The 136,160-nt window shown below is 47.1% G+C and overlaps 1 protein-coding gene across 1 annotated transcript; it reads left to right on the forward strand.

Moving 5' to 3' along the window:
- Positions 1-15,679: 15,679 nt before the first annotated feature.
- SLC27A2 (solute carrier family 27 member 2) lies at positions 15,680-109,420 on the forward strand. Its single transcript, XM_077263668.1, has 11 exons — positions 15,680-15,762; positions 15,866-16,529; positions 42,182-42,391; positions 43,675-43,833; positions 47,024-47,148; positions 51,475-51,669; positions 84,016-84,106; positions 88,364-88,562; positions 95,278-95,375; positions 97,915-98,045; positions 107,531-109,420. The coding sequence occupies exons 2-11, from the start codon at positions 16,052-16,054 to the stop codon at positions 107,705-107,707; spliced, it is 1,863 nt and encodes a 620-aa protein (XP_077119783.1). The 5' UTR covers positions 15,680-15,762; positions 15,866-16,051; the 3' UTR covers positions 107,708-109,420.
- Positions 109,421-136,160: the final 26,740 nt, after the last annotated feature.

Raw genomic sequence — 136,160 nt, forward strand, 5'->3', positions numbered from 1 at the left:
CCGTCCTAGGTGCCTGTGTGTGGAGTGGGAGGGCAGTGGGTGAGCGCACACCCCCGTCCTAGGTACCGGTGTTTAGTGGGAGGGCAGTGGGTGAGCGCACACCCTCCGTCCTAGGTACCTGTGTGTGGAGTGGGAGGGCAGTGGGTGAGCGCACACCCTCCGTCCTAGGTACCGGTGTTTAGTGGGAGGGCAGTGGGTGAGCGCACACCCCCGTCCTAGGTGCCTGTGTGTGGAGTGGGAGGGCAGTGGGTGAGCGCACACCCCCGTCCTAGGTGCCTGTGTGTGGAGTGGGAGGGCAGTGGGTAAGCGCACACCCCCGTCCTAGGTGCCTGTGTGTGGAGTGGGAGGGCAGCGGGTGAGCGCACACCCTCTGTCCTAGGTGCCTGTTTGTGGAGTGGGAGGGCAGTGGGTGAGCGCACACCCCCGTCCTATGTGCCTGTGTGTGGAGTGGGAGGGCAGTGGGTGAGCGCACACCCTCTGTCCTAGGTGCCTGTGTGTGGAGTGGGAGGGCAGTGGGTGAGCGCACACCCTCCGTCCTAGGTACCGGTGTTTAGTGGGAGGGCAGTGGGTGAGCGCACACCCCCGTCCTAGGTGCCTGTGTGTGGAGTGGGAGTGCAGTGGGTGAGCGCACACCCTCCGTCCTAGGTACCGGTGTTTAGTGGGAGGGCAGTGGGTGAGCGCACACCCCCGTCCTAGGTGCCTGTGTGTGGAGTGGGAGGGCAGTGGGTGAGCGCACACCCTCTGTCTTAGTACCTGTGTGTGGAGTGGGAGGGCAGTGGGTGAGCGCACACCCCCGTCCTAGGTGCCTGTGTGTGGAGTGGGAGGGCAGTGGGTGAGCGCACACCCTCTGTCTTAGTACCTGTGTGTGGAGTGGGAGGGCAGTGGGTGAGCGCACACCCTCCGTCCTAGGTGCCTGTGTGTGGAGTGGGAGGGCAGTGGGTGAGCGCACACCCCCGTCCTAGGTGCCTGTGTGTGGAGTGGGAGGGCAGTGGGTGAGCGCACACCCTCCGTCCTAGGTGCCTGTGTGTGGAGTAGGAGGGCAGTGGGTGAGCGCACACCCCCGTCCTAGGTGCCTGTGTGTGGAGTGGGAGGGCAGTGGGTGAGCGCACACCCCCGTCCTAGGTGCCTGTGTGTGGAGTGGGAGGGCAGTAGGTGAGCGCACACCCCCGTCCTAGGTGCCTGTGTGTGGAGTAGGAGGGCAGTGGGTGAGCGCACACCCCCGTCCTAGGTGCCTGTGTGTGGAGTGGGAGGGCAGTGGGTGAGCGCACACCCCCGTCCTAGGTGCCGGTGTGTGGAGTGGGAGGGCAGTGGGTGAGCGCACACCCCCGTCCTAGCTGCCTTTGTGTGGAGTGGGAGGGCAGTGGGTGAGCGCACACCCCCGTCCTAGGTGCCGGTGTGTGGAGTGGGAGGGCAGTGGGTGAACGCACACCCCCGTCCTAGGTACCTGTGTGTGGAGTGGGAGGGCAGTGGGTGAGCGCACACCCTCCGTCCTAGGTGCCTGTGTGTGGAGTGGGAGGGCAGTGGGTGAGCGCACACCCCCGTCCTAGGTGCCGGTGTGTGGAGTGGGAGGGCAGTGGGTGAGCGCACACCCCCGTCCTAGGTGCCTGTGTGTGGAGTGGGAGGGCAGTGGGTGAGCGCACACCCCCGTCCTAGGTGCCTGTGTGTGGAGTAGGAGGGCAGTGGGTGAGCGCACACCCCTGTCCTAGGTGCCTGTGTGTGGAGTAGGAGGGCAGTGGGTGAGCGCACAGCCCCGTCCTAGGTGCCGGTGTGTGGAGTGGGAGGGCAGTGGGTGAGCGCACACCCTCCGTCCTAGGTGCCTGTGTGTGGAGTGGGAGGGCAGTGGGTGAGCGCACACCCTCCGTCCTAGGTGCCTGTGTGTGGAGTAGGAGGGCAGTGGGTGAGCGCACACCCTCCGTCCTAGGTACCGGTGTTTAGTGGGAGGGCAGTGGGTGAGCGCACACCCTCCTTCCTAGGTACCTGTGTGTGGAGTGGGAGGGCAGTGGGTGAGCGCACACCCCCGTCCTAGGTGCCGGTGTGTGGAGTGGGAGGGCAGTGGGTGAGCGCACACCCCCGTCCTAGGTGCCTGTGTGTGGAGTGGGAGGGCAGTGGGTGAGCGCACACCCCCGTCCTAGGTGCCTGTGTGTGGAGTAGGAGGGCAGTGGGTGAGCGCACACCCCCGTCCTAGGTGCCGGTGTGGAGTGGGAGGGCAGTGGGTGAGCGCACACCCCCGTCCTAGGTGCCTGTGTGTGGAGTAGGAGGGCAGTGGGTGAGCGCACACCCCCGTCCTAGGTGCCGGTGTGGAGTGGGAGGGCAGTGGGTGAGCGCACACCCTCCTTCCTAGGTACCGGTGTTTAGTGGGAGGGCAGTGGGTGAGCGCACACCCTCCGTCCTAGGTGCCTGTGTGTGGAGTAGGAGGGCAGTGGGTGAGCGCACACCCCCGTCCTAGGTGCCTGTGTGTGGAGTAGGAGGGCAGTGGGTGAGCGCACACCCCCGTCCTAGGTACCTGTGTGTGGAGTGGGAGGGCAGTGGGTGAGCGCACACCCTCCGTCCTAGGTGCCGGTGTGTGGAGTAGGAGGGCAGTGGGTGAGCGCACACCCTCCGTCCTAGGTGCCGGTGTGTGGAGTGGGAGGGCAGTGGGTGAGCGCACACCCTCCGTCCTAGGTGCCTGTGTGTGGAGTGGGAGGGCAGTGGGTGAGCGCACACCTCCGTCCTAGGTGCCTGTGTGTGGAGTGGGAGGGCAGTGGGTGAGCGCACACCCTCCGTCCTAGGTGCCGGTGTGTAGTGGGAGGGCAGTGGGTGAGCGCACACCCTCCGTCCTAGGTGCCGGTGTGTGGAGTAGGAGGGCAGTGGGTGAGCGCACACCCTCCGTCCTAGGTGCCGGTGTGTGGAGTGGGAGGGCAGTGGGTGAGCGCACACCCTCCGTCCTAGGTACCTGTGTGTGGAGTGGGAGGGCAGTGGGTGAGCGCACACCCCCGTCCTAGGTGCCTGTGTGTGGAGTGGGAGGGCAGTGGGTGAGCGCACACCCTCCGTCCTAGATGCCTGTGTGTGGAGTGGGAGGGCAGTGGGTGAGCGCACACCTCCGTCCTAGGTGCCTGTGTGTGGAGTGGGAGGGCAGTGGGTGAGCGCACACCCCCGTCCTTGGTGCCGGTGTGGAGTGGGAGGGCAGTGGGTGAGCGCACACCCTCCGTCCTAGGTGCCTGTGTGTGGAGTGGGAGGGCAGTGGGTGAGCGCACACCCCCGTCCTAGGTGCCTGTGTGTGGAGTAGGAGGGCAGTGGGTGAGCGCACACCCCCGTCCTAGGTACCTGTGTGTGGAGTGGGAGGGCAGTGGGTGAGCGCACACCCCCGTCCTAGGTGCCTGTGTGTGGAGTGGGAGGGCAGTGGGTGAGCGCACACCCTCCGTCCTAGGTGCCTGTGTGTGGAGTGGGAGGGCAGTGGGTGAGCGCACACCTCCGTCCTAGGTGCCTGTGTGTGGAGTGGGAGGGCAGTGGGGGAGCGCACACCCTCCGTCCTAGGTACCGGTGTGTAGTGGGAGGGCAGTGGGTGAGCGCACACCCTCTGTCTTAGTACCTGTGTGTGGAGTGGGAGGGCAGTGGGTGAGCGCACACCCTCCGTCCTAGGTGCCTGTGTGTGGAGTGGGAGGGCAGTGGGTGAGCGCACACCCTCCGTCCTAGGAACCGGTGTGGAGTGGGAGGGCAGTGGGTGAGCGCACACCCTCCATCCTAGCTACCGGTGTGGAGTGGGAGGGCAGTGGGTGAGCGCACACCCCCATCCTAGGTACCGGTGTGGAGTGGGAGGGCAGTGGGTGAGCGCACACCCCCCGTCCTAGGTGCCTGTGTGTGGAGTGGGAGGGCAGTGGGTGAGCGCACACCCTCCGTCCTAGGTACCTATGTGTGGAGTGGGAGGGCAGTGGGTGAGCGCACACCCTCCGTCCTAGGTACCGGTGTTTAGTGGGAGGGCAGTGGGTGAGCGCACACCCTCCGTCCTAGGTACCTGTGTGTGGAGTGGGAGGGCAGTGGGTGAGCGCACACCCTCCGTTCTAGGTACTGGTGTTTAGTGGGAGGGCAGTGGGTGAGCGCACACCCTCCGTCCTAGGTACCTGTGTGTGGAGTGGGAGGGCAGTGGGTGAGCGCACACCCTCTGTCCTAGGTACCGGTGTTTAGTGGGAGGGCAGTGGGTGAGTGCACACCCCCGTCCTAGGTGCCTGTGTGTGGAGTGGGAGGGCAGTGGGTGAGCGCACACCCCCGTCCTAGGTGCCTGTGTGTGGAGTGGGAGGGCAGTGGGTGAGCGCACACCCCCGTCCTAGGTGCCTGTGTGTGGAGTGGGAGGGCAGTGGGTGAGCGCACACCCTCTGTCCTAGGTGCCTGTGTGTGGAGTGGGAGGGCAGTGGGTGAGCGCACACCCTCCGTCCTAGGTACCGGTGTTTAGTGGGAGGGCAGTGGGTGAGCGCACACCCCCGTCCTAGGTGCCTGTGTGTGGAGTGGGAGTGCAGTGGGTGAGCGCACACCCTCCGTCCTAGGTACCGGTGTTTAGTGGGAGGGCAGTGGGTGAGCGCACACCCCCGTCCTAGGTGCCTGTGTGTGGAGTGGGAGGGCAGTGGGTGAGCGCACACCCTCTGTCTTAGTACCTGTGTGTGGAGTGGGAGGGCAGTGGGTGAGCGCACACCCCCGTCCTAGGTGCCTGTGTGTGGAGTGGGAGGGCAGTGGGTGAGCGCACACCCTCTGTCTTAGTACCTGTGTGTGGAGTGGGAGGGCAGTGGGTGAGCGCACACCCTCCGTCCTAGGTGCCTGTGTGTGGAGTGGGAGGGCAGTGGGTGAGCGCACACCCCCGTCCTAGGTGCCTGTGTGTGGAGTGGGAGGGCAGTGGGTGAGCGCACACCCTCCGTCCTAGGTGCCTGTGTGTGGAGTAGGAGGGCAGTGGGTGAGCGCACACCCCCGTCCTAGGTGCCTGTGTGTGGAGTGGGAGGGCAGTGGGTGAGCGCACACCCCCGTCCTAGGTGCCTGTGTGTGGAGTGGGAGGGCAGTAGGTGAGCGCACACCCCCGTCCTAGGTGCCTGTGTGTGGAGTAGGAGGGCAGTGGGTGAGCGCACACCCCCGTCCTAGGTGCCTGTGTGTGGAGTGGGAGGGCAGTGGGTGAGCGCACACCCCCGTCCTAGGTGCCGGTGTGTGGAGTGGGAGGGCAGTGGGTGAGCGCACACCCCCGTCCTAGCTGCCTTTGTGTGGAGTGGGAGGGCAGTGGGTGAGCGCACACCCCCGTCCTAGGTGCCGGTGTGTGGAGTGGGAGGGCAGTGGGTGAACGCACACCCCCGTCCTAGGTACCTGTGTGTGGAGTGGGAGGGCAGTGGGTGAGCGCACACCCTCCGTCCTAGGTGCCTGTGTGTGGAGTGGGAGGGCAGTGGGTGAGCGCACACCCCCGTCCTAGGTGCCGGTGTGTGGAGTGGGAGGGCAGTGGGTGAGCGCACACCCCCGTCCTAGGTGCCTGTGTGTGGAGTGGGAGGGCAGTGGGTGAGCGCACACCCCCGTCCTAGGTGCCTGTGTGTGGAGTAGGAGGGCAGTGGGTGAGCGCACACCCCTGTCCTAGGTGCCTGTGTGTGGAGTAGGAGGGCAGTGGGTGAGCGCACACCCCCGTCCTAGGTGCCGGTGTGTGGAGTGGGAGGGCAGTGGGTGAGCGCACACCCTCCGTCCTAGGTGCCTGTGTGTGGAGTGGGAGGGCAGTGGGTGAGCGCACACCCTCCGTCCTAGGTGCCTGTGTGTGGAGTAGGAGGGCAGTGGGTGAGCGCACACCCTCCGTCCTAGGTACCGGTGTTTAGTGGGAGGGCAGTGGGTGAGCGCACACCCTCCTTCCTAGGTACCTGTGTGTGGAGTGGGAGGGCAGTGGGTGAGCGCACACCCCCGTCCTAGGTGCCGGTGTGTGGAGTGGGAGGGCAGTGGGTGAGCGCACACCCCCGTCCTAGGTGCCTGTGTGTGGAGTGGGAGGGCAGTGGGTGAGCGCACACCCCCGTCCTAGGTGCCTGTGTGTGGAGTGGGAGGGCAGTGGGTGAGCGCACACCCTCCGTCCTAGGTGCCGGTGTGTAGTGGGAGGGCAGTGGGTGAGCGCACACCCTCCGTCCTAGGTGCCGGTGTGTGGAGTAGGAGGGCAGTGGGTGAGCGCACACCCTCCGTCCTAGGTGCCGGTGTGTGGAGTGGGAGGGCAGTGGGTGAGCGCACACCCTCCGTCCTAGGTACCTGTGTGTGGAGTGGGAGGGCAGTGGGTGAGCGCACACCCCCGTCCTAGGTGCCTGTGTGTGGAGTGGGAGGGCAGTGGGTGAGCGCACACCCTCCGTCCTAGGTGCCTGTGTGTGGAGTGGGAGGGCAGTGGGTGAGCGCACACCTCCGTCCTAGGTGCCTGTGTGTGGAGTGGGAGGGCAGTGGGTGAGCGCACACCCCCGTCCTTGGTGCCGGTGTGGAGTGGGAGGGCAGTGGGTGAGCGCACACCCTCCGTCCTAGGTGCCTGTGTGTGGAGTGGGAGGGCAGTGGGTGAGCGCACACCCCCGTCCTAGGTGCCTGTGTGTGGAGTAGGAGGGCAGTGGGTGAGCGCACACCCCCGTCCTAGGTACCTGTGTGTGGAGTGGGAGGGCAGTGGGTGAGCACACACCCCCGTCCTAGGTGCCTGTGTGTGGAGTGGGAGGGCAGTGGGTGAGCGCACACCCTCCGTCCTAGGTGCCTGTGTGTGGAGTGGGAGGGCAGTGGGTGAGCGCACACCTCCGTCCTAGGTGCCTGTGTGTGGAGTGGGAGGGCAGTGGGGGAGCGCACACCCTCCGTCCTAGGTACCGGTGTGTAGTGGGAGGGCAGTGGGTGAGCGCACACCCTCTGTCTTAGTACCTGTGTGTGGAGTGGGAGGGCAGTGGGTGAGCGCACACCCTCCGTCCTAGGTGCCTGTGTGTGGAGTGGGAGGGCAGTGGGTGAGCGCACACCCTCCGTCCTAGGAACCGGTGTGGAGTGGGAGGGCAGTGGGTGAGCGCACACCCTCCATCCTAGCTACCGGTGTGGAGTGGGAGGGCAGTGGGTGAGCGCACACCCCCATCCTAGGTACCGGTGTGGAGTGGGAGGGCAGTGGGTGAGCGCACACCCCCCGTCCTAGGTGCCTGTGTGTGGAGTGGGAGGGCAGTGGGTGAGCGCACACCCTCCGTCCTAGGTACCTGTGTGTGGAGTGGGAGGGCAGTGGGTGAGCGCACACCCTCCGTCCTAGGTACCGGTGTTTAGTGGGAGGGCAGTGGGTGAGCGCACACCCTCCGTCCTAGGTACCTGTGTGTGGAGTGGGAGGGCAGTGGGTGAGCGCACACCCTCCGTCCTAGGTACTGGTGTTTAGTGGGAGGGCAGTGGGTGAGCGCACACCCTCCGTCCTAGGTACCTGTGTGTGGAGTGGGAGGGCAGTGGGTGAGCGCACACCCTCTGTCCTAGGTACCGGTGTTTAGTGGGAGGGCAGTGGGTGAGTGCACACCCCCGTCCTAGGTGCCTGTGTGTGGAGTGGGAGGGCAGTGGGTGAGCGCACACCCCCGTCCTAGGTGCCTGTGTGTGGAGTGGGAGGGCAGTGGGTGAGCGCACACCCCCGTCCTAGGTGCCTGTGTGTGGAGTGGGAGGGCAGTGGGTGAGCGCACACCCCCGTCCTAGGTACCGGTGTTTAGTGGGAGGGCAGTGGGTGAGCGCACACCCTCCGTCCTAGGTACCTGTGTGTGGAGTGGGAGGGCAGTGGGTGAGCGCACACCCTCCGTCCTAGGTACCGGTGTTTAGTGGGAGGGCAGTGGGTGAGCGCACACCCCCGTCCTAGGTGCCTGTGTGTGGAGTGGGAGGGCAGTGGGTGAGCGCACACCCCCGTCCTAGGTGCCTGTGTGTGGAGTGGGAGGGCAGTGGGTAAGCGCACACCCCCGTCCTAGGTGCCTGTGTGTGGAGTGGGAGGGCAGCGGGTGAGCGCACACCCTCTGTCCTAGGTGCCTGTTTGTGGAGTGGGAGGGCAGTGGGTGAGCGCACACCCCCGTCCTATGTGCCTGTGTGTGGAGTGGGAGGGCAGTGGGTGAGCGCACACCCTCTGTCCTAGGTGCCTGTGTGTGGAGTGGGAGGGCAGTGGGTGAGCGCACACCCTCCGTCCTAGGTACCGGTGTTTAGTGGGAGGGCAGTGGGTGAGCGCACACCCCCGTCCTAGGTGCCTGTGTGTGGAGTGGGAGTGCAGTGGGTGAGCGCACACCCTCCGTCCTAGGTACCGGTGTTTAGTGGGAGGGCAGTGGGTGAGCGCACACCCCCGTCCTAGGTGCCTGTGTGTGGAGTGGGAGGGCAGTGGGTGAGCGCACACCCTCTGTCTTAGTACCTGTGTGTGGAGTGGGAGGGCAGTGGGTGAGCGCACACCCCCGTCCTAGGTGCCTGTGTGTGGAGTGGGAGGGCAGTGGGTGAGCGCACACCCTCTGTCTTAGTACCTGTGTGTGGAGTGGGAGGGCAGTGGGTGAGCGCACACCCTCCGTCCTAGGTGCCTGTGTGTGGAGTGGGAGGGCAGTGGGTGAGCGCACACCCCCGTCCTAGGTGCCTGTGTGTGGAGTGGGAGGGCAGTGGGTGAGCGCACACCCTCCGTCCTAGGTGCCTGTGTGTGGAGTAGGAGGGCAGTGGGTGAGCGCACACCCCCGTCCTAGGTGCCTGTGTGTGGAGTGGGAGGGCAGTGGGTGAGCGCACACCCCCGTCCTAGGTGCCTGTGTGTGGAGTGGGAGGGCAGTAGGTGAGCGCACACCCCCGTCCTAGGTGCCTGTGTGTGGAGTAGGAGGGCAGTGGGTGAGCGCACACCCCCGTCCTAGGTGCCTGTGTGTGGAGTGGGAGGGCAGTGGGTGAGCGCACACCCCCGTCCTAGGTGCCGGTGTGTGGAGTGGGAGGGCAGTGGGTGAGCGCACACCCCCGTCCTAGCTGCCTTTGTGTGGAGTGGGAGGGCAGTGGGTGAGCGCACACCCCCGTCCTAGGTGCCGGTGTGTGGAGTGGGAGGGCAGTGGGTGAACGCACACCCCCGTCCTAGGTACCTGTGTGTGGAGTGGGAGGGCAGTGGGTGAGCGCACACCCTCTTTCCTAGGTGCCTGTGTGTGGAGTGGGAGGGCAGTGGGTGAGCGCACACCCCCGTCCTAGGTGCCGGTGTGTGGAGTGGGAGGGCAGTGGGTGAGCGCACACCCCCGTCCTAGGTGCCTGTGTGTGGAGTGGGAGGGCAGTGGGTGAGCGCACACCCCCGTCCTAGGTGCCTGTGTGTGGAGTAGGAGGGCAGTGGGTGAGCGCACACCCCTGTCCTAGGTGCCTGTGTGTGGAGTAGGAGGGCAGTGGGTGAGCGCACACCCCCGTCCTAGGTGCCGGTGTGTGGAGTGGGAGGGCAGTGGGTGAGCGCACACCCTCCGTCCTAGGTGCCTGTGTGTGGAGTGGGAGGGCAGTGGGTGAGCGCACACCCTCCGTCCTAGGTGCCTGTGTGTGGAGTAGGAGGGCAGTGGGTGAGCGCACACCCTCCGTCCTAGGTACCGGTGTTTAGTGGGAGGGCAGTGGGTGAGCGCACACCCTCCTTCCTAGGTACCTGTGTGTGGAGTGGGAGGGCAGTGGATGAGCGCACACCCCCGTCCTAGGTGCCGGTGTGTGGAGTGGGAGGGCAGTGGGTGAGCGCACACCCCCGTCCTAGGTGCCTGTGTGTGGAGTGGGAGGGCAGTGGGTGAGCGCACACCCCCGTCCTAGGTGCCTGTGTGTGGAGTAGGAGGGCAGTGGGTGAGCGCACACCCCCGTCCTAGGTGCCGGTGTGGAGTGGGAGGGCAGTGGGTGAGCGCACACCCCCGTCCTAGGTGCCTGTGTGTGGAGTAGGAGGGCAGTGGGTGAGCGCACACCCCCGTCCTAGGTGCCGGTGTGGAGTGGGAGGGCAGTGGGTGAGCGCACACCCTCCTTCCTAGGTACCGGTGTTTAGTGGGAGGGCAGTGGGTGAGCGCACACCCTCCGTCCTAGGTGCCTGTGTGTGGAGTAGGAGGGCAGTGGGTGAGCGCACACCCCCGTCCTAGGTGCCTGTGTGTGGAGTAGGAGGGCAGTGGGTGAGCGCACACCCCCGTCCTAGGTACCTGTGTGTGGAGTGGGAGGGCAGTGGGTGAGCGCACACCCTCCGTCCTAGGTGCCGGTGTGTGGAGTAGGAGGGCAGTGGGTGAGCGCACACCCTCCGTCCTAGGTGCCGGTGTGTGGAGTGGGAGGGCAGTGGGTGAGCGCACACCCTCCGTCCTAGGTACCTGTGTGTGGAGTGGGAGGGCAGTGGGTGAGCGCACACCCCCGTCCTAGGTGCCTGTGTGTGGAGTGGGAGGGCAGTGGGTGAGCGCACACCCTCCGTCCTAGGTGCCTGTGTGTGGAGTGGGAGGGCAGTGGGTGAGCGCACACCTCCGTCCTAGGTGCCTGTGTGTGGAGTGGGAGGGCAGTGGGTGAGCGCACACCCTCTGTCCTAGGTGCCGGTGTGTAGTGGGAGGGCAGTGGGTGAGCGCACACCCTCCGTCCTAGGTGCCGGTGTGTGGAGTAGGAGGGCAGTGGGTGAGCGCACACCCTCCGTCCTAGGTGCCGGTGTGTGGAGTGGGAGGGCAGTGGGTGAGCGCACACCCTCCGTCCTAGGTACCTGTGTGTGGAGTGGGAGGGCAGTGGGTGAGCGCACACCCCCGTCCTAGGTGCCTGTGTGTGGAGTGGGAGGGCAGTGGGTGAGCGCACACCCTCCGTCCTAGGTGCCTGTGTGTGGAGTGGGAGGGCAGTGGGTGAGCGCACACCTCCGTCCTAGGTGCCTGTGTGTGGAGTGGGAGGGCAGTGGGTGAGCGCACACCCCCGTCCTTGGTGCCGGTGTGGAGTGGGAGGGCAGTGGGTGAGCGCACACCCTCCGTCCTAGGTGCCTGTGTGTGGAGTGGGAGGGCAGTGGGTGAGCGCACACCCCCGTCCTAGGTGCCTGTGTGTGGAGTAGGAGGGCAGTGGGTGAGCGCACACCCCCGTCCTAGGTACCTGTGTGTGGAGTGGGAGGGCAGTGGGTGAGCGCACACCCCCGTCCTAGGTGCCTGTGTGTGGAGTGGGAGGGCAGTGGGTGAGCGCACACCCTCCGTCCTAGGTGCCTGTGTGTGGAGTGGGAGGGCAGTGGGTGAGCGCACACCTCCGTCCTAGGTGCCTGTGTGTGGAGTGGGAGGGCAGTGGGTGAGCGCACACCCCCGTCCTTGGTGCCGGTGTGGAGTGGGAGGGCAGTGGGTGAGCGCACACCCTCCGTCCTAGGTGCCTGTGTGTGGAGTGGGAGGGCAGTGGGTGAGCGCACACCCTCCGTCCTAGGTGCCGGTGTGTGGAGTAGGAGGGCAGTGGGTGAGCGCACACCCTCCGTCCTAGGTGCCGGTGTGTGGAGTGGGAGGGCAGTGGGTGAGCGCACATACTGCGTCCTAGGTACCTGTGTGTGGAGTGGGAGGGCAGTGGGTGAGCGCACACCCCCGTCCTAGGTGCCTGTGTGTGGAGTGGGAGGGCAGTGGGTGAGCGCACACCCTCCGTCCTAGGTGCCTGTGTGTGGAGTGGGAGGGCAGTGGGTGAGCGCACACCTCCGTCCTAGGTGCCTGTGTGTGGAGTGGGAGGGCAGTGGGTGAGCGCACACCCCCGTCCTTGGTGCCGGTGTGGAGTGGGAGGGCAGTGGGTGAGCGCACACCCTCCGTCCTAGGTGCCTGTGTGTGGAGTGGGAGGGCAGTGGGTGAGCGCACACCCCCGTCCTAGGTGCCTGTGTGTGGAGTAGGAGGGCAGTGGGTGAGCGCACACCCCCGTCCTAGGTACCTGTGTGTGGAGTGGGAGGGCAGTGGGTGAGCGCACACCCCCGTCCTAGGTGCCTGTGTGTGGAGTGGGAGGGCAGTGGGTGAGCGCACACCCTCCGTCCTAGGTGCCTGTGTGTGGAGTGGGAGGGCAGTGGGTGAGCGCACACCTCCGTCCTAGGTGCCTGTGTGTGGAGTGGGAGGGCAGTGGGTGAGCGCACACCCCCGTCCTTGGTGCCGGTGTGGAGTGGGAGGGCAGTGGGTGAGCGCACACCCTCCGTCCTAGGTGCCTGTGTGTGGAGTGGGAGGGCAGTGGGTGAGCGCACACCCTCCGTCCTAGGTGCCGGTGTGTGGAGTGGGAGGGCAGTGGGTGAGCGCACACCCTGCGTCCTAGGTGCCTGTGTGTGGAGTGGGAGGGCAGTGGGTGAGCGCACACCCCCGTCCTTGGTGCCGGTGTGGAGTGGGAGGGCAGTGGGTGAGCGCACACCCTCCGTCCTAGGTGCCTGTGTGTGGAGTAGGAGGGCAGTGGGTGAGCGCACACCCTCCGTCCTAGGTGCCGGTGTGTGGAGTGGGAGGGCAGTGGGTGAGCGCACACCCTGCGTCCTAGGTACCTGTGTGTGGAGTGGGAGGGCAGTGGGTGAGCGCACACCCCCGTCCTAGGTGCCTGTGTGTGGAGTGGGAGGGCAGTGGGTGAGCGCACACCCTCCGTCCTAGGTGCCTGTGTGTGGAGTGGGAGGGCAGTGGGTGAGCGCACACCTCCGTCCTAGGTGCCTGTGTGTGGAGTGGGAGGGCAGTGGGTGAGCGCACACCCTCCGTCCTAGGTGACGGTGTGTAGTGGGAGGGCAGTGGGTGAGCGCACACCCTCCGTCCTAGGTGCCGGTGTGTGGAGTAGGAGGGCAGTGGGTGAGCGCACACCCTCCGTCCTAGGTGCCGGTGTGTGGAGTGGGAGGGCAGTGGGTGAGCGCACACCCTCCGTCCTAGGTACCTGTGTGTGGAGTGGGAGGGCAGTGGGTGAGCGCACACCCCCGTCCTAGGTGCCTGTGTGTGGAGTGGGAGGGCAGTGGGTGAGCGCACACCCTCCGTCCTAGGTGCCTGTGTGTGGAGTGGGAGGGCAGTGGGTGAGCGCACACCTCCGTCCTAGGTGCCTGTGTGTGGAGTGGGAGGGCAGTGGGTGAGCGCACACCCCCGTCCTTGGTGCCGGTGTGGAGTGGGAGGGCAGTGGGTGAGCGCACACCCTCCGTCCTAGGTGCCTGTGTGTGGAGTGGGAGGGCAGTGGGTGAGCGCACACCCCTGTCCTAGGTGCCGGTGTGGAGTGGGAGGGCAGTGGGTGAGCGCACACCCTCCGTCCTAGGTGCCTGTGTGTGGAGTGGGAGGGCAGTGGGTGAGCGCACACCTCCGTCCTAGGTGCCTGTGTGTGGAGTGGGAGGGCAGTGGGTGAGCGCACACCCTCCGTCCTAGGTGCCGGTGTGTAGTGGGAGGGCAGTGGGTGAGCGCACACCCTCCGTCCTAGGTGCCGGTGTGTGGAGTAGGAGGGCAGTGGGTGAGCGCACACCCCCGTCCTAGGTGCCTGTGTGTGGAGTAGGAGGGCAGTGGGTGAGCGCACACCCCCGTCCTAGGTACCTGTGTGTGGAGTGGGAGGGCAGTGGGTGAGCGCACACCCTCCGTCCTAGGTGCCGGTGTGTGGAGTAGGAGGGCAGTGGGTGAGCGCACACCCTCCGTCCTAGGTGCCGGTGTGTAGTGGGAGGGCAGTGGGTGAGCGCACACCCTCCGTCCTAGGTGCCTGTGTGTGGAGTGGGAGGGCAGTGGGTGAGCGCACACCCTCCGTCCTAGGTGACGGTGTGTAGTGGGAGGGCAGTGGGTGAGCGCACACCCTCCGTCCTAGGTACCTGTGTGTGGAGTGGGAGGGCAGTGGGTGAGCGCACACCCCCGTCCTAGGTGCCTGTGTGTGGAGTGGGAGGGCAGTGGGTGAGCGCACACCCTCCGTCCTAGGTGCCGGTGTGTGGAGTAGGAGGGCAGTGGGTGAGCGCACACCCTCCGTCCTAGGTGCCGGTGTGTAGTGGGAGGGCAGTGGGTGAGCGCACACCCTCCGTCCTAGGTGCCGGTGTGTGGAGTAGGAGGGCAGTGGGTGAGCGCACACCCTCCGTCCTAGGTGCCGGTGTGTGGAGTGGGAGGGCAGTGGGTGAGCGCACACCCTCCGTCCTAGGTACCTGTGTGTGGAGTGGGAGGGCAGTGGGTGAGCGCACACCCCCGTCCTAGGTGCCTGTGTGTGGAGTGGGAGGGCAGTGGGTGAGCGCACACCCTCCGTCCTAGGTGCCTGTGTGTGGAGTGGGAGGGCAGTGGGTGAGCGCACACCTCCGTCCTAGGTGCCTGTGTGTGGAGTGGGAGGGCAGTGGGTGAGCGCACACCCCCGTCCTTGGTGCCGGTGTGGAGTGGGAGGGCAGTGGGTGAGCGCACACCCTCCGTCCTAGGTGCCTGTGTGTGGAGTGGGAGGGCAGTGGGTGAGCGCACACCACCGTCCTAGGTGCCGGTGTGGAGTGGGAGGGCAGTGGGTGAGCGCACACCCTCCGTCCTAGGTGCCTGTGTGTGGAGTGGGAGGGCAGTGGGTGAGCGCACACCTCCGTCCTAGGTGCCTGTGTGTGGAGTGGGAGGGCAGTGGGTGAGCGCACACCCTCCGTCCTAGGTTCCGGTGTGTAGTGGGAGGGCAGTGGGTGAGCGCACACCCTCCGTCCTAGGTGCCGGTGTGTGGAGTAGGAGGGCAGTGGGTGAGCGCACACCCTCCGTCCTAGGTGCCGGTGTGTGGAGTGGGAGGGCAGTGGGTGAGCGCACACCCCCGTCCTAGGTACCTGTGTGTGGAGTGGGAGGGCAGTGGGTGAGCGCACACCCCCGTCCTAGGTGCCTGTGTGTGGAGTAGGAGGGCAGTGGGTGAGCGCACACCCTCCGTCCTAGGTGCCTGTGTGTGGAGTGGGAGGGCAGTGGGTGAGCGCACACCTCCGTCCTAGGTGCCTGTGTGTGGAGTGGGAGGGCAGTGGGTGAGCGCACACCTCCGTCCTAGGTGCCGGTGTGGAGTGGGAGGGCAGTGGGTGAGCGCACACCTCCGTCCTAGGTGCCGGTGTGGAGTGGGAGGGCAGTGGGTGAGCGCACACCCTCCGTCCTAGGTACCTGTGTGTGGAGTGGGAGGGCAGTGGGTGAGCGCACACCCCCGTCCTAGGTGCCTGTGTGGAGTGGGAGGGCAGTGGGTGAGCGCACACCCTCCGTCCTAGGTGCCGGTGTGTGGAGTGGGAGGGCAGTGGGTGAGCGCACTCCCTCCGTCCTAGGTGCCTGTGTGGAGTGGGAGGGCAGTGGGTGAGCGCACACCCTCCGTCCTAGGTGCCTGTGTGTGGAGTGGGAGGGCAGTGGGTGAGCGCACACCTCCGTCCTAGGTGCCTGTGTGTGGAGTGGGAGGGCAGTGGGTGAGCGCACACCTCCGTCCTAGGTGCCTGTGTGTGGAGTGGGAGGGCAGTGGGTGAGCGCACACCCCCGTCCTAGGTGCCGGTGTGGAGTGGGAGGGCTGTGGGTGAGCGCACACCTCCGTCCTAGGTACCTGTGTGTGGAGTGGGAGGGCAGTGGGTGAGCGCACACCTCCGTCCTAGGTGCCGGTGTGGAGTGGGAGGGCAGTGGGTGAGCGCACACCTCCGTCCTAGGTACCTGTGTGTGGAGTGGGAGGGCAGTGGGTGAGCGCACACCTCCGTCCTAGGTGCCGGTGTGGAGTGGGAGGGCAGTGGGTGAGCGCACACCTCCGTCCTAGGTACCTGTGTGTGGAGTGGGAGGGCAGTGGGTGAGCGCACACCCCCGTCCTAGGTACCTGTGTGTGGAGTGGGAGGGCAGTGGGTGAGCGCACACCTCCGTCCTAGGTGCCGGTGTGGAGTGGGAGGGCAGTGGGTGAGCGCACACCTCCGTCCTAGGTGCCTGTGTGTGGAGTGGGAGGGCAGTGGGTGAGCGCACACCTCCGTCCTAGGTGCCGGTGTGGAGTGGGAGGGCAGTGGGTGAGCGCACACCCCCGTCCTAGGTGCCGGTGTGGAGTGGGAGGGCAGTGGGTGAGCGCACACCCCCAGTCCTAGGTGCCGGTGTGGAGTGGGAGGGCAGTGGGTGAGCGCACACCCTCCGTCCTAGGTGCCTGTGTGTGGAGTGGGAGGGCAGTGGGTGAGCGCACACCCTCCGTCCTAGGTGCAGGGCTGTCACCTGCGCTCACACAGAATGGTGCATGTTCTCCGGGGCAGGTGCAGCTCCTGAGTCCGGCTGCAGCGATGATCACCGTGTTCTTCACTGCCCTCCCGGGGCTGCTGCTTCTCCCGCTGCTCATCAGCTTCATCTTCCCCTACATCTTCCAGGACATCGCCCACTTCATCACTGTGGTGCGCTTTGGCATCAGGACCTGGAAGCAGGCAATGAAGACCCCGGCGCACACGGTGGTGGACACCTTCCTGGAGCAGGTGGAGAAGTCTCCGGACAAGCCGTTCATCGTCTACCAGGAGGAGGTGTACACTTACTCCGAGATAGACCGGCTCAGCAACCAGGCGGCCCGGGCTCTGCGCAAACACGCGGGCGTGAAGTCCGGGGACTGCGTGGCCATATACATGAGCAATGCCCCCGCTTACATCTGGCTGTGGCTCGGGGTGGCGAAGCTGGGCTGTGCCCTGTCCTGCCTCAACTACAACATCAGGTCCCAGTCCTTCCTGCACTGCTTCAGGTGCAGCGGTGCCAAGATCATCCTGGCCGAGCCGGGTAAGTGAGTGCACCCCAGAGCGAAGCCCTCTGCTCTATGGGGCCACGGTACACGTGACAGCACATGGCTCTCCTGCTGCACTAATGGCACTCTCCTATTATTACACTTCTTCTAGAACACTTTTATTACATTCCTGCTATACTGTACTTCTATTACACTTTCATTTCACTTTCTTTGTTTTTTACACCTCTATTGCTTTTCTTTATGCTTCTATTAGTTTTCTGTAAGTTGATCTCCATAATGCATTGACCTGGCCAGATCTCCTAATAAGAATCTTATAGCAGAGAATGGAATATTCTCATGATTTCTGCATTAGATGAAGCATGTCTGTCTGTCTTTTATATGTTTCTGTGCCAGGCTATACATTATAATCCAAGGCAGAGCCCAGATTAAATGCTGTAGGTCGCCATTCTATTACTGCATTATCTACTGATATCGGCCTTTTCATTATAACAGGTCAGACTGGGGTACTACCTGCGGCTATCAGCCTATTTACATTATACCATTACTAGTCATCATGAGCTATTGTCCACTGTTATCAGCAGTTTCCTTTAATACCACGGGCACGTCAAAACGACACACGCAGACGCATCCGCGTACAACGCATGTCCCTGCATACCCAATGTTAAAGATAGGTACTCAGGCCGCATGCGCATCTATGCGGATCTGAAGGGAAGAAGTACGCAGCCCTACGCAGAGCACCCAAACGCAAGTGTGAACCCGGCCTTTGGCTATGGTCACACTATCAGTATCTGTAAGCCAAAACCAGGAGTGGAACATTCAGAGGAAAAGTATAATAGAAACCCGTCACCACCTCTGTATTTATCACCCACTCCTGAGTTTGCCTTACAGATACTGAGGTAAAATACTGACCAAATACTGCTAGTGTCATTGTAATCTGACACTCCGACCAAACACTGAAAACAATTGGTACTCTTTATTCCATGAACGATTAAAAAAATGGAGTTCTGACAAAAAAGACAAGACAAAAACTTAGCCACATCCTACTCGTGTCTGTTTTATGGACGGAAATTAATTTTTAGCGTGCACTCAGCCCAAAAATCACGAGGTGCTGGTGTAATGGACCAAAGGTCCTAAGCATAGATTATGAAAATTCACCGCACACTCTTTGTGGATTATCTTTCCAAATAGCTTGCAATTTTATTCATACAATAAATCAGGGCGCATAACAGAATTATGCAGTGGAAGCGATTATATTAACAAAACAACGTTTCGGCTCCTCTGGAGCCTTTATCACAGAATCGCTTAATACAATGCCAAGAGGAAGAATGCAGTGTAGAGGGATAGAAGTCCCTGTAATGCCCAGTAGAGGCTACATAGAAATGATAGTCCTTTTGGGTTTATCCAGTCCCCACACAATGGAAGTGAGGCTCTTAGGCTATGTGCACACGCTGCGGATTTTGCTGTGGATCCGCAGCGTTTCCGCAGCTGCGGGTCCGCAGCGGTTTCCCATGAGTTTACAGTACAATGTAAACCTATGGGAAATGCAATCCGCAGTGCACATGCTGCGGAAAAAAACGCGCGGAAACGCAGTGGCTTACATTCCGCAGAATGTCAATTCTTTGTGCGGAATCCGCAGCGGTTTTACACCTGCTCCATAATAGAAAACCGCAGGTGTAAAACCGCAGTGGAATCCGCACAAAAACCAGGGTAAATCCACAGGAAAAACACAGTTTTTGCCCTGCGGATTTATCAAATCCGCTGCGGAAAAATCCGCAGAGGATCATTCTACGTGTGCACATACGCTTAGGCTGTCAGTGTATGCAGCCGCTGCAGAGCTTGGCCGGGAGCTCCGCTGCATACACTGACAGCCTAAGAGCCTCACTTCCATTGTGTGGGGACTGGATAAACCCAAAAGAACTATCATTTCTATGTAGCCTCTACTGGGCATTACAAGGACTTCTGTACAGTATTTATATAGCACCATTAATTCCATGGTGCTGTACATTAGACGGGGTTACATCAAAATACAAATATCACTTACAATAAACAAAACTAACAATGACAGACTGGTACAGAGGGAAAAGGACCCTGCCCTTGCGGGGTTACATTCTACAGGATTGTGGAGAAAGTAGGTCAGGGGTTGCAGTAGGTCCGATGGTGTTGAGGTGGCCGTGTGGTCATTACAGGTTTTAAGCTTATTTGAAGAGATGGGTTTTCAGGTTCCGTTTGAAGGATCCAAATGTGGTAGATGAACAGACTTGTTGGGGCACAGAATTCCAGATGATGGGGGATACTCGGGAGAAGTCTTGGAGGCGATTGGGTGAGGAGCGAATAAGAGTGGAGGAGAGGTGGAGGTCTTGGGAGGACCGGAGATTACGTGAGGGAAGATATTGAGAGATTAGTTCAGAAATATACGGAACAGAAAGGTTATGGATGGCTTTGTAGGTCAGTGTTAGTAGTTTAAACTGGATACGCTGGGAAATTGGGAGCCAGTGAAGGGATTTGCAAAGAGGGGAAGCAGGAGTGTAGCAAGGAGAGAGATTAGTTAGTCGGGCAGCAGAGTTAAGGATGGACTGGAGGGATGCAAGACTGTTAGAGGGTAGGCCACAAAGGAGGATGTTGCAGTAGTTGAGGCAGGAGATGATTAGGGCATGCACAAGCATTTTTGTAGAGTGAGGGTTGAGGAAAGGACGGATTCTGGAAATATTTTTGAGCTGGAGGCGACAGTAGGTGGTGAGAGCTTGGATGTGCGGTTTGAAGGACAGGGCAGAGTCAAGGGTTACTCCGAGGCAGCGGATTACTGGAACAGGGGAAAGTGTGAATTAATTTATTGAAATAGATCAGGTAGGGAAGATATGCGAGATGGAGGAAAGATAATTAGTTCAGATTTGTCCACATTGAGTTTGAGGAAGCGAGAGGAAAAGAAGGAAGATATGGCTGATAGACACTCTGGGATTCTGGAGAGCAGAGAGGTGACATCTGGGCCAGAGAGGTAGATCTGTGTGTCATCAGCATATAGATGGTACTGGAAGCCATAGGACTTTATGAGTTGTCCCAGGCCAAGGGTATAGATTGAGAAGACAAGGCGTCCTAGAACAGATCTTGAGGGACACCAACAGAGAGGGGGTGAGATGAAGAGGTAGTATGGGAGTAGGAAACGCTAAATGTGCAGTTGGTAAGGTATGAGGAGATCCAGGATAGGGTAAGGTCTTTGACACCAAAGGAGGAGAGGATCTGTAGTAGGAGGCAGTGGTCAACTGTGTCAAAGGCAGAGGACAGGTCCAGGAGGAGAGAATTGTCTGTTAGCTTTGGCTGTAAGTAAGTCGTTTGTAAGTTTGGTCTGGGCAGTCTCCGTGGAATGATGGGGACGGAAGCCAGATTGTAGGTTATCAAAGAGCAAGTTAAATGCAAGGTGAGAGGAAAGTTCAGTGTGGACGTGCTGCTCAAGGAATTTGGAAGCAAATGGGAACAAAGATATGGGGCGATAGCTGGACATAGCGCTCGGGTCAAGGGAAGGCTTTTTGAGGATAGGTGTGATTGTGGCATGTTTGAAAGCAGAGAGGAAGGTACCAGAAGTTAGTGATAGGTTGAAGAGATGGGATAGGGATGAGATAAGTGTAGTGGTGAGGTTGGGGAGTAGGTGGGATGGGATTGGGTCAAGTGTACAAGTGGTGAGGTGTGATTTGGACAGAAGATGAGCAAACTGTCCTTCAGTGATTTTGGAGAGGAAAGTTATGGGGTTAGGGCATGGTCTGACAACAAAGACTTGCCTTGTTTGGGCTATCTTATTTTTAAAGTGAGTGTCGAAGTCGGAGGGGGCAGTGGGGGGGGGGGGGGCGGAGGAGGGAGTTAAAGTGTTGAACAACTGTTTGGGGTTGTGGGATAAGGAAGATACAAGGGACATAAAGTAGGCCTGTTTAGCAGAGGTGAGAGCTGATTTGAATGCAAGTGTTGCTTTTTTTTTAGTGTAGTGACATCATCTTGCGAATGCGGTTTCTTCCAAAGCCATTCTGCAATTCTGGATACTTGCTAAAGCCTTTTAGTGATGTGATTTGTACCAAGGTTTCTATTGATTCGTCGCACTCTGCTATGCATGACGAGCGACCGAGTCGATGGCTGACGCCAGAGTGAAGATATGGAGGACAGCGGTAGAATAGAGTCAAAGAGTGTGCAAGTGTCTAGATGTGTAAGGTTTCTGCGGGGGTGCGCATGTTGCTGGTCATGGGTGACAGGTGTGGAGGACAGTGATGAGAAAGTGAGTAGATGGTGGTCTTATAGAGGGAGAGGGGAGGTGGTAAAGTTAGATAGGGAGCAGAAACGGGTGAAGACCAGGTCTAATGTGTGTCCGTCTGTGTGGGTGGCTGAGGAGGACCACTGAGTAAGTCCAAAAGATGAAGTAAGGGACAGGAGTTTGGAGGCTGCAGACTGGTGGGTGTCAATGGGGATGTTGAAGTCACCCATGATGATGGTGGGATGTGAGCAAAGAGAAAGTGAAGAAGCCAGGTGGAGAATTGGTCAATAAAGGCAGTGGTCGGGCCCGGAGATCGGCATATGACGGCCACTTGGAGGTTGGAGGGAGAGTAGATGCGGACAGAGTGGACTTCAAAAGAGGGGAGGCTAATCGAGGGTAGAGGTGGGATTATGTTAAAGTTACAGTTGGAAGAAAGGAGAAGGCCCACTCCTCCACCATGTCTGCTGCCAGGGCGAGGAGTATGGGTGAAGTGGAGGCTGCCGTAACATAGTGCAGCAGGGGAGACTGTGTCAGAGGGTGTCAGCCATGTTTCGGTGAGGCCCAGGAAGGAAATATTACAAGAGCTAAAGAGGCTGTGAATCATGTGGACTTCATTGCAGATGGGGTGGGAATTCCAGAGTGAGGGAGCAGGGTGGTGAGCGTCAAGGGCATGGATTTGAGGTGGGCAAGATTTCGGGTGTTTATATTGATTTGGAAGAGGTAGAAGGGGGTAATAATGGGAGGTATGAGATGTGGGGTTCCAGGATTGGGAGATATGTCACCAGCAGTGAGGAGACGCAGAGCAGGTGGGAGAAGGAGAGTGGGGGGCTTGTTTTGTGTTTTATTAGGAGAGATCTGAGGTTGAGGAGCAGTTCAGCAGAGAAGGTCAGGTGGGGAGGCAAGAGGGAAGGAGAGATTATTACTTGGTTAGAAGGTGCTGGGGTTTGGGGATAGCAAAGGAAAGTGAGAAGTAATGGAGCCAAAACTGTTAGAGCGCATGTCAGCATGATGAGAATAAGTGTTGAGGGAAGAGAAAGAAATGTAGTATATTTAATAACCGTGGTTACCTTCTGTTCACTTCTGGCTCATTTCTGTCATATTTCTGCTGTACTCTTTTAGAGACATCCTTATAGATACAGACCATATGGATGGTATAAATGGACACACTGTTAGGCTACTTTCACACTAGCGTCGTGCACTGCACGTCGCTATGCGTCGTTTTGTAGAAAAAACGCATCCTGCAAAAGTGCTTCCAGGATGCGTTTTTCTCCATTGACTTGCATTAGCGACGCATTGCCACACGTCGCAAACGTCGTGCGACGGTTGCGTCGTGTTGCGTTGGACCGTCGCCACCAAAAAAATGTTGCTTGTAACGTTTTTTGGTGCATCGTTCCCGTCTTTTCCGACCGCGCATGCGCGGCCCGAACTCCGCCACCCCCGCACCTCACAATGGGGCAGCGGATGCGATGAAAAACAGCATCCACTGCCCCCGTTGTGCGGCGCATTCACTGCTAGCGTCGGTACGTCGCAACGACGCAATTCGTCGTGCGTCGTCCGACGCTAGTGTGAAAGTAGCCTTAGGGGTCGAGTTCCCGCCTCTGCACAGGGGGAATCTTGGTCCATCTCCACTGCGGTCTCCCATTCTTCTCCTGCCGCAGTGGAGTCTGCTCAGCGGAGACGTCGGTCCCAGCGTCTCGCTCAGTCTGACTCTGTACAAAGGGTTATTGCTGCTTTTCCAGCTTCTGCCATTGAAGCCAGTGCTGGGCAGCGGCGAGCAGACGCTTTTGGGACTAAGTCCTGCTTTTCTCCTTCTGAGCATGCCCAGAGTAAGATCTCGCATTGGAGATCGAGGGTCACATGCTTGGATACTGCTGCAAAGTCCATTGGTTCTCCAGGAAGGTCCTGAAGGTGCTCAGGCTCTGTGGCAGCCTCTCATTGGTCCTTCTAGGAAGGTCTTGTACTTGCTGCAGCTATAAAAGGCTCGCAAGGCCGCACGGCCATGCGCTAGTATCAATCCAAATATGTGCTTTGCGCCAGTGTGGTTATGTATGAATGGATTCAGGGACCCGGCTGAAATAAGCCCCTAGAATATCGGCACCTCCGGTGAGGAGATTGTATGAATGTATTCAGGGACCCGGCTGAAATAAGCCCCTAGAATTCCGGTACCTCCGGTGAGGAGATTGCATGTGTGCATAACCACTGACTGCTATCAGTTCGGCAGCAAGCTTGTGCTCCTGTGAGGCTAACAGGGCGCAGTGCTTTCCTCTCGCGGCTACTCTGTGAAGTAACAGAGCTAGTCTATACCGCCAAACAGTGCCACCATTCACTAGCAGCAGGTTCCTCCTGCACGGTGGACCCCGGGCTGCGAACGCACCATTTATAATAAACAGCTATATTTACTCGGTGTGTTCCGCTAGCCATAACACACACAGACTAAAAACTGATTTAAAAAAATCTACTTTTTTGTGGCCATGATAAAACAGTGACATGTAAATAAGGCCATATTAAATGACTCCTTTGCACCATATTGTATGGGCACCTTTATCATATTTTTTGTATGTGATGCTAGTTTTACTATATATTTGATGTCGTTGAATACTTTCATTATGTACCATTTCTCTGAAGAAGGGGCTGTTGTGCCCTAAAAAGATTTTTCTTACTAATATATCCCTGCGAGAATATTCCATCTTACTCTTATTGAGTTCTTACTTGAATTTTGGTCCAGGTTACGTTATTTTCTTCAGTATCAAATAGATATTACAGTCATTGTCGGACTAAGGTGTCTTTTTCTTTTTAAGCAATTCATAAGGCGAGGGCACTTCTGCTGTAGTATATGTGTGGAGGTCATGTATTTTTTGGGTTAATTACAAATACTATGATTATTTCTCTATGGGATATTGCATTGTTTTTGCATTGTTTCATTTTACTTGCTACAAAAAAGTATTTCCCCTCAAATAAGATGTTAAGTCAACGTGGAACTCTACCCTTAAAGGGAACCTGTCACCACGTTTTTGGAAGATGGGATAAAAATAGTGTTAAATAGGGGCAGAGGTGGGCATTACATTAGTGTGTGTGTTATGCGTTTATTACCCACCTAAGTTGCAGAAATAACTTTGCAAAGTCTCCGTTTTCGCCTGTCAATCAGGCTGGTCAGGTCACATGGGCGTGGTGTCTTCACCCAGATTTGGCGTAGTTTTCCGTTGGTGGCGTAGTGGTGTGCGCATGCCCAAAGTCCGGAATCCTCTTCCAGGGGATTTAAAATAGCGCGGTGTTCGTTATTGCATTGGTGATCGGTGGGCGCGGCCATCTTCCTTTGGCCGCGCGTGCGCAGAAGCGGCGCTCTGCTGGCCGCGGCTTCAGGAAAATGGCCGCGGGATGCCGCGCGTGCGCAGATGGATATCGCGGCGGCCATTTTCCTGAAGCCGCGGCCAGCAGAGCGCCGCTTCTGCGCACGCGCGGCCAAAGGAAGATGGCCGCGCCCACCGATCACCAATGCAATAACGAACACCGCGCTATTTTAAATCCCCTGGAAGAGGATTCCGGACTTTGGGCATGCGCACACCACTACGCCACCAACGGAAAACTACGCCAAATCTGGGGGAAGACAACGCCCATGCGACCTGACCAGCCTGATTGACAGGCGAAAACGGAGACTTTGCAAAGTTATTTCTGCAACTTAGGTGGGTAATAAACGCATAACACACACACTAATGTAACGCCCACCTCTGCCCCTATTTAACGCTATTTTTATCCCATCTTCCAAAAACGTGGTGACAGGTTCCCTTTAAGAAAACAAATTCTGAGATGCTTTTCCATGTGGGCAGAGTTGCATGTGGAAAATCTGCTATATATTTTAGTATCAGCATTATCAATGAGTTTTCACAAAACCCCATTCACATACTGCATACGAAATCGGCATAGTCAGTGGACCAGGGCTGCAGATTTGAAATATGCGGCATGTCAATCAATTTATGGAGCAAGCAAAGAGGGAAAACTCCGGCAAATCCTTACCTTTCCTGCAATAAAGTCCATAATGGTAATTACAGACATGTGAACGGCCCCATTCATTATATGTAGCAGTGCAAAGCGTGACAACACGGATAGCACACATACACAAAAAAACAGATGTCTGAATGTACCCTATGATTCTCCATGATTCAGATCAAAATTTGGACATGTCTGCATGATTTTTGTAGCAGACACTAAATGTAATGGGAAAGTGTTCTATCCATGAAAAACATGGATAGAACACATACGTGAAAAAAACGATTTTTGAATGGGGTTTAATTAGAACGTACAGTGCCTTGCGAAAGTATTCGGCTCCCTGGAACTCTTCAACCTTTTCCCACATATCATGCTTCACACATAAAGATACCAAATGTACATTTTTGGTGAAGAATCATCAACAAGTGGAACACAATTGTGAAGTTGAACGAAATTTATTGGTTATTTTAAATTTTTGTGGAAATTCAAAAACTGAAAAGTGGCGCGTGCAATATTATTATATTAATAATATTGCACTCCCCACTTTTCAGTTTTGGAATTTCTACAAAAATTTAAAATAACCGATAAATTTCGTCCAACTTCACAATTGTGTTCCACTTGTTGATTCTTCATCAAAAATTTACATTTGGTATCTTTATGTTTGAAGCATGATATGTGGGAAAAGCTTGAAGAGTTCCAGGGAGGCGAAAACTTTCGCAAGGTACTGTAAATAGGATTGGGGATCTGGGCGGGCCCTCCTTCCCTCATGACCTGTTCGTTGTCACGCTACTGGCCGAAGACCAGTGATTCAGTCACCAAAAATGACCACATAGTGCTTTCCAGTTAAAAATATAGTAAAGTAGAACTAATTTGTTTATTACTGTGCCATGAATTTGAATGTGTAAGGAAAGGGTTATTATCCACAACTACACCACAGGATAATAATGGCAACAGGCTTGTTGTAGTGGCAGCTAATTAAAATAGGTGCCCCCAGACTAAATAGAGTCCTGTGGGATCTAGAAACTTGGGACATTTTAACTGTTTATCCGCTTAGCTGCCATCACGTATCTGTTGAAAGCCTGACTATATATTGAAGCAAACATTTGTTTTCAGTGAGGTACATGGATGAGAAAAAGGGGCTGAGAAGTGTTAGATCATTACACTATAAGGCCACGTTCACACATTCAGTATTTGGTCATTATTTTACCTCAGTATCTGTAAGCCAAAACCAGGAGTGGGTGATAAATACAGAAGTGGTGACGTGTTTCTATTACACTTTTCCTCTCATCGTTACACTCCTGGTTTTGACTGACAAATACTGATGTAAAATACTGACCGTGTGAACATGGCCTGAGGCTACATTGACAGGACCATATATTTGGTCCGAGTGCTCCCCTTGGATCAAACTGACATCACACGGACAGAACTATGACCGACGTTATTCATATTGGCTGTTCAGAAGACAGTTGTTTTACACAGATCGAATGTCTATGAGAAAAAAATCGAAGCATGCACTGGTCTTTCCCATATTTTGGATGAGACTTGCGTATTCAAGTCAGTGGGTGCGTTAAAAAACTCTAATCCCATACAGACAAGCGCGACAATCAGACTTAACTTTTTTTTTTCTCCCATGGTCTCATTGACTTGCATGGCCAGGTGTGTTTCAATAATGAGATCCAACTCCGGCATACTGCAATTATTTTCCTAAGGCCAGCTCTTGAGAACAGCAAAAGATGCATAAATTTAGTACAGTCGCCAATTGTGATAAAATCATGCGCATTTTCAAAGATTTTTGTGCCAGAATATTGCTCCGAAGCTTTGATGTATTAGACCCCGAGCTTTTGAGGAGCTTTTCATTCAAATTCCTTTTGCTTGGAAAAACACTTTCTTTTCATTTGCATGGGAAATACACTTTGAAGAAAAATGTGCATGAGACTACTTTAGCTGATATTGATGGAATCTGCTCAGCTGCTCACTGGCTTTTCAAAAGGCTCCAAAAATGTTTAAAGAAAAAAAACTTTGCACAACTGTAAACAATTCAGGAAAAGAACAACCTTTCCACTTGAACAAACCCCTCCACATTGTGAACAAAGCCTAATATCTCCTTACCTGCAGTATTTGTGCTGTATAATATGTCCTATACTTCCGTAACCAAACGATTATGTTCTTCAGCACCTCTAACAAATTTTTTTACTCCTCACTGTGAAATGTTTTGGGCAATATTATATGTAAACATTTACGGTATTTCCCTTTCTCAGACATACAAACACATTAGCTAACTTCATAGAAAGCCAATTAACCCATTGAGGGGCAGTTATATCATTGGTGTAACCTATTCTGCCTCATAGGGGCCAAAGAGGAAAGGGGACTCAACTCTACTTCCAAAGCAGCAAACAGTTTCTGTTATAGACAGAATTATTGGTCTGCAAAGAGCCCATATAGTGTTCCTGCACAGGGGCCCTTTTCTGTCTATGTCAATGCCACTGACCCCATCAGAATGTTTTTGCAGTGTTAGGCCGGTTTCACACTTCCTGATATTTCCATTTTTTCCAGTACCGGAGATGTCCATGTGTTGCAACTGTGTGCCGCATTAGTACCACACGGACAGCCACCAGGGAAGAAGCGCTACAGTAAGCGCCATTCCCCGGCGCCGGGTGCTGAAGACGCTCTGTGAGCAGAGGAGAATGATGAGAGGTACCACACATGTGCCGCAAGTATTACATTCACAACACACGAATATCTCCGGTACCATTTTTTCTGGTACTGGAATTATCAGGACATGTGAAACCAGCCTAATTCAGCATACCTACAGAGGGTGTACTGTCTTTAATACAGTTTCCAATATAAAACCATATTCTAGACATGAAAATATGATTCATGGGCTTATGTATTGTTGTTTTTTATTTAATTTTTTTTTTTATAAATCTTTATCACATTACAGTTACACTTTAGCACAATACTAGACCACGTTAATTTACGATCCGATATCTACAGGATCCGCCATGTTCCCACACAATTATGGTACTTTTTTATTTTTCATTTTTCTTTTATTGCTCTAAATAGTGATTATTGTACTACAGCGCTGACTTAGCTGTCAATGCGTCTGTCTGTCATGTGAGGGGAGAACACTTACTGTAATGTTTTTTCCTGACAAAGTAACTTGAAGCTCTAGGGTCCCAATGCAAAGTACCGTATATACACTGTGCGTACAATTATTAGGCAATTTTTATTTTTGATGACTAATTCTATTATTAAACAACCACAGTGGTGTTGATCAATTCAAGAATTTAATAACTCTGAAACCTGAATATATAAGAAAGTAAAAATGAAGTTTTGTCTTTCATAGTAGAATATCTGTGTGCAAAGTAATTGGGCAATTACTAGTGTGCCGTATTATTATGCAAATAAATGAAAAATGTATATTTCCCCTCACAATTGTTTATCTTCATGTTTTAGTGAGAATAATCAAACAACTCAAAATGTACAAAAATTCAATTCTGACATCTAAAATAAAATATCAGTAACCAATATTGCCTCTTTTCTTTTTAATAACAGTCATAAGTCTTCCAACAATGGAGAGTGTCAGTTTCTTAATCAACTTTTTGGGCAGCACCAACCACAGCCCCCAAGAGAGGTGACTGGGTTTTCTTCACTGTACATTTCCCGTTTAAGAAGGGCCCACATATTCTCAATATGGTTTAGGTCAAGTGACGAAGGGGCCATGATATTATTTTTTTCATCTTTTAAGGCCTTTACTGGCATCCAATTAGTTGAGTACTTCGATGCTGTGATGGAGCATTGTCATGTATAAAAATCATGGTTTCCTTGAAAGATCTATTTCTTCCTGTTTTTCCCCTGTTTTTAAGCCTATCTTCACTCCTTAAAGTTCCAACTAGCTCATCTATAACACCAGCACATAGCAGTATCCCACCTCCACCTTACTGTTGTCTGAGTCGAAGTGGAAAACTGTGATCATTACTAATCCCGCCACGGGCCCATCCATCTGGTCCATCGAGAGTCACTCTCTTCTCATCAGTCCTTTAAAACCTTTGAAAAATCTGTCTTCATATACTTATTGTCCCAGTCTTGACATTTCCTCTTCTGTGTCTTGTTCAGTGGTGATCAGTTTTCAGTCTCCCTTACCTTGGCCATGTCTTTGACCACTGAACATCTTGTACTTCATTGACATCTTGTACTTCATTGACACCTTGTACTACGTTGACCCTTTGAAATAAAACTTTGGACATTCTGTGATCATGCCCTGATATCTTAGCAATTTCAAGAGTGCTGCGTCCCTCTGTAAGACAACAATTTTTGACTTTTCAGAGTCAGTTAAATCTCTTTTAGCCTGTTTTGCCTCAGGAAAACACCATGCTTAATATTTCTGCACACTTCGGTAGGGAGTGATATCATTAGATCTCACCCTCCTCATTACACAAATTTATACAACTTGGACTTTGAAAATGTGTATCAAATCATGATATGGTCAAAATACTGACTTGCCTAATAGGGTAATTGTGCTCACAGTGTGTTAAGGACCCTCTTCTGCAATTTATGATAATCTTATTTATAATAATGGTTTCTTCCTATTTGACAGAAGGGCCTTTGGGCCACCTTAGCCACCAGGGTCTGTGTGTGGGTAAAGTTTCTGCCCCCTGCCATAGCTATGCTACGCTTCTGACAGAGGCAGAAATTGACCTGACTACTCCCCTATATCAGTTCTGCTGGCACAAGTTGTGATTGCAAAATGTAATCTCTGTGGTGAAATTTATATGGAAAAAGGAGCTTTGGATTAGCTTCATTCCACTCTGTATGTTATCTTGATGGCAGCACATGGTGTCCCAATGCAGCTCCGCAACACCTTTTTAATTAGTTTTACCTTCATGGCAGCATGTCAAATGACTGTGAGACATTAAAGCTTGGTACTCTGTCGGGATGGTGTGTGGAACATGATAGAACACACCACCAAATTACATTTGCACTAGTTTTTGAAAATCTCTTCCCCTAAAGCAGTTTACTGTCACACATAATTACAAAACCAGCAAAATGAAATGATGAAAGTGAAGCTTTAGGAAATAATGTGACAACTAGTATAAAATATTCTTTAGATGGAATGGTGAACCGTCCACATTTTTACACACCTTCTACTCACTTGTGTTATTTAGGATCTAGGTCATGTAACCTCCATTCTTAAAACAAGCCTGGTTAAGCTGGTCCTCCTCTATTATTAGTCAAGACCTGTTTACCTTTCTCCTAGATGTTGCTTTCCCATATACAGCACTGTAGTTTACAGTTTAACATTCACAACATTGTTGTCAGAAATAGTGTGTCCACATGTTCTGTACATATTAGGTGATGTGTGATGTCAAGTGAGCTTCTACCTCCCATGTAAAAGAACACAAAATCTGCTCTCTGAATCCCAAGTATGCTTCAATCCAACAATTTCTCAAGTTTTCTGGTTGTAGTCATTGAATGGAAAACTTCATTGTTCGTGATATGTATATTGTATGGCCCTGATCACATCATGTTTTCTCCCTGCGTTTAGCATGTACGCCAAAATAGGCCCCCAATATACACGGTAAACTTGGGCATAAGGCTCTATTCCCAAATGGAGGTCAAAAGAGTATTCGTCAGTATAGAAAAGGTATTGAATAGTATATGGATGACAGATGACATGTAACGGAGACATAATAAGCCTTTTCAATAGCTTTTCATATCATGCACGCTAAATTATAGAATTTGGTTGATGGATGCGTTAAACACAAAATTACTATTGAGACTACAATTGCATCCATTTAACCAATATTTAATAAAATAGATGACAATGTATCTATTAAACAGATCCCTTATTTGTCTATTGGTGACTGATACCACAGCTCATGTTTAACATGTACTTTTAGTGCTTCTAGATAAGACCAAAAACACCATGTTAACCCAGCCTGACTTTAATGAGCTGCAAGTCATTGGGAACCATCTGTATAAAGGACTAAAGCTAGAATACTACTTTAGAGAGGTAAATTAAACAGTAATTGCTAAGGAGAGCCACCATACAGTCTCCTGCCCAAACTGCAGGCAGGAAGGTTGTGAACTGCAGAAAGTATTCTGTAGTTTTGTGGATGTTTCTGATGACAATGGAGTGTTGCAGGATCTGAAAAATGGATCTGGTGTGGCGGTTTTTCCATGATCGAAACAGGATTTGAATATTTTGATGTGATCTATTGAGCTATTTAGTCTTTCGATACTGGTTATTTGACATGTCACTCCTGGGTTTCAGTGTGTTCACTACCTGCGCTGCACTTTGATTTTCTTGTAGAATCGGTGTGTAATAGGGTATACAGGGCTAGTCATCGTTGAGCAGCGGCACCTTTACGCATATTTAGGCTACCAACCTCCATGGTTAGGTAGGTACATATTGGGCCCGCTAGAGACAATTAGTCTCTTCTTGAGTCTTGGCCATCCCTTTCATTGGTAACACTATTCTTTTTTTTAACCTTTTTTGAGGATGTTTTTCTATTTTATGTGTAACTTAATAAAAGTTATATTTAAGGGGGAAGGTTTCTGTGTTGGTTTATAACTAAACAGAGACTAAAAATTTTTTAGTAGACTACGCTTTTGCAACCAGTAAAAATGTATGTGTTCAAGGGATTAATTTTTTAAATATAAAAGTTGGTAATAAATTCAACAGTTGGCATCTGTCAAAAGCCTTTGTTAAACATATACAGTGGGGAAAATAAGTATTTGATACACTGCCGATTTTGCAAGTTTTCCAAGCTACAAAAAATGGAGAGGTCTGTAGTTTTTATCGTAGGTACACTTCAACTGGGAGAGACAGAATCTAAAAATAAAAAAACGGAATATCACATTATATGATTTTTAAATAATAAAATTGCATTTTATTGCATGCAATAAGTATTTCATCACCTATCAAACAGCAAGAATTCTGGCTCTGACACACCTGTTAGTTTATTTTTTTAAGAAGCCCTCCTACTCTGCACTCATTACCTGTATTAATTGCACCTGTTTGAACTTGTTACCTGTATAATAGACAACTGTTCACACACTGAATCACATTCCACCCTCTCCACCATAGCCAAGACCAATATTAGGATTCTAAGTAGAAACCTGAGAGTGGACCCTCTGGGTCGTGGCTCTAGAGCCCCCGAGGGCGAGCGGACCTGATGGAACCACCCCCTATACAGGGAGCGTTAGGGGCAGGCCCAAGGGAGATGAAACCATAACAGCTGGAGCCAAAGGGGCGACTAAGGGCAGGTCAAGGAAGAGAAGAGACCGGGGTATGGACGGAGTGGATAGGAAACAGAGAACAACCAGAAACAGAGGAATATGGGAGACAGGTGGAACCAGGAGGACCAGAGACTGGCAGCGGCACAATGCTGCAAAAAAGGAAAACGAAAATAGTAATGACTGGCAGGTATGGGCGGAACTGCCAGACAAGATTAGACACAGGACAGGCACGGCTGAGACTAAGTAAAGAAAACAGTGACAGGGAGCCTGAGAACGAGGGAGAGCACCAGCAAGGATGCTAGCGTAACCACAGTAGATATACAGGCATCCTACCACAGAAGACGCCGAGAAGAAATACCCGGTGGACGCTGCCATGATGAGGCGGAGCCACCGGGTCAAGAACTCTCAGGAAACCCAGCGGCAGAGGAAGTGCGACCGCGCAAGCGCGAACCGCCGATGCGCCGCAATACCTGAAGTTGGACGAGGAGCCGCGAGGGACCATGTCGGGAACGCGCCGAGGGATGGAGACAGGTGGGTGGATAAGTATCCGAGGCCATGACAACTGAAGAGCTGTCACCAGGGACACAATTGTAGACCTGCACAAGGCTGGATGGGTACAGGACAAGAGGCAAGCAGCTTGGTGAGAAAGCAACAAGTGTTGGCACAATTATTAGAAAAGAAGAAGAAACACAAGATGACTGTCAATCTTCCTTGGTCTGGGGCTCCATGCAAGATCTAGCCTCATGGGGTTAGGATGATTCTGAAAAGGTCTTAGGAATGAGTCCAGAACTACATGAGAGGACCTGGTCAATGACCTGAAGAGAGCTGGGACCACAGTCTCAAACATTACCGTTAGTAACACACTAAGCCATCATGGATTTAAATCCTGCAGGGAACGCAAGGTCCCCCTACTCACGAGGGCACATGTCCAGGCCCGTTTGACATTCGCAAGTGACCATATGAACCCATCTGAACTCAAAGATCACCGACCCCACCGCGAAGCATGGTGGGGGAAACATCATTCTTTGGGTGTGTTTTTATGCAAAAGGGGACAGGACGAATGTACCTTATCAAAGGTAAGATGGATGGGGTCATGTATCGCAAGATTTTGTCCAACAACCTCCTTCCCTCAGTAAGAATATTGAAGCTGGGTCCATCATGACAATGACCCAATACACACAGCCAGGGCTACTAGGGAGTGGCTCCGTAAAAAGTATTTAAAGATCCTGGAGTGGCCTAACCAGTCTCTAGACCTGAACTCAATAGAAACTCTTTGGAGGAAGCTGAAACTCAATGTTGCCTAGTGACAGCCCTGAAACCTGAAAGATCTGGAGAAGATCTGTATGGAGGAGTGGGACAAAATCCCTGCTGCAGTGTGTGCAAACTTGGTCAAGAACTACAGGAAATGTCTGACCTCTGTAATTGCAAACAAAAGTTTCTGTACCAATATTAAGTTCGGTTTTTCTATTGTATGAAATACTTATTTCATGCAATACAATGCAAATTAATTATGTAAAAATCATACAATGTGATTTTCTGGATTTTTTTTTTTTTTTTTTTTTTTTTAAGATTCTTTTTCCAACAGTAAAGTTGCAATATCGTCAGTGTATCAAATACTTATTTTCCCCACTGTGCATTGGTAGCTTGTCATAGGGTACACATTAAACCGAGGCCTTAAAACGTTGCGTGAACATAGCCTTTCTGCATCTATCCTCACACACTGCGCATTACTCCTGGCCTCAGTATATCAGTTGATGGAGAGACATGTAACCAGACCTGATCATCATCCTTCAATGCATTGAAGAAAAGCTGTCGCTGTTTGCAGATGACATGCTAGTGTAGCACTATTGCAGGCACCCCTGCATGGTGTCCCCTTCTCCCTCCAGCTTACTGACCCACCCAGCCCCGTGGTGTGGTTTCCCAGTGTGCATCCTGCTTCCTGCTCTGTGCTCCCTGCAGCTCTATTGTTTTAAAAAGGGCAGCCGCATATAGTAAATGCCCTCAGCTTGTAGCAAAGATGGCTCCCAGCCAATTGCTTGGAGCCATCTTGTATAAAAGACTCACTCTCCCTTAGGGAGTCGCCAAGCAACAAGTTGAGTCATTAGATAGTTGGTGTTCTACCAGTGCAGTTGTGAGGTCCCCTGGTCCCAATGCGGCCAGAGTCCTGAACCCAAATCCCTGGTCTTGGTGTGGCCTGCGTCCTGAACCCAAATCCCTGTTCCCGGTTTGGCTAGTGTCCTGAACTAGAATCCTTTGTCCCGGTGTGGCCACCTTCCGGAACTTGAATCCCTGGTCCCACTGCAGCCAATGTCCTGAACCCGTATCCCTCATCCTAGTGCATCCAGAGTCCTGAACCCGATTCCCTGGTCCCGGTGTGGCCAGTGTCCTGAACCCGATTCCCTGGTCCCGGTGTGGCCAGTGTCCTGAACCTAAATACCTGGTCCGGTGTGGCCAGTGTCCTGAACCTAAATACCTGGTCCCGTGTGGCCAGTGTCCTGAACCTAAATACCTGGTCCCGTGTGGCCAGTGTCCTGAACCCAAATCTCTGGTCTTGGTGTGGCCAGCGTCCTGAACCCAAATCCCTGTTCCCGGTTGGCTAGTATCCTGAACTCGAATCCTTTGTCCCAGTGTGGCCAGCGTCCAGAACTCGAATCCCTGATCCTAGTGCATCTAGTGTTCTGAACCCGATTCCCTGGTCCCAGTGCCTGAGCGTTGTCCTCTGGTCCTGGAATGGCCAGTTCTGAATCCAAAGTCCCCTAATCCCACTGCGGCTAGTCCTGTTCCCGAAGTCCTCTGATCCCAGGGCAGCCAGTCGCTGAATGTTGTCCCCTGGTCCTTGTGCAGCCAGTCCCTGATCCGGTATCCTAGACCGATGTATCTGAACATTGCTCAAATCAATGTCAGTGCACTTGATCCCCGGGTCAGCAGCTGCAGTATACAGATCTGTCCAAAAGTGGTACCTGGCAGCTACCTGCAGTACAGTCTGTCTCCACCATCAGGAACTCAAGTGAACACTAGGTAACCGCTAAGCTACGCCTCTTCCTAGACAGGCCTGGTCCTGTGGCACAGTGGGTCCACAAATCCACATGTACCACCGTTGCATGCAACTGCTAGCCTATTTAGCTGACCCGGATACATAAGTTCACTGAGCTCAATGTACTTCCCACTATGGATTATGTTGCATAAAAACTAAAGCTAGGCAACATTTACTCTCGTCTTTAGTGGGGCAGATAAATATGTACAGGATGGTCCTCCTTTCAAGACTTTTGTATTTCTATAGAGCAACCCTCCAGACTCTACCTGAAGCCCATTTTAAAGTTTAAATAAATTCCTTACACCTTTCTTATAGAGCAGTCTGACAGAACTGATAGACCATAGAATACACATATGTTCATATACAGTATTATATTGCCACACAATAGCCTTATGACTGCAGCATTAGTGCCAGGGCTGCCACTAGAAATTTTGGGGCCCCATACTGGCAATATTTTCGGGGCCCCCTTGAGACTCCGCCCAGGCTCCACCCCAGCCCCGCCTCCACACTCCACCCCTCAAACTGTCCACAGTCCTGGATCGCCCCCTGGCGCAGGGCAGTGGGGTACTCGGTACTGGGTCCCTCTGTCTCGGTTCTGGGGATGTCACGGTGGCCCGACCCGGTCCGTGGCCCTGCTAAGGGGCGCCCAATTAAAGGATGTAGTTTGTCAAGTGTTCTTGACGCCACCTGTGGTGTTCGGTCAGGGTGACCGACGCTGCTTAGGGGTCCGCTGGGGGGATGTTATGGCAGCTAGATGGAATACCTTCCCACAGGTGAAGTATGTCCCCAGGGCTTCCCAGTAAGGTAAATGATGATGGTGTAGGTCGCAGTAAATAACGAGGACACAGGGTTGCAGTCTCTTTACCTTTTACTGTAGACTTCAGCGTACACCATCCAGAGCACTGCTAACAGGGCTGGCTGAATCCGGCCGGTCTGAAGGCACATCCAGAGTTCCCTTTGCAGGTGGAAATCAGTAGCCTTCCTACTAGCGCCTGTGTGTTGTAGTACTTCCCTGCTGAGCACCACGGGATAGTCCTCACAACTGTCGTGTATGTTTCTGATATTCTCTCTCCGTCCCCCAGATGGTATGGATAGGACGACCCGTATGACGGGGTAGGCCTGGAGCTATTTTATAGGGACCCTAGAGACGCCCCTCTCCCACAATTTGCCTCCGTTGTCTTCATTAGGTATTAAGGTTGGGCAGCCAACTTGGAATTAACTGTCCTGCCGTAGTTTGAAGTAATGCGTAGAGCCTATTACTCCCTCGGTGTTCAGGCCACCGGCTACGCGCCTCAGAAGGATGTTGCCGATCTTAAGGCAGGACTCCTCCTGGTATTATCTCCTTGTGCTGTGATCTCGTTTCTCACTTCTCCACAATATACTTCGCTTCTTGTCCTTTCTTAGGATGCTGCCGCAATGAGGTGCAGGCGCAGCTCCGTAACGTTCTATCTCTTGCTATGTCTCTGTCAGGATCCCACCCCTGACAGGGACCTCTGTCTACAGCTCCGATGTTCCGCCTTCTCTCTCTGTCTGCCTAACAGGTCTTCTCTGGGTCGAAACCCAGGTAGCTTTCTGACTAACTTCTATCCAACCCCCAGTTTTACCCGAGTGTGAGGAGTGGCCTAATAGATAGAACCTTTTGCTCCCCCTGGTGGCTGGAGTGTGAAGTGTAGTGTGTGACTGTGATACCTGGTCAGGTGAACTCCTTTAGTACCATCAGACGTACCATCACTCCCCCTGGTGGAAGAGCGACAATACTGCAACGACCAGGACTCTGGGGCGCTGCAGTCCCACCGCTCTCTCTTGGAAAATCACCACTTCTCACCTATCACACATTGACAGTTCCCATCACCAGATCACACATATAGCCGGCAGCTTTTGTTTTGGCCAAAAGATTTTTTAAGCCACCAAAATGACAAGGTAGACACTTTTGGCCAGGCCCTACTCTACTGTAACCTATTAAATATTTGTTAAAATATGCAATACAATATAGGTATATTTTTATTTATTTTTCAAATTTTTAAAATGACCTATAATACCACATACAAGGAACAAATACCACAGCACCATGACCAGATGACATATTACCACCACAGTGATTGAATAATAACAAATACAAGGAACAAATACCACAACATCATGACCAGACCACATATTACCACCACATAGTGACTGAATACTACAATACTGATCAATAATAAAAAAAAAACCACAATACTATCACCATCAGTGCCATTATACACAGGAGATCTGTACTTAGTATGCAGTGTCTGTGTACAGGTAATACAGTGATCACCAGTGACATTATACACAGGAGCTCTGTATATAATGTATAGGTAATACAGCGATCACTGGTGACATTATACACAGGACCGGTGTATATAGTATACAGTGTATAGTGTCGGTGTATAGGGACCACTGACTCACCAGTGACGTCCTTCATCTTTCATCCAGCACAGATCGCCATCAGTTCATCCAGCCAGGGCTCCTCTCTGCAGGAAATAACACCGTTATCTCGAGTTCCACTTGCAGAACACATTACTTAATTTTCCCAACTTCTACATTACACCACATGAAGAAAAAAAGGCGATAGTGTCACTCTACACAGTAACAGGACCGCCCCCCCCATTTAAAACAGTATACTCAAAAAATTAAATACATCACTGCAGTAATAATATCCCTTAATTAGCCCCTATGATAATAATATTCGCCATCCTAGCCCCCGTGTGTCTCATTCCTGGCGTCAGCCATATGTTCTCCCATCCTGCCCTAATGAGTATCCATTCTTCCCCATATGATCTCCCCATCCTGCCCCATCTGTCTCCATCGTATCCATCCTGCCCCATGATCCTGCACGATCTGTCTCCAACCCTGCCCCATCTGTCTCCAATCCTGCCTCCAGTGTCTCCAATCATGCCCGTATCACCATTCTCCCCCGTCTCCAATCATGCCCCCATGTCTGCAATCATGCCCCCTGTGTCTCCATTCTGCCCCATCTGTTTCCAATCCTGCCCCATTTGTCTCCACTCATGCCCCAGTGTCTCCAGTCATGCCGCCATGTCTGTCATCCTGCCCCCTGTGTCTCCAATCATGCCCCATTTCTCCATTCTGCCCCTGTGTCCAGCGTTCTGCCCCTGTGTCCAGCGTTCTGCCCCTGTGTCCAGCGTTCTGCCCCTGTGTCCAGCGTTCTGCCCCTGTGTCCAGCGTTCTGCCCCTGTGTCCAGCGTTCTGCCCCTGTGTCCAGCGTTCTGCCCCTGTGTCCAGCGTTCTGCCCCTGTGTCCAGCGTTCTGCCCCTGTGTCCAGCGTTCTGCCCCTGTGTCCAGCGTTCTGCCCCTGTGTCCAGCGTTCTGCCCCTGTGTCCAGCGTTCTGCCCCTGTGTCCAGCGTTCTGCCCCTGTGTCCAGCGTTCTGCCCCTGTGTCCAGCGTTCTGCCCCTGTGTCCAGCGTTCTGCCCCTGTGTCCAGCTTTCGTGTCCAGCTTTCTGCCCCTGTGTCCAGCATTCTGCCCTGGGCCCCCCGGATCACCGCTCTCAATAAGAAAAAAAAAACAAGTTCTGCTTACCTGGCCGCGCTCCTGCTCTCTCCACGCAGCTGAAGCGTGCACTCGCCGGCGACTGACAATGACGTCAGACGCTGGCAACATGCACGCTGCGACTGACGTCAGCTGGCGGCTGTTAACTATTGACGTGCGGGCGCGGGCCCGCACGTCAATAGCGTTAAACAGCTGCAGCGCCGCTAAGGGCCCGGTTTAGCCTGCGGCTGCCGGTAGGGGCCCGGTGAGCAGATGAGACGGGGCCCGATGCGGGCCCCCTCTGCCCACCGGGCCCCATACGCCAGTCACGGCTGTAATGCCCTGGTGGCGGCCCTGATTAGTACTAACAGTAATAACCCAGCAGTAGTGCTGGAGGCGATTTTATTGGGTTCATATGTGGGGCTCATCTCACCCGTCCATTGTATAGAGAGTAGTAGGTACCCAATGAAAACCTCTGATATGACTCTTATATGTGGCATAAGTGGAGGCGAACAGAGAATGGTCCATCACCATACATACCACTTAGGGCTGGTACATCTTACCTCACACAATTGTATCAGGAGGGTAACTTCAAAACAATTACGTCCCTAAAATAAAGGTTTAATAAAATACCATAATTAAAATATCTGCAGGAGCACAACTTTATAGAGAAAGTCAGAAGATAAATTTTGAGTATGCTATTCTCTAATTGTTCACATATTGCAGCAATATCTAATCTAATCCAAGTTTTCTCGCTGTCAGTTGCTATCGTACATTAATGCCCCTTTCACCTAGATCTATTATTGTGTAATTGGAGACTTTCAGCTCAGAGTAGACTTTTGTTCAGTTGCTCAACACATTAGACCAAAGGTCAGCAAATTAGTAGATAAACCGCATTTCTGTCCATTTGACCATGAAGCAAATTACAACAATAAAATGCAGTTCTTCATTTGCATACAACATTAACATGGTACCCACATATTCTAAAGAGGTTCTCACTAACCAGTTGTCACAGCGGTGACTCACAGGCCTCCCCAGCGCCATTCTGCTCACCATGCGGTTTCACCTCATGTCTGGCCATCCCGCTAAGTCAGCGTCATGCAGCACTTCTACACCTGCATGTGGCTTACATCTAGCCTTAGGGGGCATGGCCGGTCTCTGTAGGAATTTAACCCTACTCTGTCCTGCAGAGATTAGGTTCCCCAACTTGTCCCGTGCCAGCAGGGCCTATAATTGACAGCGCCTGTTACCATTACTCGCCCAATTGTTTGTTCCTATTTTGTTAGCACCCAGTCTTGCGGTCTTCCATAGTCTGTATCTCGTTAACGATGTTCTGACTAAGCTTCTGTCTCACCCTTGTGTACCTCGTACCTGCGCCTCTGACCCTCCGGTCGGCTGCTGCAGACCTGGGGACTGCCTTGGAGTGGTACCTGATGACTACCGGCACAAAGCTTATCCTCACTATCAGTGGCTCTAGCGAATACCCGTTACTTAGTTACACCCCTTCAAGGTAAGTCCGGCCTGTGGCACAGTGGGTCCACACTCACCAGGTTTGCAAATGCATGACCACTCATCAGCATTAAAAAAAATGTCACTTGAATAAGGGCAAGTGCAGACTAGTGTATTATGCGATCCGACAAAACATCAGCTTATTCTACCAATGTTAGTGTATGGTGCCACGCACATGGTTGATTTTTTTTTTTCCTTGGGCACAGACTGATCGGTGAAAAAAATCAGTGCATGCCCAAGTTTGATCTGACATTTGGATTGCATTTAGCCATGCAAGTCAATGAGTGTGTGGGAAAAACATAAGACTGCACTTGGATGACATATGAGCGAACCCCGATTTCCACTCACTAGCACAATGGAGAAGGAGAAATTTTAATAAAAATAATTAGTCCAATTCTCTTAGATGAGAGAATCTAAGGCCGTCTGCACCTGCCCTAAGAAATAGAAATCAAGGCCAGATTGTACAAAGTAGTTGTTTTTGGCACCCATAAAAAAAGCTAAAAAGTGTCTCCGGATCCATTTTTCAACACAACAGCGCCAGACCACATGTTGCTTGTGCTACAAAAAGCAGCCTGCTTGGTTTTTACTTGCTACTTTGGGCTACAGTTTTCTCTGGACTTGTCTCCTTTTGAGTACATCTGGGACATCACTAGTCAGCAATTGCAAAGGCATCTGCCAGCAGCTGATTTTGATTATTTGTGTTCCCATTTGTGTTTTCAGAGTGACAGAACATTCCTCTGACAACCATGAATAACTTAATTGACAGCAGCCAAGGCATGTCAGTGCTGATATAGCTATACACTTAATACTGAATCAATAGTGATGTTTTGAAAATGTGGGCCTCGATTCGTTAAAGCTGGCACTGCACACGCCAGTCTTAATTAAGGGGTATTTTGGAGCAGGAAAAATTCCTACTCCTTAATTCATTAAGAGGATTTTGACATTTCTTCTTGGTTGTGGTGCCTCCATGCTCCTCGCCAAAAATGATACTTCAGTCTGGAGCAGCACTCCTGGAATAAAAAAAAGCCGCCGCTATTGATACAGTTGACGGCAAGGCGTTGCCACCCTCTGTCCCACCCCGTCTCCTCAACAGCTCTGCCTATCTTGGTGGAGCTGCCAAAAACCGGTGTCGCCAAAAGTTGCAAAATGTTAGAATTTGGGAACTTTTGAAACTGTTTTACTCTTGCCTTCTGGCGTAAACACTTTGATGAATGGGGCCTTGTTTTCCATTTTTCATCATTCCCATATCAGTAACATGTCTATCATCTGTGATCTCCATAATACCACAATTTTCCCTTCTTGGTCTTACAAGTTCAATGTTGAGTGTATTCATGATTACTGCCTACACTTTAAACAGCCTTGAAAATAAAAATAAATAAATATACATTTCATATTAGCATTGTAAGGAATAACAACCCAGTGTGTATATTTTTGAAGGATTTATCTAGTCCAAACACCTAAAAAAGGTTGTTTAATTTTGTATCTGCTGCTATATTTTAGGTTTTGTTTTTTGTTATGTTGTCTTGTTATCTCTGATTTTCCAGATTTACTTGTCACGGTGATATTTCTCGATTTTTATTAAAGTTTTACTAGGATATGTTATATTTTGTTATATTGCAATAATATTTAATGAATCTTTGGTTTAAATGAGGCAAACACACAGAGAGCTGTTTTTACTGTTTAGCAGTAGGCAAAGGTCAAATAAAGATACAGGAACAAAGGTCACCAAAAGCAGTAAAAGCAAAAAATAGAGGGCAATATAAAATATTTGCTGTTACTATCTCTCTCTGTCTTTTGTTTTCTAGTTCAAACGTAACTTGACTGAAGGCACAACATGACCCCATACAACACATATATTCTGCACCATTCTTCCATGGCATGGATCCCCCTCCTGTCTTTTCTGGACTATGGTGATGTTTGGTTTATAGTGACATCCAGGCAGTCATTGGTCATCACAGTAATGTAACATCTGTGGATAGATGATTAATTCTGTAGGCACACAATATCCTTTTAATAACCCAATTCTCAGCAGGACATCATTGTTCTAAACCTCATAATAAGTAGAACAGATTCATCATCCTTTCTTTGGGATGGTTTCCATGTAGCCTTTATTGTTGTTTTTTCCATTTTCCTACATGCAATGTGCTTATTGCTCTTTCTCTTGTACTGCCTTGAAGAACTCAAGGATGCCATAGATGAAGTCATGCCAGAGCTGAGGAAAGAAAATGCCAGAGTATTCTACGTCACTGAAACACCCGTCAGTGAAGGGACAGAAACCTTTCTCGACAAAGTCAAATCCGCTTCGTGTGACTCCGTTCCAAAATCTCTCAGGTCATTTGTTGGGGAAAAAACACTGGCAATGTACATTTTCACATCTGGAACCACAGGTAATGCTTCTCATCTCACCTTTTATCTTTGCCGTGAAATCCTGAAAGATCATATTGTCGACCTCGTATCTGTACAAACTTTCCACTGTAGATACGGCTGGAAACCAGTGAAATACACCTATATTGCTGTGGATTTTACAGCAGATTTCACACTTAGCAATGCAAAGGGAGTGATCTTATATAAAGTATGATTTAAAGAAGCACTCCTCCTCCCATCAAAATTTGTATTCTCTTAATATATTACAATCATCGAACTATAAACACTGTGTACTTACAATTGCTCATTTTGCCCTTCCACCCAGTTCATTCTTCTCTTTTCCATTAGGTCTATGACATCACATGTTTAATAAATGACTAGCTGAATCCTTCTAAGCTCTATGTAGAATCAGGAGATCAATTTTCCCTGTATGAGTCACAAGTCGCTGCAAAAGTCCCTGGCAGGAGGAGGAGCGAAGTAGCTGGGTCAGGAGTTGCCGAGCGGGAAAACTCATGCAGGGAAAAGAGGCTTCCTGTTTCTAAAACCGAGAAAAGAGAAGAATTAGCAGGGTAGAAAGGCAAAATGCGCAATTGTAAGTACACGGTGATTATATAATATGATGATTGCAATATATTAAAATGATAAAAACGTTGATATGAGGATTGCTTCTTTAGATGGATTTTTCATTACTTTTGTACTGATGACCTATCCTTAGGATATGTTATTAATATCAGATCAGTGTGGGCCAACATTGGGACCCCCACCAATTAGCTGTTATCATATCCTGCAGTGGACAAATGTAAACTATGTACAGCTCCGTCACACAGTATCGCGTCTGCTGACAGATACTGTGCTGGAACTGATGTGTAGTTCCTGCAGTGGCCATTAAAATGCATGATGGAGCCGTGGTGTTCCACTCCATACATTATTTACCTCTGGTCACCACCAAATCTGATAACAGCTAATCAGTGAGGTTGTCAGGTGTCAGACCGCCACTGATCTTCTATTGATGACCTAACTTTTATAATTTGTGCTGTTGATTATATTTTTGGCAGCATATGTGCAATACTTTGTAAGAAAACATGAGATATTGCACTGAGAGAACAGTTTATGGATATTTTATTTATTTGTAAGTGTAGTCAGAGACTGGAAGAGTGTTGTGGATGAACCATGCAGATTGGTTTGGAGATGCAAAGTGTTATGGGAGGCCACAAAGAAGGATAATACAATAGTTTAGACAGGACATGATGAGGACATGTAGAAATTTTTATATTTTTCTGTAAGATTCCATGTTATGTCTCAACAGGACTTCCAAAAGCAGCTATCATTAATCACCAGCGCATCAGTCAGGCTAGTGGCCTGTTTGAACTTTGCCACGTTCGGCCCAGGGACATTGTGTATATTACCCTCCCACTATACCACAGCTCAGCTATGTTGATTGGAGTCCACGGCTCTATCCTGAAAGGTAACATCACTTATTTCGATGGTTTCTGCAAGCATCTGCCGTCAAGCAAAAAATATTTTGTGGTTCATTTGTTTGTTTTCTATTACTCCAGATTAAAAAGTGAAAGATGAACACAATGGTTAATTTTGTCACCAGGTTCACTTTCCACTGTGACACCTATGATATTTTTCCATGGATGCGAGCCTTTAAAGAGTAACCATCATTAATTTGTATTTCATAAATGAATAGTACACGTGAAAATAAGCAACTTTGTAATATATCCCATCAGAGAAATCTGCTTCTTTCCCTGCCAAAATTGATCAGCCATTATCAAAATTGTCAACTCTGAGGTAAAATCTGTATTCAGGGAAAACGGACTTTCCCATTGCTGAGATAGGAGATGGCGGCTGCTACTGATACAATTCTTTCTTAGATGGGAGAAGCGAGGAGCTAGAGACAGAGCTCCACCCTCCTCTTCCCTCCTATCTACATAGAACCGAAGCTTCCACCATATCCTCTCAGTAATGGGAAAGTCTGACTTCCCTTAATGCAGATTTTACCTCAGAATTGAGGATTTTGATAATGACCAATGAATTCTGGAAGAGAAAGAAGCAGATTTATCTGATAAGATATATTACAAAGTTGATTATTTTGCTGTGTACTATTGATGGATGAAATTAAAAGTAAAACGATGGTAACGCGTTAAATAATGATCTTATGTCCGACAATTAACAGTGGAAAACCAAAATATTTTATTGAAAACTAATAGGTGTGATGAATGCTGTACCGCATCTAATTCATCAGACTTGTTGGTAATCAAAAGTTGTCCACAGATTTATTGGCATTTGTGTAATTACCTGAAGACCAACCAAGGAAACCGAGAGGCACATCTCAGTCAGCACGTGGCGAGTACACTTACTTGGTCTGAATGTAGCGTGGTGTGGGTGGCAGTAGCCATGGGCGAGGTACTCATCTCGTATGCTTCGGCATGTTCCATGAAAGTGGGTGTCCTGGCTGGATGTGTGGACTTGTGCTGTGAGGGCGCTACACCCGTGCAGGGCGCATGAACCGATGACGCTGGTTTGTAAGCACCATCTGTTTCATAGTTCAATGAGGGAGACCACCAGTCAAAAATAAATAAACTTTTTACTAAACTGAATCTTGGTAGGGAATATGTACAGGAGATAGCGGGTACATAACTTCGCAGATGTTTTTTTCACAACCAGGAGCATTTCACTTTCATACTGTCCTCAGTATTCACTATTTCTCACTAATTCACCACAACCCATCTCGACACTATAGTTCAGCTTAGCAAGAGTCCTTTACTCAACCTGCGGTTCCTTGGTTTTCCTCTTAGGGAAGCTATGATGCCGGTATTGTCTGGTATTTAACTTCTCTAACGCTGATGATCTGGAACTGCTGCCCAGGGCTTTCAATTCGCCTGACGTACTCCGTCATCTCTAGGCCTGTTACCTTGAGGAGGTATAAACTGCAAGGTGTGTTCTCCTAAGACCCTTCAGGGAATCACTGTGTCTTTCAGTCACTATACCTCTTTACTGCTCCTGATCATGTTCTTTTTCTCCCAGTTCTCACTTCAGGGACACCCAAGAATGCGACACTACTCACATTGGACCTTATGTCCTTTCTCCATGCACTGTGGACCCTATCTGACTCACTACCAGGAAACTGTCACTTTCCCTTCATCTTTCCCCTCCCACTATGGGCTAGTCCTAAACATTAACTCTTGCTATCCCTACTGTCAGGCAATTCACATTATTAACATTACTAACATATTTAATGCACATCATTATTCACATTAATCATCACAGTTCATATAACAGAGACTCATTTCTTCAATGGTGAACATGGGCAATATGTCCATCTTCTTACATTCCTTACATGAGCATCTTAATTTGGCTGCATACCATCTAAGCATTTGAGTAACATATTACACATTCACATCCCATTATTTAACCCTTACAGGAGAGTAACCAAGATATTACAAAATCCGTATCCGTGCAGTGTGTTGTACAGTAGAACCAGTGGTGTAAGTTGAAGTCATAGGGCACCAATTCAAAGCCTCCAACGGAGCCCCAAATGGGTCAAAAGGACCTTTTAGAGGCCCCAGACTTCGGGGCCCAGATATGCCCCTAGTATCACTTCATCTATACCAATGTGTCATTGATAGTACAGTGGCATGTAAAGTTTGGTCACCAGTGGTCAACATTACTGTTGTTTTGAACCATTAAAGGGAACCTGTCACCACGTTTTTGGAAGATGGGATAAAAATAGCGTTAAATAGGGGCAGAGGTGGGCGTTACATTAGTGTGTGTGTTATGCGTTTATTACCCACCTAAGTTGCCGAAATAACTTTGCAAAGTCTCCGTTTTCGCCTGTCAATCAGGCTGGTCAGGTCGCATGGGCGTGGTGTCTTCACCCAGATTTGGCGTAGTTTTCCGTTGGTGGCGTAGTGGTGTGCGCATGCCCAAAGTCCGGAATCCTCTTCCAGGGGATTTAAAATAGCGCGGTGTTCGTTATTGCATTGGTGATCGGTGGGCGCGGCTTCAGGAAAATGGCCGCGGGATGCCGCGCGTGCGCAGATGGATATCGCGGCGGCCATTTTCCTGAAGCCGCGGCCAGCAGAGCGCCGCTTCTGCGCACGCGCGGCCAAAGGAAGATGGCCGCGCCCACCGATCACCAATGCAATAACGAACACCGCGCTATTTTAAATCCCCTGGAAGAGGATTCCGGACTTTGGGCATGCGCACACCACTACGCCACCAACGGAAAACTACGCCAAATCTGGGGGAAGACAACGCCCATGCGACCTGACCAGCCTGATTGACAGGCGAAAACGGAGACTTTGCAAAGTTATTTCGGCAACTTAGGTGGGTAATAAACGCATAACAAACACACTAATGTAATGCCCACCTCTGCCCCTATTTAACGCTATTTTTATCCCATCTTCCAAAAACGTGGTGACAGGTTCCCTTTAAGCAAGTTGAAGATTAAATGATTGACCGGGGTGCCCAAACCTTTAAAATCCACAGTAGCCAGTTTAGAGAATGGATATTGTCCTGACAGGCAGAAGTGAAGGGAAGGTTTAATTTCATGGCACAGATATTTCTACACATTAATGAATAATGTTAATTTGTGGGAAGTTATTTAATGATTTATCGAGTTATGTTTTTTTTTTACTTATTGTTCTCAGGTGCTACTATAGTCTTGCGAAAGAAGTTTTCAGCGAGCCAATTTTGGGATGATTGCAGAAAATACAACGTGACCGTTGTTCAATACATTGGGGAGGTGCTACGATACCTATGTAACGTCCCAAAGGTACCTTTATCCTCTAGTGAAATGTAAAATTTTATTAGGATCAGGTGTATGATATTTCTCATATTTAGTGGAACGCCACCAGGGCCTAGGGATACTCGGTACCGGGTCCGGTGGTCATTAAAGGGAAAGTCACGGTGGCAGTGACACAGTCCGTGGCCCTGGGAGTCCAAATTAAAGGAAATTACTTTAAAGGGTTTATTAGAAATAAGAATGTTCGTGACACCACCTGTGGTATTCGGTCAGGGGTGACCGATGCTGCTTAAAGGGGTCCTCTGGGGAGTGATAGCACTGCAGCAAGGATGGTATGGCTTCCCACAGGTGAAGCTGGGTCCCCAGGGCTCCCAGTGTATTTGGCAAAGATAGCGTGGTGCCAGAAATAATCAGATGACACAAGGTTGCAGTCTTTACCTGTTTTACTGGTGGTTTACGGCCACAGTCCAGGGTACTAGCAACAGATGACAGTGGTGTCCAGGCAGCCTGGAAATGAGTTGAATTCCCTTTGCGAGGTCAGATTGGTAGCCTTCCACTACGCGCCGTATAATAGTCCCTTGCTGCCTATGGCTTCTTTCAAGGTCCTCTCTCACTATCAGTCCTGAGACCGTTCCTGCATGGTAGGCAACGCAAACCGTTTTATAGGGGTCTTTATCCACGGTGACTCCGGGCTCTGTATGTTGCTGTACCTCAGGGCATAGATGTGGGGCATACAGTCCCACACAGCCTCGGACTCCCGATGTCCGGATCCTGCGCTTCAGTGTGGAGGGAGCCCAGTCGCACCTCTCCTCCATCTCCTTACTTCTCCTGTGCTCCTTCCTCTTTCAATGTCTCTTCAGACTGACTAACTCCTCCTCCAAGCCAGAATCTATATATATTTAGGGAAGCTCCCCTGAAACCGGGCCTAGAGTCCCCCCCTTCTGGCCTGGAGTCAGAACATGCTGCATGTACAAGTTACCTGTCAAAGGGATCCTCCTCATTTCCAGGCATGGCACCACCCTCCCCGAGAGGAAGGCAGTACCACTGTGGTACCCGAACGCCTGGGGTGCCACATTAGCATTTTTGTTACAAAGTAGTGAAGACTCTTAAGTCCCTGGACCCAAATGCAAAATTTTGTACAGGGACCTTCTACTATCATGTGCCATACCTGTGTCTTATTATGTGGCAGAGGAAACCATGGCCCTGATGCAACTGCTACTTCTGCCCCCTCCAACTATGCACTGAATAAAGAGAAAATTAATTTAAATAGCTGCCTTTAAAGCAGGTCAGTCAACATATTTTACAATGCAAAATATGTGCCTTATTAACCCCTTAAAGACCAATGATGGATCTATCCATCATTGGATGCCTCCCCGTTTGGTGCGGGCTCCCGCGAAGAGCCTGCACCTTTTCCAGCACGACAGCTGATCTGATCAGCTGACATGTGCCGCTAGCAGCCGCGGGAGGAATTGCGATCCTCCCGCAGCTGTTAACCTGTTAAATGCCGCTGTCAAACACTGACAGCGGTGTTTAACATGCATTTCCGGCAATCGCCCTGGAAATCCGCCCATCGTTGACCCCGTCACGTGATTGCAGGTCAGCGATGGGTTGGCATGACAACCAGAGGTCTCCTGGAGACCTCTATGGTTGTCACTGCCGGATTGCTGTGAGCATCACCCGGTGGTCGGTGCTCATAGCAAGTGAGGTGTTCTGCTACATGCAGGCGATCTGATCATCGGATGTATGTGGCAGAGCCAATCGGGTTATGGCAGCTTCTAGTCTCCCATGGAGACTATTGAAGCATGCCAAAAGTGGAAAAAAAAATTTTTTCAAAACATAAAAGATAATATAAAAGTTCAAATCACCTCTCTTTCGCCCCATTCAAAACAGAAAAAACAAATCAAACCTACACATATTTGGCATCACCACGTTCAGAATCGCCCGATCTATCAATGAAAAAAAAGGATTAACCTGATCGCTAAACGGCGTAGCGAGAAAAAAGAAGTCAAAACGCCAGAATTACGTTTTTTTGGTTGCCGCGGCATTGCATTAAAATGCAATAATGGGCAATCAAAAGATCGTATTTGCACCAAAATGGTATCATTAAAAACATCAGCTCGGCATGCAGAAAATAAGCCCTCACCCAACCCCAGATCACGAAAAGTGGAGACGCTACGGGTATCAGAAAATGGCACAATTTCTTTTTACCAAAGTTTGGAATTTTTTTTTACCACTCAGATAAAAACGAACTTAGACATGTTTGGTGTCTATGAACTCGTAATGACCTGGAGAATCATAATGGCAGGTCAGTTTTAGCATTTAGTGAACCTAGCAAAAAAGCAAAGCAAAAAACACCTGTGGGATTGCACGTTTTTTGCAATTTCACCAAATTTGGAATTGTTTTCCTATTTTCCAGTGCATATGTTAAAACCAATGATGATGTTCAAAATTACAACTCATCCCGCAAAAAATAAGCCCTCTCATGGCCATATTGACGGGAAAATAAAAAAGTTATGGCTCTGGAAAGAAGGGGAGCAAAAAACATAAATGCAAATCCAAAAATACCTCAGGTCATGAAGGGGTTATATACATCTGTTAATCCTGATAGGGCTGATATACTTACTTTGAAAATTCACTTCAGCATTTCTGTATAAAAATCATATTAAAATTAGCATGTATTGAGTTCACACAGAACTGGACTCATAAAATGTTCATTATAGTAGTAGGCAGTAAAACTTTCAAAAATGGTTATACTGTCATTCTGACATAGATTTTTCAAACTAAGTACACCAGCCTCATCAGAAATATTTAATAAATGTTTTCAGTTTGCATTGTGAAATCTGGTGGCAGATCTCCTTGCATATAATAAGAACTTCCACTTGCAAAGTAGATATTATTTTCAAAATATATTTTAATTATTTCTATAGAGCCATCTATAGAAATGTTTAAACAGCTGGCACTGATGATTTTGGTAATATTGTAAAACATTTTGGCTATCATCACTTTGGTTAAATTATTACCAATTCTTGCTAATTTCTGACCAGATTTTTACTTTAAGCAGATAGTTAATTTCCAACTTCTTTAAAAAGGAGTCTATCAGGGCGAAATTACTTAATTAAATAATCTTATCTCCATGTAGGGCAGCATTCCATGAGAAGCAGTATACCTGTAGTAACAAAATCTGCAGGCTACTATTCAAGAGAACTCTTTTGAAGTAATATGCAAATTTGGTGCTCAGTTCACTGTGGGTGGTTCAGAGCTCTGTGCCTCAATCAGTCTGGCTGTTTGACTCCTCCCTCCGTTTCCTTGATCAACTGTGACAGAATAGGAAAAATAAAGGACTACACAGTTACTGCTAAATTCATTAATTATTCCTTGAGGGGAAGAAAAAAAGAACAATCCAACCATAAAAGTCCCAGTACATCAGAGTTAGTGAAACTATATTTTATTAGGATCAGGTGACAACAAATAGAATAACAAACCAATGTCATAAAACCATGAAAGATAAAAAGACTAATAAAAACATGAGGCGCACACCCACAAAAATAATGACCAATGTCCAGAGGGGAGTATTATAGAAAAAATTAGGTAAAAGAGTATACGGTATATATGAAGCCCATAGAAGTTTGTATATATAGATGTCACATATACAGCTCATGTACAGTATAACTATACCAGTACAAAATATAGAAAAAGATTATATGTAAAGTGCTAGCACAAGAATTACATAGTTCTTTAACCTTGCTTCTTGCACTGGCAGTTTGTATATACTTATCCCATAAACATCAGCTGAGTATGCACTAGCACTTTCTACATACTGTACTGCACATTATAAGACTATGTAATTTTTGCACTAGCACCTTACATCTAATCTTTTTCCTTGTCCTATATTTTGTACTGGTATACTTATAAATGAGCTGTATCTGTGTCATCTATTATCTATACAAACCTCTGTATATACTCTTTTAGCTTGTATATATACTCTTTTAGCTTGTATATACTGTATACTCTTTTAGCTTGTTTATTAAACTTTGAAGTACTGGGACTTTTATGGTTGGATTTTTCTCTTTTTTTTTTTTTTTTTTGTTCCCGCTTGGTATTTTCACCAACTGTCCAATTTTAGGTCTATAGGATCCAGTTTTTCGGTTTGTGATGATGTTATATACATTACATAAAAGTAATATCAGATGAAAATCTCACAACGGGACCAATAATTTTTTCCCTTGTTTCATATCTTATTCCTTATAATGCCCACTCTTCATATACTGCAATATGGACCATGGTGTAGGACACTATGTGTGCTCTTTACAGTCGCTGATGTGCAGGTCCTGACTCCTGATGTTTGGCTTCCCTTAGACTGATGACGATGGGTCACATAATGTCCGGATGGCTATTGGGAACGGCCTGCGTACTGATGTGTGGAGCGAGTTTCTACGAAGATTTGGTGACATTCAGATGTATGAGTTTTACGCAGCGACTGAAGGAAATGTTATGTTCTTGAATTACACTAACACAGTTGGCTCAGTGGGCAGAATAAATAAGTTCTACAAGGTAAGTTTCAAGGATCAATCATATAATTGTAATAATTGTATCTCACGGTCACGTATGTGGAATTGCTGTATTTATGGCACAGATTAGTAATAAACGAATTATTCCTACTTCTTAGTTTATGACTTTTAATCACGGTGTTTCCCATGGTTTTAATAATATACTAGATATGTTTATAGCTCAGTTTTATCCATATATACTTGAAATTGCAGGGATGGTATATATGATGGATACATACGTTTGCTAAGGGTACCGTCACACATTGAAATTTCCATCGCTACGACGTTACGATTCGTGACGTTCTAGCGATATCGTTACGATATCGCTGTGTCTGACACGCTACTGCGATCAGACACCCTGCTGAGAATCGTACGTCGTAGCAGATCGTTTGGAACTTTCTTTCGTCGCTTGATCACCCGCTGACATCGCTGGATCGTTGTGTGTGACAGCGATCCAGCGATGTCTTCGCTTGTAACCAGGGTAAACATCGGGTAACTAAGCGCAGGGCCGCGCTTAGTAACCCGATGTTTACCCTGGTTACAAGCGTAAACGTAAAAAAACAAACCGTGCATACTCACCCGTCGGTGTCCTTCAGGTCCCTTGCCGTCTGCTTCCTGCTCTGAGTGCCGGCCGGAAAGTGAGAGCAGAGCGCAGCGGTGCTGTGATCTGCTCTCACTGTACGGCTGCACTCAGAGCAGGAAGCAGACGGCAAGGGACCTGAAGGACACCGACGGGTGAGTATGTACTGTTTGTTTTTTTACGTTTACGCTGGTAACCAGGGTAAACATCGGGTTACTAAGCGCGGCCCTGCGCTTAGTTACCCGATGTTTACCCTGGTTACCCGGGGACTTCGGCATCGCTCCAGCGCCGTGATTGCAACGTGTGACCGCAGTCTACGACGCTGGAGCGATGATTATACGACGCTGCGACGTCACGAATCGTGCCGTCGCAGCGATGAAAATTTCAATGTGTGACGGTACCCTAAGACTAGAGTTGTTGTATCTTGTTGTTTACCTTAACCATAGGAACCATAGCAGCACTTGCTTGCACTCATTGCGAGGCCAGTGTTTGTCTTGGCTGCTGATCTGTTAGAGTACTATTATCCTTTTCTATAACGCTCGATGAGTTTAGAAACGATGCAGTTGTTCAACATACATTGTCATTTCAACTGTAACTTACTGCACAATGGATACTAGCAGCACCCAACTGATCCCATTAAGTCATATTTGTGTCCATTGCGTTCCACCATTGTGTCTCTTATTTTCTGTATTCCAAAATCTCCAACAGAACATCTGATGCCGGTTGTGAAAATGGACCAGTTTTCTTTCCATAAATACATAATTTATGGAAATATTGGCCTAGATTCATCATTGCCATTGTGCTTGTTTTTGACTGGTTTTGTGTGCTTTGCTTTTGTTTTGCACCCAATTAATTATGCTATTTGCACCTTTTTTTTTTTGTCTATTTCATGTGTTCACCTGCTGTTTTTTTTTGGTTTTTTTCCCGCTTTCTGAGCAGAGTTTAGTGATTACAGATGTTTCCATTTGAGTCATCAACTTTTTAAAAAGTCACAAGTTTGGGCACAATTTCACTCCAGTCCTCCCCTTCCTTGTGTACTTTCGAGTATGCACACTTTTTGTGACTTTCGGCCCCAAATTGCAACTTTTGGTACCAGAAGTCACAAAAACAGCAACTAAGGCCTCTTTCACACATCCGTTTTTTAGAATCAATCCATTGTTTTTAGAAAAAAAACGGATCCAGCAAATGTTGCTGCTGGATCCGTATTTTTCCTTAGACTTGTATTAGCAACGGATTGTGATGGATGGCCTTCCGTTTCATCCGCCGTAAAGTCGTCCGTCGGACGGAAACAACGCACATACTAACGTTTTTTGTATACGTCGAAAAGACGCACAGCGACAGATCCTATGGCTTCCGTCATTGGCTATAATGGAAGCCTATGGGGACGGGGTCCGTCAGAAGACGGATTCCAGTGATGGATGCCATTTTTGGTAACCGAGCATGCCCGAAAACCGTTTCTCCTTTCTGGAAAATCTCTCTCTCTCTCTCTCTCTCTCTCTCTCTCTCTCTCTCTCGATCGAAACTGACTTAAAAAAACGCAAATGATAAATCAGGGATATACACTTAACCCCCAATACCCACTCCTCCCTTCCCAGCAGAATAGATGTACCGTAGAAAGAATGGAGAACATTTAAATGGTCACACATGCCAAATAATCTCCACTACTTCATCTCTCCACATAATATATATATATATATATATACAGTATGTGTATATATTTTTATATATATATATATATATATATATATATATATATATATATATATATATATACATACATACATACATACATACATACATACATACATACATACATACATACATACATACATACATACACTCACCGGCCACTTTATTAGGTACACCATGCTAGTAACGGGTTGGACCCCCTTTTGCCTTCAGAACTGCCTCAATTCTTCGTGGCATAGATTCAACAAGGTACTGGAAGCATTCCTCAGAGATTTTGGTCCATATTGACATGATGGCATCACACAGTTGCCGCAGATTTGTCGGCTGCACATCCCAAAGATGCTCCATACAAGGCAGGATGGATCCATGCTTTCATGTTGTTTACGCCAAATTCTGACCCTACCATCCGAATGTCGCAGCAGAAATCGAGACTCATCAGACCAAGCAACGTTTTTCCAATCTTCTTCTGTCCAATTTCGATGAGCTTGTACAAATTGTAGCCTCAGTTTCCTGTTCTTAGCTGAAAGGAGTGGTACCCGGTGTGGTCTTCTGCTGCTGTAGCCCATCTGCCTCAAAGTTCAACGCACTGTGCGTTCAGAGATGCTCTTAGGCCTACCTTGGTTGTAACGGGTGGCGATTTGAGTCACTGTTGCCTTTCTATCAGCTCGAACCAGTCTGCCCATTCTCCTCTGACCTCTGGCATCAACAAGGCATTTCCGCCCACAGAACTGCCGCTCACTGGATTTTTTTTCTTTTTCGGACCATTCTCTGTAAACCCTAGAGATGGTTGTGCGTGAAAATCCCAGTAGATCAGCAGTTTCTGAAATACTCAGACCAGCCCTTCTGGCACCAACAACCATGCCACGTTCAAAGGCACTCAAATCACCTTTCTTCCCCATACTGATGCTCGGTTTGAACTGCAGGAGATTGTCTTGACCATGTCTACATGCCTAAATGCACTGAGTTGCCGCCATGTGATTGGCTGATTAGAAATTAAGTGCTAACAAGAAGTTGGACAGGTGTACCTAATAAAGTGGCTGGTGAGTGTATATAATATAATATATATATATATATATATATATATATATATATATATATATATATATATATATATATATATATATATATATACAGACACAAACATACATATACACACACACAGTACAGACCAGAAGTTTGGACACACCTAATTTAAAGATTTTTCTGTATTTTCATGACTATGAAAATTGTACATTCGCACTGAAGGCATCAAAACTATGAATTAACACATGTGGAATTGTATAACTTAACAAAAAGTGTGAAACAACTGAAAATATGTCTTATATTCTAGGTTCTTTAAAGTAGCCACCTTTTGCTTTGATGACTGCTTTGCACACTCTTGGCATTCTCTTGATGAGCTTCAAGAGGTAGTCACCGGGAATGGTTTTCACTTCACAGTGAATATAATATATGTGTATATAATATATGTGTGTATACTTACCGTATATGCATGATTGTGTGTGCTTTAGGGCACAGACAGACGGCCGTATTTCTTATCGGAGGATCACATTGCAATCCTCAGACTGACCCGAATTTGACAGCTGCATAGACATACATCATGTCATGTTCAGGTCAAGAGAGGTGCCGGGCCAGTCCGTGCAGTGCGATGTGATCATCGCATGAGTTGTACAGCCGTCTGTCTGTGCCCTTACAATCAGTGTGGCATCAGTTTTTCTCATATGTAAAGAAAAATGTTTCCAAGCCCCTCCTACCAATTAGACAGTAAATAATAATCCAGTGCTCAGATGACATGGATGGCATGTGAGTACTATTCTTTTTTTTTTTTTGATAGACCCTTTCTCTTGAATGGACTTGAATTTTGATTTGCAAACTGGATCAAAGGCCGACAAATCTATATCGTCCTGTCCAGATGTACCAGCTAGTTTTAATTATTTTTTTCAAACCTATATGAGACTTTATGCACAGTGTTCGGATGAAGAGCTCATAGATTATCTATCCCAAATTTATTTTCCTCATCCCTCTCTGAAACTTGGAAGGCCCTGAATAAAGATCTTGCACAAGTTAAGCTTTCGGAAGTGATTGTGACAATGGTCATTAGTAGGTCTCCAGAGCCTGATGGCATTCCTGCAGAAATTAAAAAGAAATGTTTAGACCAGCTTTTTTCCACTCTGTTGAAACCTACATAGAGATGGGACATCGTCCGCCATCCTTGAATGATGCTACATTAGTAGTCATATTTAAATCTGACAAACCTCCAGAAGAATGTGGGTCTTTTAGAGCCATATCGCTTCTCAATGTAAACTGTAAAATATTCACAATATCTTGGCAAATCGGCTAATTTCAGTTATACTTGACATTGTTCATCTGGGTCAGTCCTCTTTTATGTCAAGTAGAACCACTTCAAAAAATATCAGAACACAAGTCTTAGAACATGCCTGACGGGAAGATAGGACACTGGAATTATCGATAAAGCCAAAGCCTTTGATTCATTGTAGTGGTGATACCTGCAGCACTCGTTAATTGCATTTTAATTTGTCTCTGGTTTGGTAACTGGATAAAGTATTATAGAAAAGTTCTAGAGCTAGTATACTAGTTAATCGAATTAACTCCATTTTTTTTTTTTTTTTTTTCGAATTAAATAGGGGCAGTTGACAAGGGTATCCACTTTCACCAATGTTATTTACATTGGCTATAGTCCTTAAAGGCCCCGTCTCACATAGCGAGATCGCTAGCGAGATCGCTGCTGAGTCACAAGTTTTGTGACGCAACAGCGACCTCCATAGCGATCTCGCTATGTGTGACACGTACCAGCGATCAGGCCCCTGCTGCGAGATCGCTGGTCGTGTCGGAATGGCCTGGACCTTTTTTTGGTCGTTGAGGCCCCACTGACATCGCTGAATCGGTGTGTGTGACACCGATCCAGCGATGTCTTCACTGGTAACCAGGGTAAACATCGGGTTACTAAGCGCAGGGCCGCGCTTAGTAACCCGATGTTTACCCTGGTTACCAGCGTAAATGTAAAAAAAAAAAAACAGTACATACTCACCATCTGATGTCCGTCAGGTCCCTTGCCGTCTGCTTCCTGCTCTCACTGACTGCCGGCCGTACAGTGAGAAGTGAGAGCACAGCAGTGACGTCACCGCTGCGCTCTGCTCTCACTGTACGGCCGGATCTCAGTCAGAGCAGGAAGCAGACGGCAAGGGACCTGGACACCGAAAGGCGAGTATGTAGTGTTTGTTTTTTTTGGTAACCAGGGTAAACATCGGGTTACTAAGCGCGGCCCTGCGCTTAGTAACCCGATGTTTACCCTGGTTACCCGGGTGCTGCAGGGGGACTTCGGCATCGTTGAAGACAGTTTCAACGATGCCGAAGTCGTTCCCCTGATCGTTGGTCGCTGGAGAGAGCTGTCTGTGTGACAGCTCCCCAGCGACCACACAGCGACTTACCAACGATCACGGCCAGGTCGTATCGCTGGTCGTGATCGTTGGTAAATCGCTTAGTGAGACGGGGCCTTAACTCTAAGGCTACTTTCACACACAGCATATTTGCTGCGTATTTTTACGCGCGCGTATTTTGCTGCTGCTTTACCTGCGTTTTTTTACGCAGGCAAAAAACGCAGCTGCTTTCACACACTGCGTTTTTTGCTGCGTTTTTTGCAGCTGCGTTTTTTTCAGCATTGTGTACTGAAAATAAAGTTTGTTTGAAAAAAAAAAAAAGGGGAAAAAAAAAAAAGAGTCATTGAGGTCATTTCCTGTCTTTATGACTCGGAATACAATACACACTGGAGTTAACATCATGTCGATTCTGCCAGCTGCAATGGCCTTGAGCCAAAGACGCCTCAGCAAGCGGAACAGACATCAGCTGGGGTTTACTAACCCCACTGTCACTAACCCCAGGTTACTAGGGCAGGCGTCAGTCAGACGCCCCCCCTCGTAACCCTGTACGGTAAGGGTATGTTCACACGATCCTGATTTCAATCCTTTTTTTTCAGGATAAAAACCGCAGCTCTTGGCAGAAAACGCAGGTGCGTTTTTGGTGCGTTTTTGATGCGGTTTTTGATGCGGTTTTTAGTGCGTTTTTTTATGCAGTTTTCTCTGCAGATTGTCTGTGTTTGACACAAATAAAGCTTTAACTGCAGTGGGGGAAAAAAAAAAAGAAATGATGTCATTTCCTTGTCCAACCCTTTTCTTCTTCCATCCTCCATTTTGGGACTAAACACCAAAATGAGTGGACGTGTTTTGAATGACAGCGCTCCGCAGAGTGCTGAGCGTAGGCCAGATCACAGCCCGCGGGTCCAGCTCTATCCAGCTATTTAAGTCTACGTTCACATTTGCGGTCTGCGCCGCAGCGTCAGGCGCCGCATGCGTCATGCGCCCCTATATTTAACATGGGGGCGCATGGACATGCGTCGCACTTGCGTTTTGCGCCGCATGCGTCACTGCAGCGCACGCATCCGGCCGCAGAGGACGCAGCAAGTTGCATTTTTGCTGCGTCCAAAATCAATCAAAAAAAGGACGCATGTGGCGCACAACGCAAATGTGAACATAGCCTAAGTGCCACGTATTTAAGTGCCACGTATTTAAGTGCCACGTATTTAAGTGCCACGTATTTAAGTGCCACGTATTTAAGTGCCACGTATTTAAGTGCCACGTATTTAAGTGCCACGTATTTAAGTGCCACGTATTTAAGTGCCACGTATTTAAGTGCCACGTATTTCTTTGCCATGTATCACGTATTTCAGTGCCACGTATTTCAGTGCCACGTATTTAAGTGCCACGTATTTCTTTGCCATGTATCACGTATTTCAGTGCCACGTATTTCAGTGCCACGTATTTCAGTGCCACGTATTTCAGTGCCACGTATTTCAGTGCCACGTATTTCAGTGCCACGTATCAAAGTGCCACGTGCCACGTATCAAAGTGCCACGTGCCACGTATCAAAGTGCCACGTGCCACATATTTCAGTGCCACGTGCCACGTATCAAAGTGCCACGTGCCACATATTTCAGTGCCACGTATCAAAGTGCCACGTGCCACGTATTTAAGTGACACGTGCCACGTATCAAAGTGCCACGTGCCACATATTTCAGTGCCACGTATTTAAGTGACACGTGCCACGTATTTCAGTGCCACGTATCACGTATTTCAGTGCCACGTATTTAAGTGACACGTATCACGTATAAGTGCCACGTGTCACGTATTTAATTGCCACATATTTAAGTGCCACGTATCAAGATTTTCCATGGAGAACAGACACATCCAGAGATATGTCTGCTCTCCACGGCTGCAGCAACACACTGACAGGAGCCATAGTTCCGAGCGATTGAGTCATTGACCCCGGCACTCTCGCTTAACGGCAGTGCTGCGTGGGAAAGTTCAACGCAGCTGTACTGCTGTTAACCGAGACGCCGGAGTCATTGAACTCCGGAACAGTACGCGATACACTGCTAGGAGCTTCGCTCCTGGCAGTGTATCGCCGGAGAGCAGGGGATCGGCGTGGGACACTCGTTTTATGGATTCTGCGGACAGGGAGTATGAATTTGGTTTATTATTTTTGGATTTTTTCCTGGAGGATCGAGGGCTTCGCCTACAAGTGTGCTGTTGGTGAGTATATACTCTATGTTATGTGTTGTATGTACTGTGTGTCATGTATGTGTATTGTGTGTAGGTGTTTTGTGTAACTTTACAATTGTGCTAAGTCGCCGGACACAGGGACAAGTCTCCCATCCTAATACCGGATGGGAGTAGTAGTCCCATGCAGCGACTTAGCACAATGGTGGCACTAGCGTCGCATGGGGACACACACACACACACGCACACGCACACGCACACACACACACATACCAAATCGATCAGCAGCCCCACGTTTAAGGACTCCATGCTGCTTCACTGGGGGGCGGGGGCTTCCCTCTTCCTGTCCGACATCACGTCCGGTCCTGGGTGTCAACCCCTCCGTACAAAGACGCCGACACCCAGGACAAAGGCGCTGTGTGTGGAAGGTAATATGGGGCCCTAGGGGGATACGCAGACACGCCGCTGCGTAAAGAATTGACATGTCAATTCTTTTTACGCCGGCGTGTTTGCAGACAAAAGCGCCGCGTTTTTTTGCGGTGTGTCTGAACGGCAAAGTGAATTTCTCATTCACTTTGCCGGCAGACGAAAATGACATTGCGCATTTTTGAAAAGCGCCCGCAAAATAGCGCTCAAAAATGCGCTATGTCTGAAAGTAGCCTAAAACTGTATCAGGACTGCCTGGTCGAACGAATTGTGCTTGGTGGGAGAGCAGGCAAGGTGGGGTGTATGATCGGATTTTGTTTCGTTCACATATTTAGACATTTTTTTTGCCTCGATCTATTAATCTTATAAGCCAGTTTTGGTCCTTCTCAGATCTTAAAATAAATTGGGAAAATTCAGTTATAATGTCTTTTAAAGTTGACTACGATATCACAGAGCTATGTGGCCTGAAGGTTGTGTCTGGCCTTAAATATCTAGGAATAACTATGAATAGATTCCCTATAGAGCTGAGCCCACATCTTTCCCAGCACATGTCAGCTGTTTTGAACAGCTGACATGTGCCTGTAACAGCTGCTGATGGAATCGCTATCCACCTGTGGCTGTTAATCCATTAAATGCTGCTGTGAACCTCTGACAGCTGCATTTAACTCACGCTTCTGGAAAGTGTGCCGGAAATCCCGCCCATCAGTGACCCGTCACGTAATTGCGGGTCACCGATGGGTTGGCACGACAAACAGAGGTCTCCAGCAGACCTCTATGGTTCAACCACAAAAGAAAATCCAGCTCACTACTTGCAATTCCACATTTCTGGAGCCTTTCCCCCCAGTGCTGTATATCCCCCCAGGGCTGTATGTGCCCCCAAGTGATATGTATATTCCTCAGTGCTGCATTTACCCCAGAAGTATTATATATCCCCCACCTGTGATGTATATAGCCCCCAGTGATGTATGTGACCCCACCAGTGTTGTATATTCCCGGCAAGGACATATATACCCCCAGTGCTGTCTGTGCTCCCTAGCAATGTATATAGCCCCTCAGTGTTGTCTATTCCCGCCAGCCTCCCGGTGATGAATGTGTGGCCCCCGAATGATTGTAGAAATTTCCAAATGGCCCCCGACTGGGAAAAAAGGCTCCCCACCCCTGACTTAAATAAAAAAGAACCTATACATGTTTGGTGTCTATGAACTCGAAAGGATCTGGAGAATGATAATGGCAGGTCAGTTTTTACATGTAGTGAACATGGTAAAAGAAAACCCCCCAAAAAACTGCGACATTGCATTTTTTTGCAATTTCACCACACGTTGAATTTTTTTCCCATTTTTCAGCACATATGTTAAACTAATGGTGTCATTCAAAAGTACAACATGTCTCGCAAAAATCAAGCCCTCACATGGCCATTTTTACTGAAAAGTAAAAAAGTTGTGGGAAGAAAGAGCAAAAAACAAAAACTGAAAATGGCCTGGGGGTTAAGGGGTTAAGAATAAATTTAAGACTTAAGGTTACCTTACTGAAGTTAACACCAGTTTCTGATCGGATGTATCTTAATAAAAATGGTGATCATCCGTAAATGTCTGCATATGCTTGAGCATTCCTTGACACCAATATGCAGGCCCTCTTTACACCGTTTGCATTCTTTAATAACTATAATTATCTGGAGGTCTATGTGAGGGATAGAAAAATTGCAGTGACCTAGAGATCATGGTGATTATGCCATGTTTGTAGTTTGATTATTTAGCAGAGCAGCTACAATATCTGAGATCTCGAGATAGACCCAACTCTGAAGCTCACCTAATTCTAAATCACTTTGGGTTACTACCAGGGGATCACACAGACTTTCAGGTGGACCCCTACCTATACATATTAATTACAGGTTTGGAAGGCATGCAGACTGTTAGTGAATTTTACAGATTTGATTGAAGAGACCCAAATTATAGGACAACCCCACATATTTACACTTAATACTCTTTAGCAAGAATAGAGTTCTGGAAACATCATGGAGTAACCCTAATTGAGAATATTATTGTAGATGGCGTATTTCCTTCTTTTTATTAAATATCAGCCCAATTTGACTTACCACGTTCAGCCTTTTACAGGTACCTGCAATAGATGCATGCATCTGCAGGATAGTTCTTTCCTCCGTGGCAAATGGTATCCGTATCTGCGCACAGGGGTACGTAAAACTCAGGGTCCTATGGATATAGTATCAGCGCTTTTTACACATTTATGAAATTCTCTGATCTCTTCAACTTGGTACTTGAGTCCCCCATGTTAGTTTTTGCAGCGACAAAAAATACAATGATTAAACTTCATATTGTACACCAGGGTTAATGAAGTCCTTCCAGAATACACATAATGGCTAAGCTGCCCCATGATTGCTGCCAGGGGTCACAGTACTCATGCTGATTCTGGTCGACAGTGGACAGTATTTTTTTTTTGAGTGGTGGAAGTTCCAGTAGAAGATACAGCCGAGGGAATATGAGTATTCGGAATTGTAGATGAAGAATTATGGTCTCATTATGGTTGAATCCTCCTCCAAGAAGCGCTATTTATCGAAAACTATTGCCAGGCACTGGATGGAAGAATGATCGCCCAATATATCCCAATGAAAAACATTAGTCAATGTAATATCTTAGAAATATATGATTTCTAAAAAGAAAGGATGACATCAAAAGTTTACAAAGCTATTGGGAAAATGATGTAATTCGCCCCTTACCTAGTCTTTAGGTCCAGCCCCTATTGAGACCTTATCCCACAACTCCATATTCTCTAAGGGTATGTGTCCACGTTCAGGATTGCATCAGGATTTGGTCAGGATTTTTCATCAGTATTTGTAAGCCAAAACCAGGAGTGGGTGATAAATGCAAAAGTGGAGCATATGTTTCTATTATACTTTTCCTCTAATTGTTCCACTCCTGGTTTTGGCTTACAAATACTGATGGAAAATCCTGACCAAATCCTGATGCAATCCTGAACGTGGACACATACCCTTACAGTGATTATATTTTGTTTTTTTGTCCAGTGCAAATGATGAATGTAATGCAGATGGCAAACAAAAAAAGATGATCAAAAGGCCAGAATATGAAAAATTGCCAAACTTTATTTAATAATGCCCATATAAAAACATATGATCATAGTGTAAAATACAGGGAAAGCACACCTACCCATAGGATACCATCATACATAATACGCGCACCCACAGGATACATATGACAACATACAATCGTATATTGGGACAGTACAGGCACACAGACTGACCAAATGGCATTGATATGCGTCTATAATGACATCTAGCCCGATCTCAGCCCACAGGGAAACCTCACTAAATCGTGTAGAGTATATATCTGTACAACAGACCTCCTATCCGTTGTATCTTGCTACCAAAAGTGTTCCCCACACCCCCATAGTTGTAGCACACACGGCTAAAAAGCCCTAAATGCCTATACAACATAATCACCTGCTCCAAATGGTGGGGGAATGTTGTCGATCCTGCGGTAGCACGTCCGCCCCGACGCGCGTTTCGGTCACCTTTCTCAAGGGGCCGCACATATACACATCCCTAGTCCTCCTATTATATAGTCACCGGCCGCCGCGTGAATACCGCGCGGCCGGATGTGACGTACACACCCCCGGATGTGACTCGTACTGTTGCCCAGTCAACGGGCGACGCTGGCCAGCGTCGGCGTCACATGAGAGGCGGGACGAACCCAGCACCCATGTAGAGACGCCGAAAGCAGGCAAGCGCAGCGGTGAATGGACACAGCACGCGTCAGGGGGAGGACTTGGGATAGACCACTTACACCAATACCACAAATATAATTGCCCTGCCCTAACCAACAGTGCAAAACTGTGGTAGAACACAGCGAAATATTCTACATAGCATACATAATATCTGGGAACATTTACAAACAATTGGAACAATGCATAATAGTCATCACATCTCAAATCCTCCAATGAGAGCATCACGCCGTATAAAGTATACAATATAACTCAAGTATTGCGTCCATAATATGTCCAATGTTATTACTCCAATATGCATGTCCAATACTTTGTTGCTCCCCACTTTCGCATAAATCACCACAATGTGCATGAACGATCAAAGCTGAAATATATAAAATAAAATAATCAACCAAACATATAAAAACACCATATAATAATAAGATATGTAACGATGGTACCAAATGAATATCGGCGGTACCGTGGTTATAAGAAGGGGGCATAACTAATATTTTCGTTGAGTCCAGATGGATGGACCGTATCAAGGGTCCATATCCACCTGGACTCTAGTTGAGCCAACCTCTTAGTCCTATTACCACCACGGATATTCATATCTAGCATGTCGATCCCCCTACATCTCAAGAGGTCCCCATTGCAATCATGGTACCGTCTGAAATGGCGTGGGATCGTTTTTAGTGCCGTGATGTCCTCGGCACTGGCCGCCGCCGTAATCCCTAAAACGTGCTCACGGATCCTTATCTTCAATGGTCTAGTGGTCATACCCACATATATTTTCTGGCAGGGGCACACTGCGTAATAGACCACATATCTACTATTACACGTGATCCTTTTTTTGATGGAAAACCTGCGTGACCCTGCCTGATTCTCAAAATGGTCTATTCGATCAATATTGGTGCATGCCACACACCGGCCGCATGGGAAACACCCATTCGGTGCCCTGACCTGATCTAAAAATGTGCTCCCAGGCGGTCCGGTGTAGTGGCTGCGGACCAGATGATCCCTCAAGTTTCTTGATCTTCTAGCTGCTATCGCTGCCTTTTCAGGTATGAACCTAGAGATCACTGGGTCCGCTTTAAGAATATGCCATGATTTATTTAATATTTCTCTCATACGACCAAATTGAGAGTGGTAGTCCGTTACAAATCTAACTCGATCCTGACTATCCCTACTTATCTGTTTAGGGCCATATAATAATACATCCCTGGATGAATATTTAGCCCTGTTATAGGCCTTCTTAATCATTCGGTTACTAAACCCACGTTCCTGTAATCTCCGTTTAAGATCTTCAGCCTGTGTGTAAAATTCTTCATTGTTTGAACACGGTCTACGTAGACAAAGGAACTGTCCGATGGGAACTGACTGGATCATGTGACCCGGATGGGAGGAGGTGGCATGCAACAGCATGTTCGTAGAGGTGGGCTTACGGTATATACTTGTTTGCACCTCCCCCTTCTCATCTTTTGAGAGTAGGACATCCAGAAATTCAGTAGTTTTAGAATCATATTTATAAGTGATAAATATGTTCAACTGATTATCATTTAATGATGACATAAACCTCTTCAAATAATCACTGGACCCCTGCCAGATCAGCAAAATATCGTCGATGTACCGCGTCCACGAAAGGACACGGCACATCGGCGATGACTGATCCGGCAGGGAGAGGTCCCTCTCCCACAGCCCCAGGAACAGGTTGGCATAAGCCGGGGCAAAGGACGCCCCCATCGCTGTTCCTTGGAGCTGTAGGAAGAAGGACCCCTTAAATACAAAAAAATTGTGTGTCAACGTAAACTTTAACAATTCAACCACCAATTTCTGGATGTCCATTGGAAGATTGGACATACTAAGGAAGACTTCCGTGGCATGGATCCCATCCACATGCCTAATGCTCGTGTATAAGGATTCAACATCCCCAGTCACAAACACCATATCATCATCGAGCTGTAGGCCGTCTACTCTCCTCAACAATTCACCCGTATCTTTTAGAAATGATGGCAACCCCTCCACAATAGGTTGCAACTTGGAATCTATCCAACGGTTTACGTGTTCGAGATAATTGCCCCTTCCAGAGATAATTGGGCGTCCAGGGGGAGTCTGCGCATCCTTATGGATTTTCGGTAACAAATAGAGCGTGGGGATGGTTGGTTCAGGCACCACCAATGCATTAGCCAATTCCTTGGTTATGGTACCCTGCTCCCTCGCTTGGTTTATAATCAGATGTAGCTGTGTAGTAAAGGAGGACAATGGGTTAAATGTTCGTTTTTTATAACATGTGGTATTCTTTAATTGACGAAAGGCCTCCTTCTCATAGAGTACCTTTGGCCAAATCACCACATTGCCCCCCTTATCAGCTGGTTTATATACCACATCCTCTAATTCCTGAAGGACGCGCAGACGCCCCCTTTCCTCCCTGGTAAGGTTATCTTTATACACATACCGTGGGATGCTCATAAATTCCTTTGAAACAATTTGGACGAACAAATCTACATTAGAACACGATGATAAAGGAGGAAATTTCTTAGATTTTATACGTATCGATGTTGGTACTTTACCTCCTTCCGGAGTATTGTGCTCAATGGCTAATTCCTCCAATATACGCAATGCTACTTGTTCTTCTTCTGTTGGAAAAAGTTGGGAGAGGTTGCCATCAAAAAAATGTTTCTTAAAAATTAAAGAACGGGCGAACAAATGCAAATCTTTCACAGCAGCAAATGCATCAAAACTAGCTGCTGGGGAGAAGGATAAGCCCTTTTCTAAGATATTTAAATCAACATCTGAGAAGTTGTGTTTACTCAGATTAATTACCTTATTTTTGTATCTGGTAGCCACCGGGGACCGATCATGACGTTTATATGGATGGAATGTATGATCCCTCTGATTATGTCTCATAAATACTGATCTGGTGGCTATAGATGACCCAGACACTTCAGATACATCGCTCGCTGATGATACAGATGTCAGTGATGGGGTGCGGGCCAAACGAGGGCCCTGTGCTTGTGATTTCCGCCATAGATAGACCGTCTGATTCTCATAGTCTTTTCGGTCTCTATTTAGTTTTTTAATTTGGGTGGTCTGAATATTTTTGACCACTGTCTCCAGAGTTTTATCCAACTGACTATGAAATGCATTTACTTTCTCCATTGTACCTAGAGATTTTAATTCATCTTCCATTCTCCCAATATTAGTATCCAATTGAGTAATTACATTATGATTATGCTCACTCAAAAGCTGCATAAAAATCTGTGAACATGCGTTGCACGCCTCCTCCCACCGGGAAACAAAATCCCCGTCCTCCACCGGAAATGTGGGGATCACCCTCACACGAAGGCCTCTAGGGATCATTTTTTTGGTCAGGTATTTGTCGAGGAATGTGCGATTCCACCATAACTTAGTCCGTTTGACCACCATCCGTTGTAGTACCGTGGTTTGTTCCTCCCATTTCATATCACTGTCAACCTGACAGTTAGATCCATTACCCCCGAACACCTGGTCAATATGCGAAAGCCAATTCTTTTCCTTGGCTTGAAAATCCATGTCATATGTATGACCTGTGCAGAACACAGTAAGATATATACAAAGATAAATGACACATAAACATGGTAATACAATAATTGAAAATAAATCACTAAATACCAAATCATGTACCATGCTAGAAATAATAGGACAGTAGAGCCTATCATCAATTACTACATAGCAAACAAAAAAAGATGATCAAAAGGCCAGAATATGAAAAATTGCCAAACTTTATTTAATAATACCCATATAAAAACATATGATCATAGTGTAAAATACAGGGAAAGCACACCTACCCATAGGATACCATCATACATAATACGCGCACCCACAGGATACATATGACAACATACAATCGTATATTGGGACAGTACAGGCACACAGACTGACCAAATGGCACTGATATGCGTCTATAATGACATCTAGCCCGATCCCAGCCCACAGGGAAACCTCACTAAATCGTGTAGAGTATATATCTGTACAACAGACCTCCTATCCGTTGTATCTTGCTACCAAAAGTGTTCCCCACACCCCCATAGTTGTAGCACACACGGCTAAAAAGCCCTAAATGCCTATACAACATAATCACCTGCTCCAAATGGTGGGGGAATGTTGTCGATCCTGCGGTAGCACGTCCGCCCCGACGCGCGTTTCGGTCACCTTTCTCAAGGGGCCGCACATACACACATCCCTAGTCCTCCTATTATATAGTCACCGGCCGCCGCGTGAATACCGCGCGGCCGGATGTGACGTACACACCCCCGGATGTGACGCGTACTGTTGCCCAGTCAACGGGCGACGCTGGCCAGCATCGGCGTCACATGAGAGGCGGGACGAACCCAGCACCCATGTAGAGACGCCGAAAGCAGGCAAGCGCAGCGGTGAATGGACACAGCACGCGTCAGGGGGAGGACTTGGGATAGACCACTTACACCAATACCACAAATATAATTGCCCTGCCCTAACCAACAGTGCAAAACTGTGGTAGACCACAGTGAAATATTCTACATAGCATACATAATATCTGGGAACATTTACAAACAATTGGAACAATGCATAATAGTCATCACATCTCAAATCCTCCAATGAGAGCATCACGCCGTATAAAGTATACAATATAACTCAAGTATTGCGTCCATAATATGTCCAATGTTATTACTCCAATATGCATGTCCAATACTTTGTTGCTCCCCACTTTCGCATAAATCACCACAATGTGCATGAACGATCAAAGCTGAAATATATAAAATAAAATAATCAACCAAACATATAAAAACACCATATAATAATAAGATATGTAACGATGGTACCAAATGAATATCGGCGGTACCGTGGTTATAAGAAGGGGGCATAACTAATATTTTCGTTGAGTCCAGATGGATGGACCGTATCAAGGGTCCATATCCACCTGGACTCTAGTTGAGCCAACCTCTTAGTCATATTACCACCACGGATATTCATATCTAGCATGTCGATCCCCCTACATCTCAAGAGGTCCCCATTGCAATCATGGTACCGTCTGAAATGGCGTATTATTATATGGCCCTAAACAGATAAGTAGGGATAGTCAGGATCGAGTTAGATTTGTAACGGACTACCACTCTCAATTTGGTCGTATGAGAGAAATATTAAATAAATCATGGCATATTCTTAAAGCGGACCCAGTGATCTCTAGGTTCATACCTGAAAAGGCAGCGATAGCAGCTAGAAGATCAAGAAACTTGAGGGATCATCTGGTCCGCAGCCACTACACCGGACCGCCTGGGAGCACATTTTTAGATCAGGTCAGGGCACCGAATGGGTGTTTCCCATGCGGCCGGTGTGTGGCATGCACCAATATTGATCGAATAGACCATTTTGAGAATCAGGCAGGGTCACGCAGGTTTTCCATCAAAAAAAGGATCACGTGTAATAGTAGATATGTGGTCTATTACGCAGTGTGCCCCTGCCAGAAAATATATGTGGGTATGACCACTAGACCATTGAAGATAAGGATCCGTGAGCACGTTTTAGGGATTACGGCGGCGGCCAGTGCCGAGGACATCACGGCACTAAAAACGATCCCACGCCATTTCAGACGGTACCATGATTGCAATGGGGACCTCTTGAGATGTAGGGGGATCGACATGCTAGATATGAATATCCGTGGTGGTAATAGGACTAAGAGGTTGGCTCAACTAGAGTCCAGGTGGATATGGACCCTTGATACGGTCCATCCATCTGGACTCAACGAAAATATTAGTTATGCCCCCTTCTTATAACCACGGTACCGCCGATATTCATTTGGTACCATCGTTACATATCTTATTATTATATGGTGTTTTTATATGTTTGGTTGATTATTTTATTTTATATATTTCAGCTTTGATCGTTCATGCACATTGTGGTGATTTATGCGAAAGTGGGGAGCAACAAAGTATTGGACATGCATATTGGAGTAATAACATTGGACATATTATGGACGCAATACTTGAGTTATATTGTATACTTTATACGGCGTGATGCTCTCATTGGAGGATTTGAGATGTGATGACTATTATGCATTGTTCCAATTGTTTGTAAATGTTCCCAGATATTATGTATGCTATGTAGAATATTTCGCTGTGTTCTACCACAGTTTTGCACTGTTGGTTAGGGCAGGGCAATTATATTTGTGGTATTGGTGTAAGTGGTCTATCCCAAGTCCTCCCCCTGACGCGTGCTGTGTCCATTCACCGCTGCGCTTGCCTGCTTTCGGAGTCTCTACATGGGTGCTGGGTTCGTCCCGCCTCTCATGTGACGCCAACGCTGGCCAGCGTCGCCCGTTGACTGGGCAACAGTACGCGTCACATCCGGGGGTGTGTACGTCACATCCGGCCGCGCGGTATTCACGCGGCGGCCGGTGACTATATAATAGGAGGACTAGGGATGTGTGTATGTGCGGCCCCTTGAGAAAGGTGACCGAAACGCGCGTCGGGGCGGACGTGCTACCGCAGGATCGACAACATTCCCCCACCATTTGGAGCAGGTGATTATGTTTGTATAGGCATTTAGGGCTTTTTAGCCGTGTGTGCTACAACTATGGGGGTGTGGGGAACACTTTTGGTAGCAAGATACAACGGATAGGAGGTCTGTTGTACAGATATATACTCTACACGATTTAGTGAGGTTTCCCTGTGGGCTGGGATCGGGCTAGATGTCATTATAGACGCATATCAGTGCCATTTGGTCAGTCTGTGTGCCTGTACTGTCCCAATATACGATTGTATGTTGTCATATGTATCCTGTGGGTGCGCGTATTATGTATGATGGTATCCTATGGGTAGGTGTGCTTTCCCTGTATTTTACACTATGATCATATGTTTTTATATGGGTATTATTAAATAAAGTTTGGCAATTTTTCATATTCTGACCTTTTGATCTTCTTTTCTCTAGTCACCTTCCACGACGGCATATGGAGGTTGTCTCTTTGCCCTAATGGGGAACAGGAAACACAGAGGTTAAAAGGACCTCCCACCTCCCACTTGCCAGTGTCTTTCCTGTTCCCCATGGGACAGGGAGAGGTTTCTTCATGTGCTGTAGTGGCCGGTGACTACGGTACCTTTTGCAGGCGCTGCCTGTCTAACCGGGCAGCAGACGGTCGCCTCTGGCCTCCTCCTCGTGCTGCTCCCGTCGTCCTGCTCGCAGGTCCTCGGGACCCCCTCCCGGCCTTCCCGCGCCCCCTCGAGGGCAAAGCAGGCCTGGGTTCCCTAACCGGGCTCCTCCTGGAGCTGCCCGGCGTCGTCCTCCTCCTCCATGCTGTCGGCTCGGCGTTCCGGAAGTGACGTCGGCAGGCTCGCGCGCGTCACTTCCGGTTTCTTCATACACCCTGAAGCCGGTACTTCCGGGTTTCGCCGGCGTGTCGGACCGCTCAGCTCCCTCACCTGGATCCTGGAGGGGGAGGGGGATTAATCGCTGGAGCAGGTGCTAGGACGGCGTCCATAAAAGCCTGCTGAACCACCACTGAGGTAAGGCTATTTCCTTCAGTATGGATGGTTCTTCATGCCCCGTATCTGCGGAGCCCAGCGCCACCCCTGCCTCTGTGAGTGTTGCAGGGATGGGATCCGGGAGGAGTGTAGCAGGGGTTAGAAGTCCTCACCCCTCTCTCCCTTTATATATTTCAGGGAGAAAAACCTGCCCCTAAAGGTGCCTATAGGAAAAAGTGCCCTATCTGTTCCACTAAATGTCCTCCTAACTGGGACAAGAAACTCTGTCAGTCATGTACTGACAGAATAATAAGAGCTGAGCAGCCATCACTATTGGATGAGATTCGCTCACTAGTAAAACAGGAGGTACAATCTTCTCTGGCAGCCTTTACACCTCCACCCCCACCTCCATCTCCGCGGCCACAACCTCATTCCCCGGCTAAGAGGAAGATTCAGGTTGTGGAATCTGACTCTGATTCGGATCTCTCTCATGCCTCATCTGTTGGCTGGGAGGATCCAGTATCACCCAAAGCTGAGGTCAGGAAGTACCTTTTTTCCTCAGACTATATTGAGGATCTAGTCTCTGCCGTCCGTAATACCATGGGACTAGAAGAGGAACCTGTACCGCAGTCCATACAGGATCAGATGTTCGGTGGTCTTTCATCGGAGAAGAGAGTGGGCTTCCCAGTTCATGCCAACATTATCAATATGATTAATCAGGAATGGGAACTACCTGAGAGGCGTCTCAGTACTCCTTCAGAAATGAAGCATAGATTTCCGCTTGAGGATGACCTTAAATTAGATATCCCCAAGGTCGATGTGCAGGTGGCTAGAGTCGCCAAAAGAACTGCACTCCCCTTTGAGGATTCTTCTCAATTGAAGGATCCCATGGATAGGAAAACCGAAAGTCTCCTCAGAAAATCATGGGAAACTTCTGCAGCTATCCTTAAGTCTAACGTCGCCTCCACCTGTGTGGCAAGAGCCCTCTCCTGCTGGCTCGAGAAATTAGAGAATCACATATCTCAAGGTACCTCAAGAGGCGAGATATTGGATTCCCTACCCATTCTGCATAAAGCTACAGGGTATTTGGCGGACGCTTCTCTGGAATCTGTAAGAGTCGCCGCCAGATCCCTGGTACTTTCCAACTCTGCCAGAAGAGCCCTCTGGCTTAAGCTATGGAGTGGGGATATCACCTCTAAATCTAAACTCTGCACCATACCCTTTAAAGGAGACTACGTCTTTGGTCCTGCCCTAGACGATATTCTCGATAAAGCCACCGACAAAAAGAAGGCGCTCCCTGAGCAAAAGCAGCCTAGGAAACGTTTTTTTCGTGGCCCACAACCTCAGCCCTCTCAAGCAAGAGGCAAAGGAAAAACCGGCAGGTGGAGCTATGCAAAGGGTAGGGGAAAAAATATTTTCGTCCCGCAACAACAGCAGCAGCAACAGTCCCAGCAGGACAAACAATGACTCCGACCCGGTGGGGGGAAGACTCTCGAAATATGTGGATCAGTGGGAGGATATCACCAGCTCCCACTGGGTTCTCAATGTCATCAAGGAGGGCCTATTAATAGAGTTAATTTCTCCCCCACCTCAGGGTCTAAAAGTCACTTCCCTTCCATCATCAAGGGATCGCAGCCTACTGTCCTTAGGTCTCAAAAACCTTATCAGATCAAATGTAATTTCCCCAGTCCCACAATCAGAGTGGGGAAAAGGACACTACTCCCGACTCTTCCTGGTCCCCAAACCTTCGGGAGACGTCCGGATTATTATAAACTTAAAGGGTCTGAACCAGCACGTAAAATATCGCAAGTTCAAGATGGAGTCCGTAAGATCTGCGATTCCTCTGATAGAACGTCACTCTTTTATGGCTACCATCGATCTCAAGGATGCGTATTTCCACATCCCTATTCACCCGAGACACAAAAAATATCTCAGGTTTGCGATACAGGGGAATCATCGGGTGGAGCACTATCAGTTTGGAGTCCTTCCCTTCGGCATTTCATCAGCACCGAGGGTGTTCTCCAAGGTGATGGCAGAAGTAGTGTCATTCATCCGAAAACAAGGTGTCTGTATAGTGCCCTATCTGGACGATCTTCTGATAGTAGCTTCCACCGAGATAACCCTGATATCCCATGTGTCTACCAGCCTAGACATTCTGAGATCCCTAGGTTGGATTCCGAACCTACAAAAATCTCAGCTTCAACCTGCAAAAACCAGGAGATTTCTGGGAGTAATGCTGGACTCAGCAAGACAAATGTCCTTCCTCCCGGACGATCACAGACTTCCCCTACTAACAAAAATCAGGAAGTTCAAAGAGATGAGGTCTCCTACTCTGCGAGAGGGAATGTCGCTGTTGGGCTCCATGACAGCCTGCATACAGTCGGTGGCTTGGGCTCAAGCTCACTCAAGGACTCTCCAAGCCCACATCCTAGACAATTGGGATGGTCGACCTGGCACTCTTACCAAGAGGATCCACACTCCAGGCAGAGTGAAAGCCTCTTTAACATGGTGGATGAAGCCCAGGAACCTTCTGAAAGGAGTATGCTGGATTCAGTCCCCTCTAACCACCATCAAGACAGATGCCAGCAAGAGGGGCTGGGGAGCCATAGTAGACCATGTCCCCTATCAGGGTCAGTGGAGCCAATCGATTTCCGAGAAATCATCAAATTTCAGGGAGCTCAAAGCTGTGGAAGAGACCCTACTAGCGGCAAGTCATCAGATTTCGGGTCAACATGTACAGATATACTCGGACAACATGACCACGGTGGCCCATATCAGGCACCAGGGCAGTACAAGAACCCTCAGTCTAATAAAGATCTCCGCTCGAATCTTTTCTTGGGCCGAAAAGCACCTACTATCCCTGTCGGCAATCCACCTCAAGGGAACTACAAATGTTCAGGCAGACTATCTAAGCCGCCAGAAAATCCATCCTGGCGAGTGGAGCCTGGATCCTCAAACCTTCAACATGTTGGTACACAGATGGGGTCATCCAGACGTCGACCTCTTTGCCTCTCACCAGAACGCAAAGGTCGAAACATTCTTTTCCTTGAACCCAAGAGACAATCCCAGGGGGTTGGATGCTTTAACCCAAGATTGGCCATTTCATCTAGCTTATGCTTTTCCACCAATTCCAATCCTTGCCAAGGTTCTACGAAAGATACGTCTAGAAAGGACTCCAACTATCCTGATAGCTCCATTGTGGCCCAAAAGGAGTTGGTTCAACCTAATTATTCAACTACAGGTGGATGGTCCAGTAATGTTGCCGATAAAGCACAATCTTCTTTCTCAGGGTCCCATTCTCCACCCAGACCCTCAGGAGTGGAGCTTGGCGGCGTGGTTGCTGAAACCCAGGTTTTAAGGGCTAAAGGACTATCAATTCCGGTCATAGCTACCCTACAAAAATCGAGAAAACCGGTGACCAACGCCATCTACAATAAGATCTGGAAAAAGTTTTCTTCATTCTGTCTGCCTAACCTTCCAGACCCCCTCAAGCCTAATATTCCCATCATATTGGATTTTTTACAAAAAGGCTTGGAAATAGGTCTCAGGCCCAGTACCCTCAAGGTCCAGGTCTCTGCACTTAGCTCGGTCTTTGATCAAGATTTAGCGAGTCATCGCTGGATTAAAAGGTTCATGACATCAGCTACTAGAATGAATCCTAGAAAACAGGTCATAGTTCCCCCGTGGGACCTCAACGTAGTTCTCCAAGGTCTGACAGGTCCACCCTTTGAACCACTATCTTCTTGTTCTCCACAAAACCTAGCCTATAAAGCCGTGTTCTTGGTAGCCATTACTTCAGCCAGAAGGATTGGTGAATTACAGGCCTTGTCTACACGAGAACCTTATCTCCTGGTAAGAGATTATTCAATTGTGATTCGTCTTGATCCGTCCTTTCTTCCGAAGGTTATCTCTGACTTCCATCGTTCTCAAGAGATTTTCCTACCAACCTTTTGCCACAATCCAGCAAACTTGGAAGAAAGAAGATTCAACACCTTGGATGTTCGGCGTATTCTTTTACATTACTTGGACCACACCAGTACATTCAGAATTGATCATAACCTATTTATCCATCTCTCAGGACAAAACAAAGGGAAAAAAGTAGCCAAAAGTACCATCGCTACATGGATCAAGAAAGCTATAACGGAAGCCTACCTAGCTCAAAACAAATTGCCTCCAGTAGGAATCAAAGCCCATTCAACTAGATCTACATCGGTTTCCTGGGCAGAAAGAGCAGGCGCATCTCCGGAGCAGATTTGCAGGGCAGCAACGTGGTCTTCACTCCATACCTTCTCTAAACATTACAGACTAGACGTATTGTCCAATAAGGACTTAGCCTTCGGCCGTAAAGTACTCCAGGCCGTTGTCCCTCCCTAGTGCCAAATTATTTGGTATTCCTCCATATGCCGTCGTGGAAGGTGACTAGAGAAAATAGAATTATTCTTACCGTTAATTCGGTTTCTAGGAACCTTCCACGACGGCACTAATTTCCCACCCGATATATATTCCTGGATTAGTTCTGGGATTCTAAAGGTAAAACCAGTGCAATGGTCTCAGTTGTAAGTCACTGGCAAGTGGGAGGTGGGAGGTCCTTTTAACCTCTGTGTTTCCTGTTCCCCATTAGGGCAAAGAGACAACCTCCATATGCCGTCGTGGAAGGTTCCTAGAAACCGAATTAACGGTAAGAATAATTCTATTTTTTTGTTTGCTATGTAGTAATTGATGATAGGCTCTACTGTCCTATTATTTCTAGCATGGTACATGATTTGGTATTTAGTGATTTATTTTCAATTATTGTATTACCATGTTTATGTGTCATATTTATCTTTGTATGTAATGCAGATGGTATATCCTGTCTGTAACCAATAATTTCATTCAATGCTGATGCCCAGTATATTTTCTGAAACCATACGTGAGCAGTAAATATTTTGTTGTATGTATTTATTTTATTCTTTAATTAAGCAAGTTAAAAAAAAAAAAAAGTTACCTCTTTTTATTCTGTGGATAATCATTCCGCAAGAAAAACACAAAAAACTTGACATGTAAATAACCCCATAGACTATAATGGGTAACCATAAATAATAGATGTGGAAATGGGACCAAAAGCACTATTTATTTAAAAAACATTGTATTTTTTTATACAGTATATGCAAGGATAGATTATATCCTGTTCATTATAATGACTAAACCAGATGAGAATAATATCTTGACAATTGTAATCCTCCTTTTCACCTATAAAGTTCCCTTTGCTCCTAAATACAGCTGTTGAGTATGGGCACACAATGTCTTTTTCAGGTGGTTTCAGCCACAAAAAACGCTTGAAAAACTTATCAAACAATACTCATAAGAATGAATATAAGAAATTCTATGAAAAGATGACTAGCTGGGCATATGTTAAGGCTATTGCAAGTCTTTTAACCACTACAGGTTTCTAAAACCGCCAAGCAGTTGCAAGAACTGAAATGTCCATCCTTTTGGTGTTTTTTTTCCCACTCAGAAGACGCTCTATACTTTACAGTACAAGGCAATGGGAAAGCTCAAGACTCCTGGAAGGCGTCAGTAAGATGACCAGACTTTTTTTTTTAGCATTTTGCCTGTGTTTTTGCTTTAAGAAAAACATTAGCGGTTTCTTCATTATTAAGTGAAGTAAAAAAAACAACAACCAGAAAACAATAGTAAAATAGACATCACAAAATCCATGGGCAAATCATCAAAACCGTCAGAAAAACACTCAGGAAACGACCTAAAAAAAAAACACACAAAAGAGGCTTCAGGAAAAATAAATGCAGAGTTTCCTGACGCATCTTATGTTTGAAAAACTCATTGGGTTCACCTACGTTTAAGACATTGTGTGCATGTAGCCTTAAGTAGCTTTAAAACCTGACACTTGTTCACTATTTCCACATTACTTCTTCCCAAAATGTTCCCATTTTTAGATATAGCGAGATTATATGTAATAGACAGTCACGCTCTCATTCTATTTTTCTAACAAATAATTTTATTTGCTAGGAGTCTGTCAGCTGTAAATGACTGATCAGGTTAAAGAAGGCCTGCCAATATGCTTATATAGTCATTAAATATGTGTATGTGCATGTAATTTGCATTTGACAGAAATGTTTCTATAGTTAAGTATGCTAATGAGGAGCTTGGTGCAGCCTTGGTGTGGACAAGTGGTTTTGGGCACCTTCACAACTACTTTTTTCCTACACTCTCATCATTCATTTGGCTCCTGAAGAACGAAATGAAAATAGATGGAAGACAAAATATGTGGGGATGTGGGACTGCGCACTGAATTGCTTGGCCGCAGCAAGAACGCACCCAGCAGCTCATTAGCATATTGGAGTAGAGAACCATTTTTGGCAAGAGCAGCAATGGATATGGACACTGATTATGATTTCTATTAGGGCTATGTTCTCTAAAAGATGCTGTACTTGAGTTAAACAGTTATTTTGAGATGACAGACACCCTTTAACAATGTTGGTGTGTTATAGAATTTATTCACAAAGAATTATTTATTAAACCAAAAGCTACAGGGTACAACAAATGCATAATAAATATGATCATCTGAGAAAAAAACCTATGTCCTTACCAACCCTGGAAGCAACTTCAAAAAACAACATATTGTATACCAGGGAAGGAAGTTGGAGTCTAAAGTGCTTCAAATATAACAAACCTTTTTATTGATACTAATAATTATTAAGTTGAGTTATTATTGAGTTACGGTGGCCTCCACTTCACCCACACTCCTCGCTCTGGCAACAGACATGGCGGAGGAGTGGGTTTCCTTCTTTCTAAAAACTGCTACTTCAACCCTATCCAACCCCCATCCTCCCTTATCCTCCCTTCTTTCGAGGTTCACTCTGTCCGTATCTACTCTCCCTCTAATCTCCAAATGGCTGTCATATACCGACCACCGGGCTCAGCCACTGCCTTCATTGACCAATTCTCCACCTGGCTTCTTCACTTTCTCTCTGCTGACATCCCCACCATCATCATGGGTGACTTTAATATCCCTACTGACACCCGCCAGCCAACAGCCTCCAAGCTCCTGGCCCTTACTTCATCCTTTGGACTTACACAGTGGTCCTCCACAGCCACCCACGCAGACGGACATACACAAGACCTCATCTTCACAAGCCTCTGTTCCTTATCTAATCTCACAACCTCTCCCTTCCCCCTATCTGACCACAATCTACTCACCTTCTTATCCTTGTCCTCCTCACCTGGCCCCTATGTCCAGCCACTACCACATCCTCACATAAACCTTGCACACCTAGACATTCACAGACTCTCAGACTCTCTTCTACCCCTGTCCTCCATATCTTCACTCCACGACATGGACAGCGCCACCGCTTTCTATAACTCCACCCTCACATCAGCGATAGACTCAGTCGCCCCTCTCATGCATGGCAAAGTGAGACAAATTAATAGGCAACCCTGGCACAACAACCTCACCAAAAAACTTCGACAAGCATCCGGAGTCGTGGAGCGGCGTTGGAAAGAAACACGCCTGCCAGGCGACTTCACTGCTTTCAAACAAGCTACACTTGCCTTCAAACTAGCCCTCACTACTGCTAAACAGACCTATTTCACTAACCTTGTATCTTCACTATCCTACAACCCAAAACAACTGTTCAGCACATTTAACTCTCTCCTCCGCCCACCACTGCCACCTCCAACTCCCCTCTTCTCTTCTGAGGACTTTGCCACCTACTTCAAAAACAAGATCGATCAAACAAGGCAAACCTTTACTGTTCCACCACCCCAACCACTCCATATACCAGACCTCTGTCCTTCTCTAATAACTTCTGTCTCCAACATCACTGAAGGAGAACTTACCTTTTTTCCAAATCACACCTCACCACCTCTGCACTTGACCCCATCCCTTCCCACCTGCTCCCCAACCTCACTAACATGCTCATTCCAGCCCTAACCCATCTCTTCAACCTTTCGCTATCTTCTGGTACCTTCCCCTCTGCTTTCAAACATGCCACCATCACACCCATCCTCAATAAAGCTAACCTTGACCCAACTGCTATGCCGAGCTATCGCCCCATATCACTGCTTCCGTTTGCTTCCAAACTCCTTAAGCAGCATGTCCATGCTCAACTTTCCTCCCACCTCTCATCTAACTCTTCTTGACAACCTCAAATCTGGCTTCCGCCCCCACCACTCCACTGAAACTGCTCTGACCAAAATTACTAATGACTTACTCACAGCCAAAGCTAACAGACAGTTCTCCAGTCGACCACTGCCTACTGCTACAGATTCTTTCTTCCCTTGGCATCAAAGGCCTCGCCCTGTCCTGGATTGCTTCATACCTTTCCAACTGTACATTTAGCTTTTCCCACCCCCACACTACCTCCTCATCCCGCCCTCGCTCTGTTGGAGTCCCTCAAGGCTCTGTCCTAAGGGCTCTACTTTTTTCCATCTATACCCTTGGCCTAGGACAACTCATAAAGTCCCATGGCTTCCAGTACCACCTGTATGCGAACGACACTCAGATCTACCTCTCTGACCCAGAAGTCACCTCTCTGCTGTCCAGAATCCTGGAGTGTCTATCAGCCATATCCTCCTCCTTCAACTCTCGCTTCCTAAAACTCAATGTAGACAAAACCGAACTCGTCATCTTTCCCCTATCTCGCGTATCCCCCCTACCTGATCTATCTATTACGGTAAACGGCATCACGCTCTCTCCTACACCCGAAATCCGCTGCCTAGGGGTAACTCTCGACTCTGCCCTGTCCTTCAAGCTGTACGTCCACACTCTTGCCACCTCCTGTTGCCTCCAACTCAAAAATATTGCCAGAATCCGTCCCTTCCTCAACCCACAATCTACTTAAACTCTTGTGCATGCCCTCATCATCTCCTGCCTCGATTACTGCAACACCCTCCTCTGTGGCCTCCCCGCTAACTCTCTTGCACCGCTCCAGTCTGTCCTCAACTCTGCTGCTCGGCTAATCCCCCTCTATCCTCGCTACTCCCCTGCTTCTCCCCTCTGCAAATCCCTCCACTGGCTCCCAATTCCCCAACAAATCCAGTTCAATCTACTAACACTGATCTACAAAGCCATCCACAACCTGTCCCCTCCCTATATCTCTGAACTAATCTCCCGATATCTTCCCTCACGTAATCTTCGGTCTTCCCAAGACCTCCTACTATCCTCCACACTTATTCGTTCCTCACACAACCTCCTCCAAGATTTCTCCCGAATATCCCCCATCCTCTGGAATTCCACGCCTCAACACGTCTGATTATCCACTACCCTCGGATCCTTCAGACGGAACCTGAAAACCCATCTCTTCAGGAAAGCCTACAGCGTCACCAACCGCCAGAGCTTCCGCGTCACCAACCGCTAGAGCTTCCGCGTCACCAACCGCTAGAGCTGCCGCGTCACCAACCGCCAGAGCTGCCGCTCCCCAGACCTTCTGTCTCCTCCCCATTATCCCGTAGAATGTAAGTCCGCAAGGACAGGGTCCTCTCACTCCTCTGCACCAGTCTGTCATTGTAAATTTGTTTACTGTAAACGTTATCTATAACCCTGTACGTAACCCCTTTTCTCGTTTACAACACCATGTAATCAATGATGCTATATAAATAAATAGTAATAATTAATAGTGAATGTCACACAGACAATATTAAAAAGTGATCACAGCACAGAGCATCTGGTGCAAAAAAAGTCCAATAGAAGGACTCACACAGTGTTGATATGTAGCCAAGAAAATGGCAAAAAGACATTAACATGAGTCCTTACACAAAATATCAGGCATGATCATGTTAATAATCCCACATTATAAAATATATAATATATATAAGTCACAGCATGTGATCTGCGGATATACATTTATAGTTGTGGTGATCAAACAGTACATACCACTTAAAAAGCACCAAAGAGGTCAGCCCAAGAACGAAACCCCCTGTGCTGTCTGTGTGTTTCGCTTTTTCATATATACTGCTTCATCACTGGAGGGGATGGTTTACCATTCACCTGACAGGACCTTAGTTGATCACCCCAACTATAAGTGTATACCTGCACGTCGCATGCTGTGACTAATAACTTATTTTATAATGTGGGATTGTTAACATGTTCATGCCTGAAATTTCTGTGTAAAGACTCATGTTAATGTCTTTTTGACATTTTCAAGACTACATATCAACACTGTGTGAGTCCATCTATTAGACTTTTTTGCACCAGATGCATGTGTCAGCTCTGCTCTTTTCTGTGATCTCTTATTATTGTCTGTGTCTCATTTTCTATTCGTGTGGCTAACATTAAAAACCCCAAAAGTAAGATAAATAGAAAAATTAACTTTTATTAAGTAGATTAAAAGGACTAACACCAACAAACACACCAGAAAGACAAAAGGTAGACAGTAGATTGCCCTATAGATATAATCTGTAACTTGTTGCCTGCCACTAGCGGAGGTTGGCACCCTATGTAGATGCAATTGGCGCCCCCGCTCCTCGACGGCTGTCCCTAACTGCCCTAAATGCGTGATGATGTCAATCAGCCACAACCAATAAACGGTGGATGCCAATCTGGCTAACCACTATATGAAACAGGGTTGCAAAAATTAGCACTAGTAGCAGCAAGAAAAAAGGCCTTAAGAAATTTGCATGTGCACAGGAAATGACAAAAATAGTGAACCTAGATGCATCCTAATGATATAAGAAGATAGGACTTGTTGATAGATAAAAATGTAGAAAACCGTAAAGTAACACTACACTGTCTCCTGATAACTGAACACCTGCCTACATAGAGGCACCCTACTTTACAGCGGATATGGCGCCCCTGTAGCATCAATTTATCGCACCTCCTGATGATCCCATGTTGTGAAACGCATTGAGGTTATGATGATTCTACATGGATAAGAACCCCTTCATGTTTCCTAAATTGTCTCTATGCACTGTTAAGATTGCACACCTAGTGCTGTTTAGATCTACTCCATTGCCTTGTCCCTTATTAAGAGGATTAAGATCATAAGATTACATTGTTCCTTATTGCAGGAGGATTGGGATTACAAGATACCATTGCCTGCTAATATCTGGATTAGATCTTGGCTTTGCTATCATAACATGTTCAGTACACCCTTTGGGGCTGTGTGTTATGAGATATGTTTAGGCATGAAGATCCTTTCTATATTGTAGTTTAGCTGATTGAATTTGATAGATTGTTTTTCTTCTTCTAGAACCAGTAGATCTGCAGGGCTTCTTGGGACAGCCACCGAGTAGCGGGGGCGCCATATCCGCTGTAAAGTAGGGTGCAAACCTCCGCTGTGTAGGCAGCTGTACTGAACACCTGCCTACACAGCGGAGGTTTGCACCCTACTTTATCAGGAGACTGTTTAGTGTTACAGTACTTTGGAGTTTTCTTCATTTTTATCTATCAACAAGTCCAATCTTCTTATATCATTAGGATGCATCTAGGTTCACTATTTTTGTCATTTCCTGTGCACATGCAAATTTCTTAAGGCCTTTTTTCTTGCTGCTACTAGTTCAATTTTTGCAAGCCTGTTTCATATGGTGGTTAGCCAGATTGGCACCCATCATTTATGGGTTGTATTTGAGTGATGTTATCACGCATCTAGAGCTTTACAGGGCAGTTAGGGACAGCTGCCGAGGAGCGGGGGCACCATTTGCGTCTATATGGGGTGCCAACCTTGGCTGGTAGGCAGGCAACAGGTTAGGCATTATATCTATAGGGCAACCTAGTGTGCACCTTTGTCTTTCTGGTGTGTTTGTTGTTGTTAGTCCTTTTAATGTACTTAATAAAAGTTAATCTTTATCTTATTTTTGGGGTTTCTTATGTTAGCCACTGTTATACCGCACCCATAGAGTTTAAGATAGTCATTTTCAATTCAGAATTATTTGTATCAATAAAAGTTTTTTTTATATTTGCAGCACTTTAGACTCCAACTTCCTTCTCTTGTATACAAAGAATTATTTATGTAATAAGTATGCATTGACACTCCTTTTATTAATTTTATAATTCTAATAATTGCGTTCCGGCGATCTTTTCTTTGTACATTACTTTTTTCTGTCCCTTTTTATCTTGCATTCTCTAATCTTTTAATCCCTTGAGAGGCCATGAAGATTCCCTTATTATTAGTTTAGTGCTCATTACTGATTGCTTTAAATGCATATATTATAATCACGCACGCTATTTAGTAAATTAATCCTCTTTTGTATATTTTCAAACATAAATACCTCTACCTGTTTAAATACCTGATCAACCTTCCTTATCCCAAATCTTTAATCTTTCACTATAATAATCTTTTAACATTGTATTTTACGTGTCTATTTCAACTAAAGAGTGTGACCTAAATAGTGTCATAGTTTTAAGGTGTCCATTGTGTTCAACCTATGACCTAAAATATTGATCCAGAAGAAAGCAATAACCCCATCAGGCAGATGTGCACTGCTCCATATTAGAGGAAAAACTCCTTCCTGACTCTACATACAACAATCAGACTAGTTCCCTAGATCAATTTCCCATGCTAGAATTTAGTACCCGTAACTTGTAATATTATATTTTTCAAGAAAGGCATCCAGGCCCTCCTTGAACTTTCTTATTGACTCAACCATAACAAGATCACATTGCCGAGAGAGAGGTCTATAGCCTCACTGCTTGTACAGTGAAGTATCGCTGTCTGTGATGATGGAAACCTTTTTTCCTCTAGATGTAAAGGATGCCACCTTGTCACCATTGAAGACCTAGGGGTAATAACTCATAATGATTTCTATTTCCCAATCCCAAACTGTTCACATCCTGTTTCTTCTATACTCTCAGGTACTTTTCTACTAATGACAGTGAATACATTCAACATTTTTATGGCTTTGTTTATTCCTTAATACTAACTTAGCTCATTTTCTTTTAACAGAAAATATTACCATATGAATTTATCAAATATGATATTGAAAAAGATGAGCCTGTGAAAGATGCCAAGGAACGCTGTATCAGAGCAAAGAAGGGTAAGTTATGCTTGAATCCTCATATATGGACACCTTTCTTGGCAAAGTCTTGTTAATAGCAGGTATCATGTTTCCCCGAAAATAAGACCTACCCAGAAAATAAGCCCTAACATGATTTTATAGGATTTTTGGATTATGCTTGATAAATAAGCCCTACTCCAAAAATAATCCCTAGTTAGGCCGGCGTCACACTCGGCGTAAGACAATACGGTCCGTATTTTACGGCCGTAATACGGCCTTAATACGGAGAAGTGTTCCCAAAATAGTGATCCGTAGGCAGGGTGTGTCAGCGTATTTTGCGCATGGCATCCTCCGTATGTAATCCGTATGGCATCCGTACTGCGATATTTTCTCGCAGGCTTGCAAAACCGACATCTAATGGATTTATGTGCTCAAATGTTCGGGAAAACATATATACAGTATATATATTTATATATGTCATTGAGACACATAAATATATATAGTCTGTATTTATATTTACTACAGCGCGATATCTGTGAAAAGCCGGTAATTCAATTGCCGGCTTTTCATTTCTCCTTCCCAAACCCGACAGGATATGAGACATGGTTTACATACAGTAAACCATCTCATATCCCCATTTTTTTTGCATATTCCACACTACTAATGTTAGTAGTGTGTGTATGCAAAATTTGGGCGCTGTAGCTGCTAAAATAAAGGGTTAAATGGCGGGAAAAAAAATCACCGCGACTGAAGGAAATGTAGGTCAATGACCTACATTTCCTTCATTCGCCGGGGAATTACAAGCACGAGCACAGCTGCATTTGCAGGGCTCCTGCTTGTAAATTATTTTAACCCCTTCAGATGGATTACCTCGTGGGACGTGACGGGTCAGCAGAAGGTATGTATATTGTGGGTTTATTGTTTTGCCAAGCGAGGGCCTGGAAATGGATTGAGAGAGCAATAAAATATTAAAACAACCGCTGTGTTTATTTCATTAAAATACTTTTAAATCGTGTGTGTGGTTTTTAACCCTTTCATACAATTGGATTAATAATGGATAGGTGTCATAATTGACGCCTCTCCATTATTAATCTGGCTTAATGTCACCTTACAATAGCAAGGTGGCATTAACCCTTCATTACCCCATATCCCACCGCTACACGGGAGTGGGAAGAGTGGCCAAGTGCCAGAATAGGCGTATCTTCCAGATGTGCCTTTTCTGGGGTGGCTGGGGGCAGATGTTTTTAGCCACGGGGGGGCCAAGAACCATGGACCCCCTCCTGGCTATTAATATCTGCCGTCAGTCACTGGCTTTACCACTCTGGCAGAGAAAATTGCGCGGGAGCCCACGCCAATTTTTTCCGCCATTTAACCCTTTATTTTAGCAGCTACAGCGCTGAAATTTTGCACATACACACTACTAACATTAGTAGTGTGGAATATGCAAAAAAAAAGGGGATATGAGATGGTTTACTGTATGTAAACCATGTCTCATATCCTGTCGGGTTTAGGCAGGAGAAATGAAAAGCCGGCAATTGAATTACCGACTTTTCACTAACACCGCTGCGTATTTCTCGCAAGTCACACTGCTGGTCCGTGTGGAATCCGTATTTTTCTCGCCCCCATAGACTTTCATTGGCGATTTTTTTTGCGCAATACGCTGACAAACGCAGCATGCTGCGATTTTGTACGGCCGTAGAAAGCCATATAATACTGAACCGTAATATACGGCTGATAGGAGCAGCCCCATTGAGAATAATTGTGCCGTTTATTTTGCGAGTTTTACGGACGTATTTTCTGCGCTCTTACGTCCGTAAAACTCGCCAGTGTGACGCCGGCCTTACAGTCAGATCCGGAATTAGGGAGAGTCACACTGGACAATCGTCTAGGGCTCCCATTCTCTTAGCCGCCCCTTGTGTTTCTATCCCCAGGTTAAGACTGCTTAAGGACCTTTGGTGACTTCACAGTCATGTGACCATAATGTTATCAAAGGTCTCTTAACTGCCGAAGTTTAGAGGAAATGATATGCAGGGCTGATTTTAAGGGGAAGCAAGAGCAAACTGGGGAAATTCTCAGGCTCCCCCCACTCTTTTTTAGGAGCCCCCAGAGTTTTTATTTCATGGTATGTTCCTATGGTCAGTAAACGCTGCAGTTGCCGCAGCGGCCAGATGTTACAGCATAGTGGATGGGATTTCAAGAAATCCCATGCCCACTATGCATGCACCTTCGCTGGCGGCTTACCTGCGGAGTCGGACATACGGCGCGTCTTTCCAAATGTCACCCTTATAATGTATTGGGTGCGGTGATTCCGCACGATTCAATGAATACATGCGGAATCACCTGCGTTCAAAATCCAGCAGCGCTTTGGACACAGCGAACATGTGCTGCGTCCAGAGCGCTGCCTAATACTGAACGTGTGGACATACCCTCAAGGTTAAGACTGCTTAGGGTATGTGCACACGGTCAAGAATGGCTCAGTGCTTGTTCAGGATTTGACGCAGGTGAAATCTGCACCAAATCTGCATCTGAGGTCACTTGCAGGTCACCTGCGTTTTTACCTGCATTTTTTATGCGTTTTACATATGTTTTTTATGCGTTTTTTCATTGCACGCAGTTTTTTTCAGTTGAAATAAAGCTAGTTGAAAGTTGTATTCTGGGAAGTAAAAAAAAAAGTGATTTCCTGTTTGCAGATATATTGGGGTATGTGCACACGGTCAGTAAACGCTGCGGGTTGGACGCTGCGTACATCAGCAACGTCCAACCCGTAGCGGCCAGATGTTACAGCATAGTGGATGGGCCTTCAAGAAATCCCATGCCCACTTTGCGTGCACCGATAACGTGGCTCACCCGCAGAGACAGACATGCGACGTGTCTTTCCAGATCGCAGCATGTCAATTTATGTTGCGGAGACACTCAGTCTCCGCTGCGCTGAGTAAATTACCCATAGACTTTCATTAGATGAGGTAAAACAGCATTATCTTCCTAATTACATGCGTATTAAGTGCAGGATTTCTTGTAATCCCATCCACTATGCTGTACCATCTTGATGCTGATATATTCAGCGTCCAATCCACAGCGTTTACTGACCGTGGGAATGTACCCTTAAGGAAGTTTGGTTTCATTGATTCATAAGTGAATTGTGTGTCCGGTCTATCAGACTCCGAGCTTGTCTATTCTCATCTGTATTGTGGATCAGTCTCAGACATTAAAGGGATTTTTCAAAATTGGATGAAAAACAGAAGACTTTTTTATTTTAGCTTTCCATCTAAGTTTCATACATTTTTACTGATCCAGTTCTAAGGCCTCATTCAGACATGCAGAATTTTCTATATTTCTTCAGTGTTTTAGAACTGGGTTTCATTAGTTTTTGGTCAGTGTTTCAGTTTGTACTGTAGTGCAGGGGGGTTCACACAGTGCGACAGATGTGCAGGGTCCCGAGAAACTGCAACATAAAATGTCTTTGTTGCAAAAAACTCACATAAACAGGTAAACAATATCCTTCGGTTCGCAGCCGGGTCCTCCAGTCTGTGCTCAAACCCTTTGCCGTGGGCAGTTGTACCGCCGTACCCCTTGGGTGCATCAGCCGCTTTGAAGTCCCTGGCTCTGTGTTAGCTTCATACAGGCCTGGGTTGCACAGAGCCTCCTGCCTTGCAGCTTGCAAAACAAAAACTGACAGCCCATGTCGGGTTTTCCTAAAATCTGACTTGGTCAACTACTTCGACCAAATCCACACTTGCTTTTACTTTTCCTTCTAATCACAGACGTTTTTCTGTAATCACAATGCGCTCCAGCAGGTTTAATATGTCTCTATACGCATCCTGGATGACACATACCGGCCAACGTATATGATCCCCTCACTGCCTCACAGTACCATCAGTGTTTTTTCTATGGACCCATAGACTTTTATGGGTAATTTTAACCCATGTCTCGGCTCAAAAATAGACTCCATGTTTTTCTATCCATGAAAAACACGGAAAAAACATGTGCATAAAAAACTGATGTCTTAATAAAGGATTCGATGGATAAATAAAAGTTCAGACATTCTAACTCCTTCGGTTTTTAAAATTGTATGATAAAAAATCCGAAGCAAAATGGATGAAGTGAAAAATGTATGGGAATATGGCAAAATAGGGTCAAGCTGCAATATCAGGCTCAGTGTATGGTCCAGGGTGGTGCTGTTTCTGGAAGAATTGTTATGTCTGTTTTGTTTTTTAGATTAAATTATTGTGTGGGATCAGATAACGAACCCTAATGTACATGAATTACATTTAATTCCCCCTTTCTGTATGCGATTAGGTCAGCCCGGGCTTCTTATCAGCAAGATCACAACACTTTCTCCATTTGGAGGCTATGCTGGAGACAAGAGTCATACAGAAAAGAAGATCCTTAGGGATGTTTTCCGGAAAGGAGACCTGTATTTTAACACTGGCGATATTTTAATGGTGGATCAGCAAAACTTTGTCTATTTCCATGACAGAGTAGGAGACACTTTCAGGTCAGGTCAGATCTCAATGTCAAATCACCTTTAGGCCATTTGCACACGTTGAGTATTTGATGCGTTTTTTACTTCAATATTTGTAAGCCAAAATCAGGAGTGGAACAGCCAGAGGAAAAGTATAATAGAAACTTGTCACCACTTCTGCATTTTTTCACCTTCTCCTGGTTTTGCTTACAAATACTTAAAGGGGTTTTCCCACAAACAAAAGTTCATTTTAATCAATAGATCTTGGAATAATAATAAGTTCCACAATTGCATGTGTTTAAATAAAATGTTCCTGTGCTGAGATAATCTTATAAATGTGCCCCTGCTGTGTACTGTGTAATGGCTGTGTCTGACTGTACAGGAACATGGTCTGATCATACCACATCTCCAGGGCACAGGAGGAAGCAAAAGAGTATACAGATATTACAGCAAAAGCGTATACAGACATTACAGCAGGGGATCGCAAATGATTCTTTCTTTGAAGCAAAACATTGTTTAAAAACAGGCAATGAAATGTTTTACCTCACAAAAAGAATCAGCTGTGATCCCATGTTGTAATGTCTGTATACTCTTTTGCGGATTCATTTTGTTCTTGCACAGGGGCCCTTTTCTGTCCTTGTTTGTCAGTGCACAGTGATATTACATGACGTTACAACACAAAGATGTTATACTCAGTTCTGAAACCAAAAAAAGAGGGATCTATCATCAGTAAGATAATATTACCCAGTTGTAACGGGGTTTACTGTGCTGTAGTACCTCTTTAGGTATCACCCCGTTTTTCAGGAGGTCCACTCTGCCTTGGCTGGAGTCTGAATGAAGAACGCTGGCTGGAATTCTTTGGCTACATGGGTGCATATAAAATCTCACTGCTTCTCCACGTATTTCCAGTCTAACAACACTTTATTCACAGCACACAGAATATATAACACAGATACAGAGGGCAGGCCAATAGAAAAACAGCAGGCCAGACATGCATTACAATAGCCGCAGGGGGCCGGAGTCTGCTGATATTTACTGTGGGAATTACAAAGGTGGGGGAGGTCAGAAGGAGAATATCTTGTCCCCTCTGCCCAGGGGCGCAGCCTGTGGACTGATGCATTTCACATGGAACCTATTATACATACATATACTGCATAACATATTCTTGGTGCTGGGGGGTTCTGTAACACCAGTGATTTCACAGTACAGCAGTAATGCACAGGATGATTATTGCACATGCTTTACATCCGCACCTTCCAGCATCCTCTGACATCAAAGTTCCGCCATGCTGCTCTTTGCCTTCTATGTTCGCCTATCAAATCATTTCTAACCCTTTGCTGCTAAAAGCTCTGGTTGAGATTATGGGCCCTTTGCAGTCTATTAACTCATCATAATACACAATTATACAAGTTTCGTGTATAAGCTCCTTTACCCATTGGGCCCCTGTGGGGCTGCACAGGTTGCAGCAATGATATGTCTGCCCCTGTGTGTATTTTATGCTTTTTGTGACATCTCTGTGTGCATTTTTCCTGGTAAGTAGGAAAAGCTCACTACAGCAAATAACCTAAATCCTTAGTTTGTAGAGTAGATAAAACATATACCTTTATTGAACAAGCTAAAACCATGAAACAACTACAACAGATATACACATAAATCACACAACCGTGCTCTCTAGCATGAACCCTATCTGGGGTACTACATGCCACTGCCTGCCAGCGGAGGTTGGCACCCTACACACAAATACGAGATTGGCGCCCCCACTCAACGGCGGCTGACCCTGCAACTCCTAACATGCGCCCTATGCCAGAAGGTGTACCATACACACTGCCATGGATACCCGACAGGAAGATTGTTGATAAACCAGCATGGGTAGATTTATGAAATTTTTATTTTACCCTTAAAGGGGCTGCATGTGGCAGGGTGAGAGACACGGACTAAAGACAGGTGCAAAAAAACAAAATTGTGCTCGTGCATAAAACAACCACTCACTACCTCTGTACCCTGTCCAGGGATGCCCTGCCTGACTGTGGAGGATGGCACCCTACTGTACAGCGGAAATGGCGCCCCCACACAACGATGGCTGACCCTGGAATAACCCTATGGATATGCTAAACCTGCATCTGGATAAACACCGAATGGGGTATAATTAAAGATATAATTTATCCCCTAAGGCAGAGCAGGCAGGCAGGAGCGCAACTCCACAGGTCACATGGACAGAAAAATGAGGCATAACCGATAAACCATATCATATCTCATTTACAGAGGATAAGAGCCGATACTTATCATGTTGATGAGCTGAACACCTCAACGCGTTTCGCCGCAAGGCTCATCAGGAGGCCCAGATGTGTAGATGCTGCATGGAATCAGAACCGATCTGCTTATATACACATGTAAGTTGTTAAGTGCTGCTGGGCAGGACTCAAATGGCTGGATGCTAGAGCTAGACTTGAAAACCGCCATTTTGATGAAGCCATATTGAACCCTCACTCAATGTACCAAAGCACTATGAGCAACAGCTCGTTACTATAAATCTCTGCTTGATTGTAGACACACTTACTGTTTCATATGTTGTGGAAAATGGCCGGTAAAAACACAAAGATCCGCTCCCTATCATCTCCCTCGTGCCACTGGAGCAGACCGGATGCCGGCGTGCGCGTCAGCCGATTTGCATGCACCTGCGCATATCCGGAAGTCCAGCCACCTAACCTCAATCAGGCAGTCGGCACCCACTGCCCGACTGCGCATGTCAGAAATCCGTGCCCTAGAGCACAATGGCCGACATGCGCCTGCATATAGGTCTACGCATGTCCGGAAGTGCAGATGAACACACCACAGTCCTGTCATCGATATCCAAACATTATGGAGCGCACGTGACAGGCCTCCTGTGCAATAGAGCGCGGTGGCTGGCAGCCATCGTGCCGTAGCCAATGCTGCTTAATCAATTCACACCGCGCACAGAGACTTCGGCAATGACAGTCATATGCTGTCATCAGATCATAGCATAGGTGGAGGACTACTGCACATTTATTAAAACAGTACATAATGCGTTTGCCTGCTGATTAATACTTATTGCCAGGCAAACCAATTCCACTAGAGGGGCACATTCAAATGTTATACAACACTATCATGTTTTGGTAGTGGATAGACAACACATACCAAAATGGTAAAAACGCAGATAAATTACTGAATTACAATGGAATATCTAGTGCGTCCTAGTAAACTGATATATGATGAGCCAAACAACACCTAAAGTTCCCACTCATATGTAATACTAGTGTGTCACAGAGTTAACAGACATGTGTATACAAAAATAGTGTATATTTAAATCAAATCAAATGACTAGATGAGCCATACAAACTGTAAGACCAGTGGGGTAATCTACATAGCCACGTGCCACTGTCCCAAAGATTACGTAGGGAAGACGAAGAGGGAATTCAGGAGGCGCGTAGGAGAGCATATTGGGGACATCAAGCATAAACGTGATACACCAATAGCTAGGCATATGAATGATGTGCACTGTGGTAACACAAATGAAATATCCTTCAGCATCATCGAGGTATATACACCGAACTTGAGAGGTGGGGACTTTGATAGACTCCTCCTGCAGAAGGAATGCGCATGGATTTACCGCATTGGGTGTTTAGCCCCACGGGGTTTAAATGAATATATTTCATATGCATGCTTCCTGTAACCAGTCATACCCTCTCCCTGTCTGGTTGTATGGTTCTAGATGTAACTAAGTGGGTACCGACATTGGAAATTTGTTGCTAGTCATGCCACCATTGAAATTCCGGTTATGGAATTATGCAGTATTCATCTGCAAATATACATGATATCATATATTATGGCTCATCTAGTCATTTGATTTGATTTAAATATACACTATTTTTGTATACACATGTCTGTTAACTCTGTGACACACTAGTATTACATATGAGTGGGAACTTTAGGTGTTGTTTGGCTCATCATATATCAGTTTACTAGGACGCACTAGATATTCCATTGTAATTCAGTAATTTATCTGCGTTTTTACCATTTTGGTATGTGTTGTCTATCCACTACCAAAACATGATAGTGTTGTATAACATTTGAATGTGCCCCTCTAGTGGAATTGGTTTGCCTGGCAATAAGTATTAATCAGCAGGCAAACGCATTATGTACTGTTTTAATAAATGTGCAGTAGTCCTCCACCTATGCTATGATCTGATGACAGCATATGACTGTCATTGCCGAAGTCCCTGTGCGCGGTGTGAATTGATTAAGCAGCATTGGCTACGGCACGATGGCTGCCAGCCACCGCGCTCTATTGCACAGGAGGCCTGTCACGTGCGCTCCATAATGTTTGGATATCGATGACAGGACTGTGGTGTGTTCATCTGCACTTCCGGACATGCGTAGACCTATATGCAGGCGCATGTCGGCCATTGTGCTCTAGGGCACGGATTTCTGACATGCGCAGTCGGGCCGTGGGTGCCGACTGCCTGATTGAGGTTAGGTGGCTGGACTTCCGGATATGCGCAGGTGCATGCAAATCGGCTGACGCGCACGCCGGCATCCGGTCTGCTCCAGTGGCACGAGGGAGATGATAGGGAGCGGATCTTTGTGTTTTTACCGGCCATTTTCCACAACATATGAAACAGTAAGTGTGTCTACAATCAAGCAGAGATTTATAGTAACGAGCTGTTGCTCATAGTGCTTTGGTACATTGAGTGAGGGTTCAATATGGCTTCATCAAAATGGCAGTTTTCAAGTCTAGCTCTAGCATCCAGCCATTTGAGTCCTGCCCAGCAGCACTTAACAACTTACATGTGTATATAAGCAGATCGGTTCTGATTCCATGCAGCATCTACATATCTGGGCCTCCTGATGAGCCTTGCGGCGAAACGCGTTGAGGTGTTCAGCTCATCAACATGATAAGTATCGGCTCTTATCCTCTGTAAATGAGATATGATATGGTTTATCGGTTATGCCTCATTTTTCTGTCCATGTGACCTGTGGAGTTGCGCTCCTGCCTGCCTGCTCTGCCTTAGGGGATAAATTATATCTTTAATTATACCCCATTCGGTGTTTATCCAGATGCAGGTTTAGCATATCCATAGGGTTATTCCAGGGTCAGCCATCGTTGTGTGGGGGCGCCATTTCCGCTGTACAGTAGGGTGCCAACCTCCACAGTCAGGCAGGGCATCCCTGGACAGGGTACAGAGGTAGTGAGTGGTTGTTTTATGCACGAGCACAATTTTGTTTTTTTGCACCTGTCTTTAGTCCGTGTCTCTCACCCTGCCACATGCAGCCCCTTTAAGGGTAAAATAAAAATTTCATAAATCTACCCATGCTGGTTTATCAACAATCTTCCTGTCGGGTATCCATGGCAGTGTGTATGGTACACCTTCTGGCATAGGGCGCATGTTAGGAGTTGCAGGGTCAGCCGCCGTTGAGTGGGGGCGCCAATCTCGTATTTGTGTGTAGGGTGCCAACCTCCGCTGGCAGGCAGTGGCATGTAGTACCCCAGATAGGGTTCATGCTAGAGAGCACGGTTGTGTGATTTATGTGTATATCTGTTGTAGTTGTTTCATGGTTTTAGCTTGTTCAATAAAGGTATATGTTTTATCTACTCTACAAACTAAAGATTTAGGTTATTTGCTGTAGTGAAATTTGGTTACTAACCTATGCTGTAGCATCAGCACTTGTTTTCTTAAGTAGGAAAAGCCTAATGCGGCAAGAACTTGAGTGATTAACCATTTTCTCTCCCTTATACCTTTTATGGTATATTTTACATGGTATGCCTTAAAGGGGTTATCCACTACTCGAACAACTCCTTCTCAACCATTAGGCTTCCCCCAAGTAAAATAAAAACACCTTTACTCACTGCCGGTGCTGGCACCGTCTCAGCAGTGTTGGCACTGCCTCTCCTGGAGCTCACATGACATTAAGTCACGTGATCCCGGTGGCCAATCAGTGGCTGCTTCACTGTCTCCTCCTTCAGACAAATTTTAGTGAGAGTCTGATAGGTGTGCACCCCTGAGGTGTCTCTTGTCTGTCACCAGAATGACCCCTCACTCGCCTAGTGACCTGCTTGGCTGTTTACATATCTCCTATAGAAGTGAATAGAGAGAGCTGCGCAATGTGTGGGACCAAATGTCCATTCAGTGGCTGCATCACCAGATAGGTTGGGTCGGGGATCTCAATTTTACCTCCAGCTGCCACATCCAGGTGTACAGTGAATGGACAGGTGGCTGTGCGTATGCTTGGATATCTCCTGTCACTGACGTGTAGAAGACACAGACTGCTGATGGGTGAGGATAGTACCTCTCTATCCATTACTATATGAGTAACGGAAATAGCTTCCATTCTCCACCTAAATATAGAGGCTGGGGGATCCTCACCAAGCAGGTCTGGGGGTCCTAGAGGTTGACTCGCCCCCAGTTATGAAATAACTTCTGGCGTTGGTAATATCCCTTTAAACTTTCTTGTCTCCACTTGAGTCTGGATATTAATACTGCTTATCATTTCATGCCATGTAAGGCTGACATTACTAACATGACAAGATGTTGGCTGTGTTGCATATAGTCTCTAGGTCTCAATTTGAACATTTTGAATTTAGAAATGAAAGCGTGTTATGCAGCTCACATATCTAGAGTAGTTACCCACAGCAATTCCCTGTTGTCAGGAAATACAGAATTTCAGATTAAGTTCTGCTACTGCGTTCAGTGGCAAAATTGCTAAGAACCTTTTAAATCTGCTTTTTCAGGTGGAAAGGAGAAAACGTTGCTACCACAGAGGTCGCCGATATCTTAGGTCTTGTGACTTTCATTGAAGAAGTGAATGTGTATGGAGTACCCGTGCCAAGTAAGTAGGGCTGAAATTAGTACAAGTGTTGGGTACTCAATATGAGACATAATGCCTTGTACATACAGGGTGGGCCATTTATATGGATACACCTAAATAAAATGGGAATGGTTGGTGATATCAACTTCCTGTTTGTGGCACATTAGTATATGGGAGGGGGGAAAACTTTTCAAGATAGGTGGTGACCATGGCGGCCATTTTGAAGTCAGCCATTTTGTATCCAACTCAATTTTTTTCCGATGGGAAGAGGGTCATGTGACACATCAAACTTATTGAGAATTTCACAAGAAAAACAATGGTGTGCTTGGTTTTAACGTAAATTTACTCTTTCATTAGTTATTTACAAGTTTATGACCACTTATAAAATGTGTTCAAAGTGCTGCTCATTGTGTTGCATTGTCAATGCAACCCTCTTCTCCCACTCTTGCCACACTGATCGCAACACCGCAGAAGAAATGCTAGTACAGGCTTACAGTATCCGTTGTTTCAGATGCTACACATCTCGTATCTTCACAGCATAGACAATCGCCTTCAGATGACGCCAAAGATGAAAGTCTTAAGGGGGTCAGATCGGGAGACCTTGGTGGCCATTCAGCTGGCCCACGATGACCAATCCACTTTCCAGGAACCTGTTCATGTAGGAATGCTTGGACCTGACACCCATAATATGGTGGCGCACCACACATGCTGTGAAATATGATTGTACATCACTAACATATAGCATTATATTATGGTCCGGAAAACTGAGGACGTCATTGTGATACCACAGTTTTACATTACAGTAAGCTGAAATGACACAGCAGTATCAGTGCCAGCAGCAGTACATAATGGTAATCACTGGTCTTTTCCACGGTGCTTAAGATAATCATACAAGTATCAGGAGATATATTTCCCATGCAATGAACAGCATAAACACATAGTAAATAGCTCACACCTTTGTCTATAATGCTGGGCAGCATACCAGCTGGAATATAATATGGCTTTCCCTGTCTTCTCCTGGTGATCTAAAAACTCTGAGGTAAAAGAGGAGGCATATATACTGCAAGGGAATAACACTGCATGGAAGTGCCTGCTGGTTATATTTTACTTAAAGAGTAACTAATTTTTTTATTTTGTTTAATTATCCTCCAGATGTAGCAAAGATATGATTTTTTTTTCTAATATACAGTACTTTATTTTGCTTCCTTCTCTCGCACTACTATGCTGTGCTTTTTCAATGATCAATTCATGCTCATTTAGAAGATCCTTTCAACTGCAACTCAGAGGGAGAATTCATTCATTACATTCAGTCATAGGATGAGACTTTCCTTGTCTAAGGGAATGTGCACACCGAGTGTTTTTTTAGGAGGTCTGGGAGGAGAAACATTCCAAATCCTTCTTAAAACTCTTCAAAAACGTGAAGTTTTTGCCCAGTTTCTGCTCTGAAAACTTTGCAAAAAGACTTTGTGTGCACATAGCCTAGGCCTCTTTGCTCCCCAAACCTGTACTAGAAAGGGCAATTTCCTTAAACAGACTGTTTGAAAATGTTGTACAAATACTGCTGAGCAGCAGTTGAAAGCAGCTTCTAAATGAACAAGAATGGAGCATAGAAACTGCATTATAGCATGGTGTTGGGTAGAGAACGAAGCAACATAAGGTAAAGAAGTATAATACAAAAATTCATAACTTTTAAGTGCCTTTAGGATAGTATAATTATACTTATAAACAAATGGGGCATTCCAAGGATGAAAAGGGGTCTTCATTTTTTCCAGAAATAGTACCACTTTTGTAAATGAGTGTGAATGGACTGTTTGGCTTTGCAGTTGATTCCCATGTAAATTAAAAGGATTGGGCTGTGATACTAGATTCAGCTGAAAGTAAAGAGTGGTGCTACTTTTTGAAAAAGAGATTTTTTTTTTCAAACAAGCCTTTGATAACCATGCTTAATGGGATGCCTAGGATTTGTGTGTGTGTGTATAGAATTATGCAATACACACAGTGTGTGTATACACTTCACATTGAGCATAGAGGACATCTCCACTCGAGGGAAACAACACTTACAACACTGTCCATCATACTATAATTTGCTGTTGTATTTTTTAAGCAATTGAATTTACAGGGTGCCCACTATGTTTTTTTTATGTTTTTTTTTGTTTTGGTTTTTTTTAAACCCCAATCATATACTCATCTATCAAACACCTGCCACGTTTCCTGTGCCCCCCATCGATCTCTTCGTTTCCTCTCTCACCAAGGTTGCAACCATTCTGTGGCCAAGGAATAAAGTCTTCAGATCAGTTTTCAATAGTCAAATACCATATCTGATCAGATTTATCACTTGTCACTGTAATGTCACTTTTACAAACATTTCACAGCATAAATTCACTAAAAAGCATTTTTGTGTCAATTTGGGGTAAATATTCCATGGAAAATAAGGTTTAATATTGCGAATACAGTTGAAATAAACTGTTTCGGAGTTGCTTTCAAGTATCACATTCTTACACCGTGTAATAGTTATTATTTTATACTTAGTGGCAATCTGAGATATTTGCTTTCTTTACAGATCACGAAGGCAGAATAGGAATGGCCACTCTTAAACTGAGAGAGTATGAGCATTTTGATGGCAGGAAGTTATATGCTCATGTCCGAGACTTCCTTCCAAACTATGCAAGACCGCGCTTCATTCGTATTCAGGTAAGGAAACTAATACATACTTTATGAACTTATGGTGGCATTTATATATATATATGATTTCCTAAGTAAAAAACGATAAGATGCATTATGGCTCTGCTTAAAGACAGATATAAAAGTTTTCCATACCTGCCATGGTATCAGTTATTTGGGCCATTCTTCCCTCAATCACAATTTCTCCTGTTTGGGTGATGCAGTGACATTATGCTTGGTGCCTTCCTGTCCTTCTCCACCTGCAATGTAAATGATATAGAAGGTTGAGGGCAGTCTAACATACATAAGTTTACGTTATGGATGAACTGGTCACTGTACTGTATGTTGGTTTTATTTATGCAACCTGCGGTATTGTCCTACATTGCTGCTTAAGGCTGTATAGTGTATTTTTGTAATGTAATGATGGTGACACCAGCGTCGGACTGGACAACATTGGGCCCACCAGAGAAAATCATTCTTGGGGCTCACTATGTAGCTACATAGAAATAAATACAAGACCACCAACTGTGCCGTAAAACACGCTAATATCAGGGTATAATATAAGGTAGTACACGTCTTAATTATGTAGCAGGGGTTGGGGTAGCCCCCCTCATAGAATATAAAGTAGTCCCCTCATAGATTATAATGTAGCCCCCACATAGATTATAATGTAGCCCCCTCATAGAATATAGTGTAGCCCCCCTCATAGAATATAATGTAGCCTCCCTCATAGAATATAATGTAGCTTCCCTCATAGAATATAATGTAGCCCCCTCATAGAATATAATGTAGCCTCCCTCATAGAATATAATGCAGCCCTCCTCATAAAATAATGTAGCCCCCCTCAAAGAATATAATTCAGCTCCCTCTCATAGAATATAATGCAGCCTACCTCATAGAATATAATGCAGCACCCTACAAAATATAATGCAACCCCCTCATAAGGTATAATGCAGTCCCCACCATAGAATATAATGTAGCACCCTCATAGGGTATAATGCAGCCCCCCTCATATAGTATAATGCAGCCCCCCCTCTAGAGTATACTGTAGCCCCCTCATAGGGCATAATGCCCCCTCTTATATAGTATGATGTAGCTCCCCAGAATATAATGTAGTCCCCTGAGAGAATAATGCAGCCCCACCACAGGATATAATGTAGCCCCCCCATAGAGTGTACTATAGCCTCCTCATATAGTATGATGTAGCCCCCCAGAATATAATGCAGTCCCCCCACAGAATATAATGTAGCCCCCTCATAAAGTATAATGCAGGCCTCCTCATAGGGTATAATGCAGCCCCTCTCCACCCCCATCATTGCCTTCTCCCCCACCACCCCTATCACTGCCCTTTCCACCACCTCCATCATTGCCTTCTCCCCCACAACCCTCATCATTGCCCATTCCACCACCATTATTGTCTTTTTTCACCACTACCATCATTATGCTTTACACCACAACCATCATTGCTTTCTCTCCCACCACCCCAATCATTGCCCATTTCAACACCCCCATCATTGCCCATTTCCCCACCACCATCATTGTCCTTTCCACCACAACCATCATTGCCTTCTTCCCCACCACTCCATCATTGCCCATTTCACCACCTCCATCATTGCCTCCTTCCCCACCACCCCCATCGTCCTTCCCCACCACCCCATCATTGACCATCTCCAATACACACATCTCCAATACACGCACACACACAGCACTGCACCACTCACTCTCTCTCACACACACACACACCACTGCACCACTCACTCTCTCACACACACACACAAAGCACCGCATCGCACCACATAACACACACACATGCACGAACACGCATGCAGACACACAGCACCACTCACCTGTGGCAGCACATTGCGGCAGCCTCTTCCTCGCCGGCTGCTTTCTGTGTGAAACAGCCACGTGCTGAATGATGACGTCATCCACCTGCGCTGTCTCAGACAGGAAGCATCGGGCAGGAAGCAGGACGCCGAGAAGTGCTGCAAGACGTGCATGTGTATATGTGGTGCGGTGCTCTTGTGTGTGAGTGTGAGAGAGTGGTGCGGTGGTGGTGGGGCTTTACATGGGGGCAGTGTTAGCTGCAGCTAACACTGCCCGCAATTAAAGTGAAATGGTATTCACTCCTCTCCACGCCCATGGGGGCGTGGAGAAGCGTGAATATTCATTTCTCTTTAGTAGCGGGGACATGCTTGGCTTCCTGTCACCCGCTGCTGCTCCACTGGCACAAGGCGGGCCCCCTTGACTCAGGGGCCCCATAGCCACTGGCTGGGGGCCCCTAGGGCAGTGAGGGCCTTAGGCAGCTGCTGGCCAGTATGCCAGCAGGTGTCAGTGCCTGGGCCCACTAGAGAATCCTCCGGTGGGCCAGTACGACCCTGGGTGTCACTTTATAGTATTGTTTTCTAGGCATCTGTATAGAAGTTTCATTTGACCAGCACATGGTTACCATAGTGTGTAGCTCTTGAAATTAGGTACTGTATGGTAAGGTTATTAGTATGATTGTACATACAATTGACATGAAATTCTCGCCAGATGTCGATAACAACCCATCCAATCCACACAGGCAAAGAAATCACACCATAGATGTCCATAAATTAAGTTATATGTAATAATGAGAAATGACACAAGGAAAAAGTATTGCAACCATGATGAAAGAGGTGCAAAAAGGCCATGAAAAATCATGACAGCAGCTGAAATCTATCAGTAATTAGAAAGCAATACTGCCACTTAGTGAAAAATAATCAGTTGATGGCCTAAAAAAGGGTGTCTCATTACAAGGTGCCACACAAGAAACAGCTCATGATTGGTAAAACCAGTAAGCTGTCTCAAAACCTTTGCAACCTTTTGTTGCAGAACATACTAATGGCATTGGTTATAGACCATCAGTGTGCAAGACTCCATTGCTGAGCAAAAAGCATGTACAATCGATTTTAACCCCTTCACCCAACATTTCCCACATGTCTGCTTTACATCAGCACAATTTTTGAAACTTTTTTTGTGTTTGGAAGTTATGTGGATTAAAAGTTGACCAGCAATTTCTCATTTTTCCAACAAAATTTCCAGAACCATTTTTGTATGGACTACCTCGCATGTGACTTTGAGGGACCTATATGACAGAACATACACACAAGTGACACCATTCTAAAAACTGCGCCTTTCAAGGTGCTCAAAACCATATTTAGGAAGTTTATTAACCTTTCAGGTGCTTCACAGGAATTAAAGGGAACCTGTCACCCCCCTCAGGCGTTTGTAACTAAAAGAGCCATCTTGTGCAGCACTAATGCTGCATTCTGACAGGGTGGCTCTTTTAGTTATGATGCCTGCACACGCTGAAATAAACGTTTATAAAATGTGCCCCCCAGTGGCGTAACTACAAAGCTATGGGGCCCGGTGCGAACTTCCAAATGGGCCCCCCCCCCCCCCCACATTCCCCTAGATACGCCTCGGACTGTTGCAGGAATCTCCTGCACTGCAACATGGTGTTGGGTGCTAGCACAGCCCGCACAGTGGTATATCCAGCACAGCCCGCACAGTGGTATATCCAGCACAGCCCGCACAGTGGTATATAGAGCACAGCCCGCACAGTGGTATATCCAGGACAGCCCGCACAGTGGTATATCCAGCACAGCCTGCACAGTGGTATATAGAGCACAGCCCGCACAGTGGTATATCCAGCACAGCCCGCACAGTGGTATATCGAGCACAGCCCGCACAGGGGTATATAGAGCACAGCCCGCACAGGGGTATATAGAGCACAGCCCGCACAGGGGTATATAGAGCACAGCCCGCACAGGGGTATATAGAGCGCAGCCCGCACAGGGGTATATAGAGCGCAGCCCGCACAGTGGTATATCCAGCACAGCCCGCACAGTGGTATATAGAGCACAGCCCGCACAGTGGTATATCTAGGACAGCCCGCACAGTGGTATATCCAGGACAGCCCGCACAGTGGTATATCCAGGACAGCCCGCACAGTGGTATATCCAGCACAGCCCGCACAGTGGTATATCCAGCACAGCCCGCACAGTGGTATATCCAGCACAGCCCGCACAGTGGTATATCCAGCACAGCCCGCACAGTGGTATATCGAGCACAGCCCGCACAGTGGTATATAGAGCACAGCCCGCACAGGGGTATATAGAGCACAGCCCGCACAGGGATATATACAGCACAGCCCGCACAGGGATATATACAGCACAGCCCGCACAGGGGTATATAGAGCACAGCCAGCACGGGTATATACAGCACAGCCCGCACAGGGATGTATACAGCACAGCCGGCACAGGGGTATATACAGCACAGCCCGCACAGGGGTATATAGAGCACAGCCCACATCTCATCCCACCACCCCCGATAATGGCCCCACAGTCCGGTTAAAAAGAAAAAAAAAAACACTCTCCTCACCTTTCCTTTTGCCCGCGCTGCTCGTCCCTGCTCCTGTCTCGGTGGCTGCAGTCTGCGCAGGACACAGCAGGTGCGCGATGATATGACGTCATCGCGCACCCGCAGTGTACTGTCAGAGGCAGAGCGGGGAATGATGGGAGAAGGAGCGTCAGGTGACGCTCTCTCCGACATCATTGCATTGAACTATACCGGTGTCATAGACGCCGGTATAGTTAAATGCGGCGGCGGCACTGGCGGGGGGCGGGGGGGAACAGTACAGCCGGCGGCCCACTACTGGCACCGGCTCTTCTGGCATTTGCCAGAAGTGCCCGATGGCCAGTCCGGCCCCGCAGGTCAGGGGCCGGCCCTGGGCCCCTGACCTGCGGGGCCCGGTCGCAATGGCGACCGCTGCGACCGCGGTAGTTACGCCCCTGGTGCCCCCTCATACCGTGAAACCGTCCGGGAGGCGGGACTTTCCTTCCTTATCAGATGCAGCACAGCCGTCACTCCGGGCCTGTGCGCGCCAGGCGCCGCCTCCTATTGCGGCATTATCGTCCCCGAAGCCTGCGCATTAAGTTTTTTTTTCGGGCATGCGCAGTTGCGCTGCTGTTCGTACTTACAGCGCAGGCGTCGGGGATGATAATGCTGCAAGAGAAGGCGACGCCCGGCGCGCACAGCTCCGGAGTGACGTCTGTGCTGTGTCTGATAAGGAAGGAAAGTCCCGCCTCCCGGACGGTTTCACGGTATGAAGAGGCACATTTTATAAATGTTTATTTCAGCGTGTGCAGGCATCATAACTAAAAGAGCCATCTTGTCAGAATGCCGCATTAGTGCTGCACAAGGTGGCTCTTTTAGTTACAAACGCCTGAGGGGGGTGACAGGTTCCCTTTAATGGAATGTGGAAGGAAAAAATAAATATTTAACTTTTTTTCAAAACAATTTTCCTTTTAGACCCAATTTTTTTACTTTCAGAAGAGTAACAGGTGAAAATGGACCACACAATTTGTTGTGCAATTTCTCCTGAGAATGCAGCTACCCCATATGTGGGGGAAAGCCACTGTTTGGGCAAACGGCATGTCTCAGAAGGGAAGGAGCGCCATTTGACTTTTTGGATGTAAAATTTGCTGGCATAATTAGTGGATTCCACGTCATGTTTAGAGAGACTCTGATGTGCCTAAACAGTGGAAACCCCCCACAAGTGACACTATTTTGGAAACTAGACCCCTCAGGGAACTTATCTAGATGTGTATTGAGCACCTTGAATCCCCAGAGGCTTCACAGAAGTTTATAATGTTGAGCCGTGAAAAGAAAAAAAAATCACATTTTCCCCACAAAAATATTTTTTAGTCCCAAATTTTGTATTTTGACAAGGGTAACAGTATAAAAGGGACCCCAAAATTTGTTATGCAATTTCTCCTAAGTTCTCCGATACCCCATATGTGGTTAAAAACTACTTTTGAGGCACAATGCAAAGATCAGAAGGGAAGGAGTGCCATATTACACTGTAGATTTTGCTTCATTGGTTTGATGGTGCCATGACACATTGGCAGAGCCCCTGAGTTGACATAACACCAGAACCCCAGTAAGTGACCCCATTTTACAAACTACACCTCTCAATGTATCCATCTAGGGGTGCTGTGATCATATTGACACCACAGGGGTGTCACCAAATTTTCTTCCATTGGGCAGTGAAGAAAAAATAACTTACATTTTTACCACCAAGATTGTGTTAGCCCCAAATTTCACATTTTCATACTGGGAAATGGGTAAAAATGGCACCAAAATTTGTAACAAAATTTCTGCTGAATGTAGAAATACCCTATATGTGGCAGTACAGTACTTCTTAGATGCACGGTGAGACTCTGGAGGGACGGAGTGCTACTTGCCTCCTGGAGCGCAGATTTTCCTAGAATAGTTTGTGGACTCCATATACAGAGCCCCTAAGTGCTAGAAAAGCAGAATTTCCCTTCGAGTGACCCCATTTTGGAAACTGTACCCCTTTGGGAATTTATCTACAAGTGTAGAGACGATTTTGACTCCATGGATGTTTTCCAGAAACAAGCAGTTGTGGATGTTGCTAAGTGAAAATTGCAAACTACCATTGTAGTGACCAGTATGTTGAAGTGACCAGTACGTTGAAGTGACCAGTACGTTGAAGTGACCAGTACGTTGAAGTGACCAGTACGTTGAAGTGACCAGTACGTTGCAGTGACCAGTACATTATGCCCAGCTCATGATTCTGGAGACACCCGTAAAATAGGCGGACTCTCGTCTCTACAGAAATGCCAAACATGTAGGCGTTAAATGTGATTTAGACACACTGGGGCTCAGAATGGAGAGGGCATTTGGATTTGGGGGGGCAGAATTTGCTGAATTTCTTTTCTTTTCCTGAGCCTTTGTACTACCAGTAATGTGGAATGAGGAACCCCCCTATATTTCTGTTAACAGATAAGGCTACTTTCACACTAGGGTCGTGCACTGCACGTCGCTATGCGACATTGCAGCGCATCGACGCTAGCGTTGAAAGCGCCGCACAACGGGGGCAGCGGATGCAGTTTTACATCGCATCCGCTGCCCCATTGTGAGGTGCGGGGAGGTGGGGGCGGAGTTCCGGCCGCGCATGCGCGGTCGGAAAAGACGCTCACGATGCACAAAAAAAGTTACATGTAACGTTTTTTTGTGCCGACGGTTCCGACGCAACACAGCGGTTGCGACGTGTGGCAATGCGTCGCACTGCGTCGCTAATACACGTCTATGGAGAAAAAACGCATCCTGCAAGCGCTTTTGCAGGATGCGTTTTTTCTCCAGAACGACGCATAGCGACGTGCAGTGCACGACGCTAGTGTTAAAGTAGCCTTACAGACCTGAGTGGGGACTTGCTTTTTTTGTGAATTGAGTTGAAGCTTTTCTTGGGAACATTTTACATAACATTTAGGATCACATTTATGTGGCAATCTAATGTTGAACACTTACTTTGGGGTTTCTTTCTAAATCTCTGAGTGACGTGATTCAGATGGAGATCTTATCACTATACTGAGGCAGCAGAGTTACTCTGGACTCTGTGTGGCCTCTGTTCAGCGTTGGCCTTCTTTTCAGAAATACACAAAACTGTGGTCGACCGTGCTTTTATACTCACCTAAAAAGACAGTTACAGCCGTATCACAGGTCCTGTGACGTTCACAGTACCTCCATCTCCCTCATTATAGGGAATCTTCTGCTGAGGTTCCATCTGAATAACGTATTTCAAAGATTTACATGGAAACCCCGGTGTAATCGCTCAGCGCAGAGCGCAAGATTGCCGTTTTTATTAGTACCATTGTTGGGAACATGACATTTTTTGATCACTTTCTATTCCAATTTTTGGGAGGCAGAATGAACAAAAACCTGCAATTCAGGAATTGTTTTTTTGGGATTTTTTTTTTATGCTGCTACGTGTGGAAAAATTGATAAGGTATCTTTATTCTTTGGGTCAGTATGATTACAGCAATGCCCCATTAATACAGTTTTTTTATGTTTTGGTACTTTTACACAATAAAACTATTTTATAGAAAAAAAAAATATTTTTGCATTGCTTTATTTTGAGAGCTATAACTTTTTTATTCACTGACGGAGCTTTCTGGTGGCTTGTTTTTTGTGGGACAAGATCACATTTTTAGCGGTTTTTTTGTGTTAAAATTTTTTTAATAACTTTGTTTTTACTTTTTTACATCGTCCCACTATATCCTTACACTGACAGATCGCTGATCAGATACTCTGCAATGCTTCTGCACTGCAGAGCATCAGAGCAGCTTCTGACAGGAAGGCAGGTGCTCACCAGGCACCTTCCCTGCAGAACTCTGAAGGACTCCATCTTGCGGCTGGGGGTTACCATGGAGACCATCAGTACAATAAGATCGCATCGCGTTGTGCTGATGAAAGCACAGAGGGGGCTCCCTCCCTCTGCGATGCTCATCGATGACACTATTGACAGCAGCATCAGAGGGGTTAAAGGTCCGCGATCAGTGCTAGCACCGATTATGGGCGTTGCTGCAGGGTGTCAGCTCCCAAATGAGCCTGCGCAATCGTGACGCAGTGTATGTACTGCGGTTTGTGGGAACAGAGTTCCCGCAATGCTGTACATGTACGGCGCATGTCCGGAAGGGGTCAAAGTTTGCTCAACATTTAGACAAGTCTGTTAAATACTGGGAAAATATAGTTTGGTCAGACGAGACCAAAATTAAACTCTTCGGATGCCATAATCCACATCATATTTGGAGGCCAAAAGGCACTGCATATCACCCCAAAACACCATACCAACAGTGAAAGTTTGGAGGTGGGAACTTCAATTGGGGTGGGGCTGTTTTTCAGCATACAGAGCTGGGAAACTTCATATAATTGAAGGAAGAATGATTGGACAAATGTGCTGATACATTCTTGATCTGCTGTCATCAGCCAGAATGATGAAACGAGGGTGGACATTTCAGCAAGACAATGATCCCAAACACACAGCCAAGAAAGCTCTCAATTGGTTTCAGAGAAAGAAAATAAAGCTTCTAAAATGGCCAAGCCAATCACCTGACCTGTATCCAATTGAAAATTTATGGAAGGAACTTAAGTTCAGAGTTCATAGAAGGAGCCCATGAAGACTTTTAAGAGAGTTTGTATGGAAGAATGAGCCAAAATCACACGTGATCAATGCCGTTTCTCCATACGGGAGGCGTCTTGAAGCTGTCATCATCAGCAAAGACTTTTGTACAAAGTATTACATACATTTCAGTAAGCGTGCTCAATACTTATTCCCTGTGTCATTTCTCATTATTTCACATAACTTAATGTATGGACACCTATGGTTTGATTTCTTTGTCTGTGTGGATTTGTTGTTACTGACATCTGGTGAGAATTTCATGTCAATTACCCCTTTAGAAATATATTCACTTAGAAAACTGATGAAGTGTTCAATACTTATTTCACTCACTGTATACGAGAGGACTACATACATGGTACCACGCAGCGTATTACGCAACATATAGTCAGCCCAAAATACAACCATTTTCTAGTGAAGCAACTTTTTTCTTGACCGGAAAAGGCACAGCAAGTGTCTAAACACATGGATTGGTCCTGTTCTTATAATATGTTTTTACTCTTTTTAGAAGGAACTAGAGATCACAGGAACCTTCAAACAACGCAAAGTGGAAGTTGTAAAACAAGGGTTTGATCCGTCTAATATTCCAGACCCCCTCTATTTTCTGGATGAGAGAGAAAAGAAATACGTCCCCATGACCCAGACTATTTATGATGAGATAAAGAATAAAAGACTCAAACTGTGAGACCATGAACAACTGGAAAGCGCTGGTCACTCTGAATTGATCCTACCCTGGGTGTTAACACTGCAGCTAGATAATTCTATATAAAAAGAGATTGTTAATGTAAGGATATGTTTGTACTTCTTAAGAGGGTTACTTAGTAACAACATCAATTCCATCAGGATGATATTAGGCGCCCCACCGGGGCCAATTTGTGAGCTGTGACCCTCTGAACTGGTTACAAAAATAAACAACATGAGCGGCTTGTGTTGTAATACAGCTGCAATACTCGGCACTGCTCATTTAGAGCAATCCATGTAAGACATTACAAAATATGATGCGGCTTGCCCTACAAAACAAAAACTAGACACGATGGGTTACAGGTACTAAGTAGACTTACTCAGGAGAACATAACTGATATCTATGGCTATGGTCCATACAGCCTGGGGATTTGGCCTAATAGTGGCCCTTTTAAACCACATCAAGAAGCTGTGATAATAGAATCTCAAATTTATAGAAAGGTCAAAATCAGTTGTCAAAATCCCACCCAAAGTGACAATGCTGGTATAACACCAGGTAAGAAAATGACATACTTATGGCAAATGACAGGTTCTCCCTTACATTCCTGACTATTACTATGAATGTTAATTTTAAGAATAACCATGTCCACATGAAATTCTGCTTATATGAAATTGAGGAAGGAAACAAAATAGTATTTGTCATCTTTGCACCTATCTACATTATAACTACACAAGTGTAATTGGGACTAGCCCCGACCTATGACGTGTGGCTTGTCAGCACCCCAACCTGCGCCCGCAGGGGACCCAGCACCCAGGGCACATGCCACTTCAGCCATCCTACAAGGTTAGCTAGAAATACAGAGTTAACACATTAGATATTTTGTTGTCAGATCTGTATCCATAGCCGTGGAAAATCTCATTATGTATTTATTCTCCGAGGAAAAGGGCATTTTTAGAAAGTACTGTTTTTACCTGAGCACTTTGTTTTAAGGGTCTACAACAACTGTGCCAGTTATCTGATATCTACAGCTAGATTACTACTTATGCCACCACCAGTCTGTTTCCTGACCAGTCACATAGCTCAGATGTAGATATTTACCACTGGGGCTCCAGCAATAATATCCTGAAATGTTACCAGCTTACTGCTGTTTTTATATAATTCAATAAAGAAATAATAACCATTTAAAGATAGATCGCACCCGGACTAATGTTATGCTATGGGGCTGTGTACTTGTCAATTTTTTTCATCGGACAGAGCCCATCCAATGAAAAATTGCAGCGTGCTTGATTTTGATCCGATATTCAGATTATACTCAGCCATACAAGTCAGTGAGGGCATGGAAATTTCAAACTGCACTCAAGTGACATCTGAGTGCAGTCTGATTTCCGTGGCCTCACAGAATGGAGAAGATGGAGACATTTTCTCTTTATCTTCTCTTCATCTGAGAGAATCTGATCCCACAGCCATTATACTCTAATCAAACTCTCTTCAGAGTTTGATCAGAGTGTTATTTGCATTATCGTCCCAAATCTCTTGGATGAGATAATCTATGGCCGTCTGCACCTGCCCTAAAACAAGGCGTTTAAGATTTTTTTTTTTACTTACGAGTCAGAGCCCAGAAGACAAATTTGCATTGCTAATTAGCACAGCTTACTCTGGTCTTTTATTTTCAAACCAAATGTTTACTATTGATTAATAAAGCAATTCTTTATAGAAGTGTATAATTTGCTTTTGTAATATTTATCTAGAACACTATTGATAATAAAAAATAATATTAATAATAAATATGTGAACACCAAAACAATTATTGCTGCTGTTTACTTATTCCATAGAGAAACACTAGTTGTACATGTACTTGACACAATGAAGCTTTCAATCTAATGCTCTCATCACATTCATGAGCAAAAAACATACATTTAGAACATTGTATGATATTTATGTGACCCTGAGGCTATGTGCCCACGTTGCAGAATGTTTGCAGAATTTTCCTGATCAAAACCGAACTCCTTTCGCAGGAAATCTGTTCGCGTTTTTCTCACTTTTTTTTGCCGGAGCGTCCCAATACAATTATATAGTGGCAAAATTGCCGAAATTCCGCAAAATTAATGAACATGCTGCATTTTTTTTCTACGATGTGTTTTTTTTGTGGAAAAAAAATGCAACATGGGCACAACAATGTGGAATTCCATTAAAAATAATGGGATGCGTTTAAGTGAGCGTTTTCACAGTGAAAAACGAGGAAAAAATGCAACGTATGTGGAGCGTCCCCACACCGCCGCAGGGCCGAGGGGTACCCGGAGCCGGGCCTCTGAGTCTCAGTTCTGGGGTTGTCACGGTGGCTAGACCCGGTCCGTGGCCCTGTCTGTCAGTGGGGGACGTCCGGTGCAATAAGTGGTGTTGTAACGGTGCAGTTGTGGGGTGCAGGTCGCGGTAAATAATGAGGACACCAGGTTGCAGTCTCTTTACCTCTTTACTGAAGGTTTTGGAGACCTCAGTCCAGAGCGTTGTTAACTGGGTTGTCAGAGACCGGCCGGTCCAAAGGCACATCAGGAGTTCTCTTTACAGGTGGGAATCAGTGTCTACCTTCTAGCGCTAGGTGTTGTAGTTCTTCCCTGCTGAGCTCCCGGGATAGTCCTCACAACTGTTTCTGTCTGTCTCTGATGTTCGTTTTCTCCGTCCCCCAGATGATATGGTAGGACGCACCCGTATGACGGGGTAGGCCTGGAGTTCTTCCGGGACCCTAGAGTCGCCCCTCTCCCACAGCTGCCTCCGTTGTCTGCTTAGGTGTTAAGTGAGACAGCCAACCTGTAATTAGCTGTCCGGCCGTGGTTTGCAGTAGTACTTAAAGTCTCTTACTTGCTCGGCGTTCCGGCCACCGACTGTTTGCGCCTCAGAAGGATGTTGCCTCGGTCTAACAGCACGACTCCTTCTGGTTCTAATTCCTCTTTACTGTATTCCCGTTGTTCACTGGTTTGTTCTGCTCTGAGGAGTCTGCCAGGATCCCATCCCTGACAGGTCCTCTCACTAGCTCTTCCCAGCTACTTCTCCCTGTCTTCCTGTCCAACCCCCAGTTTTACCAGAGTTGTGAGGAGTGGCCTACTAGATAGGACCACCCCCCCTGGTGGCCAGAGTGTGAAGTGTGGTGTGAGTGTACCTGGTCAGAGAAACTCCTTAGTGCAATCAGACGTACCATAGCTCCCCATAGTGGCGGAGCCACAGTACTGCAACAACCAGGACTCTGGGGTGCTGCATATGCACATAGCCTAAGGGTATGTTTCCACGGTACGTAAACGCTGCTTGTTTGACGCTGCAGTGTCAAACAAGCAGCGTCCAGGTGTTCCAGCATAGTGGAGGGGATTTTATGAAATCCCGTCTCCACTATGCGTGGAAACCCGCACGCGGCGGCCCTGCGACTCCGGACATGCTGCGCGTCTTTTCAGAACGCAGCATGTCCGTACACCTTGCGGGGACGCAGCGTCCCCGCAAGGCATATCACAGGGCCCTATGGCGAGGGGTGCGATGATCCCGGATGTGTACTGTACACATCCGGCACCATCGCGTCCCAGAAAGGGGGCGGGGCTTAGCGCCGAGCGGCTTCGCCGCTGCGGCGAACCCGCCGGCAAGCCGTACCGTGGAGCCATACCCTAAGAGTTAAGAGCCACAGTACTGCAACAACCAGGACTCTGGGGTGCTGCACTCCCCCCCGGTTAAATCCAGTACTCCGGGACTGGGAAAACAAGAACAATAATACATGTTAACAGGAAACACACAAATTTTTGAAATAGCATAACAATTGAACATAACTATGCTTCCCTTTACGGGAGGTGAGGATTCTTGAACGTTGCAAAAGTTAGGTCATGCACAGTTTATGACTCTCAGTTCAGTGGTTGAAACAGCGGGGACGCCGGGTAAACAAAGGGGTCCCCCTTACGAAAGTTTTTGAGCAATTCACCGTCCATTACTCTAGTGTCCATTTAAAAACCTGTAACAAAAAGATATGCATACAAACATTTTCAATTAAATAGCAGCCCTTATCAATACCTCCAAGTTTTGTAGCGGAGGGGAGTTTGATTTTGAGTGCTGCGTGTGGACCTTCGCAGCGCAGGGGTTGCTATTGGCCTAACAGGGCCCGCTATGCTTGCTACCGCTGGTGTAGTGCACTGTCTTCTAACTACACTTCTAGTGAGTCTGGGTAGCACTGGCAGGTTGGGGCTCTCAGAGCTGCGGTTATCAACAGTGGGTACAGCAGATTCACTGATAGCAGAGGGAGGATTTGCCGGCTCAATGGTTGGCATGGCTTCATCAGGTAAGGCTTGTTGAGGTAGCGGGGCCAGATGATCTGGTACCACCATCGTTTCTGGCGGGTCCGGCTGTTGAAACATTATGACAGGTACCACGACGGCTTGGTTTATCTGAGTCCAGGACTGGGGAAAATCACCAAGGACAGTATGGAACATCTTCTCCTTTTCCACCGGCGGGGAGATTTCTGGGGCCGTGCCCCTCTCTTTTAACTTATCGGGGCAGACCTTAAGGTGATCCCTGGATACCGCTGTCGAGGTCTCCCCTCTGTCCTTGCTGATGAGACAGACCTTTGTGTTGTCGAAGTCGGATGGCAGGATGGTATACGGTTCTGCTTCCCATTGGTCATCGAGCTTGTGTAATCTCCTCTTTCGTTTAAGTACTTGCTCACCAGGTGACAGGGGAATCGCAGGAGCGTGTTGGTTGTAGTCCCTTTCTTGCTTCTGCCTAGCCTGGGCGAGACTTCTCTCTACACACTCCTGTACTTCGCGGTACCTTCGCTGCCTTTCTGCATCCCAATCTGCATCCGGCGAGGTATCTTCGGGTACTAGGACCCCCATGTCCAGATCAACGGGTAACCGACTAGACCTTCCTCGCATCAGGTACGCTGGAGTACAGTTGGTGGAACTTACTGGGATGTGGTTGTACATATCCACCAAGTCAGGCAACTTTGTCGGCCACAGGTTCCGTTCCTCCACAGGCAAGGTCTTCAATAAATCGATTACTACCTGGTTCATCTTCTCGCACATCCCGTTGGTTTGAGGGTGGTACGGTGTAGTTCTGATCTTCTTACACCCGTACAACTGGCAGAATTCTTGGAACACTTCCGCTTCGAATGCAGGCCCCTGATCGGTCAGTACTTTCTCTGGGTAGCCATGGGGCCTACAAAAGTGCTGCTGGAAGGCCCTGGCGGCAGTCCTAGCTGTTAGATCCTTGACAGGCACAACCACCAAAAACCTGGAGTAGTGGTCCACGATGGTAAGGGCGTAGATATAGCCCGACCGGCTAGGTGTCAGCTTCACATGATCCAGCGCGACCAGTTCGAGCGGCCGTTTGGTGATGATAGGCCGCAGGGGAGCCCGTTGACTGTCACGGTCCTTCCTGCGCAGACTACATGGACCACACTCCCGACACCACTTCTCAATGGTTCTCTTCATGCCAATCCAATAGAACCTCCCTCGGAGCAGCTTCTCCAGCTTCCTCCATCCGAAGTGTCCGGCTCCATCATGGTAGGCTCCCAGAACCATGGGCGCATCTCGCCTTGGCACCACTATCTGCCACACCAATTCATGAGTACGTGGGTCGATGCTCCTCCTGCACAACTTGCCATCATGGATAAACAGTTTGCTTCTCCCCTTCCACAGCTGTTGGGTTTCTTGTGGATCATCTGGGCCAGGGTGCAACCCAGCCTGCGTCAAGAGTTCCTTCACCTGACGGACCGCGGGGTCACTATCCTGGGTTTCTGCCCATCCGTGGTGGGGCAGGGGATTCAGCGTGGCATCCGGTTGGTTCTTGTGCCTGTTCTTCACATGGTGAGAGTTCTGAGTGGCTTTGGGGCGATGGAAGGCAGGCAGCTCCACCTCTTCAAGTGCCTCCGGGTCTTCTCCCACTTCTGGTAAATTGGGCATTCGGGACAGAGCATCGGCATTGGCATTCTGGTGTCCTGCCCGATATTTGATGGTGAAATCATAGTTGGACAGCCGGGCCATCCACCGCTGTTCCAAAGCCCCGAGTTTGGCAGTATCCAGATGCGTTAGCGGATTGTTGTCCGTGAAGACGGTGAATTTCGCGGAGGCCAGGTAGTGCTTAAACCTCTCTGTCACTGCCCAGACAAGGGCAAGGAATTCCAGTTTGAAGGAACTGTAGTTGTCAGGGTTCCTTTCCGTGGGATGGAGTTTCCTGCTGGCGTAAGCGATCACTCTTTCTTTGCCTTTCTGGACTTGAGACAGCACGGCTCCTAGTCCCACATTACTGGCATCTGTGTACAGCACAAACGGTTGGTCGTATTCGGGGTAAGCCAGTACCTCTTCTCCCGTCAGCGCCGACTTCAAGCAGGTGAAGGATTCCTCCAGCTCCCCGTTCCAGTCAAAGGGGGTGTTCTTCCCCTTGGTCTTTTTTGGTTGGCCCACCAACAGGTTTTGCAAGGGTGCGGCCTTCTTGGTGAAGTCTTTAATGAACCTCCGGTAATAGCCTACCAGCCCGAGGAACTGCCGGACTTCGTGGAGGTCACTGGGCTTTGGCCAGTCCTTGATCACTGTGACCTTGTCGGGGTCTGGGGCCACTCCTTCAGCGCTCACCACATGGCCCAGGTACTGCACTTTAGGTTTCAGCAGATGACACTTGGACGGTTTCACTTTTAGGCCGAAGTTGGACAAGGCTTCAAACACCTCGGCCAGGTGCTTCAGATGGTCTTCGTAGGTTTTAGAGAAGACTATGACGTCATCCAGATATAGCAGCACGGTTTCAAAGTTCAGGTGTCCCAGGCAGCACTCCATCATCCTCTGGAACGTTCCGGGAGCATTGCACAATCCGAAGGGCATGTAGTTGAACTCACAGAGACCCATTGGCGTCGTGAAGGCCGTCTTCTCTTTGTCCGCCTCCGCTACAGGAACCTGCCAGTACCCACTGGTGAGATCTAAGGTAGAGAAGTAGTTAGCAGATTTTAAGGCAGCCAGAGACTCCTCTATCCTGGGCAGTGGGTATGCGTCCTTATGTGTAATGCGATTCAACTGCCTGTAATCAACACACATCCTCATTGTACCATCTTTCTTTTTAACAAGGACTAACGGAGCTGCCCAGGGGCTACAGCTGTCTCTCACCACCCCAGCCTCCTTCATTTCCCGCAACATGTCCTTGGCACACTGGTAATGAGCTGGGGGTACAGGGCGATATCTCTCTTTTATGGGTCGGTGATCTCCCGTGGGGATGTGATGTTGGATCCCTTTCACCTGCCCAAAATCTGAGGGGTGTTTGCTGAATACCTGCTCGTACTCGTGTACCACCCTGTAAGCCCCCTGTATTTGATGAGATGGGGTAGAGTCAGTGCCCACATGCAATTCCCGACACCAGTCTTTCGAGTGCTCTGCAGAACCTTTGTTCTCCGCCACGTTTGACGGGACCAAGGGTTCAGGTGTCTGTATTACACTATTATTGACAGTGAACAGTTTGGCGAGCGTGGTATACTTGGTTAGGTGGACCTCTTCCTCCCCACAATTGAGGACACGTACGGGCACTCTCCCCTGTCGGACGTCGACCACCCCCCGGGCTGTCAGAACAGTAGGCCTATTGTCTGAATATACGGGTTCTACCAAGGCCTGGTAGTCCTTACCCCTGAGGCCTATGGCTGCTCGACACCATATTAACATTTCACTCTTGGGGGGTATCGCGATGGGGTTTGAATCACTCACAGTGACACGACCAATCTCACCACCAGTCAGCTCTACCTGCTGTCTCTGCATCAGAGCTCTGATTTCCTTCTGCAGGGCACGTTGCTCACTGTGGCCAGCGGTTTCTGCCACCTGTTGCAACAAAACAATCACTTCTGCAAGACAATTTTCTATAACATTAGTACCAAGAGTCATCATGAGATTACATTCTCGACGATCAATATCTACAATCACAATCCCTTGGGCTTTCAATTCCACCCGCCCCACTTTGATGGTGACCTCCTTATACCCCACTTGTGGCAACGGCTGACCATTACTGGCGATTATGGTGAAATCATCGTCAGGGCCACGAGTAATATCAGTGTCCTCCCAATACCGTTTGTAGAGCACGTAAGGTATAGTCGTCACCTGAGAACCGGTGTCCAGCAAAGCATTCAAGGGGATTCCATCAATCACTACAGGGAGAACTGGTCGTCCTCCAATATACTTGGTTCTCCAATGCTGCGGGCCTGACCGTCCTACTCCTGGGGGTTGTCCCTTTGCCCCAGGGGTTGCTCGTTTAAAGGACAGTACCTTGCAAGATGGCCCACCTGGTGACAGCGGCGGCAGATGGGTCGTCCATCCTGGTGGAAGCGATCGTCGGGCCGGCTCCTGGTCGGCGAAGTCCTCCTCTGTCGCATCCAAGGGACATCCTCCGGGCTGGAAGCCAACTGGATCTTCTCTTTGGGGGCCTCCTGTAGGGACTGCACCGTCCGGGCCAGGGCAGCAACGCTCTTGGTTAGCTCTTGCATCTGGAGACGGAGTCCTGCAGGGGAGTCGTCCTCGAAGCTCTGGGCGTCGGCCTCCGCGGCAACTGGGGTATCCGATGCCACCTCCTGGTGGTATGTGAGAGCGGGGCGCCTGGGTGGTACTGCGCGGCTGGGCTGTCGCTCCTGCAATGCCTGGATAGCTTTATCTTTAAACTGCGCAAAAGTCAAGTCTGGATTTTGCATGGCCAGGAAGTGCAATTGGCCCCGCTGGTGACTGCACAGGAGCCCCTCAATGAACCGCTCCTTCAGGATTTTATCCTCATCCTGCATGCTGCCGGGGTCACTCTGCTTAATGGCCCGCATCGCTTCCTGGAGATTAAGGGCATAGTCCCGTAAGCTATCCTGTGGCCTTTGTTTGCATCCATAAAAAGTCAGTTTAATTTCTGTAGCAGTGCGAGTATCAAAGGTGGCTTTAAGCTTGGCAAAAATCTGTTGTGCAGTTTCTTTATCCTCAGCGGGCCAGGATTTCAATTCTCTCAGAGCCGCCCCAAAGAGTTGGCCGGTTATCATATGGACCTTCTGAGGCTCGGTTAGGGGATAGAACTCGAGCAGGCTGCAGAGCCCCTCTTTAAAGTCAGTGAACGTATGCGACTCCCCAGAGTATCGCGGAAGCCAAGCCGCTCCGGGCAGGTACGGCATAGAGAAGGGCATTATGGCTTTTGTGTTAGCGGCAGCGTCCGGCTGGTTGGGAGGAACAGCAGCGGGTTCTGCGGCTACCGGTGGTGGTATTAGGGCCGCGGCTCCGTCCGCTGAGGGGACCGGAGCTGCTCCTGCGTCCGCGGCTGCGACCGCCACCTCCTCTCCTCCCGACTCAGACATGGCTGTCCCTTCCTCCCACGAACCTGCTGGAGGTCGGAGTTCCTCTTCCGGGATTGGTGCCTTACCGCGCTTTCCGTTCCGCGCTTCTTTTGGCTGATTCCGCCCACGTAGCTAAGGCTCCTCCCTCCGTGCGCGGCAATGGCGAATTTTGGCGGTAAATGGCAATACACAGTCTTTTCAATAAAGTACAATTCAAGCGCAATAAATCACAGTTCCAAGGCACACATGACCTGATTCTTCAGGCTTAAGTAGATCCTGTTCGTGACGCCAAGTTGGAGCGTCCCCACACCGCCGCAGGGCCGAGGGGTACCCGGAGCCGGGCCTCTGAGTCTCAGTTCTGGGGTTAAATAGTGAAGTATATCGTGGCACTACTGTGTTGGTGCACAAGGTAGGTTCCCCAAACCAGTAGATATAGACGAAATAAATTTTGGGACTGCTATTTGAAATAAAAAAGCATATTCAAAACCATCTACATATCCAAGTTGAGTGCCAAGTTACTTTATTTCGTCAGTTCTGGGGTTGTCACGGTGGCTAGACCCGGTCCGTGGCCCTGTCTGTCAGTGGGGGACGTCCGGTGCAATAAGTGGTGTTGTAACGGTGCAGTTGTGGGGTGCAGGTCGCGGTAAATAATGAGGACACCAGGTTGCAGTCTCTTTACCTCTTTACTGAAGGTTTTGGAGACCTCAGTCCAGAGCGCTGTTAACTGGGTTGTCAGAGACCGGCCGGTCCAAAGGCACATCAGGAGTTCTCTTTACAGGTGGGAATCAGTGTCTACCTTCTAGCGCTAGGTGTTGTAGTTCTTCCCTGCTGAGCTCCCGGGATAGTCCTCACAACTGTTTCTGTCTGTCTCTGATGTTCGTTTTCTCCGTCCCCCAGATGATATGGTAGGACGCACCCGTATGACGGGGTAGGCCTGGAGTTCTTCCGGGACCCTAGAGTCGCCCCTCTCCCACAGCTGCCTCCGTTGTCTGCTTAGGTGTTAAGTGAGACAGCCAACCTGTAATTAGCTGTCCGGCCGTGGTTTGCAGTAGTACTTAAAGTCTCTTACTTGCTCGGCGTTCCGGCCACCGACTGTTTGCGCCTCAGAAGGATGTTGCCTCGGTCTAACAGCACGACTCCTTCTGGTTCTAATTCCTCTTTACTGTATTCCCGTTGTTCACTGGTTTGTTCTGCTCTGAGGAGTCTGCCAGGATCCCATCCCTGACAGGTCCTCTCACTAGCTCTTCCCAGCTACTTCTCCCTGTCTTCCTGTCCAACCCCCAGTTTTACCAGAGTTGTGAGGAGTGGCCTACTAGATAGGACCACCCCCCCTGGTGGCCGGAGTGTGAAGTGTGGTGTGAGTGTACCTGGTCAGAGAAACTCCTTAGTGCAATCAGACGTACCATAGCTCCCCATAGTGGCGGAGCCACAGTACTGCAACAACCAGGACTCTGGGGTGCTGCATATGCACATAGCCTAAGGGTATGTTTCCACGGTACGTAAACGCTGCTTGTTTGACGCTGCAGCGTCAAACAAGCAGCGTCCAGATGTTCCAGCATAGTGGAGGGGATTTTATGAAATCCCGTCTCCACTATGCGTGGAAACCCGCACGCGGCGGCCCTGCGACTCCGGACATGCTGCGCGTCTTTTCAGAACGCAGCATGTCCGTACACCTTGCGGGGACGCAGCGTCCCCGCAAGGCATATCACAGGGCCCTATGGCGAGGGGTGCGATGATCCCGGATGTGTACTGTACACATCCGGCACCATCGCGTCCCAGAAAGGGGGCGGGGCTTAGCGCCGAGCGGCTTCGCCGCTGCGGCGAACCCGCCGGCAAGCCGTACCGTGGAGCCATACCCTAAGAGTTTTAGCAGCAGTTCAGCATCCCAGTCTGTTCTTTTTTCCATGCTTCATGTCCTTCGAAAATGATGCACTGATGCCTGCATTGTCCTACTAAATAAGTACCCAGTGCTAATGGTCCACGACATTATTAACATCTCTAGTGGCTCATTGATTTAATAAGAACACTGCTGGTCCTGTGGATTAACAAACATTATCCTTATAATCTATACTCTTCATTGACATGATAAAAATGGCACTGCAGATCAACCAATGGGTTTTTAATGTAGCCTGTAGTGGAAATGCTGAAAATCTGCAAAACATCAGATTTATAAAACTTTGAATGGGCTCTTAGACAACATTGGACTTTGTGTCTGTGCAATAATGTCTACAATCTATGGTGGTGTATAGTAAAGCTCTACTCCAGCATTTTTTTTAAAAAAAATTATTATTTTTTTTTTTTTTTTTGGGGGGGGGGGGTTTCAGCACTGGAGTGGTGCTGCTAATCTAAGTTTCCTGACCCTAGTCTTATACTTACCAGCTGCCATCTTCAGCTCCTCTTGGCGCCGCTCTGGTCCTGCGCCACCATCTTGTGACTGCAACTTCTGACTGACTGGAAGTAAGAGGTAACGGGCACAAGTTCTCAGTGTAAGTCTATGTTCTGGCCTTGTTCTCGCTCCCATAGACTGACATCGAGTTGTGACTTCCGGATCGATCAGCAAACACTGGAGAAAACCAGCAGGTCACAGACTGCTGGAGAATGACTGAAGCGGCACCGATAAAAAATCAAGATAGCAAATGTTGAGTATAATACTAGTGGCATAAGACTTGGATTAGTAGCACCGCAATAAAAAAATGCTGGGGTGGTGCTGTAATACTTCAGGTCCCTGAGCAACATCTTCAACAGCGCCTCTCCGCTACTACTGGTCTTTTTCTTGACAAAGGGGCTTTTAAGGTCCTTCAGGCACCATAACCACTGTTGCAGCCAACCAAAAGTGAACAAAAACAATCAAAAACCTCTCAAAGTTACTCTTGACTATAATAGATACATACATGAATGTGGGACTCCCATAAACATGAATGGGTTGTACAATAAATGTAACATAGACATATTTACCATTAACAAAAACAATGTTAAGATGGTTTCACATGTCTGTGAAAACAGGCACCATGCCCGGATCTCAGCCCAAACGCAGGGTCTCCTTTCCTGGCTACCTGCCTCATAAGCATATATTCAGGTCAGAAGATCCAGATATTGTGATCTCATCACAGGTCGTGTTGCATGGATGTGTGAAACTGGCTGTATAATTTTCGTAGCATTTTGTTTAATATTTTCTTTATCTCAAGATGCTACCTAAATGATAAAAAAGCTTAACTGATAAATAAAATGCAACTTCTGATGTAACTGCATAGTTAGAAATATTAATTTAAAAAAAGATATGGAAAGTGAAGTCGAAATATTAAAAACAGAAATCCCTGAAAGGTGTTGGTTCTAACATACAATCCAATGTATAATTTATAACAATGAAACCTCACTGCTCTGTGTCATGTTTTATGCCGCGGTGAACACATGATGTATGAAACTTGGTGGATCATAAAAAGCCCCTTCCATCATACAGAGTACATATCCCTATTATTAACATCACTGTGACGGGTACTTGGAGATGGGAGCGCTGTCTGTACTGTGCGCTTTTTCTAACAAAGCATTACTGATCCCCCAGTGAAGGTTTCAGATCCCACAGGAGTCAATTTATTCCAGGTTTCTTCGCCGCACACTAGAGATTCAGTTCACCGAAACAAACATACAGTACATGTGTAAAAGCACAATTAAGCGCTCCAAATTAAAGGCAGATCTAAGTTTAGCAATCTGCCGGCATCATTTGGGAGAATGGCTGCTTGAGAAGGTGCAGATGAAAGTATTTATTTTTAGAAAAGACAAAGAGAAAAAAGAAGAAAAGCTGCCGCATCCAAACTAGAGATAATGGACTGTAAGCCCCCGTAGTTGGCAGTGCAATAATTTGGCTCATACAGCGGGTCAAGGTGTTGGTGTGCAGTGTACAAGCGATTTCTACCTTTACACTTTTCATGACATACTGAAATATATCCTCCCCTTGTAGATACAGCTCTGGCAAAAATTAAGAGACCACCAGGTCAAAACCATGTCATGGGCAGCCCAATCTCCAGACCTGAACCCCATTGAAAACCTCTGTAATGTAATCAAGAGGAAGATGGATAGTCACAATCACAAGCCATCAAACAAAGAACTGCTTAAATGTTTGCGCCAGAAGTAGTGTGAAAGACTGGTGGAGCCAAAGAAACACTAGAGGAGAGAAAAGCGCCAAAAGGGTCTTATCTAATGATTATTTCCAATCCTCAATCAGTTTGCACTCACCTGATATATCTTAATGTCAAAGCGTATAAACTCCTTAGAGTTTGACAGCTGCTGCAGATCCACCGGTCAAATCGATGATCGAATCATAGTTTAAAATTGGAAGACTTGTGGATATCATCCATGCTGCTGAACAAATAACGGTCCAAATGTGTTGAAGATAGGAAATGGTGTTCTCAATGCGTTTCGAAATCAATAGGACTTCTTCCTCAGGAGAGCTATAACTATTGGACCGTTATTTGTACAGAAGTGCAGATGATATCCACAAGTCTTCCAATTTTAAAACAAAGACTGGAGGAAAGCATGCCAAGACGCATGAATGCTGTGATTAAAAATCATGGTTATTCCACAAAATATTGATTTCTGAACTCTTCCTGAGTTAAAACATTAGTATTGTTGTTTCTAAATGATTATGAACTTGTTTTCTTTGTATTTGAGGTCTGAAAGCACTGGGTTTTGTTTGTTTTTTTTATTTTGACCATTTCTCCTTTTCAGAAAAAAGTACAAAATGTATTGCTTTGAAATTCGGAGACATGTTGTCCGAAGTTTATAGACTAAAAGAACAATTTACATTTTACTCAAAAATATACCTATAAAGAGAAAAATCAGACAAGCTGAACATTTTGCAGTGGTCTCTTAATTTTTGCCAGAGCTGTACAGGTCTAAAACTCCGAGTCAGTTATTTTTTTTGTTTATTTTTTTTGTAAATTCTTTATTTAAAAATGTTGAGATAAGCAATATAACATCAAAGATAATAAGAAAAAACAACATTCGCTTTCTATAAAGGGTACAAATTTTAGGGGCTCTGGGAGCAGAAGAGAGATTAAAAAAAAAAGGGAAATCGAACAAGGGCAAGAGGGATTGAGAGGATGGAGGGTAATGGTAGGGGGAGGTAGTCCTGCTAATAATTAGACAATTTTCTCCTCAATAGCGGAGGAAATAAAACATGCAAAACCATATGTTGCATAAACATAGATGATTGCTTGATTCCATGATGTATAGCTAAATCTTATTTTGATATTGAAACCAACGTTGCCAGTGTTCCCGGAGTTTTTCTTGTTTGGGGTGAATCAAGCAGATATTTGCAAATGAATAAATACTGTTGGATTCATTAATCCATTCTGAAAGGGAAGAGGGATCAGTGTCCTTCCAATGGCTTGCAATGAAGCTTTTAGCCGCATTGAGAAGATGGGAAATTATAGAATAGGTACTAATTGTCATGACTCTGGACAGGATGGCTCCGCCTCCATCCTAGTCAGGTCAGGGTTAATTCAGTCCACCTCTCTTTGGTATTTTATGTTGGCAGTACCTGCATTTAGTGTCGGTGATACTTCTGTATACTCGGTTAGTGATTCATCTGGCTTCTGACTCTTGGCTCTCCTTGACCACATTTATTGTCTTTGCCCTGTGCTCTGCGTGCTCAGTGTCCTTCCTTGCACTCATGTGCTGTGGCTCCGCCCCCTGGTCACATGATCACGCAGTGCCAGGTCCTGTGCTCACTACACTAGTCTAAGGTCCTTGTGCTCTGCGTTCCTTCTGCCTGCACTCCTTGCGCTCATTTCACGCGCCCCTGATAGCGCCCCCTGGGCAGCGCCAGTGACACCTTAGGTGTCAGTACACTAATATGTTGATGTTGAGAATGGATGTTAAGGAGGATTAGTTGGGGTGTTAAAGGGAATGATATGTTAAGTGCTTTTTCTATGTGACTAGTATTGTTTCCCAAAAGTATGCGATTTTAGAACAATTATACCAAGTATGGGAGGGTGTTCTAGGTATCAGATTGTATCTCCAGCAATTAGTAGAGTAAAGCCCCCGTCACACTAAGCGAGGTCGCTAGCGAGATCGCTGCTGAGTCACAAGTTTTGTGACGCAACAGCAACCTCAGTAGCGATCTCGCTATGTTTGACACGTAGCAGCGACCAGGCCCCTGCTGTGAGATCGCTGGTCGTGTCGGAATGGCCTGGACCTTTTTTTGATCGTTGAGGTCCCGCTGACATCGCTGAATCGGTGTGTGTGACACGGATTCAGCGATGTCTTCACTGGTAACCAGGGTAAACATCGGGTTACTAAGCGCAGGGCCGCGCTTAGTAACCCGATGTTTACCCTGGTTACCATCGTAAATGTAAAAAAAACAAAAAAACACTACATACTCACATTCCGGTGTCCGTCAGGTCCCTTGCCGTCAGCTTCCCGCACTGACTGACTGCCGGCCGTAAAGTGAAAGCACAGCGGTGACGTCACCGCTCTGCTGTTAGGGCCGGCGCTCAGTCAGTGCAGGAAGCGGACGCCGGGGGACGCGAAGGTGAGTATGTACTGTTTGTTTTTTTACATTTTACACTGGTAACCAGGGTAAACATCGGGTTACTAAGCACGGCCCTGCGCTTAGTAACCCGATGTTTACCCTGGTTACCCGGGGACCTCGGCATCGTTGGTCGCTGGAGAGCTGTCTGTGTGACAGCTCACCAGCGACCACACAGCGACTAAACAGCGACGCTGCAGCGATCGGCATCGTTGTCTGTATCGCTGCAGCGTCGCTAAGTGTGACTGCCGGGGCCTTAAGAATGATCAATTTTGTTAAGAATATCTGTAGTTTTACATGATCAAGATGTGGTTTTGTAGTTTAACTCTTGATGTTTAATTGAGGGAGAAATAAAATTTCCATCTTTTAAAAGTTTTGAAACCTCTTCTGGTTTTGGGGTTACATTTACTAATAAAGTGAGGGATTTCTCCTGAATCGCAGAGGATTTTATATATTTTAGAGATTATTTTTTCATTTTCATTCATTTTAAAAAGGGCAATTTGTATTAGGTAATCCACTGATTTGTTAGAGATATTTGGCATGTGAATTCTGACTGTTTCTTTTAGGATTTCCAATTCAGGATCCAACAATTTGCTATTATTTGAATTGTAAGTTTGCTAGTGGAAAGAATATTATTTTTCTGAATCAGTTGGCCTATTTGAATGAAAGAAGATTTTCCTGAAGATTTAATTTTATTTTTAACAGATTTACATTTATTTGGGATCAGGTATAATGGCTTAGTATATAGCAGATATTTGGGACCAGATTATTATTATTATTATTATTATTTATTGTTATAGCGCCATTTATTCCATGGCGCTTTACAAGTGAGGAGGGGTATACGTAATAAAAACAAGTACAATAATCTTGAACAATACAAGTCATAACTGGTACAGGAGGAGTGAGGACCCTGCCCGCGAGGGCTCACAATCTACAAGGGATGGGTGAGAATACAGTAGGTGAGGATAGAGCTGATCGTGCAGCGGTTGGTTGATCGGTGGTTACTGCAGGTTGTAGGCTTGTCGGAAGAGGTGGGTCTTCAGATTCTTTTTGAAGGTTTCGATGGTGGGCGAGAGTCTGATGTGTTGTGGTAGAGGGTTCCAGAGTAGGGGTGATACGCGAGAGAAATCTTGTATACGATTGTGGGAAGAGGAGATAAGAGGGGAGTAGAGAAGGAGATCTTGTGAGGATCGGAGGTTGCGTGTAGGAAAGTACCGGGAGATGAGGTCACAGATGTATGGAGGAGACAGGTTCTGGATGGCTTTGTACGTCATGGTTAGGGTTTTGTACTGGAGTCTCTGGGCAATGGGGAGCCAGTGAAGGGATTGACAGAGGGGAGAGGCCGGAGAATAGCGGGGGGACAGGTGGATTAGTCGGGCAGCAGAGTTTAGAATAGATTGGAGGGGTGCGAGAGTGTTTGAGGGGAGGCCACAGAGCAGGAGGTTGCAGTAGTCAAGACGAGAGATGATGAGGGCATGGACTAGGGTTTTTGCAGATTCTTGGTTGAGGAATGAACGGATTCGTGCAATATTTTTGAGTTGAAGTCGGCAGGAAGTGGAAAGGGCTTGGATATGTGGTTTGAAGGAGAGATCAGCGTCAAGGATAACCCCGAGGCAGCGAGCTTGTGGGACTGGGGAGAGTGGGCAGCCATTTACTGTAATGGATAGGTTCATTGGGGGGGTCACGTGAGATGGGGGAAAGATGATGAATTCTGTTTTGTCCATGTTAAGTTTCAGAAATTTAGCGGAGAAGAAGGATGAAATAGTGGACAGACATTGAGGGATTCTGGTTAGTAGGGAGGTGATATCTGGTCCAGAGATGTAGATCTGTGTGTCATCAGCATAGAGGTGATACTGAAAGCCATGAGATTCTATGAGCTGTCCCAGGCCAAAGGTGTAAATGGAGAAGAGCAGGGGCCCAAGGACTGAACCTTGTGGGACTCCGACAGAGAGGGGGCGAGGTGAGGAGGTGGTGTGTGAGTGGGAGACGCTGAATGTCCGGTCTGTTAGGTATGATGAGATCCAGGATAGGGCCAAGTCTGTGATGCCAAGGGATGAGAGGGTCTGTAATAATAGGGAATGGTCCACTGTGTCAAAGGCAGCCGACAGGTCGAGGAGGAGGAGAACAGAGTAGTGTCGCTTGCTCTTGGCGGTTAAAAGGTCAGTGGTGACCTTAGTTAGGGCAGTTTCAGTGGAATGGTGTGACCGGAAGCCAGATTGTAAGCGGTCAAAGAGGGAGCAAGAAGAGAGATGGGAGGACAGTTCAAGGTAGACGTGTTGTTCCAGTAGTTTTGAGGCATAGGGGAGAAGTGATATAGGGCGATAGCTAGATACAGAGGATGGGTCAAGAGATTATGTTTTTTGTCCAACACTGCATAGTAAATTCAAATATTGTGAAGTCATAAAGCCACTCACCAAATTAGCCTTAAGGTTATGGAACAAATCTAACAAAAAACATAATTTGGGTCAGTTACTTTTCATATAAATCTAAAGCCTCGATTCTTCTGGGCAATTTTGCCAGAATTCTGTCGTAAATAGTTTTTACACCAATTTCGCTCAACTCCACCAAAATAAGTAGGGGGTGGGAAAGGGCATGACTGGCATGATGCCACAGTTTCTCTAATTTACAAAGAGCTGTGTCGTTCCTTATACGAGAAATACTCACCTTACTGATCCCCCAGCACCTGTTGCATCCCTTCCTAATCCACCATCAGATTATGTTTTTACTGATCCAGTGATGACATCCTGACATGATAAGTGACCACTTCGGAGACCTAGCCAGGATTTCAGCACAGGGGACCACAAACCACATCTGAGTGGGCCCCTAACCTAGGTAAACAAGCTTCAGACTACTACTACGTTATTACACCGTGTTCCAAATTATTATGCATATTGGATTTAAGTGTCATAAAGATTTAATTTTGCTTTTCAAATAAACTCATGGATGGTATTGTGTCTCAGGGCTCAATGGATCACTGAAATCAATCTTAAACCCATGTGATAATTAGTTTTCCAGGTGATTCTAACTAAAGGAAAACTACTTAAAAATGATGTTCCATGTTAAGCAGGCCACAGTTTTCAAGTAACATGGTAAAGAAAAAGGATCTCTCTGCTGCTGAAAAGCATCAAATAGTGCAATGCCTTGTTCAAGGGATGAAAACATGAGATATTTCCCAAAAACTTAAGCGTGATCATCGTACTGTAAAGAGATTTGTGGTTGAATCTGAGCACAGATGTGTTCATGCTGATAAAGGCATAATGAGGAAGGTTTCTGCCAGGCAAGTTCATCGGATTAAGAGGGCAGCTGCTAAAAAGCCATTACAAACCAGTAAACAGATATTTGAAGCTGCTGGTGCCTCTGGAGTCCCTCGAACCTCAAGGTGTAGGATCCTTCAAAGGCTTGCTGTGGTTCATAAACTTACTATTCGGCCACCCCAAACAGTGTTCACAAGCAGAAATGGTTGCAGTGGGCCTAGACATACATGAAGACCAATTTTGAAACAGTCTTGTTTACTGATGAATGTTGAGCAACCCTGGATGGTCCAGATGGATGGAGTAGTGGATGGTTGGTGGATGGCCACCATGTCCCAACAAGGCTGCGACGTCAGCAAGGAGGTGGAGGAGTCATGTTTTGGGCCGGAATAATGGGAAACAGCTGGTAGGGCCCTTTAAGGTTCCTGAAGGTGTGAAAATGACCTCTGCAAAGTATATAGAGTTTCTGACTGACAACTTTCTTACATGGTTTAAAAAGCAGAAATGTGCCTTCAGGAGCAAAATCATCTTCATGCTTGACAATGCACCATCTCATGCTGCAAATAATACCTCTGAGCCATTGGCTGCTATGGGCATAAAAGGAGATAAACTCATGGTGTGGCCACCATCTTCCCCTGACCTCAACCCTATAGAGAACCTTTGGAGTATCATCAAGCAAAAGCTCTAAGAGGGTGGGAGGCCGTTCACATCAAAACAGCAGCTCTTGGAGGCTATTCTGACTTAATGCAAAGAAATACAAGCAGAAACTCTCCAAAAACTCACAAATTCAATGAATGCAAGAATTGTGAAGGTGATATCAAAGAAGGGATCTTATGTTAACATGTAACTTGGCCTGTTAGGATGTTTTGGAGTTAAATAGCTTTTTTGTTCAATGAATGTGACCTCCTAATGCTGAAAATTCAACAAATGAGCATTTTCAGTTCTTTAAAACATATCAAATGTTTAGAAATTTTACTGTGCCTAATAATTTGTACAGTGCATTTTGAGTTTTTATTCATTTTGGATATTATACTGTTATCATTGGGAGGTTTCTTCAATAAAATTTGACTCTAACAGGTGATGACTTTTATTAGACTGACTGTCATTTGCACCGCCCATTTAGGAAAATCCGAGAAAAATATCATTTGCATAATAATTTGGAACATGGTGTACAGTGGGTGTAAGTGGGCATCTCGCGAGATGAACATGCCGTCACTAAATAAAAACACTAAACAAAGAACAGTCCGATATTACCATCGTACAGTGACTGAAAAATGGTAGATACCAGTTCAGCAAATCCTATAATTACAGTACAGTTATATATAGTGACTTACAGGCAATGTTCTTTCTGATGGGGATATTCACTTTTCCAGCCTTTGACATCTAGCCTAGACTGACATAATGATGATGACTTCTTCCAGCCAAGAATCGTCAGCGTTTGCAACAAAGACACATATGACTTCTACCATTTCCAGCACTGTAACTATTCTCAACCTACACAAACTCCCCTTCCAGCTGATATCTCAAAGCTGAACCCATTGCTGCCCTATTTGTCCTTATTACTGGACCAGCTGTGTGGCATGGTAACACTGCTCCTCTTATTGTCCCACAAAGTAATAATTCCCACCACTGTGACTATTACTTGGTATGGCCCTCTAGCTGTGAAATAGCCTCTAAAAATAATGCTTTCAATGAGTGCTCTAGAAAATAATAGTGCCCTATTTTTGAACCCCAGAAAGTAATAAGGATCCCTATGTGCTCTTTTGTTGGTTATAACACCCAGAGTGCCCCTCTAAAGTAATAATGTGCCAATTTAAAAATTAATATTGTTCCCTAAGTCCTGTAAAAAGCCATAATGACCCTTAATTTTTTGTTATGAACATGTACACACTCACACATGGGAAACACTGCAACTACACACAACTGGTCTCTGTACAGACTAGAAAGGCCCTAACTGGACAAATAAAAGCAGCACCTCAGACCTAACTCCCTAAAAGAACGTCAAGGGGGTTCTTGTACCTCCTAAGGAACCAGAGGGGAGGCCGCAACAAGGGGAAAGGAAAGTGTGAAGTAAGATATGAAAACCCAGTGTGAGAAACTAAAACACATTCATATAGGGTAGAGAGAGAAAGCTAAGAAGAACAAAAATTAAAAGGAACAAGTATAATCTCCCAAAAACCAAATAGAGGTAAAGGGAAATGGTGCTGGGAAGGAAAGCAAACATACTCACTGCAAGAATACAACTTGAGTTTACCTAGCAAAGTAAACCGCTTACCTATAGGGCTGGAAGTCCTGAACACACATCTTTCAAGAGGTATAGACAGCAAGGAAGTGCAGTGAAGGGTGAACATATGAAACCCTACCCAGAATGTGATAGGGCAAACCAAAACAGGAAAATGAGAAAAACCGGGGGAAGAGCAAACCACGAAAGGAAAACAAAGACAATAGGATCCATCAGCATTTGGACAGGGAAGGGAAGACAGATGAACCGACCACACAGCAACAGGTCACTGGCTTGATTCCCCATCCTGAGCTATGACAGTTTTCCCTTAAGCATAATGTCCCTAGTGCTCCAAAAGAGTAATAATGCCCCTCAAAAAGTAATAACGCCCTTATGGGCTCCCTTTTACAATTAATCATGCCCCTACTTCCCCTCCAAAAGGAATTAATGCCCCCTGAATTCCCACACATATATTAGTGCTCATTGAGTGTCTCCTTAAAAATTAATGCCTAAAAGAGTAATAAAGCACACTCAATGCTAGCAATTCCATCCCGCAATACATTACTCCTCTCCTGTGTGCTCTATCATCAGGGCCGGCGTCAGCACCCGGCGTACCCAAGCAAGTGCCGGGGCCCTGGTGAGACAGGGGGGCCCATTCAGGGCCAGCGTTAGGGGCAGGCAGCTGCCAGTGCCTAGGGCCCCCGCTCCCCCAGGGGCCCTCAGCTAGCGGCACATCACGCAGCTGCTATGGGGCCCCTGTGAGGCAGGGGGGCCCGCCTGTCTCAAGCGCCAACTCCCCCGCTGCCGCTTTGAACTTTACCGGCGTCTGCCGATAAAGTTCAAAGCAAATGATGGAGGAGAGAGCATCACCTGACGCTCCCTCTCCCATCATTCCCCACTCTGCCTCTGATGACACTGCCGCTGCGGGTGCGTGATGACATCATCGCGCACTCGCTGTGTATCAGGCAGTGCAGCGGCAGCCACTGAGACGGGAGCAGGGAGGGAGCAGCGCGGTGCGGGAACATTGAGAGGTGAGAAGTGTTTTTTTTTTTTAACTATACTGGACTGGACTATGGGGCCATTCTTGGGGGGAGGGGGGCTGTGCTGTATACTACATGTCTGTGCTATATACTACACGGCTGTTCTACTGTATATACTACATGGCTGTTCTATATACTACATGGCTGTGCTATATACTACGTGGGCCGTGTTATATACTACTTGGGCTGTTATGTGCTACTTGGGCTGTGCTATATACTACATGGCTGTTCTATATACTACGTGGGCCGTGTTATATACTACATGTGCTGTTATATGCTACGTGGGCTGTGCTATATACTAAATGGCTGTTCTATAAACTACGGTAGCCGTTATATACTATGTGGCTGTGCTATATACTATATGGGCTGTTATATGCTATGTGGGCTGTGCTATATACTACAAGGCTGTTCTATATACTACGTGGGCTGTGTTTATAATATGTGGCTGTGCTATATACTATATGGGCTGTTATATGCTACGTGGGCTGTGTTATATGCTACATGGCTGTGTTATATACTACATGGCTGTGTTATATACTACATGGCTGTGTTATATGCTACGTGGCTGTGCTATACTACGTGGGCTGTGTTATATACTACATGGCCCCCTGAGGAAGCCCACGCGAAACGCGCATTGGGGCTGCGTTGTCTGACTAGTGCAAGGACCTACTTAGGTGAGATATGACGCTCTGTATTTGATTTATATTATTTGGGTATCGCTACATAGGGCCATGGTCATGGTTATGATGTGGTTTTGATCAAATATATATGATACCCTGTACTTCGTGACAGTGTTGCAGTATACATATTACGGCTGTTGTAACTCCCGGTCCTTTTTACATACAAGTGACTGTGTCAGTCCTGTTTGTGTCCTTCACGATACAATTGTTTGTCCATTTATAACCTTTTGGGTATGTTCACACGTTCCTGATTTCAATCCTTTTTTTTTGAGGACTAAAACCGCAGCTCTTGGCAGAAAACGCAGGTGCGTTTTTGGTGCGTTTTTGTTGCGTTTTTTGATGCGGTTTTTGATGCGGTTTTTTATGCAGTTTTCTCTGCAGATTGTCTGTGTTTGACACAAATAAAGCTTTTAACTGCAGTGGGGGAAAAAAAAAAGAAATGATGTCATTTCCTTGTCCAACCCTTTTCTTCTTCCATCCTCCATTTTGGGACTAAACACCAAAATGAGTGGACGTGTTTTGAATGACAGCGCTCCGCAGAGTGCGGAGCGTAGGCCAGATCACAGCCCGCGGATCCAGCTCGATCCAGCTATTTAAGTCTACGTTCACATTTGCGGTCTGCGCCGCAGCGTCGGGCGCCGCAGCGTCACCGCATGCGTCATGCGCCCCTATATTTAACATGGGGGCGCATGGACATGCGTCGCACTTGCGTTTTGCGCCGCATGCGTCACTGCAGCGCACGCATCCGGGCGCAGAGGACGCAGCAAGTTGCATTTTTGCTGCGTCCAAAATCAATCAAAAAAAGGACGCATGCGGCGCAAAACGCAGCATTGTGCATGCGTTTTGCTGGTTTTGCTGCGTTTTTGTTTGCGTTGTGTGTTGCGGCGCCGACGCTGCGGCGCACAACGCAAATGTGAACATAGCCTAAGTGCCACGTATTTAAGTGCCACGTATTTAAGTGCCACGTATCATGTATTTCAGTGCCACGTATCACGTATTTCAGTGCCACGTATCACGTATTTAAGTGCCACGTATTTAAGTGCCACGTATCACGTATTTCAGTGCCACGTATTTAAGTACCACGTATCACGTATTTAAGTGCCACATATTTCAGTGCCACGTATTTAAATGCCACGTATTTAAGTGCCACGTATTTAAGTGCCACGTATCACGTATTTCAGTGCCACGTATCACGTATTTAAGTGCCACGTATTTAAGTGCCACGTATCACGTATTTAAGTGCCACGTATTTCAGTGCCACGTATTTCAGTGCCACATATTTCAGTGCCACGTATCACGTATTTCAGTGCCACGTATTTCAGTGCCACGTATTTAAGTGCCACGTATTTAAGTGCCACGTATCACGTATTTAAGTGCCACGTATTTAAGTGCCACGTATCACGTATTTAAGTGCCACGTATCACGTATTTCAGTGCCACGTATCACGTATTTAAGTGCCACGTATTTCAGTGCCACGTATTTAAGTGCCACGTATTTAAGTGCCACGTATCACGTATTTCAGTGCCACGTATCACGTATTTCAGTGCCACGTATCACGTATTTAAGTGCCACGTATTTAAGTGCCACGTATCACGTATTTAAGTGCCACATATCACGTATTTAAGTGCCACGTATCACGTATTTCAGTGCCACGGATCACACATATATATAACGTATAACACACTGACAGGAGCCATAGTTCCTGTCGGTGTGTCACTGCGCATGCGCGAGCGAGTTTACCGGCGGTCATTGACCCCGGCACTCTCGCTTAACGGCAGTGCTGCGTGGGAAAGTTCAACGCAGCTGTACTGCCGTTAACCAAGACGCCGGAGCCATTGAACTCCGGAACAGTACGCGATACATTGCTAGGAGCTTCGCTCCTGGCAGTGTATCGCCGGAGAGCAGCCGATCGGCGTGGGACACTCGTTTTATGGATTCTGCGGACAGGGAGTATGGATTTGATTTTTTATTTTGGGATTTTTCCCTGGAGGATCGAGGGCTTCGCCTACAAGTGTGCTGTTGGTGAGTATATACTCTATGTTATGTGTTGTATGTACTGTACTGTGTGTCATGTATGTGTATTGTGTGTAGGTGTTTTGTGTAACTTTACAATTGTGCTAAGTCGCCGGACACAGGGACAACTCTCCCATCCTAATACCGGATGGGAGTAGTAGTCCCATACGGCGACTTAGCACAATGGTGGCACTAGCGTCGCATGGGGACACACACACACACACACACACACACACACACACACACGTACACACACACACACATACCAAATCAATCAAACGGCCAACACGATCCCCATGCGACGGTACGCCTCCATGTCTCTCCGCCCACGCACTTCCGCCGACGCACTTCCGGCCGCTTCCCCGCACTTCCTGCTGCAGCGGTTCTGCACCACAAACCGCAATAAAACCCGCAGATATATTTTTGATCTGCGGGTTTTACTGCGGGTTTGACCTCACAATGGAGGTCTATGGGTGCAGAACCGCTGCAGTTTCGGACAAAGAAGTGACATGCTCCTTCTTTTTTCCCGCAGCTATTCAGCGCGGCTTTTTTTTGGAAATTCAGGATCGTGTGCACAGTGGTTCCTGTTTTCCATAGGGTACATTGTACTGTACCCTGCATGGAAAAAAGCTGCGGAACCGCAGCGGCAAAACCGCTGCGGTTCCGCGGTAAAAAACGCACTGTGTGAACATGGCCTTTAGCATTGTGTATTAAATATTATCTTTTATATTGATTACTAATAAATATTTGATATATATTATATGGGTAGTCTGGTACTCCTTTTTTGTTTGTCTATAGTTGTAATTTGGAGTATGTTTTATGCCTGTTTTTAACAGAGCTGATTTTTATTAATTTTTTCTGGGTGTTTTCATTTACATGGCTGTGTATATGCGATCATGAATCGTGGTATGTGTTAAATGGGGGGCCCACTGAGACTCTTTCGCCCGGGGCCCTCAAAAACCTGGAACCGGCCCTGTCTATCATGCAGTACATCAATCTTCTCCAATATATACACAACCTCTCTTGCAGTACATCATTCTTTTTTGTCCATCTACAGCTCTGGCAAAAATTAAGAGACCACTGCAAAATGTTCAGTTTGTCTGATTTTTGTCTTTATAGGTATATTTTTGAGTAAAATGTAAATTGTTCTTTTAGTCTATAAACTTCTGATAACATGTCTCCGAATTTCCAAGCAATAAATTTTGTTTTTTTTTCTGACAAAGAAAAATGGTCAAAATAAAAAACAAACAAAAAAAAGTGCTTTCAGACCTCAAATAATGCAAAGAAAACAAGTTCATAATCATTTAGAAGCAACAATACTAATGTGTTAACTCAGGAAGAGTTAATAAATCAATATTTTGTGGAATAACCATGATTTTAAATCACAGCTTTCATGCCTCTTAGCATGCTTTCCACCAGTCTTTCACACTGCTTCTGGCGCAAAAATGTAAGCAGTTCTTTTTTGTTTGATGGCTTGTGACTATTCATCATCCTCCTGATTACATTCCAGAGGTTTTCAATGGGGTTCAGGTCTGGAGATTGAGCTGCCCATGACAGGGTTTTGGTGTGGTGGTCTCTTAATTTTTGCCAGAGCTGTATATGCAGCCCCATCCTGCAGTACATCACTCCTCTATATACAGCTATTTCTGCAGTACATCATTACTTTCAGTCCATCTATATACAGCCCCATACCTGCAGTATATCGCTCCTCTATATACAGTCCCATCTCACAGTACATCACTCCTCTCTATTTACAGCTCTATCCTGCAATATATCACCCTTCTCCTCTATATACAGCCCCATCCCACAGTACATTAATCCTCTCTTCTATATACAGTCCCTCCTGCATAAAATGACTCCTCTCTATATACAGTTGCATCCTGCAGTATGTGACCTTTCTCAAGTTACCTACATACCCATCCCTTGTAGATTGTGAGCCCTCGCGGGCAGGGTCCTCTCTTCTCCTGTATCAGTTATGACTTGTATTGTTTAAGATTATTGTACTTGTTTTTATTATTAAATTAAACCTATAGAGAACCGGAGTATGACGCCCCAAAATATTGACAAAATGGCATAGATAGTGAAGAAAATATTACTTTATTGAACAATACACAAAAATACAAAAAACTATATAAAAACAAAGCAAAAAGTGATGGATAGTGGTGATGACACAAAAACCGGAGTCAGCAGCACCATATATATAATTATCTGCACCCAGTAGCAAGAAAAAAGGGACACTCAATGCATAAAGTGCACACAATAGGATATGAGCGCCTGGGCGGCGTAACATATCACTAATCTCATGCTGAGTTAGAGTAGTAACATAGTCCCAATACAAAATACCTACTTCATTTAACAGGCAAACAAAGTGTTAACGCTGCAATAAAGTGCACAGTGCTTAAGGAGGTGCTACATGTAGTGCTTACCCATGTGGATATGATGTCTGCTGAGTCCGTAGCCCCGACGCAGGTTTCACAGTTTTTGCTTCCTCAGGAGGCTTGTGTCTTACAGATGTGCCTTTTCTGGGGTGGCTGGGGGCAGATGTTTTTAGCCGGGGGGAGCCAATAACCATGGACCCTCTCTAGGCTATTAATATCTGCCCTCAGTCACTGGCTTTCCCACCCTTGCAGAGAAAATTGCACGGGAGCCCATACCAGTTTTTTCCATGATTTAACCCTTTATTTTAACACCTAGCGCTCCCAAAGTTTGCACACACACACTACTAACGTTATTAGTGAGGAATATGTAAAAATATAATGGATATGAAATGGTTTACCGTATGTAAACCATGTCTCATATCCTGTCGGGTTTGTGAAGGAGATAGCAAAAGCCGGCAATTGAATTACTGACTTTTATGCTATCTAGTGCTGTATTAAATATAAATAAATATATATATATATGTGTGTGTCTCACTGACATACTGTATATATATATATTATATATATATATATATACACTCACCGGCCACTTTATTAGGTACACCATGCTAGTAACGGGTTGGACCCCCTTTTGCCTTCAGAACTGCCTCAATTCTTCGTGGCATAGATTCAACAAGGTGCTGGAAGCATTCCTCAGATTTTGGTCCATATTGACATGATGGCATCACACAGTTGCCGCAGATTTGTCGGCTGCACATCCCAAAGATGCTCCATACAAGGCAGGATGGATCCATGCTTTCATGTTGTTTACGCCAAATTCTGACCCTACCATCCGAATGTCGCAGCAGAAATCGAGACTCATCAGACCAAGCAATGTTTTTCCAATCTTCTACTGTCCAATTTCGATGAGCTTGTACAAATTGTAGCCTCAGTTTCCTGTTCTTAGCTGAAAGGAGTGGTACCCGGTGTGGTCTTCTGCTGCTGTAGCCCATCTGCCTCAAAGTTCGACGCACTGTGCGTTCAGAGATGCTCTTAGGCCTACCTTGGTTGTAACG

This window comes from Ranitomeya variabilis, chromosome 5, assembly GCF_051348905.1.
Source record: "Ranitomeya variabilis isolate aRanVar5 chromosome 5, aRanVar5.hap1, whole genome shotgun sequence".
In the NCBI taxonomy this organism is placed as follows: domain Eukaryota; kingdom Metazoa; phylum Chordata; class Amphibia; order Anura; family Dendrobatidae; genus Ranitomeya; species Ranitomeya variabilis.

Coding starts and splice junctions, on each gene's coding strand:
- SLC27A2 (XM_077263668.1), top strand. CDS start 16,052: ATGATCACCGTGTTCTTCACTGCCCTCCCGGGGCTGCTGCTTCTCCCG. Junction 42,392..43,674: donor TTTCACATCTGGAACCACAG/GTAATGCTTCTC, acceptor ATGTCTCAACAG/GACTTCCAAAAGCAGCTATC. Junction 43,834..47,023: donor CCACGGCTCTATCCTGAAAG/GTAACATCACTT, acceptor TATTGTTCTCAG/GTGCTACTATAGTCTTGCGA.